The 144179-nt window shown below is 46.5% G+C and overlaps 1 protein-coding gene across 7 annotated transcripts; it reads right to left on the bottom strand.

Annotated features, from left to right (window-relative positions):
- Positions 1–23080: 23080 nt before the first annotated feature.
- On the bottom strand, positions 23081–139047 carry SUSD1 (sushi domain containing 1). 7 transcript variants are annotated; one of them, XM_040963558.1, is made up of 17 exons: positions 138524–139047; positions 119120–119233; positions 116134–116289; positions 105055–105207; positions 104251–104430; positions 95785–95964; positions 84012–84109; positions 83211–83397; positions 77821–77930; positions 73569–73761; positions 59856–59947; positions 55587–55773; positions 44722–44818; positions 40767–41028; positions 35838–35877; positions 24053–24152; positions 23081–23745 (listed from the first exon to the last, which is right to left on the bottom strand). In XM_040963558.1, coding segments are annotated over exons 2-17 (2049 nt in total). In that variant the 5' UTR covers positions 119133–119233; positions 138524–139047; the 3' UTR covers positions 23081–23744. The 7 variants fall into 7 exon arrangements, with proteins under 7 accessions (XP_040819492.1, XP_040819489.1, XP_040819487.1 ...); XM_040963555.1 differs by lacking the exon at positions 138524–139047 and adding an exon at positions 138121–138363; XM_040963553.1 differs by lacking the exon at positions 138524–139047 and adding an exon at positions 136969–137165.
- Between the last annotated feature and the right edge of the window lie 5132 nt (positions 139048–144179).

Here is a 144179-nt window from a genome sequence, read left to right as displayed (position 1 = left end):
TGGCTGAGTCCATGCTCTTGACTCTGACACAGGAAAGAATTCAAGGCTGAAATGCAGGCAAAGATCCTCAGGGAAGGAAGACGTAAGCCGAGCAGAAGCATGCTCTCAGGAAGGATGTAGGCTTGCTGGAGAGATTGCATGCAGTAAGATTTAGGGCCATTTCTTTATATGAGCTGAAGGCATAAGGACAGTGTTTGACACAAGATTGAATTGGATATTCAAACCTGGTGGAGTTTGGGATGGGACTTGAGTGCCGGCCATTTCTTTGCCGTGTTTTAGAACACCTAGAAGTAACATGGTGTCAGCTACGTGATGAGACTAGGTAGGTGAGCCGTGGTGATTTTATGAAAATTACTTTGTAATGAGTGAGTGATCATCGCAGGTACTGACTCGGCAGCCATGTCGGTTATTTTACCTGGTGCTGGTTTTGAGCCACCAACTTCAAAAGCTGTGATTTCCCACTATGGAGAAGGCTGGAAGAGGGATAGATGGTGTAGGGGTTGGTGATCTCAGCTGCCTCCCTAGCTAAACCATAAGGACAACAGGAATTGATGTACCGCTTCGGCACTAATAAAAGACATGTGATTTTATTTAGGAAGATATTATTCTAAATCTTATTTCTTTTAAAAATCTATTTCTTTTGGGCCTGGCACAGTATCCTGGCAGCCAAAGTCCTCTCCTTGCAAGCACCAGGAACCCATACAGATGCTGGTTCTAATTCCAGTGGCCCCGTTTCTCATCAAGCTCCCTGTTTGTGACCTGGGAAAGTAGTTGAGGACAGCCCAAGGCCTTGGGACCCTAAACCCATGTGGGAGACCTGAAGGAGGCCCCAGGCTCCTAGCTTCAGATCAGCACAGCTCTGGTCATTGTGGTCACTTGGGGAGTGATTCAAAGAATGGAGGCTCTTCCTTTCTGTCTCTCCTCCTCTCTGTGTATCTCACTGTCCAATCAAAAATAAACACATTTTAAAAGAATGATTTATTTTTATTTTTAAGACAGATTTGCTGAGAGAGAGGAGAGACAGACAGAAAGAGAGAGCTATTCCATCATTGATCCACTCCCCAAATGCCGGTAGGAACAGAAATAGAGGGAATATGTTAAGATTCCAACCTCTCCAGGCTTTCTTCCCCACCCCTTGTTTTTCATTGGTAATCTAGGATAGACAAGGTTGCAGCCACGGTCTGGTTGGGTCACAGGAAGCGCAATTCAGGAGCAAAACAAAACCCCTTTCAAGCAGCTTCAGCAGGAAGCAGGGCTGTCCCCGCCTCTGCTGAAAACTGAAGGACTTACTCAGCTCCTGCAAGGATCCCAGTGGGGACAGGAAAGGGAAAAAACAAACCACCTAAACCTCATGACTTCCACTTAGAAGGATATGTGGAAAAATCACATTAGCCGAAGGGCAAGAGGCAAAAACACAATGTTAGGTAAGTAATCAAATCCTAGACTACCTCCAACAACAATTGTATAATTGATGTATTGAGATACAGTTCATATGTAATTAACCTATGGAAGATACAAACTTCCATGATATTTGGTATATGCAATGAGCTGTACAACCAACATCAGAATTTTAGAAGACTTCATTACTCCTAACAGACATGCTGTAGCTATCCACAGGGACCACTCCCTGGGCTTCCACCTCTCCTTCGGCAACCACTGATCACAATGCGATCCTTTGCGAACTGCTTTTCATAACTCAATTTTCAAGGTTCACCTATGTTGCAGTGTGTATCAGACCTTCACTTCTTTTTATGAACAAACAATATTCAATTCTATGTAGTATATACAGTATGTATAATGGAGATCCCCATTTTGGTTTTGCAATACTCAGCTGAAGGACATTCTGGTGGTTTCCACCTTTTGGTGCTATGAATGATGTGGCTGCAGACAGTCAAAATATTAATGTACAACTTGCTGTATGACTTTTCATTTTACAGCTGTCCCTTGGAGATCATGTAGTACACTGTAATTTATCTTTTGAAAAACTTTCAAACTCTTTACAGAAGTATATGTGGCATATCCCTACCAGTAGCATAAAAGCTCCAATCTCTTCATCAACACTGTTACTGCTTGTCTTTTTGATTATAGCCTAATAGTGGGGGGAAACAGGATATCATTATGATTTTGATTTGCATTTTTCTAATAAATAATATTGACATTCTTTTCATGTACTTATTAATGTGTTGCATATTTTCTTTGATGAAACGTCTACTCAGATCTTTGGCCTATTTCTTTTTCTTTTCTTTTTTTAAAAAAATATTTATTTATTTATTGCAAAGTCAGATATACAGAGAGGAGGAGAGACAGAGAGGAAGATCTTCCGTCTGATGAGTCACTCCCCAAGTGATCACAACAGCCAGTGCTGCGCTGATCTGAATCCAGGATCCAGGAACTTCCTCCAGATCTCCCACATGGGTTTAGGGTCCCAAGGCTTTGGGCCATCCTCAACTGCTTTCCCAGGCCACAAGCAGGGAGTTGGATGGGAAGTGGAGCTGCCGGGATTAGAACCAGAGCCTATAGGGGATCCCAGCACGTTCAAGGTAAGGACTTAAGTCTGGCCTGTTTCTTAACTGTGTAATTTGTCTTGTATTATTGAATTGAGCATTCTTTGTATATTCTGAATACAAGTGATCTATACTTTTCATTTTTTGATGATGAAAGAACAATCACTTTTAATCTTGTTTATATCCAATTTATTTTGGGAGTAGTTACTTTCATTGTCATATTTTAAAAATTACTGCCTACAAAAAAAAAAGGAAAGAAAAAAGAAAGAAAGTGTATCTGAGAGGGTTGGAGCGTTGGCTCAGTGGGCTAATCCTCCACTTACAAGTGCCAGCATCACACAGGGGCACCAGTTTGTGTCCTGGCTGCTCCACTTCCCATCCAGCTCCCTGATTCTGGCCTGAGAAAGCAGCCGAAGACAGCCCAATGCCTTGAGATCCTGCACCCATGTCAGAGAACTGGAAGAATCTCCTGGCTCCTAGCTTTGCATTGACTCAGCTCTAGTCACTGTGGTCAACTGGGGAGCCAACCAACAGATGAAAGATTTTTCTCTCTGTCTGTCCTTCTCTCTGTAGATCTTACCTTTTCAATAAAAATAAATAAATCTTTTTTTTAAAAGCATATCTGAGAGATACTGTTGCTTGACTATTTCTAAATTGCCCCATTCATAGTCTGATTATGCGGTCATTTTAAAAATTCTATGTTTATCAGAAGATAATCCAATTTCCATTACCTCACATACTGTGCCTAATTATCTGAAGTCCTAATTATCTGGGCTTCAATATCTGAAGTCCCTGGAGTTTTCACAAGACAGTTGTGGATTTGGCATATTCTCAGCCATAGTGGCTCTTTGCTAAAACTTGGTGACCTTCGAGACAAGGTTCATGACCATTAATGAGACTCTGAGTCTCTAACTTGAGATGCTGTCCTTAAGAATTTGCAGTGGTTTTTGCCAAGAACTAGAGGTTAATGTGCTATTAAACTGCAACAACCATAAGTTTTTTTCTCTTTGTTTGCCTTCTGCTTTATTACCAGAATCATCTTTTTAAAAATATATATTAATTACATTGTATTACGTGACACAGTTTTATAGGTACTTGGATTCCCCCCACCCGTTCCCTAACCCTCCCTCCATGGTGGATTCCTCCACCTTAACAACTATACTTTTTCTGTTATTAATTTATTTACTTGAAAGGCAGAAAGACAGAGACACAGATGAATAGAGAAAGCAAGATCTTTCATGTACTGGTTTGCTTCTTCAAATGCCCACAAGAGCCAGGGCTGGGTTTGACCAAAGCCAGGAGACTGGACCTCCATCCAGGTCTTCCACATAGCTGTCAGGGACTAGGCCTAGTACTTGAACCATCATCTCTGTCCTTTCTGGATCAGCAGTGGAGGCACCAGGACTCAAACCAACACTCAAATTTAGGATAGTGGTGTCACAAGTAGCAGCTTAATCAACTGCACAATACCACATACCACTACCACCTGCTTGCAACAACATTAACACTGTTACAGGATCAGCACTTATTCTGGATCTCTCACTTAGCTTCCCCTGCCCACATTTTGGGGCCAAAATTTAGACCTGAATAGAAACAATGATGGCATTGTTTCTGGATGTTCATTTAATTGTTCCTCCCAGCATCAGTACCAATTTAAATTTTGGCAGAGAAAGATTTTTTTTTTTCAAAAATGTTAAGGTTCCCAGGCCTGGCGCGATAGCCTTATGGCTAAAGACCTTGCCTTGCACATGCTAGGATCCCATATGGGTGCCAGTTCTAATCCTGACAGCCCTACTTCCCATCTAGCTCCCTGCTTGTGGCCTGGGAAAGCAGTTGAGGATGGCCCAAAGCCTTGGGACCCTGCACTTGCATGGGAGACTGGAAGAAGTTCCTGATTTCTGACTTTGGATGGGCTCAACTCCAGCCATTGTAGCCACTTGGGGAGTGAACCATCAGATGGATGATCTTCCTCTCTGTCTGTATATATCTGCTTTTCCAATAAAAATAAATAAATCTGAAACAAAAGTTAAGTTTCTCTACAATAATGTATTTTTCAAAATTGTCATTTAAATAATTTCCTTTCCCAGAGCAAAACAATCTAGGAGAATGTAAAAGCAAAAAGGCAAGGACCAGACCAGCATCATGGCCTAGTAGGTAGAGCCTAGTCCCAGCTGCTCTACTTCTAATCCAGCTGCTTACCAATGGCCTGGGAAAACAGCAGCAGATGGTCCAAGCATTTGAACCCCTGTTGCCCTGTGGGAAACCCAGATGAAACCCTAGGCTCCTGATCCCTGGATCTCACTTGGCCCAGCTTTGACCATTGCCGCTATGTATCTCAGGAGTAAACCAGTGGCTGGAAGATCTCTCTCTCCACCCACCACTTTCTCTCTGTCTGTCCCCTCTGTGATTCTGCCTTTCAAGCAACCAAATATATAGCTAAAAACAAAAAAAGTCAAGCAGCAGCTAGGAGCCAGGAACTTCTTCCAGGTCTCCCACATGCATTCTGAGGAGCAGGTATTTGAACCATCCTCCAGTGCTTTCCTAGGATAATTAGCAGGGAGCTGATTTGGAAGTACAGCAGCTGGGTCTCGAACTGGTGCCCACTCAGGATGTCAGCATGACAGGCAGCAGTCCATACTGTAACCATAATATAGAATCTTGTAAATAAAATTTGAGTTCTTGTTTCATTCATTTCACAAAACAAATTAGGAACACACCAATTTTTTTTTAAAGTGAGAAGTAAACTTACATAAAAACTAGGGAAAAAAGGAGTAGAAAAAATATTTTCATAATCTTGATTGAAAAGTCTTTTTTTTAATTTATCATGAAAACCAGAGATTCCAAACAAAAGTTTGCTAACTTGGATTACATAACAATGAAAAATTTTTCAGTGGCAAAAACTAGCAAAATCTTTTAAACTAAATTGAAAGACACAGAGCACGTATTGGAAGATACATGAAATTTCAAATAATAGGCAATTTTAATCCTCCCCAATATAAAGCATTGTGTCACATGCAGACACATATATGTTTGAGCTGTCTTTTTCTCTGGTCTCTACCAAATTATTCTCCCAAACACTGCAGGCAAAGGGAAGTGGTATAACCGATGACACATGCCATCATGCATTCCTGCCAGGAAATTCCTCATGCACACCACACATCAAGCACATGCAAACAAGCACATGATGCTCTGAACTCTCACACAACACATATCTCGGCCTATTCACACCTGCGTGTATGTACGTAGTCCATGCTACCCGAGTTTCCTTTTCAGGCACATCTAAATGTTGCATTCTTTCTGCATCTGTAACAATTCTCATGGTATTAGTTTGTTTTCATTGTCATAACAAAATATCTGAGGATGCGTACTTTGCAAAAAAAAAAAGGAACAAGAACGTGGTTCTGGCACCACTATGCTCTGGTGAGGACTTCACGGCAAACAGCATCCCAATGGTGGGAGCAGGTGCAAGCGGCAAAGACAAAGAACAAGGGGGTGAGGGTACAGCCTTTCTCTTCTATAACCACCCTCTCCAAAGAACTGAGTTCCATGAGAACTATATGAATTTCTTCTAAAGTGTTCCCATTGTCTTCTCCCTCATCACTTACAAGTCTCACCATCCCTTAGTATCATCAACCTGAGGACCAACCTTCAAGAAATGAACCTCTGGGAGATAAGCCACATCCAAAGCACGGCACTCAGGAATGTGGCCACAGAGGGAACAGGTTCTGTTGAGCCTGGGGCAGCACGGCTGCCTATTTTCTGGTGCAGATCCCAGAAGAGACATTTCATCCCTTTGCAAAGGGGCTCTGCACCATGCTAAAGTCCACTTACCTGGAATGTGTCAGTGGGCTGCCTGTGTTCATTTTTTGGTGGCATTTGAAAGTTCCCCTGATCCTCCCTGATTTTTGTCTTCATGGATGATTTACAGACATATCCTGGTTGTAAGTGACTCAGGCCACCATCCACATACCACTTTGGAACATAAATTCTCATAAAAACTTTTATGACCACAATGACAACAAAAATTTCCAGATATATGTGGAATATGGTTCCTGTATCAACAGTTGCTGATAGAGGCCCAGCCCTGTTTCCTTGATGTGGTTGCTCAAAATATTGCTGGAATGCCTATGTGAAGGTCGCCCTTGGAGCTTACTGAGCTTTTTCTTTTATTTAGAGTCCAAAGTAGAATCCTTCTTAAATTGTACTGGATTTTTGAAAATAAGTAAAAGTCATTTGCAACATACTCCAGTTTATGAAAGAAATACTCAGCTGGCTAAGCTTAAATGATATATATATAGTACATATGCATATGTAATGTTCTCACTATAGGGAAGGAAACAGAAAAAAACCTGGGGGAGTGACAAGACAAACAATACCTTTTTGGAGCTCAGAAACATATTCTAAGAATAACTCACAAAGAGAGCTTGTGAAGATGTTTTTAACATGAATAGTATCACTGGAATAAATGTTTAGTCTTTCAAAAACATTATTCAGGGCAGCATATGGAATTTAGATGAATATCTTCTGTGTTTTGAGGAGAAAAAGTCTCACTAGAGTCATAGTTTGGAAAGTGTCCTTTTTAAAACATTTTTTTGAAAACCTTCTCCTCCCTCTAACATTCAACCAATTCAATGTACCATCACACCTTCACTTTACTTTGACAATATCTCCTTTTCATTAGACCCACCTTCTCCAACCCCTTTATTTCAACCTTTCAAGTTGCTCTTCCTAAAATGTCACACCTTTGTACACTTTCTTAGATATATATCATCCCTGGACTTCCCTTCCTGGTCATTGCCTGGGCAAGTTTTTATTGATCCTTGGAAGCCAACTCAAACTCCCCTTGGGTGGCTCTACAACCTCCTGCACTCATTCCCTCTGCTATTACGTTTGTTGCTCTGAATCACTGGAGAGCTAAAATGTCCATCACGAAGGAATTGGGTATGACATTGCTAACTGTGGTGAAATGAACGCTAGACTGATTTCTCAATCACAAAGAACTCGTGGTGTTCGAATGACAGCACATGACATCTATTCATTTCAGTTGAGTTAGAGTCCAGTTGCTAAATCATGGATGCAAAATTAGCAATAAATGACTGAATTTGATGCTTACAGTCTCATTTTCTGGAAACAGTACTGAGAAGCTTCCTGGGAGCATTCGGTAGAGAGGATGCTCATTTAACCCTCCTTTGAGCTTGAGAAATATGACTCAGAGATGTAATCAATTGGAAATCATCCGTTAAAGAATTAGGGACATAAAGGCAAAAAAAGGAGAAACTAGTATCCAATAGCGAAAGGTTGAAGACCATTGGACGTGGGCTGCTCCTTTCGACATGGACAGTTCTGTCAGCTGTCTGAGTTCTAATTGGCTTTCTACTCTAATGTTGAAGTTCTTCCTTTGTTGCTCTATTTTCACTGGCATAAGAAAAATGGCAACGAAAGCAAGTATAGACTAATGGAAATACATCAAACAAAAAAGTTTTTGAACAGCAAGGAAAGCTATCAACAAAATCAAATCTATGGAATTGGAGAAAATATTTGCAAATGTTTTCCAGATGAATATATCCCAGAAGGGGTTAATGTAAAAAAAATCTGTATAAAAGGAACTCATAAAATTCAACAACCACACACACACAAACACACACATTTCCTGACCATTTAATATGGGAAAGACACCTAAATAGAAATTTGCCAAAGACATTCAAATGGCCAATACGGATGTAAGTACAAGAAGGAACTCAGCATCAGTAATCATAAGGGAAACGGAAATCAAAACCACAAAGAGATTTCCCTCTTAGTGGGGTTATTATCAAATTGCCAAAGACAACAGCATTGGTGGTGGTGTGGAGAGAAAGGAGGCCTTGTACATGGTTGATGGGAATGCAAATTTCTATAGTCATTATGGAAAACGTGATTGCCATAAGCTCTGGTCGTCCCTCTACTGGGTATATATTCAAAGGAAGTGGAATCAATTAAGACAAATAGCTCTGCTCCAACATTCAGAACAGGATTATTCACAATAACCATCATGTGAAAAGAACCTGATGCCCACTGACAGAAGACTATGAATTAAGAAAATGCAATACACACACAATGGAATATTATTCAGGCTCAAAGAAATCCTGAATCTAAAGGAACTAATGCTAAATGGAAATAAGCCTCTTAGAAAGATAAACACTGCATGATCTCACTTATATGTAACACTAGAATCTGAACTCATAGGAACAGAGTGGGATGGTAGTTACCAAGGGATGCTGGGTGGGGGAACTGAGAGATATGGGTCAACAAGTACAACATTGTTGTAAAGTGGAGAATTTTACAGAAATCCAATTAATGTATAGCACAATAATGCTAATTGATAATAGTGTACTCTATACTTGAAGTTTTTATTCTCATCTATATAAGGTGAAGAAAATACTAATTAGCTTTATTATGGCAACCATTTTACAATGTATACATGTAGTGTACTGTATATCTTAACATATGCAAGTTTTATTTATCAAGCCTATAGACACAATTTCCAGAGGGGGAGGGCTGCAGATTCACGGTGAATTTCATGATCATTTTCTCTCCAGCAGGAAGATCATTCAGGTTTTTCTCACTGATATATAAGATTTTTATGGAGCAACCCTACTATTTCTTGATTAATCATATTTATTGCAAACAAGTTTGCCTAAGTGGTAGGCACTCTCCTACCAATCTATTATTCCCCCACTAATCTGAATTTGCCTCTGAAGCTGTCTTCTTGGCAGATTGGAATGCCAGTCACAGCAGTCTCTCCAAAACAGGTCTAGGGTTGGCTCAACAGAGAACCCAGAGCAAGTGTAAGACAACTGGGCAATAACATTCAAGAATCTAGGAACTAAACAAACATAGGGGGACAGGTTCAAGTCCCAGCTTCGCCCACACTTCCAACTCCTGAATGATCCAGACTCCGAAGAGAGAGCTGATAATGGATGCAGGTGGATGACACCATCCTGTGGAGAAACTTGATTGAGTTCCCAGCTCCCAGTGGCTGGAGCACTTATGGAGCGAATCAACAGGTGGGAATTCATTTGTTGGCTATATGCATAATAATATGTATGTATCCAAGTATACATATATACATATTACACATAATATGTACACTTGTGTATCTGTTGCTCAAAGAAAATACAAACAAGAAGATAAAGAGAAGAAAAGAAAAAAGAAACTGGGGTAAGCAAGCCTATTGTCAGGAATATTTTTTAAAATAAGAATCTGCACTTTGGTTTTGGGACATAAGGCACAAACATTCAGTTTGAAGAACTTCCAAAGTATAATAAGAGGGAACTCCAAAAAGTTCATGGAAAATAGAATTAAAACATATGCTCACTTTGCTGCAAAAAATAAAATTGGCATCCATGCATAGTGTTTTGGGTTTTTTTTAAGGATTCATTTTATTCATTTGAAAGGCACAGTTAGAGAAAGACGGAGGAAGGAAGGAGAGAGAATGAAGAAATCTTCCATCTGTTGGTTTACTTTCCAAATAGCCACATCAGCCAAGGTAGACTAGATTGAAGTCAGGACCCAGGAGTTCCCTGTGGATCCCCCATGTGAGTGTAGAGACCCAAATATTTAAGCCATTCTCTGTGGCCTTCCCGGGCACGTTAGCAGGGAGCTGGATCAGAAATGGAGCAACCAGAACTCAAACTGGTGCTCAAATTGGACCCCAGGGTCACAGGCAGCAGTTTTACTCACTGCTCCACAGAGCTAACCCTGTCATTTTTCATAATATACAGTTCTTAGGAAAAATTTGAAGACCCTTCGTGTAATTCAGACAACCTTAGGCTCTGGTTTATTTTTCTGGCCATCAGATTTCATCTGTTTGTATTTTGATGATTAAATAGCAATTTTTCCCCAACCCTAACAACAACAAACCCTGTTTTGCAACCTATGAAAACAGACATGATCAACCCTAGTGATCCATCACCACCCTTGCATTTGGTGCCCAGCATTCTCCTTGCAGTTAAACTACAGATTCCCTGAGATCAAAGAACTTTGGAGCTTTTTACTTGGAAAACACTTGAAAGCTCAGCACAGCTGGGAATTCACTGTTTTGGAGCCGATTGTGGGTTCTCATTTCACTCAGAAAGCACCTGTTCAAAACAAATTCTCTTTCCTGTTGCTCAACTATTTGTCTTCCCCTCGGCTTACCAGAAAACAGCATAGTGGTTGATCAAGCAAAAACTGATGCAAAGCAGAAGTCTTAGACTAAAACCAGTGCATTGGTTTAGAAAAGTTCGCATCCAAGTTTCATCAGCTTCCAAAACTTCAGACAATGTGTAATAGACTCCAGGTGGTAGATAGTGGGAAATTGATGGAAACCCAGGGACTGAGGGTAATGCCCTGGATGAGCAAGCTTGTGGACGATAACAAGTCAATTGGCAACTGAATTACAAGCAGAGACTGGGGATGCAGACAGGGCCAGGCAGTCCTGTCCAGCTGAGTGTAAGATTAGTACAGACCATAGGTACAGGCCAAGTGTAAACAAGCTGAGCCCTGCAAAGCACACATAGCCTGCAGTGTACACTCAGCTGCCCAAGGTTGCTCACACAAGACTATTCCTCCAGACCCAGTGCAACGGCTTAGTAACTGAATCCTCGCCTTAGATGCACCAGGATCCCATATTGGTGCCAGTTCTTGTCTCAGCTGCTCTACTCATTCAGCTCCCTGCTTTTGGCCTGGGAAAGCAGTAGAGGATGGCCCAAAGACTTGGGACCCTGCACCCACATGGGAGACCAGAAAGAAGCTCCTGGCTCCTGGCTTTGGATCAGTTCAGCTCCTGTCGTTGCAGCTGCTTGGGGAGTGAATCTGTGGATGGAAGATCTGCCTCTCTATATCTCCTTGTCTTTACAAACTTGCCTTTCCAATAAAAATAAGATAAATCTTAAAAAAAAAAAAAAATGATGGCTGGTCTTGCTGCTTGAATGAATTAGGCAATCACGTCCAGGAATCTCACCAGGCAGTCAACCGCAGACAGCTTCTTGCAATGGTGCTGACCTCCAGCACCTGAGGACAGGCTCTAAAGACAGCCAGAGAAAGTTAGGGACACCAGTCATTCGACCACAACCTGAATGAGTACAGAATTCTTCCCCCACATGCAGGGAGTGAAAACGCAGCCCAGTCAACATCACTACCACAAATTTAACAGACCTTCAGCCAAGAACCGAATTAAACCATGCCCAGATGCCTGAGTCGCAAAAACTGGAAGACAAATACAACTAATTTAAACTGCATTCCAACCCCAACTCCCAGAACTGCAAGATAATAAATTTGTGTGGCTTTGGACCCTGCGTGATGACCCAGTGACTAAACCCTTGCCTTGCATGCACCAGGGTTTCATAAAGGTGCTGCTTCGGGGCCCAGCTACTCCTCTTCCCACCAAGCTCTCCTCTTGTGATCTGGGAAAGCAGTAGAGGAATGCTAAAAGCCTTGGGACCCTGCACCTGTGTGGGAGACCTGGAAGAAGCTCCTGGCTCCTGGCTTCAGATCAGCTTAGCTCCAGCCTGATTGCAGGCACTGCGGGAATGAACTAGAGGATAGACGATTTTTCTCTCTGCCTTTGCTTTTCTCTGCAATTCTACCTTTCCAAGAAAAATAAATAAATCTTTTTTTTTTAAAGTACTTTTAAGCTACCAAGTTTGTGACCATTTATTACAATATCAGCAGGAAATTGATAAACTCTCCATTCATATCAGCTAAATACCCAAAGTCCTCAAACAGCTTTTAGTAGAAATCATAAAAAAGAACTGAATTCTACAGGCATGTCCATGCAAGTAAAGCAGGAGTTGTTCATAGGAGAGGTGAACCAGTACATAGGAAACCAATTCATAGGAGACAGAAATCAGCCCAAAAGATTGGTTTTTTTTAAAAAAAGTTTTTGGCAGAGACACAGCACACTCTAGTGCCTTGGTTCACTGCACAAACACTCACCATGACCAGGGTGGGCCACGCCCCAAGCCAGAAGCTGAGAACTTAACCCAGCCCTCCCATATAGGAACATAATGCAGGTAGCGGGAACATAATGACTCCAGCCGTCACTTCTGCCTCCGAGTCTGCACTAGCAGACAAGAAGCAGAAAGCAAATCCAGGTTCTATGGGAAACATATGCCTTCCACAGCTTTCTTTTTTCCAGCACAATTGATTTATTTTTATTAGAAAGGAAGATTTAGAGAGAAGGAGAGCAGAAAGATATTCCATCAACTGATTCACTTCCCAAATGGCCGTACTAGCCAGAGCTGAGTCAATAAAGGCAGGAGCCAGGAGCTTCCTCCAGGTCTCTCACACAGGTGCAGGATTCCAAGGCTTCGAGCCATCCTCTGATGTTTTTCCAGGCCACAGGCAGGGAGCTGGATCAGAAATGGAGCAGCCAGAACACAAACTGGCAGTATCTTAACTATTAGACCAAATACCTACAGCCAAGTCTAAAAGTCAGAATGGAACACAGCCACGTCTGTTTTCCTCTTCATGGGATTTTTCAAAAATGCTAAAGGGTATCCCCGGCTTGAGTGCTCCACAAGTTTAGGCAGGAAGAATTAAACAAGTCTTATTCAGATCTGAAGTGTCTTAGGCATTGGGTTTAGAATAAGGAAGTCAAATAGAACCCAACAAATTTTTATCCTAGCCGCATAACACATTATTAAATGGGATGCTTTCGTTTTTCCTAATGAAACATACATCTGCATGTTTAAAACTGAAATCAAATAAGATAAACTCTGCAAAATATCACTTTTACCCCAACTATTCTCGCTTGGCTCACTGACAGCCATTATCATTTCACTGTCATTCCAGTAATGGCATTTTCTTTATGTAAATATAAACACTTTTGTTCACCATCCGTCTTCAGAAAGATAGTATTCCACACACAAGGGCACTTCAAAAGATTTTGGGGGAAATGGAATTAAAAGATAATTTTATTTGTTTGCAAGAATATTGAAATTCACAGAGGTTTTTTTTCAGCATAGAAATTTTTCCAAATTTTTTGAGGATCCCAGGCACACTGCTTCCCATCTTGCTTTTCTCATTATAACCGGGCATCTGAAGCAGCAATCTGAATCACTGAGCATGGTTCCTCTTGTTGCTCTATACAGCTGCACAATATTTCATTGTGTATCACATTTGTTTAAATCATATTTTCCCAGGAGGCGTTAGGGTTATTCCTAAGTTTTTGATGCTATAAACTATGCCACCCTGAGTAACATCTTGAATTTGTGCCAGTGAATCCTCAGGATAAATGGCACAAGTGGGGACTTGTGGTTTAAAGGACAAGGGGCACAGGGCATTCTGTAGATACTACCAGCTCCCCATCCACAGACGTCACGACCTTCTCCACTCGCATACACTTTGTCAGTGTTTTACCCCAGTCTCAGGAAAGTTTGCCAAGCCCGAATTTCCTCCTAATTTAGAGGGTGAGAAAAGAGACCTCACTAATTTGCATTTTTTCTTGAAAGTGAGACTGAGTATCTTATGTTTTTTATCTATTATTTATTTAGCCAGTTTTATTGGAAAGACAAAATTACAGAGAAAAGGAGAGACATCCTCTGGATTATACCCGGGTGGCCACAATGTCCAGAGCTGAGCCGATCCAAAGCCAGGACCCAGCAGCTGCTTCCAGGTCTCCCAAGCAGGTGCAGGGCCCCAAAGCTTTGGGCTGTCCTCTACTGCTTTCCCAGGCCACAAGCAGGAAACAGGATGGGAAGTGGAGTAACGGGGATAAGAACTGGCACCCACATGAGATCCTGGCAGATGCAAGGCAAGGATTTAGCCATCATGCCGGGCCTGAGCATCTTATGTTTAAGAGTCATTTGCATTTCTTATTTTCTGAAGTATATTTTCATACCCTTAGATTTCCAAAAAAGATGCTGTTTTGTTTTGATCAGAGTTAAAAAAAAAAAAAGGAACTGACACTAAAGTAGGTTACAAGTACTCACATATTGTAAAATGAAGATTTCCCAATTGTCTTGTGACCCTTAGCTAAATTCTTATTTAAGGATGAAATAGTTCAAAGGAAATCACTCTAAATAAAGTTTGTTGGGGACACCTGTTAGTGTGCTGAGTGGGTACGGCCTCCACTACAGCAGTGGAGAGGGAAGAGTTTCCTTTAGCACTGGTGTAGATAGAGCGGCCCCTGGAAACTCCTCTCGGAGCTGACTGCCATTCAGTCCCCTTAAAGCTTCAGGTTCTCAGTGGCCTGCTGTCTCACACAAAGATATGAAATCCAAGGGTCAAGAGGCAGAAGCTGACTTTCAAATAAAGGGACTGTCACCCTGTGGCAGAGAAAGTGATGGGAAGCAAACTCTACATCCACCATTGGAAGAAAACGGGATTCAGACGTCAAAAACGAAGGCCGTGGCAGGATACTCATGCTCCGTGAAGACAACCCTCCATCAAGCATGCCTGTGGGTTTCCATGGCTCAGACAGAGACACTACAAAGCAATTGCACGGTTCTTAAAAAACTGCATTTTCTTATTTATTTGAAAGTCAGAGTGAGAGAGAAAGAAACATCTTCCATTAGCTGGTTCACTCTTGAAATGGCCATACAATTAGGACTGGTTGAGACCAAAGCCAAAACCCAGGAACTCCATCCAGGCCACCCATGTGGGTAACAGACACTCAAGAACTGTGGTCATCACCTACTCCCTTCCAGGCACATCAGGCAGGGATTTCAGCTGGAATGAGAACACTCAGAACCCGAAACAGAGTGCTAAGCTGGGTTGCCAGGAGCCTATGTCTTGATGTTACTTTTTCCCTAAAAGGTAGATTACAAGAGTGAAGCAGTGAGAGCCACAGCTTGCCTACTGAGGGCAGGAGCTGGGTCATGATTCAAGCAAGTATCCACAATCACAAAATATAAAACAAGACAAATGCAACACAACACATGTACGAGGCATAAAAACTAGAATCCTTTACAAGAGGATCTCGAAGAAAACTAAATGGAGATACATGTAATGGATTGGAACTACTTATTATTTAATGAGTTCCTTCCACAAAAAATTAAGATGGGGAAGATGTGCAACTTAACCGAATCATCGTTTGTAGGCAGGAAATATGTACACACAAATAAATTTGTTATAAAAGCTGAGAGCATTCTGAGAATTAACAGAAAAAGAACAGCATCTTATTTTATTCTGTATTTAAAAAAAAAACTATTTTAAAAGGCAGCATGTGGCATTGGCACAGAAACAGATCAGTATAGACAATGACTTCTCGTTCAGGGACAAGCAAGTGTCCTAGCAGCTCAGGTGCCATCTAAGACACGGGTCCATTGCGACGGCTCAGCAGCTAAATTCTCACTTTGTATGTACTGGGATCCCATATGGATCCCATATGGCTGCTCCACTTCCCATCCAGCTCTCTGATTGTGACCTGGAAAAGCAGCAGAGGATGACCCAAAGCATTAGGACCCTGCACTTACATGGGAGACCAGAAGAAGCTCCTGGTTCCTGGCTTTGGATCGGCTCAGCTTTGGATCAGCTCAGCTCTGAACACTGCGGCCATTTGGGGAGTAAACCAGCAGATGGAAGATCTTTCTGTCTCTCCTCTCATCAATCTGATCTGACTTTCCAATAAAAAAATATTTTTTAAAAAAAAGACACATCAGGGCCTGGCACAGTAGCATAACTCGTCGCCTTGAATGCACCAAGATCCCCTATGGGTGCTGATTCTAATGCCAACAGACCTGCTTCCCTGCTTGTGGCCTGGGAAAGCAGATTCTGCATCTGTGTGGGAGACCCAGAAGAGGTTCCTGGCTCCTTGCTTCAGATTGGCTCAGCTCCAGTTGCGGTCACATGGAGAGTGACTCATTGGACAGATCTTCCTCTCTGTCTTTCCTCCTCTTCATATATCTGTCTTTCCAATAAAAATAAATAAACCTAAAAAAAGAAAGAGAGAGAGAAACCAAGAAAGAAAGAAAGAAAAGAAAGAGAAATAGCCCAAGACCTCAAAACAACAACAACAAAAAGACACATCAGAGTGTCTGGGTCTGGGTTGGACTCCTGCTGCCTGGCTTAGCTTCCTGCTAAGGTTCACCCTGGTTGGCAGTAGTGACACTCTAAGTAGCTGAGTCCCTAAGATGAATAGTGTCCCCAGCTCTTGGTTTCAGTTTGGCCCAATCCTGCCTATTGTAGACATTTGGCAAATGAATCCGTTTCCACGGGATCTCTTTTTCGGACACTTAATTTTTTTTTTTTTAATGGAAAAAAGGGGCTTGCCACAATAGTCTAGTGGTTCAAGTACTTGCCTTGCACACACTGGGATCCTATATAGGCACCAGTTCGTATCCCAGCCACTCTACTTCCCTTAAGCTCCCTGCTTGTAGCCTGGGAAAGCAAAAGAGGATAGCCCAAAGCCTTGCGATTCTGCACCCAAGTGGGAGACCTGAAGTAGGCTCCTGGCTCTGGGCTCCAGGCTCCTGGCTTCAGATTGACTCAGCTCCAGCTGTTGTGGCTATTTGGGGAGTGAACCAGCAGATGGAAGATCTTTCTCTCTCTCCTTCTCTTGTAAATCTGACTCTCAAATAAAAAAATAGTCTGACCTTCCAACAAAAAATATATAAAAATGAGAAAAATAATAAAGATTAATAGGTCTAACTAAATAATTAAGCAACAGAAAATACCTCACCCCCAGAAACTTCACTCTTATTCTAAATACATTTCAGAAGGATAGGAGATTTAAAGTTTTCAAATGCTCTGGAGATCCTTCTCAGAATGATATCAGGAAAATTACACAAGGAAAGGCTGATCCATTGAATAAATTAAACTGTTTTATGTGGCAACATATAGCACAAACAAGGCTTGTAATAAATGTATCATTCCTAAAAATTAATAACCTAGCAAAATTGCTTATAAAACATAATGTAGTCATTTCACTACTATGACACAAAGAGAGTTTTCAAATCAGTAAAAGACCAATAGGCCACATACTAAAGAAAAATACAAGCACAAAGGCAGAATCAGAAAAGGCAGTCAGCATTCAAAACAGATGCAGAGGAAACACCAGAATATCATTTTTCACCCACCAGGTTAATCAGGGTTAACAATCTCAACAATGCCCAGTGGTGCTTGAGCCTTCCTGCTGGCGGAAACTCATGGAAGCTTCTCTGTGAAACTCCTCCGGCCATGTGGAAGACCTGTGTGAAACCCACATAGCTTTCATTCCAACAGTTTCAGTTGTAGGAATTTAGCCTGTTAATCGCATACATTTGTAGACACTTGCATAAAAATAGGAAACATCTGCAAACCCTCTCAATGCACACTAGAATAGTATTGCAATCATTGCCGACGTGGAAAAATGTATCCAGGAAACGTTGACAAGAAAAGAGGGGCACAGTTTCACTCCACCGGGGTAACCCTGACTTGTGCCCAAAGGTACAGCTGTGGATGCACACACATACACCACCACCAAAGGAATTGCTTTTCATATTGATTCACGTTGTTGCATCAACCATCCACAACGTGTGCCTGGAACAGGTGAAGCCCTCCTTCTCCTTTAACTTAACCAGCAGCGTGGGGAGCTAGAGGCCCTTCAAACACTATTTAACCAACCAGTGCTTCTCTGTGACCAGTGCTTTTCTCCCAGAATAGAATGGATAAAACAGAAGACTTACAAAATCAGAGAATGTGAGATAAGCAATGAAAGGGGAGCTGAGAATGCCTCCTAGCTTCCTTGAAAATCAATTTAATGATTAACTTTATGCTAAGCCAGTGTGGAATTCCAAGATAATCGCTTCAGTTCTGTCTTCTCTGACCTGCTCAGCTTGTACCCTCAGATCTTGAGGCAAAGAATGGACTTTGACCTATCTCCCCTAATTCATCTCCATCCATTGGCTCTTTCTAGAAGTCACAAGTGCAGGTAACTTACAATGAAATATAAGTACAACAAGACACATATCTATGATAAAGGGAGGGTTAAAACACACACACACACAGACTGTGAACAGTTTGTGCAAGGAGCAGGTAATAGACATGCAATTAATACAACCTTGGTTCAATTCCTGGCTCCAGATCTGGATTCCAGCTTCCTCCCAATGCAGACCATCAAGCAACTGGGATCCTGCCCTCCCCCAACCCCACAGGAGAACCGTATTGAGTTTCTGGCTCTCAACTTCAACCCCAAGTCAAAGCCAGTTGATCTGAGCATTTCAGAAATAAGCCAGGAAATGGAAGAGTGCTTCTCTCTCTCTCTCTCTCTTTCTCCTCTTTCTAAAAAAAAAAAATCATGGCTCTGTTTCTCAAATAAATTTTTACTACTTTTACTTTATTTCAAAGGCAGGCCAACCCAAAGTGGGGAAGGGGAACAAAGATCCTCAATCCACTGGTTCATTCCCCAGATCCCCAAACACCTGCAACAGACAAGAGTGGCCAGTCTGATGCCAGAAAGCAGGAATTCCAGCCAGGTCTCCCATGCGAGTGGCAGGGACTCATGTACTGAAGAATCTGCCACCTCCTGAAGATGTGCATGGGCTGCACTTGAAGTGGCATAGCCAGACTCAAAGCAGGTACTCCAAATGGGATGTGGACATCTAAGCAATAGCTTACCACACTGCACCACAATACCTACCTTTCCTTCCTTTAAAATTCATGGGACTGTGTATTTTTTTCTTGAAGATAGTCTTATTTGAGGGCCCAGTGCAGCATTTCAGCAGGCTAATATCCCTCCCTGTGGCCAGCATCCCATATGGATGCTGGTTCATGTCCTGGTTGCTCCACTCCCAATCAAACTCTCTGCTTATGGCCTGGGAAAGCAGCAGCGGATGGCCCAAGTCCTTGGCACCCTGCACTCACATGAGAAACCTGGAAAAAGCTCCTGGCTCCTGGTCTCGGATCAGCTCAGCTCTGTCTTGCAACCATTTGGGGAGTGAACCAGGGGTTGAAAGAACCCCCTCTCTGTCTCTCCTCTCTGTAAAACCTGCCTTAGAATAAAAACAAAATTTAAAGTGAAGAGTATTATTTGAAAGAGTAACAAGACAGACAGAAAAAGAGATCTTCCATCTGCTAGCTCATTTCTTACATGTTTATACTGGCCAGCACTTGGCCATGCTGTGACCTGGAGTCCCAAACTCCATCTAGGTCTCCAACATGGCTGGCACGAACTCAAGTACTTCAGCCATCATCTGTTGCCTACCAGGCACAGTAGCAGGAAGGTGAACTGGGAAGGAAATTATCGGGGACTCAAACTGATTTTCTGTTCAGGGAGGCAGGCAGTTTAAGCAGCAGCCTAACACTTCGTACCACAATGCCCACCGTCTCTAAAAAATTGTTTAAATGTTCATGGTATAAAAAGCTTTCGAAACCTGCGTAATTTTTTTAGTATGCATTTCATGATATTTTTGAAGCTCCCTTATTGTTAGTTATTTAAAAAGGTGCTAGAGTTCTAGTTCATAGGATATTACAATATTTTACGCGCAGCTAATTCCCGCAACCTGGTTCTTTACGGTGAGCTGAAAACACCAGACGCAATGAGGTATCTCAGGAGGTTTATTCCAGCGGGGCAGGAACAGGGGAAGGGGGAAAGAGGGGCCAGGAGGAGGAGAGAGGGGAAGAGCAAAGAAGAAAGAGAGAGAGCCACACCTGGGGTCCTTTTTTGTCTGCCAGGTATGGGGGGCGGGGATTGGGAGGGATTGAGCGCAGGCCCCAGGGGATTAGTGCCTGGGGATGATTGGTGAGTGAGCGGGGTTGGGGAAGGGGCTGGGAGATTGGGGGTGGGGTTCTCCGGTGGAATGCCAGGTTATATCTGATTGGTGGATGACTGGACTGGCGTGAATTTCGTGAGCTGTGAGGAAGAAGAAATGGCGCAGGGTCCAGGGTGGGATATTGGAATAAGTTCTTACACTTATCTCTGTAAATTTCAAAGTTTTTTTGCACCTATTAAGTTTACCTTTTTATTCCATTTTCCACAAACCTTTCTTTTTACAAAATTTAAGATCCAGACATACAGAGCTCCCATCCACCGGCTCACTACCCAAATATCCACAATAGTGAGGGCTGGGCTATCTTTCACTGCATGGCAGGGCGTGGGGGAGGGGTGACAAGATGTCTGCAACTGCCTGAAGATAGTTCCACCTTCCTTTGCTTGGACACCTGACCACCTCGCTGAGATCTGTAATCTATTTAGGCACTGTTTGCCACTGCAGAATTGGTTTTTACTATCAATGTGAGCTTGGCAGTTGACATTGCTGATAACATCTTGCAAAAAGGGCCTTTTACAATTCATGCTGTCTCTGTCCCTGTCTCTGCTGCCCCATTGACCATCTTTGATCTTTAGCTCCTTCCTTCTGTGATGCATTTCCTCCCTTAACTGATTCAAGATTAAGTTGTAGAATGAGGATTGTAGTAGGAATGTGCTACTGATTGGATATGCACCATCTACTGAGAACGTCCTGACTACGGGGTCAGGATGGATAGCATCTTGTTTTAAGGTGAAACAAACAGCAGAATTATCCTTGGAATCACCCACTTGACCATGACGTAGTCTGTGCCAGTCTTTGTGACTCCTTTTGTATACATAAAGGGGACAGCTTTCTTGCATGGTCCATTATGATCCTGAAATTGTATTGGTCCATTTCTTTTCCTTCTACGCCAACTCCACACATCCTTCTCCATGCACCCTTCGCGAGCTCCAAACTCAACTGGAGCTGGCCTCTGGCAAAGACCCTCCCTCTGCCCCCACCTGAGGCTCTAGCTTTACTTGGTGGGACTCACAGCTCCCTGCATTAGTGCCTCCTGCAGCAGTTTGCCCACAGCTGGTTCCTGTGCCCTCTCAGCACGTCTCGTGGTAACACTCTGCAAAACTTGTCCTTATCTGGGCTTCCGCTTACAGGAAGTAATGGGGCTATGGCAAAGCTGCCAGGCAAACTGAGAGGACCTCAAGTCATTTTGTGTTTATGAGGAAGCTAATTTTTAAAGAACTGCAGGGAAAGGAGGTATGCTCTTGGAAACGCTTGGCCCCAGCCTAGGTTAAGCATTAGCCTGGAAGCCCGCAGTGTGGGCATTTGGACCAGACAGAGGAAATGACCAAGTCCCTGGTTCTGTTATTTGATCCATCTTAACATTTCCGAGGCTTTGGATACTGGGTGAGTGACACATCTTCTTCTTGTGACAACCATGGTAAGTTCCCATGCAGACAACTATACCTATGGCAGCTAATTCTAGAACTGAAAATCAGGGGAGGTAGAGAAACTGTTAAAAAGAGGGGAGGGTCTGAGGCTCCCATTCTCTTTAGACAGAAATGGCCTTTAAGACCTTTCTCATCGGGCAGCCCACCCTGTACTAACCACAGTAACTTGTAATGACTTCAAATTGAGTCCAAGGACTATAAAAACACTGGGGGGTATGAAGTTTTGCATCCCAAAATTAACAGAACTATTTTTATGGGTCTACTGAGAACTTTGTCATTGGCCTGAGAACAAGGAGTTTTGTTTTCTGATATTTTTGTTTTTGAGATGTATTTACTTGAAAGAGAGACACAGTAACAGAGAACCTCCCGTGTCCTGGCCACGCCCCCAAACAGCTGCAGCAGCCAGGATTCGGTTCGTTTGAAGCCAGGAGCCAGAACTCCACCTGCGTCCAAGCACTTGAACCGTCAGCAGTTGCCTGCCCAAGCACATTTGCAGGAAGCTGGGTTGGTTGCTTGGTCTCTCCCCCACCCCCGCACCCATTCACCCTCTCCTCCTCCACCCACAAATGGATCTGGAGACTGGGAAGTCCTACAGCATGATGCTGCCATGTACTCCACCTCTGGTATGACAGAAAACAAAAAGGTTAAGTGAGAACAGAGGGAAGAAACAGAGGGAAGTGATCTCTCCCTCGTGGTAACCAATCAGTCATGTGACAGAGGCACAGCAGTACTCCCTCTTAATCCCCCCCTCACCTCTTCAAGACCTATGACTGCTATCAGATTTCAGCGTGAGTCATGGTGGGAACAAACCAAATTCAAACCACAGCACCGGCTTCTCAGATCTACCCACAAAGAGCCAGCGGTATTGGACAGATTGTCCCCTTCCTTTAGGATGAAATGGCACGCATGTCCAGGGCTCATTCCCAGTGCTGCCCCTTGTGGTTGTGCAATGCAGCCTCCCCTCCTCCCCTGGGGTTTTCCTTCTCCAAGCTTAGCAAGGGAGAAAGAAGGAGAAGCCACAAACCTCTGCCTTCCTTCCTTTCATCTTCCATTTCTTGCTGAGCCTTGCAGTTAACTGTCAGAGAGGATGGTTTAAAAAAAAAAAAAAAACACTGATTCAGACATTCAAAGTGAAATCAGATACGCTTCATTTGTAAATTCAGCATATGGACAGCGGGCTCTGTGCTGCTCATCATCTAAGGTTTCGCAGTTGGCGATGGAGCAGCAGTGCTGATTACTGAGTTTAGAGATAAAAAGGGCATCACCTGCTACTGTCCCCAGTTTGCCACACCTGTGGACCGCGGGCTGGCCAGGAACTCAGTGCCATTACAGCCTCTTATTACCACAGAACCACTGATCCCAAATTTCCAAAGAGAGGTACACAATACATTCAGGAGATCCTCAGTAACAAACATGAACCTCCAAACAACCTCCAAACTTGAAAAAAATTAATTTTATTGCAGTACAGACATTATTTTTCAATGTACAGAACAACTGGAATTGTACCCAAGCAATGCTGCCCAAACACAGTACAGGGAACTCAGGAGCATGGCCAGGATCATATACCTTCCAATTAGTAGACCAATGAACTCAAGGGAAGGGCTGCTTCTAAAGTGCTTAAAATGTTCGCCTTTGTCAATGTTCCCTATGCTGTTCATGGCTTCCTTCATAAAGTCAAGTTCAGTCTCACTGCAGGTTCTCGACCAATGGATTCTAAGTCAATGAACCGAGATGTTATCAAGGCCAGGGAGAGGTCCTCTTGCATTCAGTGTCTGCAGGAGCTGAGGGTTACAGGGGTCCCAGCCCAGACCCACATGACCTATGGTCTTGATTACATTGGACATCAAGAGTCTCAAGTTCATGGACACAGAACTGGCCCTCTAGCAGGGAAGACATCCACATACATTTCCTGAGTTTTTCTGCTCCAGGTGGTGGGAGGGACCCCATAGAGTGTCACTGAAATCCAGGAACAGGAACAAGGCCAAGGTGGGAATGGGGAAAGCTGTGGGTCCACACGCACCATGGATGGAAGCCCCCAGGGGCCTCTGTGCAGCCTGGAACATCCACCCAGCAGCGCCCCTTTCCCACACAGGACCCATCTGCCATCTAGGAGGAAGAAGAGAGAAGAGGCAGATAGTGAACACATGGCGGGGGGACCTTCCCAGCATACATCTTTGCACAGTTCAAATCAATCATGGCACAGGGGTCAGGTGAGGCAGCGTGGGACTCAGCTGCTCCTCCGTGTGTGGTCAGGGCAGCCTCAGAGGCTAGTCAAGCCTCCACCTGCTGAGCCCAGGACAGCCCCCATCCCCCACCCCCACCATGACCCGCCTCATCCCCAGCTGCTCTGTGCAACTCCAACCCCACAGCCCCTCCATTCCACTCATTTCTCAAGCACAACAGCCTTACATACCACACTGCTGAGGAAGAGAGGAATGTGAGTAGCATCACAGCGGCCACGGAGCCCAGCCCCACGCCCAGCATCTGCGGCAGCGTTGGCAGCGGCGCTGGGTCTGCAGAATGAAACCACATGTTGAGCCCACCACTGTGGCACCGGCCCTCCCACCCAACTACGTGCACCCTGAGATCAGTCCCATACAACAAAGAACTCCACAAAGGCCCGCAGCAGGGCCCGTGGATGTGGGCCTCTGCAAGCCGCAGTGTCAGGTCTTACTGAAAAGGAAGTATGAAATTTGGTAATATTAGAGCTCCCATAAGCCAGAGGCAGATGCTCCCAAGCATACAAATTCTACCCAGCCTGTTGCTTTTTGCTGTTCCTCTCTGAAGTCAGTTACACTTGCTATACTTCGGGAGGGGTGGTGGAGTTTGTTCTCCTTGTGTTGACAAAGAACTCCAAAGATGACAGCTTCATTGGTCAAATATGACAAATATCCTCCTGTTAAATAGTGTCACCTGTCATTGTCACTCTACGTCAGTGAGGCAGGGTGAGCTCACCCTGCTCAGCAGGCTGCTGGGAGGATGAAAGTTGATGTAGAAGCGCTCTCAAGAACAGGCATTCTGTTGGGGAACATCACCTGCCAGCTCCTGGGAGATTCCTAGTTGTAAACTGGAAGGTGCCCACAAGTGAGTTGCACATCTGAGTCAAGGGGGTGATTCAGAGCATCACGTGACCATAAACACTACATTTTCATTTGTAAACATTTACTTAGAACTCCCTACCAGACACACCATCCAGTACTGAGCAGCTCACAAATATTAGCACGTTTAGTCATAAGAATCACACTCTCCACTGAGTACAGTTCTTATTTTCTCTTTTAAAAGGTAGAAAGAGGGAGACACATAGAGAGGGTGTTATGGAGTGCAGCCAGTGATAGCCAGCACCCATTGATAGTGGGCCTAGGAGTTGATTAGCACTCAATGAGTTGGGCAGGAACAGGAACTGGGCTTGTGGCCAAAAACACCTAGACTAATTGGAATCATCTGTACCTAATATCCTGGCTAAATTGGGACTGGGGGAAGAGTATATAAGGAGAGGTGAAGGCACAATAAAACGAGACTTCAGAGAGACTTCTACCATCACTGGTTTTCTGTTGGAGCTTCATCCCCAGACCCTCTCCCTGTCCATCTTACTGGCTCTGCTGGTCTGAGCAATCACGGTCCTTGTGAACTGCTTAGATGGGACAATGGATATAGTAATGTTGTTCCTGGTTTGTGTACTATCAGGAGTTCCAGGAGGGGTGAGGCCTAGCAGTGATAGAATGTGGGCAGAGAAGCCAGGGAAAGGTGAGTGTCTGCAGCTTTGTAAGTGTGCCCAGGTTATTCGTTGCATGTCTCTTAGGATAACTTATATTGTTGGGGAAGCTGGGACATAGGTCTTCAGATTAATGGATGGACTTAAGGGTAATAGCCATTTGTTCCTTTTTTGGATTATGATTGGTTGGATTGTCATATGGACTTATGATTTGCTATTTCTAGTATGTTCTATTATCACCAAGCTCGGTTACAAAGACTCCTTAATAAACCTTAGACATGTCTGGAGTGATCTCGCTCGCACCGCATAACAAGGGAACGGGACAGAATGGTCTTCCATCTATCTGCTTTCCCCAAATGGCCACAACAGGCTGGGTCAGGCAGAACAGGCTAAAGCTACAAGACAAACACCAGCTCAATCTCCCACATGGTGCAAGGAGTCAGACAGGATAATAGGCAATGAAGGTATCTGGTCCCTGGTGAAGTTACCTTTCAAAGTACAAAATCATGCTTCTCCCCATTTCTAATCATTCCGAGAGCACCTTCTCCCCTTGAAGGAAGACCAAAGGACAGAATCAATATATCAATTCCTCTCTCTTAGCATTATCAGAATGAGAGGAGGAAGCCACAAGTCCTGTTCTTCCAGTGTCCTTTGGGTCTGAACAAGGTGCTACATTGCTGTCCATTGCAAATGAGTTTCTCCCCCTACCCCCTTTTATTCCTTTGACTCCCTGAGATGGTTCATAAAAGACACCACTTCCACCATTTCTCGAGGAGAAATGGAGGAGGGGACCTCCCTTGGGGTCCCCTCCAGTCACTACAACCCTTTTTCTCCCTTTCCTAAACAAAACTTGCTTCGCAAACTAGAATTAGACACATGAAATGTCTTCTTTCATATGAGACAAGAAACGAGGTTACTGCTGTGTTTCACACCGAATTTCCCACGACAAGGGGAGGCAGAAGCCCAAGCATTTGGGCCATCCTCAGCTGCATTCCCAAGTGCTTTAGAAAGAAGTTGGTTCAGATGGGGACTTAATCAGTGCCTGCTATGGAATGCTAGCATTAAAAGTGATCTTTTGACATTGTGCCACAAGGCTACTAGCCCTATCAATGCCTCCTAAGGGCTGAAAAACTAAAACATGGAGAGGCTAAGCCCAACTCAGATCTGCAATCTCTGTTACAAGCAACTGGAAATTCTGTAGGTTACCTGGCAGCAGCAAGGCGGCCAAGGACATACCTCTTGTGAAAGAATTCTGCAAAATTCATCCCCTCTAAAAGGACTGACAAGGAACTTTCTAGAGAAACATGGATTGTACTGTTCCTTGCCCTTAACAATCAGAAGAAAGGAACCTCAAAAATTTAAGATGCAACATTCTGAACTGAAAGGAGAGGCAATAATTAAACTAGAAATTAGTACAGAAAACAACATTGGAAGAGGACTTAAATTACCAGGTATTAAAACAAGGTAGTATCCATAAAGGAATAAATGCACTGGAACAAAGTAACCTATTGGCAGTTAAGAAGCCTACTTGCCATGCGAGACTGCTGGGGTTTGAAACCTGCCTTCAGCTCCGGCTGCTTCCTGATGCAACCCCTGGAAGGCAGCAGGAGATGTTCAAGCACAAGAACACCGGGTTTGAGTTTTCAGCTGCCAGCTTCAGTCCAGCCCATCCTCAGCCACTGCCCACACTAGGGAAGTGACCCAACAGATAGGAATACGCATCTGTCTGTCTGTCTGTTTCTCTCCTCTTCCCCTACCTCTCATATTTAAAAACTTTGGGGAAAAAATCTAGAGTAAAACCAACTTTATCAAATGATTTCAAAGCCTGACTACTGAAGTTGGGTTATTCAAGTTTACTTTTCCACACTAAAGGATACTATCACATGGGAATTAAAACAGCAGCACTCACCTCACAAGATTATCATGAGAAACAAATAAGTATGTAAGTGCTTGGTATCAAGTGGGCAATAAGAAAATGTTAGCTATTGCTTATAATTGTTGTTACTCTGTTAGCTCCAAATCATTAGGGAAATACAAATGATCATCATGTTTATTCATAGTATTGAGAGACTTGGCTAGCCATAAAGTAATTAGGCTCATTAGAACTTATTTCATACAATGAAGTAAAAGCCAGATGGATTAAAGGCTTAAGTTGAAATTTAAAAGAATTAGAAAATGGTATCATCAATATTAATGTGGACAACAATTTTCTAAGCATAATTAATTGACACTGAAATCTCAAAATAAGAGAAGACTTAACCACATTAAAAAGCATACTGTTCTTGTATCAAAAGCTACCACAAGCGGGATGAAAATGCCAGCTAGAAACAGGGTAAGATATCTGGAATCAACAAGAGGTTAACATACAGACCATGTCATAAATTAGTAAGGAAAATGCAAATGGCCCAATACCAAAATGGGCACAAGATAAGAAAAGGTAAATCACATACAAAACATGATCGCAGGTGATCAATAAATCTTGGATCAAATGTGCTCACAAATAATGAACACATGAGTTGATATACTCAAGATGCCACTTTTGAGTACTAAACTATCTAGATTTGTTGCAATTTTGGGGGAAAATACAGCACTGGAGACAGTGGGGAACATGGTGCTTTGCGGTACTGCTCATCCCATCTAATCTACCTAATGCTCTTTTTTGTCAGTCTGGTCTCTATCCTTTGTCTCTGCTAAGTTTTTAAGGATTTTTTTAATTGGGAAGTCATATTTACAGAGAGAAAGATCTCTCGTCCGCTGATTCACTCCCCAAGTGGCCACAACTGCCAGAGCTGAGCCGATCCAAAGACAGGAGCCAGAAGCCAGGAGTTTCTTCCGGGCCTCTCACGTGGGTGCTGGGTCTTACTGCTTTGGGCCATCCTCGACTGCTTTCCCAGGCCACAGGCAGGGAGCTGGATGGGAAGCGGGGCCGCCGGGAGATGAATAGGTAACCACACGGGATTCTGGTACATGAAAAGCAAGGACTTTAGGCACTAAGCTACTGTGCTGGGCCCAATTTAAAAAAAAAAAAAATTAAGACTAATTTCTTTTTATTGGAAAAGCAGATCTACAGAGAGAAGGAACCACAAAGATCTTCCATCTGCTGGTCCACTTCCCAAGTGAGTGAATCAGTCACAACGGCCGGAGCTGAGCAGATCTGAAGCCAGGAGCCAGGAGCTTCTTCTGGGTCTCCCACGCAGGTGCTTTGGACCATCCTCTTCTGTTTTTCCAGGCTACAAGCAGAGAGCTGGATGGGACGTGGGGCTGCCAACACATGAACCCACATGGGATCCCGCTGCATGCAACGCGAGGACTTTAGCCACTAGACTACTGTGACAGGCCCTCTCTTTTTAATCATGAATTTCATTGATAAAATTGCTGACACTGACTGTAAACAGAGATCTGTGTTGTGTACATTCCTGGACTTGATATCAACTTTGCATACTCTTTCAGTCTGTGTCTAATTCTACAAACATCCCTGCATTCCCACAGTATCTGCAGGACACGGACCAATGTTTGGAGTCAGAGCACATTGTGGCTGTCACATTCACCTGACCAACAGGTGGCTCAACGCAGCAAGAAGAGGATGACAGTTTCACTTGATCTGCCCTTCGAACACTCCCGCTGGCTGCTGGGAACTGCTGCTGCCTGTGCTGCACACACACACAAGCCATCACCTCAAGATCTTGCTCTGGCCTTGACCTCAATTTATCATCAGCTAACTTTCTGTGATTCCTTCTTTTTACCAAGTCCCTCGTACTTCACTCACTCTGGCCTTCTATCACTCCTCTTAGGTTTTTCAACAATCCCTTGCAAAACAAAACAAAAAAGATCACTTGCAGTGGCTTTACCCATCTCATCTGAAAACTGTATACACCTGCTAGAATGCACTCCACCAGATGGAAGACTTTCAACCTGCGCTGGGCTGTTAGCTCTGCTCTTGCTCTCACATATTCTCCCACATGAGTCAGAAACAAAGTCCGAATGGAGAAACCTGACTTTCTCCAACAGCAAGATCCACCCTAAGTGGTGGGTTTGTTTCCTTATTCTAGACATAAGTATTAGAAAGCAGCTTTTATGGGCCAGCTAAGCTTCCGCCTGCAGGGCCGCCACCCCAGCTGCTCTACTGCTGATTCAGCTCCCTGCTTTTGACCAGGGAAAGCAGTGGACGATGGCCCAAGTATTAGGGCCCCTGCACCCACATGGGATAGCCAGAAGAAGCTCTTGGCTCCTGGTTTCAGATCAGCTCAGCACCAAAGCCCATTTGGGGATTGAACCAGTCACTGGAAGACGTGTGTGTGTGCGTGTGTGTGTGTGTGTGTGTGTGTGTGTGTGTGTGTGTGTGTGGAGGGGGTGCTCTTTCCTTCTCTCTGTAAATCTGCATTTCAAACAAAAGTAGAATTTAAGAAAGGAAGAAGCCTTCCTTTATTCTGCATGGCACAGCTTTGTTTCTGGCTCCAGGCACATGTCTGGCTGGCACAGGAGTTCCTGGTTCCCTCTCTGTCTGCTTTGCATAGCCACTCTGAAGCTCAGTCAGTCTAATCAACTGTGCCCATGGGTGCAGCCAAGCTGGACCCATTTCAGGTTTGCTCCAATAACTTCTTCCTAAGGAAGTTTGAACCCAGCCAGCTTGAGTTGTGATTCTTACAACAGTGCCATCCTCTGGCTTCTTTCCCTTCTGTAGTCTCATACTATGGAGTCACTTTTATTTTCTTTATGAATCATTTGTAGAATATTCTTTTAGAAACCTTAGTGAGTGAATCACATATTATATCACAGCCAGATCAGTTACTCATTCTAGAAGAAAGTAAATTCCTAAAGACCAACTTGCACCATTCCGGTCATGCTGGAGAGGGTGTGTGCTCGCAGGAATCATGGGGCCTCTTGGAGTTTATCTTTAACCCCCTCACTGATGGAAACATCACAGGTGTTGAAGAGGAAGTCAGAATGGCCCTTGTCCCACGCGCACTCTTTACAACAGTGTGAGTGAGGACTTCCTGTGTGACAGCATATGGACATTTACATAGGCGTTGTCATTTCCTGAAAGCAAAATTCTGTGCAATTAAGGTTCAAGTAGAGAGCCTGACGGGTGCGTTCAGTGTCTCTTTGCCATTCTAGAGCTTCTGACTTGAATCCTACACAGAGTAGAAGATGGCACAGGAAATCAAAGTTGTGGAATCTGGGAAGTAAATTAGTGAATGGGAGACACCTCTGTGTATGTGTTTGGAGGTGGGGGTAATACTTCTGAAATACTTTCTTAAGAGTTACTTCATAGCAACACACAGAATACTCTAGCAATGAACAACTAAGAAAAGGTGGCGATACAACTGGGAAGGGAATTGGCCAGACACACTATGAAGGTTTGTAATTATTATGTGGTCATTGTGACATAGCAGGTTAAACTGTCCCCTGGGATTGTCCATATCCCATATTGGAATATCTGGTTTGAATCCTGACCCCTTCACTTCCGATCCTGCTAATGCACCTGGAAGGCAGCAGATGATGGTCCATTATGTAAAACCCAGATGGATTTCTAGGCTCATGGCTCCAACCTGGCCCAGCCCCAGCTATTGTGGAAACTGGGAGAGTGAACAAGCAACAGAAAATGTTTCTCTGTTTCCCTCTCTCTCTCTCTGTCAGTTTGCCTTTCAAATAAACAAGTCTTAAAAAAATAAAATCTGGGCAAATGGAGACTCTAAGGTGGACTATGTCAGCAATTTCATCATGCTTGGAGTGGTGAGACTGGCAGCAATTCAGAACATTTGAATTACCAAAACCTCTTGAGCAGGACCCTCGGAGTGTGCCCTACACTGGAGGCCTGGGATGGTGGAGGCTGGCTGCGGCTTCTCCCCTTTCCTCTCCCTTTACCTCAGATACAGAAAAAAAAAGTAATAATGTGGAAAGAATAGTCTTACCCACTTTCCTGTAGCCCTTGACCCTTTGTGCCCTAATTAACTATGTAAAGATTGTCAAAATAAAAGCAATTTCAAAGAAAAAGATACATTTTCTCTGATCTGTCATAACTAATACACAGAATGCAAAAAAAAAGTAATCTATCTGACAAGATTGACATTTTGTGATTTGAATATTGTTAAGGCCTCTTTTTGAATTCTTATGAAACACTAAGTTGGTTTTTTTCCTACTTGGTATTTGCTGAATTCTTTGCCTGATGGTGTGCTAAGCCTGTGTTTTTTAAGTGAACAGAAAGTGTGGTATTGTAAATTTTTTTTAAAATAAGGGAAGAAGTAAGTTGGGTGGGGAACACAGGCAGGCAGAGGAGAGAGTGGAAATTATCACTATGAGCCTAAATCTGCATTATGAAACATGTAGAATAAGTTAAAAATAATTGTATAATCCCTGGGAAAAAAAAGATGAATGATATGTGTGCAGGTATTGTTGCATACAAAAAATGTAGTTCTTCCTTGGTAGTCCATGGGAACTAGCTCTAGGACACACCTTGAATATCAAAATTTGCAAATGTCCAAGCCCCTTGCATAAAATGGTGAGTTGTTTGAAAATAACATTAGCATGTTTCCCAATATACTTGAAATCATTAGATTATTTGTAATACCCAACACAATGTAAATGCTACATAAATAGTTGCTGAGTTCTTTAGGGAAAATGACCCTCTCCCCATCCCGCCCCACCCCCTGAAAAAAGTCTACATGTGGCCAATACAGACACAATTTTCTTCCTAAATATTTCTGGTCTTCAGTTGGCTGAATTCCCAGATGCAGAACCTATGGATACAGATAGTCCATTATGTATATAGGCACTCTCATATTAGGTTTGTTTAGTTGGGTATGTGTTATACCTGCTGTGCTTCATTTCCCATAAAATTAACTGCGGTTGCTCAGTAGCCATTTGCCCCAACTCAATTCATTTTTACTGAGCACCTATTGCATGCCAGCCCCTGTGCCAGCTCTTCCAACACTCCTCCACTGAGGCGTCACATCTAAGAAGCAAACACCAGGCAAGCGTGTATCTGTTGCTTTAAAGTAGGGCAGAATGTGTAGAAAGTTAGAGGAAAGGGAGATCCTGCCCTGTCAAGAAATTTAAACAAGTTTCATGAAGAATTTGATTTTCATCTAAAAGAACAGGTGCGATTGTAATAAGCCAAGATGCAGAGGAAAATGCCGGGGCAATCCAGGTGGAAGTTAACTGTGCACGCAAAGACAATAGGGAGTGAAAAATCTAGGCAACGCCCAGGGAACAGCTGGCATAGCCCTGATGGGGAAGGATGAGAGGGGAAATCAAGAGCATATGTTGGTTGTCAAACTGAGGCCCTGGAAGCCAGGCTGAAAAGTAGAGAGTCATGGGAGAGCTGTCATAGGAAATAATAAAATCGGTTCTGCATTTGAGAAATACAGGAATGCTTTCACAAGTTCATGGGAAAGTGGAAATACAAGGCAGGTCCACTTGACACCACAGCACTTGGAAACCCCTGAGTAGTTTTGTCTTGAACTCTGTGAAGACCCCTCAAAGGAGCTGGGCTGTGGTGTGTAGACTGAGAGACAGAGGAAAATCCTGAACTCTTAGGTCATCCAGGTTATGGGTATGAAGGCCCAGGCCATGTAGCAAGGAGTGGACACGCAAACAAAAACCATGAGTCATGGCCACAGTGCAGAGTAGGCTGAATGGGAAAGAAGAACAGCCTCTGACGACTCAGAAGAGGCTTCATGTCCGACTGGAGAACGCTTCCCAACCACAGTTACAGTCATCTCCATCACCTTGCTCTCTGATTCACACCACAGTCACAGCTCTTTGAAGCTGGAAGGGATCTCAGAGGCTCCCAGAATGAGGCGATGGGGCCTCGGCCAAGGCAAATATACATTTCACACATTAGTAGCAGATTTCAGGCTAGGAAGCCCAGGCCTCTACGTTTCCCATCAACCCAACTGCTGGGTCCACAGGCCCCGTCTTTCAAGAACAATCTACAAAGAGTAAACAGCACACTGCAGTGCTGGGCAAAGGCCAGAGCGGGGCTGAGGTTTGGCACCAGGGAGCTGGCATGGTATCAGCACTCATTTAGTTCTGGCCAAATTGCTTTCTCAGATGGAAGACTCCAACATTCTTTTGGAAGAGGAAACGGACAGAAATGAGTGTACAACACAGATCTTTTTCCTTTACACAATTTAAAAAATTTTTCTAAATCTATTTGTACACTTAATACTCTAGTATTAATTTCACAAATAGGATAAAGAACGCAGTTCCCAAATGATACCATACTGCAATTACTCTCCACAAAGAGACCAAAAGATTGCCTCTGAAACAATTTCTAAATGCAACATAGTGCAAAGTAATAAATATTGTAAATAATAAAACATTGACACTTCGGTATATAAAATTGTATACTAGGACTGTCTTCAGTATTTTAATACTAAAGCACATGAAGGTTCAAATTCTTTTTTCAACACTGGTTCTTAAATTGATGGAAGAGGGAGTACCAAAAGCAACTTCGATATTTTCAAATCCTCCCTATTAACTCAATCACAGCACAATGACTGCAGTCAGCCCTTCAGCCACTTCTTCCTCGCAATCTGAGTGTTTTTCAATCATACCCAACAGTAGCTGAGTGGAGCAGATTCTGCAAGCTATTGTGTCTTTGTCCAGAAGTGTGAATGTGTTCATTCTTTTATAAAAGCACTCATGTTCCTTGGGACAACTCCTCTCCTATCTACAGCTTGAAGGACGGGACTGGCAACAGCACAGCCAGATGCTGCACAGTCTGACTGCTCCTCAAGGAAAGAAGGCTGGGCGACCTCATACAGCAACAGAACAAAGCACATCTTCAGCGACAATCCCTTGCTGCCTGGCAATTAGCAACCCAGGATGGCAAATGCTCATTTGCCTGGCCCAGCTGCAAAGTTAAGTTTGCTACCCTTGGTATAGCTGGTTTCAGCAAAGATTAAAAAAAAAAAATGGGAAATGAGACTAGGGGAGAAGCAGACAAATGGAGGAAACCTGGCTCCCCAAATCCCTCCTAAACACTTCCTGTAAAGTGCTCAGCCGCCACTGTCAAGAAATCCGCGGGATTCCTCCCCAGGGTAGTGTGAGCCAGTGCTTCCTCTCCACACCAGCCTATTGTGTGATGCTGCTCTGAGGCAGGGGTAGGACAAGAGGGGTTAAATCAATGCTGGTCATGAAGGGCAGAATTCCTCAGCCTGCTGGGAGGATGCACAGACCACAGGAAAGGGCCCCGAATTGAAAGGTCATAAACTTGACATGGAATTCCTGGGAATCAAATCCCCTGGCCAGCTGCCTGTTGATTGTGAAGCAGTGTCCTGCCAGAGAAATCCCACGCCTGGCAAAAAAAAGGACCCCAGGGCCACTCAGCCCCAGATGCAGAACTCCATGGAAAGGAAGCTGGCTTCAGCTGCGCAGCCCCCAGCAAAGCCCCCTCCCACTGTTTTCTCAGTGAAGACTTTGGAGGAAATGGACGTGGGCTGTGCTTCCATCAGGCACAGCCTGAGGTAGCCAAAATGCCTGCTCCCCATCCAGCCCCAGCCCAGAGTTGGGGACACTTGTTTTTCTCTCTTCAGCTGGAGATGGTTATTATTCTGGGGGTCCCTGGCCACTGCACATTCTTCATCTACTGAAATGAGACTAATGATTGTGGTCATTTGATTTTTCTCTTTCATAATCGACACAGTGGCTTGACCATGGTTAAATCTGCCACTGGGTCACAGATGGCAAAGTGGAGCTGGAGCAACACATCTGGATTTGATCAAGAGGCCGGTCACATCCCCTGCCCCAGGATGCTGGGGCTTGCAGCTGCGGGAGGTGGCCAGCCTCTGCATTGTCTTGCCTAGGGCTCCAGTTTTATTGTCAGTACAGCAGTTCCATCCTGTTGTACGCGGAGGTTGTTTTTCTTAAAATCTTAGGCATGTGAGCACACCTGTGACACAGCTGAATGGTGGCCAGTGGCAGACTCCTACAGCTCTCACTGTGGTCTGGTTACACATTTTCCTGGGTTTCTTTTTTCTGCCCCCAACAAGCCACAGGACTAAGCACCAAACCCAAGGGTTGGCGATCGTACTGCCTACATGCTATTAACAGCAATTCGGCCATTAGAGAGTCACGTGATCTAGGAAGCACAACTCCTTTTCCCTGAAGTGAAAATATTTCTGTTCCCACTGGAGTTGGCCAGCAGGCCTGGATGGTGCCCAACTCTCCCCACCAAACAGCCTCTGGGAGAACATTCTGAGGTCAACTCACACTCAGAGAACACACAGAAGATGGGGGCGTCCTGCCCGCGGAGCTGAGTCTCAAGCCTTAGTCCCTGGAGTCTTGCTGGCACAGTTGTGTAGCTAATTCTATAAGCTTCCACCCCCATCCTTTTCAGCTGTGGCTTTTGCTTAACCTAGCAGGAGTTGAGTTTCTGTCTGTTGTTGAAACTTTTTAAAAAACTGATCTCAGTAAAAACTTGACGCTGTAGGTTGAACAGGGAGAAAGAAGGACAGCATTTGCAGATAGAAAACAGACTCACCTTTCACCTGAGCCCACACTGCACAAGAGCATCTTCTCACCTGTAAAGCAAAGCACAACCAATATGTGACTTCCTGGTACCAGGTCAATGCAAATAACAAGCCCAGAGACTGACACTGTTCGAGTCTCAGCTTCTTAAATCTTGATTTGAACTAAACGAACTTTAAGTTGCGTCCAGCTCCATTACCTTGGGACTCAGCCACACACAGCACCAGTGTTCAAGGGACTGGCACGGGTAGCAAAGACAGAACTGACCCTAGAGATCCCTTCTAGAGGTTTCCAACAGACTTCAGAAAGCACACTCCCTGGGTAAACAATAGAATAGCAAAAATTTCATTCTTTCTCTTTGCTAGATATGAGCAATTGGCATTGTTGCCTAGAGATCTACGTTCAGGGCCCATTACAATGGCACAATGGCTAAATTCTCACCTTGCAAGGGCCAGAATCCTATATGGCTTCCAGTTCATGTCCTGGCTGCTCCACTTCCCATCCAGCTCCCTGCTGATGGCCTGGGAAAGCAGTAAAGGATAGCCCAAAGTGTTGGGACCCTGCACCCACATGGGAAACCTGGAAGAAGCTCCTGGCTCCAGATTGGCTCAGCTTGTCGCAATGTCCATTTGGAGAGTGAGTCAGCAGATGCAAGATCTGTTTCTCCTTCTTTTCATAAATCTGATCTGATCCGCCTTTCCAATAAAATTAAATAAATCTTAAATATATATATCATAAATATCTATCATACATATTTATGCACACACACTGAAACAGGATTACGTTGAAAAAGATTTGGAGGTCACACCCAAGTTCAACCAGAAATGGTGATACATATGATAGGTAAGACTATGAAAAGTCCTGGTACTTAAAACAATACCTCACTTATCTGGCTGACACTAGGCAATTTTGGTTACCCAAAATATATCCAAGAACCAAGAAGGAGGCGTCCAGAAGATATATGAAAGCTCAGCTGTGGCAAAGGAAGCCTGCAAACTCACTGGAACACAGCACCTTCTCTTCTCCCTTGCTCATCATTATTCCACACACATTCGTCTGTCAGGAATGTGTGTGCTAAGACCTGGTAAAACATTCCTAGGGAAAGTTGAAAAATAGAGGTTAGAGAAGGATTCCTCCAAGCCTGTTAGGAGATTCCTTTCCAAGTGACAACCCTGGACATTTTCATTTTTAGTCTATTCAAAAATATAAAAAATACTGAAACGGACTAATCCTGGGGAAAACTCAAAATGGCCATCATGTTAATAGCAGAGATTAGCAATGGAGGGAAAGATACAAGAATCACCAGCAGAGGGTATTTTGAGACATTGGAGAAGCAAAGGGGATCTCAGAGCAAGGGAGTCATGAGGGAACGGAAGGCCTTAGACAGAAGAATCTGGCAGAGGCGAGAGGAAGAAAGGAGCTCAGCAGACTGCAGGGCCTTGATCGGAGCTGCAGTTCATAAAACTCAGCCTTGCCATAGTTGTAGCAAGCAGAAATAAGAGTAAGGGAGATGTACCACCAAACTGACCTTCAGAGAAGAAATGGCAGAGGCTTGAGTGGTGCTAATGGAAAGGAAGAAGAAAGGATGGCTGAGTGGCATTAAGTAGCAAAATTGGCATGATTTGCTGTAAGAAGAAGGAGGTTAAGAATTACGTCTTTCAGAAAAACGTATAGGAACAGATAGAAGGAAAAATGAAGGAATAGGAGGACTCGTACTTCTTAGTTCCAAAATTTAATACAAAGCCACAATAATCAAAACAGTGTGGTGTTGGCATAAAGACAGATGTATAGGTCAATGGAATACAAAGTGGGAATCCAGAAATAAATTCATGCAGAGGGTCATTCAGAAGTTTGTAGAAAACTAGTATTTTGGAAAAAAAAAATATGCATGAATTTCAAAACCTTTCGGACCAAAATAAGCTAATCTTATCTTTTAATTCCATTTTCCCACAGATTTTTCAAAGGACTCTTGATTCTATTATGTTCCATAATAAAAGAAGTAACAGGAAAGTTGCCAAAAAACTGAAATTGTTACCTTAACCTCCCACATCAATCCCTTTGTTGTATTCTGAATGCCTGCATCCCTGTTCTCCACTCCAAAAATCGCTATGTTGAAGTGCTCACCTCCAACAGGCGGGGCAACCCTGGGGAGGTCCACTGGGCTTAGACGAAGGCCTGGGGGCCAGGCCAACAGGTGGAGTGGCATCCTTATGAGAAGATGAGCAAACAGGGCACACCTGCTCCTTCTCTCCTTCACATGAGGACTGAGCCAGGAAGCGAGCCCTCATCGGGGAACTCAATCAGCTGGACTTCCCAATGAGAAACACATGTCTGCTGTGGAAGCACCTGCCTTGGTTGTCGTCTTCCAGAAGCACACACAAGCAATGGGCCCTCCGAGGCCAAGGCCTTCATCGGAGACAGCAGCTCTCTGAACAGTCTCTAAGCTGCAACCCCTGTAGAACTAAAGTACTGTAATGAAATCCAGGCCTCTGTTCATGGCTAGACACTGAAAGCTGGGATCACCAGGCAATTCTCTAGCCAGAAATTCAGGTTTAAATCATGTATACCCTGGGCCCAGCCCAATGGTTCAGTGGTTACTATCCCCACCTTGCAAGCGCTGGGATCCCATACGGATGCCGGTTCATGTCCCAGCTGCTCCATTTCTCATCCAGCTCACTGTCTGTGGCCTGGGAAAGCAATAGAGGCCGTTCTGAAGCCTTGGGACCCTGCACCCACGTGGGAGAACTGGAAGAAGTTCCTGGCTCCTGGCTTCAGGTTGGCTCAGCTCCAGCCACTGCAACCACTTAGGGAACAAACCAGTAGATGGAAGGTTTTTTTTCTCTGTCTCTCTTTGTCTCTGTAAATCTGATCTGCCTTTCCAACAAAAAGAATAAATCTTTTTAAAAAAAATAATGTACACTCTTTGGACAAGTTTAGGGCCACTTATTTGGGGCTTTAACTTTCCAGTTCTGAATTAGTGCCTTTTGTCATTTTACAGACTTCTCTGCTCTTTGGACACAGTCTTCAAAGTAACCACTAGTTTCACATACCAAGCAGGTTTATTACAAAGGCTCAATCATTTAAAATAGTTATTCCATTTTTATTTGAAAGAATCACAGAGGAAAAGAGGGACAGGAAACCATCAGCTGGTTCACTCTCTAAATGGTCACAGTGGCCAGAGCTGAGCTGATCTAAAGCCAGAAGCTTCTTCTGGGTCTTCCACATTGGCACAGAGGCCCAAAGACTTGAGCCATCTTTTACTGCTTTCCCAGGCCAGAAGCAGACAGCTGGATTGGAAGTGGAGCAGCCAGGACACAAACCAACATTGATGTAGGATGCTAGCACCTCAGGTGGGGCAGTAACTTGCCACACCACCACGCTCCACGAGCCTTAGTTTTAACTGTCACGAACTTTACATCAAGATGGCTACATATTTTGCCTTAGATTCACTAGAAACGATATGTTTTTTTCTTAGTATTAATATGATTTTGCTAATTTCTATTACCAACCCCAATGAATGTACACCAAGCAACAATTCCAGCAGTGCCACCACCTCAATGTTTCCTCTAGAATAGCTTCGATCCCTGACTGATTCAGTCCTCACTACACACCACACAGATAGTTTCTGGATATGCAATGGACTGCTTTCCCTGTTCATTACATTTCTAATTATCTGAAGAAGCTTCAACTGCAGGTCTCGTGAAAGAATCACTACTGGGAGAACACATTGATTCTGAGGGAGGGGCAGGGGAGGGCCCAAACCACAGCCAAAGCAAGGCTGGGGCAAGGAGATTAAACAGGTGCTGTACCTATCTGCCCCTCCTACCTGCCTCCCATGTGGGTGGCAGCTGCCTGGGAGGGGCACAGGGAAATTTTCAACTCAGGCCTCAGCAATGCAATCAAGTGAGGGCTTTTATGAAGCTTACGAGAGAGAACCAAGCCCAGGTCAGTCCCGGCATACAGCCAGCAAGCTCCTTCAGGAAGTTCAGAATACGTATCAACTCTGTGGGTTTCACCTGCCCACTCTTTCCTCATCTTGGTACATTCTGGTGGTGTGCCATGTGATACTTGATTCTACATATACAAATGAGGCAGGTGGCACTTCCAGTTCCTTAAACATTTTTCAAAATTCCCGATTAATATAAAATAATGGCATATGCCTCTGGAGTACCATGTTGACACTGCAATACACGCAAGCATCGGCATGTGCATGAACATTGATCAGACCACGGCCATCAGCATCTCCATCTCCCTGTCGTCACCCCATGTGTAGAAGTTTCACATTCCCCTCTTGCAGCCATTCATAAAATACATTGTGGTTTACTGTGAATGAGGCCGTCCCAACAAACATGCAGTGTTATGAAACACCAAAACATAATCCTTCTGTTTTGCCAATCTCTATCTTCTATCCAATCTCCTTCCACAGTTTCTAATAACCACTCTGTCACATTCAGATCTACTTTGACATTTTTTTTTTACACTTTCTGTAAATGAGGGACAACATGCAGCCTGTGTCTTTCAGCAGCTGACTTACACTCATCTTTTATAAAGGCAAAGTATTCAAAAACACATTTTTATAGGTGATGATGCGCATGGCGTAGCTCAAATCCTGGAGTACCCCAATGTTCAAGCATCTCGGTTGCATGGGAATAAGAAAACGGAGCACTCATGAAGAGCTTCTAGAAATCATACCTAGGGCAGCATGTGACACAACAATCAAGTCCCCATGTGGGGCAATGGTATTCCCATCTTCTAGTTGGTATGCATCCCGGAAGGCAACAGAAGGATGCCTCAAGTACTCAAGTACTTGGAGATCTGGATTGATTTCCTAGTCCAACTCTGGCTGTTGTGAGAATTTAGGAAATGAATCTGTAGGTGGAAGAGCTTTCTCTCGCTCTCTTTCAAATAGATGAAAATAAATACAATTTTAAAAAAAACATACCCGATTCCATTCACTTGTGATCCGTAATATAATGCAGTAATCGGTGCCTGTTTTCAAGGGTGCATTGTAGTACTCCCCGTAGTATAGCCTGTCTCCAATAGACACCTCCAAAACAGCATCATCTGGAACATCTCTGGCCAGTAGTTCTGCAGCCACATACCCATTAGCAGCAGAGCCATCACTAAAGAATGAGGCAGCCCCCTCCGAATCACAAGAAAACATGCTTTGGAGGGCCAAAGGAAGCACCAACACCTGATATGAACTGGAACAGAAAGGGAAGGTATCTATCAGACTTTTGTGGAGGGGTTCGCTCATTCACTTACTCATACCTGCTGAGCACCTGTCGTGAGATAAGCACTTTTCTGGACACTGCAAATACAAGATAAGGACCAGTCCTGACTGTGAAATCTTCAAGCTCACAGCTCCTGCAGACAGGGAGCTCATGTTGTAAACCCATGGTGTTAATGCCGGATGACATGGAGCAGGGGGCCTCACCAGGCTCCAGCTGCAAAAAACACCAAAGACGTGTTCTTTAGCTGGGAAAAGCTGTTGCAAGTCTCACTGCCCGGAGGGTATGACCTAGTGCTGATCAAATCAGTGATTTTCACGTGGGTACATAAAGCCTGGTGCCGGAAAGGATTTAGCAATCACATGGAGGCTGTCTGCTATACAAATTAATGTACTAAGTCTGGAAAAAAAAAAAAGGACTCCAGATGATCATGTGGCAAGCGAAACTGAACTCATGTGATTTGCATTTCCCGGAGTTCACAGTCTGATACCAAAAGTCACCACGAGTTAAGCTGGTCTGACAATATTCCTGCAACAGTGGGAAAGGCAAAGTGCCCAGCGACTAAGGCGAGTTGGTCCCCAAAGAGTCAGGTGTGATTTTTGTCAGGTGTTTTATCATTTAGCCTGCGGGATAGGAGCCCTGTCGGTGAAAGGAAAGACAGGAATTTCAATGCACTGAGAATGAGTCATAGTTTTCCTTGAATTCCTTCTATTCAGTACTTATCTCCTGCCCCTGGTACGGTAAATGTTTGAACTTGTGTTATCTCTAGCACGCTGGGTAGCAGGGATTTGAATACCTCGCTCTTGTATCCTTACAGTCCTTGCACAGTTCTGTGGCTGTGCCAAGCCCCCTGCTAATGTTTCTTGAGTTGAAAGTTTGGTGCGGAGGGAAAGTATGCATCTGCACTGAATATGACTGGGGCAATTTCCAAAATGTTATCAGCTCGTGCAATTCCAATATAGCAGTAAGTCTGCACCTCCTGCTCCTTCAGAGCCCTGGAACCCCTAGAGTGAGAAGCAGGAGCCCCCAGTTGCACTAGACATTGAATTTGAAGTTTCTACCACTCATTGGCTTCCCAAACATCCCACAGGTCCGTGCTGAGATGCACAGAGCAAGCTCACTGTAGCAAATGATTTTCTACAAAAAGAAAGAGACAAAGTCAGCCCCAAAAGGCAGTAAGCTATGGCCACCTTGCTCCATAAGGTTTACTGCACAGCCCCTGCTTCTAGGGAACACGCAATTCCAACCTACTTGCCTGGGGGTTGATGATGTCCCTGGCTGCAGGTGAGAGAGCAAATCCTGCAGCAGCTCCTGGTGGAGCTCCATCTTCCAATCCCTCTCATCCTCCCATATAGGAAGCCCAAAGCTACCTTGCACCCAGTGGGTTCTGTACACTACCCTCAACAGTGTAGAGGGCATAAAGCAACTTCCAATTAGAGTCCAGATCCCAATGTGCCCAAATCCCCAGAAGGGAAGTCTGGGTCTTTTATTGCTAATAAATGCCTACCCCCGGTGATTCCTAGAAACCAGCCAGTGTGGGAGACAACTGGCTCTAAGGGAGCCCAGAAGCAGGCAGCAAGGGCTCTGGGCTCTGGATCCACTTGCCATTAGACACCAGGGCAGGATTTTATGCCCCAAACAAGGCAGAAGGCAGGCTCCAGCCTGGCGATGCTGCTCCCCCAGCACACAGGTGTGGCTCTAAGGGAAGGAGTCACGGCTTTCTGCAGCATGACCGAGCTGGCTGGGCTTTTCCTCTCTAGCCACCATCCCCCCCTCAAGTGACTCACAGTTCTCCACTTCCTGTTTTGGAGGCACAGGCAGGCACAGCCTCACCTGGCTTTTCCTTGTACCTTATATAATCATTTAGTTTAAATATCACTTTTGCTCTTGGGAATTCTCTTAGGCAGTGATGTCACAGCCTCCTTACAACAGCACTACTACCATGCCTTCCAGTAACTTGTTAGGGGTCAGAACACAGAATGGGCAGCCAACAGTCATCCTTGGAAAGACCCAAGGGCAGTGGCTGGGCTTCTCCCTAAAGGCAGAAAATCGCTAAGTTTCACAATGATGGATGCACAGATGGGACCTTGAGACTCACTTTTGTATAGCTCTAAAGTGTCTCACACCCCTGCTTACTTTGATTGCACAGAAGAGCCAAAGAGACGTTAGAGGGTAGGCATGGCAGTGATTTAGGGCACTCCTTGGCATAGTTGAACCCCACGTCAGAGTGCCTAGATTCAAGTCAAGGCTTCCCTCATGATTCCAGCTTCTGCTCGTGTACACCGTGGGGGACAGCAAGAGACAGCCTAAGTGCTCAGGTCCCAGCTGCCCATGTGGGAGACCTGGGTTGAATTCCTGCTCCTGCCTTCCACCTGGTCCAGTTCCACATGCTGCAGACATTTGGGGAGTTAGCCCGAAGATGGAAGAACTCTCATTTGCTTTCGCTCACTGTCCACTCCACCCACCTTCAAATAAATAGAACACATTTTTTTTTAAAGAGAGAGAACCACACAAGGTTGTACATGCTGTGGTCTCCTTGACTTGTGCGCAGGCTCCTCCTCTCTGCAGGGTGACTGTCCCCTGCCCTTCCATAATAGGAGCTGATTCCACCTTTCTACTCCCACCGCGGCCTTCATCAGCCATCTCCATAACTAAATACAGCATAGGGCTCCAACCGAGGGACATGATTCCATCCTAATACTGTCTGGAATCTCGGAAATGGTCATTAATCACACAGTAACTCACCCTTAACACAGTACTCTAATGGACACCCAAAACTACCCAAATGAGTCTTTTGCCACTGCACACACCCTTGCATCAGTTCACATGAAGGAAAACGTATTCTGTCCCTGGTAAATGACACATTTCCCCTGCTCCACCATCACTCAAGGATGCAGCATGAGATGTGAGCTTAAGATGGAAGGTGGGGGCAGGTATTGCTGGCACGACACGTCGTTAAGCTGCCACTCGGGTCACCCACATCCCACATCAGAACGCCAGTTTGAGCTTCTACCCAGCTTCCTGCTCATGCATCTTGGGAGGCAACAGGTGATGGTTTAAGTACTTGGGCCTCTGCCATCTACATGAGAGACCCTCAAATGACAGAGTTCCAGCCAGTCCCTGTCATTTGAGGGTAAAAAAGCAGATGAAAGATATGTGACTGTCTGTCTTTCTCTCTCTCTTTTTCTCTCTCTCTCCACATTTCAAATAGATGAAAATAAATAAATATTTTAAAGATAAAAATGGAAAAGTGGTGAAAGCCTTGGACAAGTACAACCCAGGACACCCCAGAATTCACATCCTGATTCAAGCAACCAGGTGACAATGGATCTTTGAAATTACAAGAGCAATGTTAGGCTGGAAAAGAGCAACATGGCATGTGACAAGGAAGGGACTGCTTTGACGCCTCCAGCGAGGAAAGGAATGGATGTCATTTCTTGAGCTAAGCTGCCTACAGACTTGCGTCTGGGCCCTTAGAAGTCTCTCTGTTCATTCAGCAGAATCTGACCAGGTTAACAGGCCCAGTAGGTGCACAAAGTTAGAGGCGAGGAGGTGCCAGGTCATCCAATGCATTAACCCACACAAGAGGCTCTTTCTCATGCGAGCAGCTTCCCAAACCCTTCGTGGGGATCCCTGTGCAACTCCAGAGAGAAGACAGCCACTGACCTGATAGGGCCGTTGGTCTCCTTGACTTTCTTCAGCCTGAGGCGTGGAAGAAGCCTTCCATGCACTGTAAAAAAGTCTACTTCCGGAAGAGGAGGCTCTGAGAACATGCGAGAAAGAAGGAAAAACATATAATCAGAACAAGAAAGAAGTATGAAGAAGGCAGCCCTCCCCTCTGGGGTTTGATTGACGTGTGCAGAACTGATGTATGCACGTAACGAACAGATTACTTTTTTATATGCTTAAGGTTTTTTTTTAAATGTTTTTGCCTACTTATTTCTTCTCTGTTCTATGTTATCATTACTATTTCCTACTGTTTTTGTGAAAACTGTCAGCTGACGAAGTTTCAAACATTTAAACATGTTAAAGAAATAAGGAAGAAAGGAAAGCAGCCCTCCTGAGAATGAGAAAGACCACAGCTCACTTTACGAACTGTCGCACATACTCTGACACATGCCACTATGCAGTGGAACCCTGGAAACCTTATGCCAAGTGGGAGAAATAAGCCAGACACAAAAACAGCGGGAACTGCAAGATCCCACAGAGAAATGGGATTAGAAGCTGAGCTTATTCTGGGGCACACGTTTTCAAGTCCGTACCTAGTTTTTCCATCACTCTAATGTTCAATAGACTTTCTGCAGATTCCCTCCTATTGGATAATTCTGCTCAAATGAAAGTTCTAGATTAGGTAAATACCTAGTGACAGAAGTAGATTAGAAGCTGCCAGGGCTTAAGGCAGTGGTGAGAAAATGAAGGCTTAGTGCTTGAGGGTCACAAAAGATCTGTTGGAAATGATGAACATATTTTGGATATAGATAGTGGTGATGGCTGTGAAGGTACTTAATGCCACGAATCGTGTCCTCAAGGTGGTCTCCAGAGCACGTTCTGTCATGCACATCTCAACCAAAGCAAAAGTGATGATGAGGGAACAGCCCAGTGGTGTAGCACACCAATTCTCTGCCTGCCGCACAGCATCTCATATGGGCTCATCTCATGTCCTGGCTGCTCCATTTTAATCTAGCTCCCTGCTATGGCCTGAGAAAGCAGTGGAAGATGCCCAAGCCGTTGGGCATCTGCACCCATGTGGGTGACCCAGAGGAAGCCCCCGGCTCCTAGCTTCAGATCAGCTCAGCTCCAGTCGTTGCGGCCATTTGGGAAGTAAGCCAGCAGATGGAAGACCTCTCTGTGTGTCTCCTTCTCTCTCTGTAAAATCTTCTTTCTAAATCAAAATAAATAAATCTGTTTTAAAAAAAATGGGGTGTGGCAGACGACAAGCACGCTCATGTCCTAGCAGACCATGAACGCTGTGGGTATCCCAGGCTGCTGATGCGGAAGACCAGTATCCCTTATAATCATGGACCGCTCTGTCCTTACTTTGCCCCCCTTCCCAGCAACAACATTTCCCACATGGCTTTCTACTAGGGAAGAACAGATCCTGGCAGGCTGAGACAAGTGTGGCAAGGTCTTACCAGTCGACACATTCACGGTGTTGAGAGGCCAGCTGCCCGGCCGCCTGGTGGGAATCAGAGCCAAGACGGTCCGGGCACTCAGCACACATGGAGATGCGGCCTGCATGTGCCTATCAGCTAATGTCCTCAACAGTGCTACCAAGTGGGTGACACTGATGGAAGCAATTACTGCCTCCCTCTCCTGGCATTCCTCCCTCGCCTCATGCTGCAGGTACTTCTTCCCGCGTGGGTACCAGGGAAAGAGCGCATTCGGGACCTCCCACCAATGTGATCTGTGACACAGCTGAGTTTCATTGTTGTTCTCATGGAGCCCTGCCCCTTTTTGGGTTTTTCCTTTTTTTTTTTTTTTTTTTTTTTGATCATGTTCTCATGCACCATGTAGAAAGCCAGTCTAAAGCAAGGTCTACATCTGTCCTACAGATGAACTGCGCCCACAGGTGGATACAGCACTGAGATATGCAACGAAGGTGCAGATGATTTTGGCCTCAGAGTCACACCCATTTCACCAGCAATAAGGCTGGTCATTTGGTCCCTCTTATTCTGAGGTGTACTGGTCAATGTTCCTAAGTCTGATTGGTCTCTTAGAAACATTCATGTTGGGCCCAGAGGCGTGGCCTAGCGGCTAAAGTCCTCGCCCTGAATGTGTCGGGATCCCATATGGGCACAGGTTCTAATCCCAGCAGCCCTGCTTCCCATCCAGCTCCCTGCTTGTGGCCTGGAAAAGCAGTCGAGGACGGCCCAAAGCTGGCCCAAAGCTTTGGGACCCTGCACCCATGTGGGAGACCTGGAAGAGCTCCTGGCTCCCAGCTTCGGATCAGCGCAGCACTGGCCGTTGCAGTCACTTGGGGAGTGAATCATCAGATGGAAGATCTTTCTCTCTGTCTCTCCTCCTCTCTGTATATCCGCCTTTCAAATAAAAATAAATAAATAAATAAATCTTAAAAAAAAAGAAAGAAAGTAACACTCACGTTATAGATGAGGAAGCGAATGCACACAGCTTGAGTGGTGTGCCAGGAGTACACAGCTGGCACAAGGCAGAGCCACAATCTGAACCCGGACCCAGACTCCCTGTGTGCACCTGCAACCTCTAGAGTGTCTGTCTCCATTGGGCCAGGCAGCTTCCCCTCGCTTCTGAGTGAACGAATAAAAATCTATTTTAAAACACTGTGTCTGGGGCTGGCACAGTGACCTAACCCTAACTCTTTTTTCACCAGAATCCCATCTGCATATCAGATCAAGTGCCTGGGCCCACGGACCCACATGCAAGACCAGGAACAGCTCTGGTGTGGCCCAGCCCTGGCTGCTACAGCCACCTGGGGAGTGAGCTGGCAAATGAAACATCTATGTTTCTCTCTAGCTCTGCTTTACAAATAGATAAATAGAGCTTAACAAACAAACAAACCAAAAACATTGAGTCTGCCGTGACTTTACAAACATGTTAGCTCCAGGAAAAGAAACCACTGGCACAATTACTGTGGAGTCAGAGTCCTCCCCAGTGAGGCTAGGAACAAAGCAGACAGCAAACAGAGATCATCACCATGGTGCAGTGAGTTAACCCTCCGCCCGTGACGCCAGCGCCCTCTGTCAGAGCGTCAGTGTGAATCCTGGCTGCTCTACTTCCAATGCTGCTCCTGGCTCACGAGGCGGGGAACACAGCAGTGGGCTGCCCGGCTACTTGGGCCCTGCCACCGCATGGGAGAGGAGCATGGAACAGGCCCCTGGCTTTGCCTACTGCAGACATTTAGGGAGTCAGCCAGCAGATGGAAGATCTCTATCTCTCCCTCTATCTCTACCTTTCAGATAAACAACAACAACAAAAAAATCTTAAAAATTAAAAAGAGAAAAAGAAAAAGAATCATTGCCTCGTTGTGGGAAAGACTCTGGATTAGTATCCTGGTTATGCCTCCAACTGCCTCATCCACAAAATGGGTATAAAGTTATCCCACCTCAAGGGTCTGTTCAGGAGGTTAATGAGTCAGTTGATAATGAGGAACAACCACAGTTAGCGAATACAGGAAAGTGCCTGGAAGGCATCAGCCATTGGCACACATGGCTGCCTTTAAAATGTCACCTGAGCCACATTCATGTGGTGCCAGCACTGTGCCAGAAACTGCTGTGTCACCAAACCTCACAGCAGTTCTGTGTGACAGTTGCATCTATGTGATCAAGAGAGACAAGCAGGTGGCGTCAGACCCATGTTAATGAGATTCCAGAGCCAACCTTGTCATTGTGTCAGGCCAGGACAATGCTGGCTTTCACCAGGCCTGAAATTCAAGGTGGCCTACAGTAGGAACCTAGAACCACAAACTGCTGAAGGAATGAATGACAGACCCCCTGCCATCCCCAGCCTAAGATAAGGGCAGAAGCAGCTGAGAGATTGAGAGATGTCAAACATCAGGGCATCTCTTCAGGAGCAGGTGTCTACAGGCAAGGAAAAGGAACTTGGACATGGCCCCGGAGCGCGCGGCCATAGGGACCGGTTTAGGGCCTTTCTGGATTTTACACAGTGGAACTGCATCTGGGAGGTCTCCCATGCAGTACAGGCTTCCCCACAGGACACAGGGTACGATCAGGGGCCAGAGAAGGAAACTACAGCCTTAAGTGAGGGCTGGAGAAGGGCCCATGCAGTGAAGCAGGGGATGAAAGATCAGCCAGGAAGAAACCAAGGGAAGTTGTGAACCCGCAATTGCAAAATTCCCCAAGACAGGACACCCTGAGGCTGAGCGCCTGAGTCCACACTCACCATCTATTGTGCACCGAACCTACATACATACTAGTTTAATGCGGGGAGCAGTCATTCTCCTTCCCAGACACCCATCGTCCACGGTGGCCCTACCCTCCCTCTGGACTAAGCCCTGGTCACCACGAATCACTGTGCTCCATTACAGCCCTGCAGAACAGCAGTCCACTGGATCCTGGGAGCCTTGTAGAATGTACTGTCAAATACTGGGTCAGGCAGGAATAAAGCATTGACTGGGGACAGAGACCAGGCTCTGGCGACCCCACTGTGACTGACTCCTGCTAGGCTGAGTGGGATCCATCTGCAGACTGCACAGTGCTGGGCCTCAACAAGTTCCATACACCAAAGTGGTTTCCATCCTGTGCACTCCGAGGAGCCTTGGCTAATTACAATACCCATCCAGCACCTGATGCTTGCTCCAGTGCAGAGCACACGGCTCAACCCGTGAGGGAAGTTGGGCACCAGACTAAGGCAAAGGGGCACATCTGGGGGGGAAGAACTGCCCTAAATCTCAGGTAGCTCCCTGACTCCTCGGGGGTAGGCACAGCGAGGCCTGTAGGGAGACCCCAGTCTGAACCATTGCCCTTCAAGGTCTATCTTTCCAGTAATTCAGCAAGAAGCAAGGGGAAGAGAGGGAGACAGAGGAAAGGGAAAAAAGCAAGCAACAAAAGGAATGCTTCCCCGCTAGCTGCCCAACTCCAATCCCTGCCACAGGGAATGAAGCACTGGGAAGCCAAAAGCTAGATGAGGAAATACTTTGGGGTTAGAAACCCTCCATCCTAAATTATAGTAAGAACTCAGACTTCCTGGTCCCTTGCAGTTTTTAAAGCCCAACCAGATGTATTACTTACACATCTGTACTCCACAGATGCCTCTGTGCCAGGCTGGGGGAGAGACAGCGGTACTCAGAGCTGTGACTAACAGATTCACAAGCTGCAACGGAAGAACAGATCACCTGGGAAGAAGGTGGGCCCATCAAATGCAATAAGAGACAGAGACAGAGGCATGAAGGTGAGGGTAGTGAGCAAGCTACGAGTTCAAGTCTAAAGAGGCAGGTGATAAAGTGAGAGGGGTCAGTATGGCTCAGACTCGAGGTGCTTCAATGAGAACCTCTTGAGGATTTTTACCAGATTTGCATTTCAAAAATACTGGGTAGTTGACTGGAGGTGACTCAGTGCAAAAGGGCAAAAGTTAATTGAATCCTCGGGATAAGAAGTAGCTGACATCAGAGGGAAATGATGGCACTGAGAACAAACAGGAGGGGACAGCCACAAGGAATGCATGGAACGGACAGTGGCAGTTTCAGGGGAGGTATCTGGGCACTGTTCTTGGCAACTGAGTCCATGATGATGTCATTCTTCAGTCCTAGAGGAAATGTTTAGATCCATTCAGATTAAAGTGCTTGGGGAGTGGTCCAAAGGCAGGTGGCAGTGCTGTCACCTCACAGGCAGAGTGGGACTAGCCACAGGAGGACAGAAAGCAAGCCTGTGGGAAGAGCTGTCCGACTAGCGGGGAAGGCAGGTGTTACAGGCGTGTGGAGGAGTGAGAGAACATAGCTCTTACAAACTTGTCAGGAGTGTAGAATTGCCTCTAGCATCTGCCGCAGAGGGCAGTCACATCAAGTGAGCATTTGGGATTTCAACATCCCCAGAGCACTTCCTGTTCACGGTAGAGGCTCTGCGAGCCACCTTTGTTGAAGGGCTCTGCTGTTTTGCAGCAGAGTTTTTAAAAAATGATTCCATGTGACATGCCTAAGAAAGATAATGGCCAGGTTCCTGCAGCCACGACGGAAGGGGCTGGCCAACTGGGACGCTGTGCCTCTGCCCAGCTGAGAACTATGGCCCTCAGGCCTCTGCCCTTTGTTGGAAAGGCTCTACATCTGTTATGCTTTCCAGCAGTTACCTTTTTCTTCTTCTTTTGTAACCTGCTTCCAGCCCAGGAAGATGGTAACTGGTCACTCGTTTGTGAGAACGCTCCGCAGGCTCCTGGAAACCAGTCCTCTGTTCTTTTCCAAGCTCAGGAACTCCAGTTCCTCTGATCTCTTGGCCAACCTTTATACACCACCTCGTCCATAGCTACTCTAAGGGTCCACATGGCTCCCAGAGCAGGAATCATGGGTAGATGGAGCAAGATGGCCCGCCCCTCGGTCTCCCCCTGCCTGGTGCAAGTCCCTGGGCTTTTCCAGTCTACTTTCCCACTTGAGGTGTAAAAGGCCCCACGACCATCTGACTGAGTCAAGCAGTGTGCTGCTCCGAGGCTGTTTGCTCTGCCTGCCCAGACCCTCTCGGCCTTTTCTGCCTCTGCTGGGGCAGCCTGAACCTCACCAGGGGAGTTCTCACCCACAAGAAACTGATAACGTGAGAGTAGCCCTTCTTTTGCTCTTGGCTTCACAACCATTCTGTGGGGCCTTCTCTGGCCTCTTCTCCCCACCTCCATCCCACAGGCAATCCTCTGTCCCACTCACGACAGGTATCTGTGGGGTTGCCACACTCACACACGAATATATACAGTCCTTTCTTCTTTTAAATAAATTCTGCTCTCACTTGTGCCCCACATTTTTGTCTCTGCTTGGAATTTTTACCTCTGTGGGCGCAAGAACTTAGAATGAAAATGAATTCATTTATGCCCATAATTGGAGGAGTTGGGACACATCCAATCCCACATAACCATTTACATGTGGGTCTGGGGTTTGGTCTAAGTTGTTAAATAGTTGGGAGGATTCCTGAAAATGAGAGAACTCTACCTCATAGCCTGAGCTAGCACAAGGAATCTGGGTACCAACGAGCCTGTGTCCAGGAAAGACTTGGAAGGGAGTTGTTTTTGAAGCCCAGCCCTCATGGGGTCTCCAGTACAGCTTCCACCATCGCCTGAGAGACAGGGGGCTTCCAGGACAACTGTGATACACTACAACCAGCCACAGGGGGCCAAGGGGACTTACTGTTGAAGACATGGGGGTGTGGGGTCCTGGGCAGAGCCCCAGAACCTCGGTCCTGCCCCGTCATACCTGGGCGCAGCCAATAGCAAGGAGAGTGTGCCGGAGGCAGGGCATCCTAGAGCTCTGTGCCCCAGTGACAGTCTGATAAGGTTTGGGGTATTTTCATGGCTTTCCTAAGCATCTGGAAATGCACTTTCTCTTTTTCTTATGAAGAATACGATGAGAGATGGGAAATTTCCCATGTAAGTTGCCAGGCGAACACGGGCAGGAATGATGTCCTTTCCATCATTTCTTCCCCCTTTTTCCTCCAGTATTCCAAAAGAAACCAACCCGTCATTCCACTTCCAGGGATGACCACTACGCACAAGTGGTCTGTCCATCTTCACATCCGTGCAATCACACTGGCTTCCCCTTCCTCCTGCCCTCCCTAACCCACCTCCTCTCCTCCTCCCCTCTCTTACTCCCATATCCAATCTCCCCTTCTGGCTTCCCCTCTCTCCTTATGGGAAGATAACTTTTGCCTTTGCAAGAGACTGCAGAGCTGACGTGCGGTGGCTCTTCTGCCGCTTTGCTTGCACGACAAGGATCAAAGTGTTGCTCCTCACCCTGTCTTGAAAGGGGCGATCCTGAAGACTTGAGTTCAAAGAGGCAGAGGACAGCACCACGGGGTGATGGGGACGCCACGCCCTGCCCCGTGCCCCTGCCCCTCACCGGCACCCTCCTCCCTGCTCTCCCCGCAACACTTGCTTCTGTCCCTCAACACAGCTACAACTTTCACCCCCTCCCTCTGAGGTCAGCAATATATTTAAAGCGCTTGTTTTCATTCTGTTCCCATCAGTAAGATTCAGCTTAAAATAAGACACTCACAAGGGAAATTCTGCTCACTTTTCTTCCGGGAAATCAGTGGCTGCATTTTACAGATCCAAATCCTAAGATTAATGCTGCTGGGAAAATTCAAGGGTTTACATCTTGGGTAAGCAGGAGTACCCATGTCAACACATAAGGCTCTCCTTTCTAAAATGAAAAGGTTGGGGTTTGATCTTGTTACTGTTTCGTACAATCTTAACAATTGGGAATTCTCACGCTTTTCTAAAACCGCAAATTCACCAAAGTAGGGTAGAACTGGAAAATGCTTATGCACTGAAACAGTTCAACAGTGCCCCCTGGTGGCTGTGGGCACAGATGCAGGGAGCCTGGGGCTGGGACTATCATCATCCCAGCCAGCCCACAAGACAAAGCCCAAACAAGTATTTGATCAAGATGAAACTCCCCACCCCATACTCAAAGATGAAATGGTATTTCAAATCATAAATCCAAGCCATCCAAATAAGGCAAGTGTCAAAGAGTACAATATTACTTAGCTTTTCATTTTAGGGAAAGAATGCCCAAATTGAGTAATACTTCTCTCTCTAGCCCAAAATGTAGTGAGTTCCTTTTGGTAAAAAGTTTCTGATGAGTAACCAGGCATCTCCTAAACACCAGAACCACCTGCTGGTCATTGTTCAAAAATGATGTGTTTACTGTGTTATGTATTAGGACTGCTCTTTCATGTTGGGGATTCCATGCGGAACATGCCAACTAGAATTTTTGCCTTCAGGGAGCTTCTACTCTGATAGGAGAAAAGGAAGATCAATAAAAACTTGAGAAAAATTCTCTGAAGAAATTAAAGCATGCTATGTGGAGAGGATAGCATGTTACATGGCTAGTATGTCATCATGGAGCAGGGGCTGGGGAAGACATTTTTAAAAGGCGGTCCAGGTGATGGTGGAGACAGCACGGACAGAGGCCTGCAGGGAGAGCCAGCAGCACATGGAAAGGCCCAGGCTCGGGTGCAGGAAGACAGCCAGGGAAAGCTGACGCTTAATGAGAAAGAATAGAGTGGGGGGCTGAGGTCAGGGAGGAAGTCAGGGACAGGATGACATGACACTGGCTCCATCCCGTCTTCAACGCGGCTTGCGCGTGTCCTCATGACCACCTTGGCTGCGGTCTTGGGTGAGAAGGGACTGACAGCAGGGAAAGCGGTGACGGAATGACTATGGGAGTCCAAGCCAGGGCTGCTAGCTAGGATTACTCGGTGGTGACCAAAGCGAAGGCAGAGAGAAGTGATTCAGTTCAGAATATATTTCAGATGACCTTTAGAAGGACTTGTTGATAGGTTAGAGATTGAGGGTGGGGTCCAGCAGGTATCTGGCATAGCTATTGACATGTCCACATCCCACATTGGATTACGAGAGTTCAAGTCCCCGGCTCCACTCCCAATTCCAGCTTCCCACTAATGCAGAGAGATAGCTGATCATGGCTCAACACTTGGGTTCCTGCAACCCACATGGAGACTCACACTGAGTTCCCAGCCTCGGCTTCAGCCTCGCCCAGCCCTGCTTGTTGTGGGCATTTGCAAAGCGAACTAGGAAATGAGAGAATCAGTTTCCCTCTTAATGAAGACTCCTTTTTGTTCCAAGCAGTTGGGTAAATGAGAATATCAATAACTAAGAGAAGCCTCGCTGGGATTTGGAGGTGAGAGAAGAGGCGAAAAATCAGAAGCTTTGCTAATTTGCCAAAGAGCCGTTCAACAGGATATAAGATAGGCAAACATGTGTATCTAGAGCCCAGAAAAGAGGCTGGAACTAGAAACATATTTTAGCATTTTTAGCCTCAAGACCAGACGAGATCACCTAGGTAGAAAAGGAAGAGAAGGAGGTTGGGTGGGGGGTCAGCAACAGTAGATGGCGCTAAAGAGTACAGAGGAAGAACCGAAACCAAGCGGGAAGGTGTTTCAAAAGCGAAGAACGCTGGATGCTGCAGAGAAAACCCGGTAGGTAGAGAACCGGCTTTGGCAGGATGGAAGCTGGATGGAGGCTTTTTCAGTACAGCGCTGAAGACAAACGCAGCCCAGATGCAATGAACTAAGGACAGAATGGGAAGGAAGTGGGGCCTGCAGAACAGACCCGTCTGTTAGCAAGAAAGGGCAGCAGAGACCAAGCAGCCGGAGGACTCAAAAGAGAGCTGGTGATCTTTTCTTCTCATTAATGACGGAACTATTACAAGGTGCTTGGCAGGGCTGGGGGTAATTCTATATTGAGGCAATATGATAAATGGACCAGAAGGGATCGAATCCAATGTACAAGCTGGAGGAGGGGAAGTGACCTTACACAAGAGCAGGGAGAGGTGGGGAAGGCAAAGTACACGGACACAGGCAGTAATGGGGGGGCTGGAGGTGGGACCTCGTACGCTGACCATTTCCACTAGCTCAGTGAGATGAAAGTCAAGAAGCTCTGCCAGCTTGCTCAGAGTGTGGCACGGAGACTCTACGGGGAGTCGTAGAGGACAAAATGAACGGAAAGCCAGCTAAGGAACTAGAATGGGACCTGCACATCTGCTTTTCCTGAAACTAACCTACCATGCCAATTAAACAAAGGAAAGTAAGAGACAAGAACGGGACTCTCAGAAGCGCAAAGGAGCATGACTGTTCCCACAGTTGCAAGGAACAGAACCAACACTCACGCACACCCGCCCAGATGTGATCAAGTGTCACCATCTGTTTCAGAACTGTAAACATCACTGTCACAGCTGAAGCCCCTCGCTGCCGGTCTCCAATTCCACGTCTTTCCTCCTGTCTCGAAGTTCATTATCCAATGACAGAAAGCCACAGTGTCTCTCTTTATCCCAGCCTGCCCACAGCTCTGTGGTGACTTCATTCATCCCAGTGCTGTTATTTAAGACGCACCTGTTATCTGGGTTGCCAGGGAGATGAGCACAGGAAGTTGAGAAGACAAAGCCTGGAGGCTGACACTGTAGTTGGTACCCGGACGCAGGTCCAAGCACAGCTCAGGGGCCTGGCTGCTGCTCGTGGTATTCATGATCATTTCCTGGGCAAACTCCTTCTGATACCATCTCTGACCCAAAATGCGGAACTGAAACAAAAAGAAAACAGCTTACTGGGTGAATCCCCGGGTTCTGAATACCTCCCTATCCACCCTTTTGTGTGAATCTTCTTCCTCTTGACTCTACAAAAAAAACATTCTTCAAAAAGTGAAAGGCAACAGGAAGCAAAGAGAGACCCCAGCTGCTGTTAACAACTGTATCTTAAAAAGTGTCTTTTTAAATAACAATGCACAAAAGACCAAGACCCACTCCAGGCAATTGTCTCTTTCTTGTTTCTCTTATAGATGGCAAAAAGTCCAACAAAAAAGCCTGGTGGAGTGAGACCAAAGAGTATTTTCCTAGAGAGAAAATAAAGAGTTCTGGGCCAGTAGATAGCTCAACTTGTTAATCCTCTGCCTGCAAGAACATGGACCCCATATGGGCACTTGTTCATGTCCTGGCTGCTCCACTGTGGAAGGACATTATGCCCCTGGAAGGTCAGCGAGCACAGGATTACAACACATTGGATAATATTTATATGAGAACAACCAGATGGATACCGTTAGTATAACTGATTGGATATCATTTGTATGAGAGCAGTTGAGTGGACCGCATGTGAATGAGAACACTTGGTGGAATATACAAAACAAAAGGAGTTCCAAACAAGAGTATGGAAACAGTTGATGGGTTTTGTTTATAAGCTCAATATCTCCTCCCTTACCCCATATGACCCTCAGGGTATAAAGTCTGATGCCACTAATAAACCTCGGCTTTCAACCATCAGTCAGAGTCCAAGCGTGTTATTATTGGCTCCGTGCACCAAGTCCATCGCTGCGGGACAGCGACACTCCACTTCCTGCTTAAGACCCAGGAAAGCACCAGAGGATGGCTCACAGCCTTGGGACCCTGTAGCCACATGAGAGACCTGGAAAAAGCCTACAATCCTCCACAGAATCTGCTCCCAGACCTAGTTCTCTCATGAGCTGGTTAGTGTCATGGTCCAGCCTAATTCTAACATTGAACGTATGGACAATGGCAGAGTCCAGCATCCTGTTGTCAAGATCAATTTAACAGTTTCATTGGGAGTCTATCTCTGATTTGGAAGTAGATATGTGAACTGCATTGTATCCTCACATCTTGGATGTGATAGTCTCTATTACACGGTTACTATGCATCCCCTTAAATGAAAAGCCATAAAACAAAATCAACAACAAGAAGAAAAAATGGAAGATTAACAATGTCATGACGTTAAATAACATGCTACTGAATGATCAACATGTTGCTGAAGAAATGAAAAAGAAAATCAAAAACCTTCTGGAAGCAAATGATGCCACTATGTGACTTATGCATCAGGGAGGAAATTAATAAGAAAAAAAAAACCTTTTTGAATGAATGAAAATAAAAACAAAAATTTTAGACCCCTGAGATGTAGCACAAAGAGTACCGAAAGGGCTACTGATCTTATATTTTACATGAAGGTTGACTTATAGTAGACAGAATATATGATATTTGTCCTTTGGGGATTGACTTATTTCACTAAGCACAATGGTCTCATGTTGGGACTGTTTGGTTGCAAATGGTAGAATTTAATTCTTTTTAATGGCTGAACAGTAGTCCATGGAGTAGTTGTACCACAGTTTCTTTACCCACTCCTCTTTCGATGGGCACCTGGGTTGTTTGTGCCTTTACTAGCGCAGGTTGAGCTGCTATGAATATAGGACTACAGATCCCTTTCTCATATGCAAATTTCATTTCCTTTGGCTATATTCCCAGAAGTGGCACGGCTGGGTCATAGAAGATCAATTTTCAGTTCTCTGAGCACTCTCCATACTGACTTTCACAGTGGTTGAACTAGTCCACACTCCCACCAGCATCCATGCCAGCAGGTGTTGTTAGCAGAGTTCTGAATGTAGGCCAATCTCACTGGAGTTAGAAGTAGACAAGGATGTCCACTTTCACCACTACTCTTCAATATAGTCTTGGAAAGTCCTTTTCAGAGCTATTATGCAAGAAAAACAAATTAAAGGCATTCAAATTGGAATTGAGGAATTAAAACTATCCCTGTTTGTGCATGATATGATTCTCTACGTAGAAGAACCAAAGGATTCAATCAAGAGACTTTTGGAACTCCTAAGAGAACCTGGCAGGGCAGCAGGATACCTAATTACCATAAACCGATAACACTAGTATATACAAAGAACTCCATGCCTAAGAAGAAATCCCCTTTAAAACAGCAGAGAAGAATCCCACTTTGGAACCAACCTAACCAAAGATGTGGAAAACCTCTATAATGAAAGCTTCAAAACATAAAAAAAGAAATAGAAGAAGACATTAAGAGATAGAGAAGCTTACCATGTTCCTGGATCGGCAGGCTCAATATCATCAAAATGTCCATATCACCAAAAGTAATATACAGACTCAACTCGATCCCAATCAAAATCCCAACAACTTTCTTCTCAGAGATAGAAAAGATGATACAAAAGCTCATCTGGAATCACAAAAGACCACGAATAGCCAAAGCTATCCTGAAGAATAAAAACCAAGCTAGAGAAATCACAATTCCAGACCTCAGGACATACTACAGGGCCCGGCACGATGGCGCAGTGGTTAAAGTCCTTGCCTTGCATGCCCGGGATCCCATATGGGCGCCAGTTCTAATCCTGGCAGCCCTGCTTCCCATTCAGCTCCCTGCCTGTGGCCCGGGAAAGCAGTCAAGGACGGCCCAAAGCTTTGGAACCCTGCACCTGCGTGGGAGACCCAGAAGAGGCTCCTGGCTTCAGATTGGCTCAGCTCCAGCCATTGGACAGAAGATCTTCCTGTCTCTCCTCTCTGTATATCTGCCTTTCCAATAAAAATAAAATAAATCTTTAAAAAAGAAAAAGACATACTACAGAGCAGTGGTTATCAAAACAGTCTGATACTGGTACACAAACAACGATCAATGGAACAGAACAGAAAAGGCTATACGCCTGGACTCCAGAAAGGAAAAAAATTTAAAATTAATCTTCAATAAGAGAGTTGAAAATAATCCAGGGAAAAAGTCTGGTCTCTTCAACAAATGCTGTTGGGACAGCAGCCTTCAGGTAAAAAGCAAGACCCCAGCTGTCACCTTACACAACAATCAGCTCTAAATGGTTCAAAGACTTAAATCTGCATCCAGAAACCACCAAACTATTACAGAAAACATAGGAAGCAGTCTCCAATACATAGGAATTTGGAAAGACTTCTTAGAAAAGTCACCAAAAGTACAGGCAATCAAAGACAAAATAAACAAATGGGACCACATCAAGCTGAGAAGTGTCTACAACAGAGAACACGACCAACAAAGTGAAGAAACAACCAGCAGAATGGGAGAAAACCTTTGCACACTACACAACCAATCAGGAACTGATATCCGGGATTTACAAAGAGCTTCAGAAACTCAATGACAGCAAAAACAAACAACCCTGTGAAGAAAGGGCAAAGGAAACGAAAAGACGTTTTTCAAAAGACCAAATTCAAACGGCTAATAGACATATGAGAAAATGCTCAGGCTCCCTAGCTGTCAGGGAAATACAAATGAAAACCTCCACACAGCTTAAAAATTCAATAGAAGAGGCGACTATGTTGGCACACCAGTATCGTTAAGACAGATTTGACGTTCACCAGGCCCAGGATGCCCACCAGCTATTAGCTGCTTTCCTCCTAGCAATTTAACACTTGCTCGGGTATAATCTAACCTAGGCCAATGCCTACAGCCGGGGACACATAATCTCCTCTATCAGCAGCTTGTTCCCATGGTCTTTCCTTTGGAGTTTTACAAATTGTCCTTCATCCCTGGGGCAGCACCTCCGGCCCTGGAGAGAACCGGCTGTGAACAGGGGTACACACCGGGGAGCCACAGGCTCCTTCCCCAACACTGTCATGGATGGGCACAGAGAGCTGCTGCTCTCACGGCTTCTTCATCTCTCCCAGGGGTTCTGTCTTCAAACGTACAGTAGTAGTGGCCCTTTTCCTGCTTCTTATTGCAACTGTCACAACAGTTGTTCTGTTGACAGCAGTTATGGACGTAGTTTGTAGGTGAGTGGATATGCTTTAGGCCTCCCCCAGAAGACAAACACACCTTTAAATAAAATAACTTTTAGTCACTTACTAAGTACATCTCTTCTGTATCAGCCATCTTCTCACTTCTCCATCTCAAGCAGGTTTCATTAAACACTGAAATATTACTGATGATTTGCTTCTCTGCAGGGGAAGAGGAAAAAATCAGCTTACCCACCACACAAAAACCTTGCCTTTTCACTGAACCATCTTCCAAGGATAAGCATTTGCGTAAGCTCAGCAGTATTTTGACTTAGAAATTAGGGGTGGCAGTCTCTAAGATTCATCTCTTTTAGCTTTCGACAAACTCAGTTCTGATAATGAAGACACAAAGATACTCCATGCTTGGATTTCTACTTTAAAATCAGATCTGCTCACTGCAGACCCCCTTGGTTTCCTAAGCTGAACATCGCAGCCCATCATATTGGGTGCTGGACCCGTCATCTACACAAACACCTGACACAGCAGAGAGCAGTAAACATCTCAGCAGAGAATTGCTTTGTGAGGACCTGGAAGACGCTCCCCCAAGCACACAGGATCTTCATGATGAAACAGGGCACAGAAGGTTCCTTTAGCTGGGTGTCCTGATCTCTGATGATCAAAGAAGTAGTTCTTGGTCTGCATTCAGTTTCATGGCCATCAATCAACAATTAGTTCACACCTGATACGGTGTAATGTACAGGTAGACTATTCAACACAAAGACCACTATTCAAAGTTCTGATATCAGGGGTTACTTCTCCAGCAAGGATCTCTGTCTCCAAGCTGGAAGTCACAATGTTAGACCTGCTAAGAAGTTTCAGAAGAGTACTGCGAGGATGGATGATTAATAAAGACAACTCCCAACACATTTGAAAAAAGAGGTAAGTCCCATGGGAGGCCAAGCTTTACGGTATAATCCCCTGGCCTCATTGATTTCCACGAACGAAGTCAACTTTTATGTACTGGAAAGCCTTGCTTAGAGAAATCTCGTTCTATGGTCACGAGCCATGCTTCAAATGTCGCAAGATAAAGCAGGGAAAGGTATATGATCCAGGGTGCAAGAATCCCAAACTGGGAATAAAAGATGGCTCCTGAAGCTTAAAGAAATAGATGACTCTGATACTATCCAAATCATTCTAAAACATGCAAAAATTAGGAAAGTTCTTAAACTCATCCATATGACTAAATAATCCGCATTGTCTAAGCTGACCCAGATGACACAGCCAATCACTAAATATACAAAACTCACCTATAAAACTTCAAAATGCAATATGAACAAGTAGAAATCAGAGACATTCCAAGAAAAACACAGTAGTACGATGAATAATTGTGCCCAGAATATAGAGAGAAATGTTGTTGAAAAGTTATCAACAGGCTTGGGCCCGGCGCGGTGGCGCAAGTGGTTAAGTCCTCGCCTTGCACGCCCGGGATCCCATATGGGCGCCGGTTCTAGTCCCGGCAGCCCCGCTTCCCTTCCAGCTCCCTGCTTGTGGCCTGGGAAGGCAGTCGAGGACGGCCCAAAAAGCTTTGGGAACCTGCACCCGCGTGGGAGACCCGGAAGAGGCTCCTGGCTTCGGATCGGCATAGTATCGGCCCGTTGCGCTCACTTGGGGAGTGAATCATCGGATGGAAGATCTTCCTCTCTGTCTCTCCTCTCTGTATATCCGCCTTTCCAATGAAAAAATAATAAAAATAAATCTTTAAAAAAAAAAAAAAAAAGAAAAGTTATCAACAGGCTAAAAGAGAGAAATCATACAGTTATTTCAATCATCATAGTGGTGTGCATGCTTCATATGTATTCCTAAATTAAAATGCTATAAACTAGGACTTAATTCAATGGAAATGCCTTAATTTGAAGAAATGTATTTATTTGAAAAGCAGAATAACCAAAAAAAAAAAAAAGGGAAACTCAAAGAAAGAGATTTTTATCTACTATTTCATACTTGAAATGGTCACAACCTCCAAGATTGAACCACGCTGAAGCCAGAAGCCTGAAGTTCCATCTGTGCCCCTTATGTGGGTACAGGTGCCCACGTACTTAGGCTATTTTCCACTGCATTCCCAGGTCAATAGCAGGGAGCTGGACTGCAAGTGGAGCAGCCAGGATCTGAACCAGCAGCCATGAGATTCCAGTGTCACAGGCGATGGCTTATCCAGCAATGCCACAACGCTAACCCCAAGGCTCCCTAATTTAATATAGAGCTTGAACCCACCATACTCCATGGTCAAACAATGCAGAAATTTCTAGTAAGTTAACAACACAAGAATGCATGGCCTCATAGCTATTATTCAGCCTTAGGAAACTCTAGACAATGTAGGGGAAAAAGCAGGAAATGAATGAACTATAAATACAACAAAGAAAAGAATAAATGATGTAACTGCCAGTAAGACTAAGAGAATCAACTAAAAATCAAATATGGAATATTTTAAAACAACAGATAAACAAATACACAATGACAAGAGTCCATCACAGTGCCCCAAAATGCAGCAACATACAAGACGTATCACTCCACGTATCTCCACACACACGATAGACTGAAGCACAAGCCCCTCTAAGATGTCACAGCCTAGTCCCCGGGGGCCTGCAGAAGAGGTTACCTTGAAGCACTAGCAGAGATGATTAATGGGGGAGATTATCCAGAAGGGCGCCTTGTATGTTACAGCGCTCTTATAGGAGGGTGACAAGATCAGGGTTGCAGAAAGGAGATACAAGAAAATAGTAAAGATGGAGGGTAGGGGCCTCAAGCCACGGAAGGTAGGCAGCCATGAAAGCCAGGAGCCAGGAAACAGTGTCCCCAGGGGCTCCCAGGAGGAGCACACGTCTGCTGACACTTTGCTTGGTTTTAGCCTAGTGGAACTGATTTCAGCTTTTAAAAATACATATAGGGCCTGGCGCAATAACATAGTGGTTAAAGTCCTTGCCTTAAATGCACCAGGATCCCATATGGTCGCTGCTTCCCATGCAGCTCCCTGCCTGTGGCCTGAGAAAGCAATCGAGGACAGCCCAAAGCCTTGGGACCCTGTAACAACATGGGAGACCCAGAAGAAGCTCCAGGCTCCTGGCTTTGGATTGGTGCAGCTCCAACCATTGCGGCAGCTTGGGGAGTGAACCATTGGATGGAAGATCTTCCTCTCTGTCTCTCCTCCTCTCTGTATATCTGCCTTTCCAATAAAAGTGAATAAATCTTTTTTAAAAATAAATATATATACTTATCTATTCACTTGAGAGAGAAAGAAAGAGGTCCTACCTCTTGGTTCACTCACCAACTGTCCATAATGGCCTATGGCCAGAATCAGGGGCCAGGATCTCAGCGTGGGTCTCCCATACGGCTGACAGAGACCCAGAGACGTAAGCCCTGCATATGCATGAGCAGGAAGCAGGAAGCAGCAGTCAGGAACAGAGATGAATACCAAACCCAGACATACAGGATGGGAACATCTCAACTGCTAGGACAAACACTCCTGATTTCAGACTTCTGGGATCCCAAGCCATCAGACAAGTGAATTGTCAGATTGTAAGCCACTAAATGTAGCTATACAACAAGAGGAAACTAAAACAAGCAGAAAAATACAATCCAGAACCGAGAAGATCCCTATTCATAACAGAAGCCTCACACACTTCAAATAACCACACATAAACATATCAGAAACATGAGACACTTATACAAAGGTTTTTTTTCCCAAGTTTCTAAAGGATATAACACAAAACAAGAAATGCCATGTCGTTGGAGGGGAAGACTCACTAGTAGAAAAAGTATCAACTCTAAGTGGAACAGACTTCCAGGTTTTTGCAGCCTGATACGTTCACTCAATGAACTCATTGAGGATTTACAAAGTTCTTACCACGTGCCAGGCTGAGTTGGTTACAGTACTGAGAGGAAGAAAGCTCCTCCCTTGCTGAAATTCTTTCTTGTGCAGGAAGAAAATAAACTAGCCAACAAATTAAACGTGCATACAAACACACAACACTGTCTATGCTGTTAAGTACAATGTGGGAAAGCACCGCTCAAAGACAGTGGATGGGCAGGCAGGCCCTCCGTGGAGGGCATGGACAGACACACGAGGGAGTGAGTTACCAACGCCGGAAGGAAAGGTGGTCAGAGGAAAGAGAGGGCAAAGTTCCAGCTGGGGGAGGTGGTGGGGTGTGACTGGCAGAGTCACTAAGCCATCGTTTAGGACACAGGCCCCCATATGCAGAGTGGGATGGAGTCTTGGCTCTGCTTCCTGGTCCGACACGTGCTGGGAGGCAGCTGGTGATGGTTGAAGAACTTCGGCCTCTGCCACTCGCGTGAGATACTCAGATCGGGCTTCAGGCTCCTGCTTTTGCTCTAGCCCTGCTCTGGCTGTTGTGTGCATTCAAAGGGTCTCCTGGTCTCCTGTTTTCCAAACACAGAGGTCCTACAGAAAGAGAACGCGAGGGAATGGGCCAGAGCAGGAGGAAGGGGGCCTAGAGAGAGACAAGGCCTAGCTTCTTCAGAGCCTTTAGGACTCAGAAAGCAGAGGGCTCCCCTGCTAAACAACTCAGTCATCTTTAAGAGTCAAGATAATGTGTTCCAACTGACTTAGCTGCATCTTGAAGGTCATTATTTTAACTTGAAAAAAAAAAAAACTTATGTTCTCCCATTCTCAGCATATTACGAATGCTCTCATAGCCCATGCTGACACTTCTGCCTTGACCTACTATGAGCCTCTCAGGCTAAAGGTCAACACAGGCGGGTTTCAGACACAATACTTCTACAAGGGAACCCAGCCACAAACATGCCTTCTTCTGTGGAAAATGATCAGAAGCCACATGAAGTTGCTTATGGTCTTTATCAGCTTGAGGTCGGACCCCGATTTTGTAAATGTCAATCAACTCCAGGGAAAGCTTTCAGTGTTAACATAGAGCTCAAATTACACGTGCTGCTAGCAAACCTGTGTCCTGAAGTTCTCTCAAGACTTTGGCTCTCTCCCAAGGCCTTCACTTCCTGGAAAGAGTACTCTCTCTCGTCTTTTAACTTTTTAAAAAATTTTACTGACACGATTCTAGAACTATCTAGATGCATGCAACCTTCTGCCAAAGAGAACCTAAAAAAACCATTCTTTTATATATAAATGATATGGTTTTTAAATCTCTAATCAGAAGTAGCCTAAACTGACAGTTGGTTTTGTGAACTAAATGTTGCCAGAAAGAATGGCTATAAATCAACACCACTGGGAGCGAAGTCACTGCTTTTATAACTGCTCTATAAATAGTGGTATCATTTCAGCTCTCCTGGATGCGCGTTTTGCCAGCAGTTTATCTTAGCGGGAACAGCAAAACATAACATTGGTCAAAACTGGAACGTCGCTGTTATTTTAAACGAAATTTCTTCTTTAGACAAATTTGGTGTCTGGTTACAAGTAAAATGCACGTTTCCAAGTTGAAAGTATGCGATCATGTTACATGCCAAGGAATTGGGGGTTCAGTCACCCATTCACTCCCGGGGCAGATCCCAGCAGCTCCCTTGCTCAGCTCCCAGTGCCTCCCACACAGGCCCAAAGCCTGGTTACTCCCCTGGCAACCCGGTGGGTACTTGGCAAAGAAAGCAACCTCAGCGAGACCACACATTCTTTAGAACTCAGCTGAAAGACGCAATGCCGAGGAAAATTTGTCTGAAGGAAAGGGACCACCGTCCAATTTCCAAAAACCCCAAATCCCAAATTAAGCCAGATCTCTGGAAAATGGGCATTTTTATATTTTATTTTATTTATTTATTTTTCTTCTTAGAAAATATGTATTTATTTGCCAGGCACAGTGGCAGCGAACAGAAACAAAGAGAGACTTTTTCATCTGCTGGTTTATCCTGCAAATGCCTGCAACATCCAAACCTGGGTCGGGTCACAGCTAAGCAGCCGGAGGCTCCAAGTGGGTGCAAGGGCCCCAGCACTTGAGCCACCCTGCTACGTCTCTAGACACACCAGCAGAAAGCCAGCTGGAAAGCAGAGAAGCTGGGACTCGAACCTGTGCTCTGACATGGTTGCCAGCATAGTAAGCAGAGGCTGGCCAAACAGCTGCATCACTATGCCAGGCCTAGAAGATGTGACACATCTGTCCTTGGACTCCCTCCCCCTAAATCAACTGTGCTTTTATGTAACGGAACAAGCCATGGAGAGGGCGGTGTGCAAACAGACCTCATAAAATGCGGCTCAGATGCTGCGTTTTTTTTTTTAATGAGACCCTCCTGAGATCAGAAATTCCTATCTGATCTTGGCGTCCAGGCAAAGCCATTCTCCCAGAAAATCCTGCTGCTCTAAGGAAAAGGGACTGGCCCTCTGACTACAGAGGTAGAAAATGTACTTTGAAATCTGTGAGTCACCCATGAACAAAGTTGTAAGGATACAAATTATGCATAACCACATTCTTACGTTGTTTTATGCTTCTGCGGGCTTTAGACTTCCAGCTTTTTATCTGGTATTTTAGAAGCCACTTCCCTAAAGTCTTCCCTAAAAATCAGATAGGATATAAATATTCATTTGTTTAATAAAATTATATACATTAAGATTTATTCATCTTTACTGGAAAGGCAGAGTTATAGAGACAGAAACAGATATTCCACCTGCTGGTTCACTTGCTAAAGGCCATAATGGCCACAATGAGCCAATCCAGAGCTGGGGGTCTCTTCCAGGTTGCACGTGTGTAGGAGTCCAAGGAACTCAGCCAGCCTCTGCTATTTTTCCAGGTATTCTATATCTGTATGCAATATAATAAATCACAAAGGAAAATATCTGCAGATTAGACTGTATAGAAACATAAAATTTTAGATCGTAAAATACCATAAAAGAAAGATGTTTGGCCTGAAGGGCAAGGGGCCAGGTAAGATGACCATGTCTAGAGGCTGGCATTGTGGCATCCCCGGAAAAGCCACTGCCCACAGCGCCACTCCATATGGACCCGAGTCTGGTCTCCAGTTGCTCCACTTCCGATCCAGCCCCCCACTGCTAGCAGCCTGGGAAAAGCCATGAGGATGGCCCTAGGATGTGGGTTCTCGCCATCCACGTGGAGACCCAGCTAAGCTGCTGGCCCTGGCTTCGGCCTGGCCCAGCCCTGGCCATTTCATTCATTTGGGATTGGACAACCTCTGTCGTGTTCCCCCTTGCTTTCTCTCTGTGACTCTAAAATAAATATTACAAACAAAAAAAGATGACTAAATACTACATTCTGGCATCAACTTCTAGGATGACAATAGGCCTTTCATGGTCAACCTTCTAACCCTGCCAAAGGTCAAGTCCGTCACTCCAGGGTTAAGGCCGCTCTTCATCAGTCTTCCCATTTCCACTTGGGAAAGGACGGTCCTAGTTTCCTTCCACATCCTCCTCACTGACTCTCAAGAAGGAAGAGTGAACACACAATCCAACTGGCAGGAGACTACCACTCCTGGGATCATAACGCTGGCAGCTGAAGTCAAACAAGGTACAGATTCTTGCGCTCTGGACCGGCCTGGGCTCAGGTGCAAGGGCACCTTTCGCATCTCCACTCCCGGAGATGAGTTACTAGAGCCCCATGCTGTTCAGTCATGACCGCCGGCTGAGTCGCAAGCCACCGAGTGTTCTGGTCACCTATTTCCAAGAGCAGGAGGAGCAGGAAGCCCTGTGTGTCCACAAAGCTAAGGCTCCTCCTCCTGTATGGCTGTTGCCTGAACTGCCGTGTTGGGGGCAGTTCCTGGGAACTATCCAGATCAATCAAGCGGGTGCTTTACTTGTCATTTGTCTGTTTGTCCTGCATCACAGGAAGTAGAGAAGAAGTGAGATTCAGTGTCGGGCTATAGAACGTGAATTTATGGAGTAGGCCTTGAGCGTGAAGACGGCAGCTGACAGAGGAGCAGGGGGCTCCTGTCTGCAACTGGGACACAGAAATGGACGAGGACACACCCATCATCGTAGGCACTTCACAGCGCAGACAAGGATCCTACACACAGGCTGCGAAGGCTGCAGGAGACAGCCTTTCATTAGGGTTCGTGGAGGTTCCGCCTTTGTAAAAATTATTACCCACATCTCCTCCTGCAAGCTGGGCCTTTAGACTGTCCAGAGGTAGCTAAGCTCTGGGTGGTTTAAGCAGTGCGTCTTCACGTGTGACGTGGCAATACTTCAAGGCCTGCAGCTCACCAAAAACGAAAACTTGGCACCAAAGAGATATCTACACCATATTTATTAGCAGCAGTGTTTGCAACAGCCAAAATACGGAATCAACAAAGGTGCCCAGTATCAGATGGATAAAGTGATTATGCCATTTATATATAAATACATACGCACACACAAGACACATATAGTTTATATATTCAGTTATATGTAACGGAATACTGTTTGAGTTATGAAAAATAATTAAAATTCAATCGTTTGCTTTGAAATTGATACAACTAAGGGACATCATGTTGAGTGAAATAAGCTAGACACAAAAAGACAAATACCACATGTTCCACTTTATATGTAGAAGCTAAAATTTAAAAAGTTCCAAAAATAGAAAAGAAAGAAATGTTGGTATATATCAATAAAAATAATTTTTTAAAAAATGAGAAGTTCCAAGGCCCGGCGGCATAGCCTAGTGGCTAAAGTCCTCACCTTGAATGCGCCAGGATCCCATATGGGCGCCGGTTCTAATCCCGACAGCTCCACTTCCCATCCAGTTCCCTGCTTGTGGTCTGGGAAAGCAGTCGAGGACAGCCCAAAGCTTTGGGACCCTGTACCTGTGTGGGAGACCCGGAAGAAGTTCCTGGATCCTGGCTTCAGATCGGCATAGCATCAGCCGTTGCGCTCACTTGGGGAGCGAATCATCGGACGGAAGATCTTCCTCTCTGTCTCTCCTCCTCTCTGTATATCTGACATTCCAATAAATAAATAAATCTTTTTAAAAAAAATGAGAATGCAGAACCCAGCACAGTAGTGTAGCGGCTAAAGTCCTCACCTTGCATGCACCAGAATCTCATATGGGCACTGGCTCATATCCAGGCTGCTCCACTTCTCTTCCAGGTCCCTGCCTGTGGTCTGGGAAAACAGTCGAGGACAGTTCAAAACCTTGGGACCCTGCACCCACGTGGGAGACCTAGAAGAAGCTTCAGGTCAGCTCAGCTCCGGTCATTGAGGCCACTTGGGAAGTGAACCAGCAGATGGAAAATCTTTCTCTGTCTCTTCTTCTCTATCTGCTTTTCAAATAAAAAAATAAACACTTATTTTTTTTTAAAGAAGAAAATGAGGAGTCCCCTCCTAGACCTATTGAGTCAGAATCTATGTGATGGAACCCAGGAACTTGTGTTTTTGGGGTGTTGTTAAATTCAGGAGCTAGAGTCAGAGAGACAGACAGCACTCTCACCCCACAAATTCACTCACTGAATGCCTACAACAGCTGGTCTCCCACGTGGGTGCCAGGCAGCCAGCTACCCGTGTCATCACTTGCTGCCTTCCAAAATTTATATTGGCAGGAAGCTAGAACTGAGTGCCAGCGGCAAGAACCAAAGCCAGGCACTTCGACGTGGGACAGCAGCAATTTAACCACTGATCCAAACACCTGCCCTGGGGACCTGCTTTAATACGCTCTCCTGGCATAGCAGGGCAGCATTAATCAGAGATTTAGGGAAGATTTTTCCAGAGCATTTTGAGGAGCTGGATATTTATAGGTAATCCTAGAACCGGTGCCCGATATTTTGTCCCATTTGGAACTCACTGAAGGGCAAAGGCAAGAACTGAAAACATCCACCGTTCCTCCACAGGTTTGCAATGCACTCCTCCAGCACTGGGGGCTTCCACACTGCTTTGGGTGGTTTGGTCCACAGAAGCCCAGAGTAGAGCATCTACAGCAGGGATTCTTCTTGTGTGGAAGTAGGTGAAAACTCCAGTGGAAGCGTTACCAACTCAGATGCTCTCTTAAGAGGATCATCTCCAAGTGTGCGTTAGCATTCTGTTTCTAGAAATGAGATTTCCTCCCTCCCCCCAGCATTGGAAAAGGCAATAAAATCCACCAACACAGCAATGTCTATTCTTGCAGATAACACAAGATTAGGAGAAAATGAAATAAAGTGAAGGGATTCACACGAAGAAGGATATTTGAAATCACATTGGCCCAGCCAGAAAAGCAAGACAAGGGAAAAAGATGCATCTAAAGTTGACGGCGCTACAGACACTGGGGAAAAGTCAGACTACTTATTAGGCCATGGAAAGTGATGGCCGAGCCTTGAAAAGCACTAAGAAGGGACTACTTTAGACAGAGCAAAATGTCCACCCCACCCCACATATGGATCTATCAAGAAGGGCCTGCAACAGGCTTTAGACGAGGGCAGTCGGCAAAGGCGTCAGTGGAGAGGCCCTCTTTGATCACTGGAACCGTGACAGTGTGGCTACAGAAAGCGGGAAGGTGTTTGGTAAAAGAGGTGGCAGCACTGTCTTTGTAGATGTGAACATAGGCTCCAAGTGAGGTGCCTGAAGAGACGCAAGAGACAGCCCACGAGGGTCCAGGGAGGGTGACAAGCGGTGAAGCCCAGGGCTGGAGGGTGGGCTGAGCACACAGAATGAACACTGCAAGCCCTGGGGAAAGAGCAGCCGTGGGATGTCCACGCAGGCTGGATGGTTGTGGACGACCTAGAACCCTGACAGCGTTCCACCTCTATGAAGACAGCACGGGCAGATTGCAGTGTGTTTGCAGAACACAAACTTCAGTGTGAGAACAAGAAGTAGTTAGAGAGAGAGAGAGAGAGAGAGAGAGCAAGAAATGAGGCTCTGAAAAAGGTAGTGGCCTTCCCCGGGGCTAAAGATGGAACAGGGGACTTGGACGGAAGGGGAAAGGCTTATAGCTGCTAGAACTGGAGGAATCCTCCCAGAAGCTGAATCAACAGGGGCTGACTTCTGCGGCAGAAAAGGAAGCTATGGCAGGAAGGAGTATCCCAGTTCCCATCAAACAACCGCAGGGACGCCAAGTGTCAGAAAGTCAGTTTTAAGGGAAGGTGGGAATGTGCCCGCCAAGTCCACAGAGGCAGGCTGGGGTCCCTGAGCTCTTCATTAGCCGGGGCTGCCAGGCAGACTGGGAGCGTGCGGAAGCTGCAGGGGCAGTGCAGTGGCTCACCAGGCTAATCCTCCATCTGCAGCACCAGTATCCTAGATGAACTGCATACATGGAGGCTAGTATACCTGGAAATGAAGATACCTTGCAGTATGCATTTTAACTTCTGAATAAAAGGAGCACTCCCACGGCAAACACAGTGCTAGAATTTCTGCCTTTGTAGCTACAATGCAACTGGGTATTCTGCTACAAATGAGTAGCAGAATGCTGAACTTCTACATGCTGCTGGGGGACCATGCTGCTGTAATAACATCAGGATTGGGAGGATTGTTACATGAGAGGAAAGGGGAGAATTCCTCTACCTACAAAATTGTATCATGGAAAATAATTTTTAAAAATCAGAAAAGATTTATGATGTGTGGTGCTTTGCAGGGAAATGAAGGTAATGTATTTTGCAGGGGGAAAAAAAAAGACAGGGAAGATGGAGCCTGGGAGAAAAGTCCCCAGCCCAGATCTGCTGCATCTCATGAGACCAGGGAAGGCACAGATTCTAGAAATCCACCAGCTGCTCCGGGCTGGGCCAAGGGGAATTCTCCATGCAGCTCAAAGTGGAACCTCCAAGCCAGGAAGCAGGGTGCAGAAGCGAGGCTGCAGCTGACAGGAGCCCATGGAAAACAACACCTAGGATCCTTCTGGGAGTAGGGATTCCAAGAGGAGAGCAGAGACGTGGGACTGTGAAGGAGGGACGGCAGCAGCCGGTGCCTCTCCCGAGATGTGTCCTGCTGGGACAGTGGGGCATCGGCCCAGACAGAGGGGCTGCTCGCTCACTCACTGAGCCAGACCTCGGCCGGGGCAGGCAGCCAGCAGGCTTCCGGCAGGAACGGCCTTGAAAGGGCTCCCCACAGATGGGGTGGGCCTCCCAGAAGACCCACAACCACCACACAGCAGACCACTACTGTTCTTTTCTTCTATTTCTCGGTTTATTTTCACTTTATTCAAAAGGCAGACAAACAAACACAGACAAGTCTGCATCTACTAGGTTATTCTCCAACTCTGCCAACAAGCAGTGCTGGCTCAGGCTGGAGCCAGGAGCCTAGAGCTCCATCAAGCCTCCCCCATGGATGGCGGCGACCTGAGTCCTGGTAGGAGGCTCACACGGGGCACACACACTGGGGCTCACAGTAGGCATCCGGCACAGAATGTGGAGAGTCCAAGATGGTGACGTCGCCTCAGCAACACACCCCTGCCCCTCACAGGGTCAAGGGAAGGGAGCACCGTGTTCAACGTCACCCAACCAACCTCGGGAAATCTCCAGAACCAAGTTTAACTTGACAGGCGGCAGGCTTTAGACCCTTGGTAATCCATACAAACTTAAACAGGGCACACTAGATTACACTTAACTGTTGATATTCAGAGGCCACATGCAGAGGTGAAGATGGCAATGACTTCTTCTTGAACTTGATAATATGGACCCCTCGTTGCACTCAAGCTAGAGTTTAGGCATCATTTCCTCCCTCTGTCCCCAGCTCACTCTGCTGCAGCCATACCGCCTGCCGTCATGGTCCTACAACCTGCTATGGACACTGCTGCCACACGATCCTGGCACCTGCCATTCCCCCTGCGCACCAAGATGTGGGGAGCATCCATCAGAAAAACACGCTCTCCAGGCTGCAGTGGCCAGATCACCCCTCCACTTGAGCAAGACAACTCAACTGCAACTCAGCAGGGAAGACACTGCAGAGAATTAGGAGGCGTTAATGCTTCTTCCGTTTAATTTTCAAGGGAAGGTAGATTCTATTTCTAGACTTTTCTTTCTCTGGAGACAATTCAGTATTCAGAATGTAAGCATTACTAAGCAGCTGAAAAATACATTTGGGGTTAGGTTTATGATGTCATAGTGTAACCATCTGCTGACACCCATCAGACCAGGTCTCCAGGCAGAGTCTGGGACAGAAAAGAAAAGAAAAGGTACATTTTCATTCTCAGGGGCCGTGTGGCCCTCGTTAGTGTCCAAGTGCAAAGGCTGGACTGTCCAGACTTGACCCTCGAGGAGAGGTGGTGAGTGTCAGGAAGTGAGCCCAGATGGGAAAGGCAGGACTTGTACTCTTCTGCTGTTCGCCATCAAAGGTGCACCTTTTCTCCTGATTGTCTAGAAACGTGGCTGCTAAAGGACTAACCAAGACATGAAATGGCAGAGACACTGCGTCCCTTCCCACCAGGGGGCACTGTGGAGTTACCTCAGCTAGGCTCTGGGTAAGACTTCCTCCAGAGACCAAAGAGGAAGTTGCTAATGAAGTGGCCTTCACAACTCTTCCCCCCACCCCCACCCCGTGCTCTAAGTTACTGTGATTCTGCATGACCAATCACAAGGTCTTGCCATCCTGACACTGCCCTTCCAGCAAGACTCCTATTGCTAGCTTCCTGGAAGTTGGTTCTAGCTGTCCACAGCGAATATCCTCAGAGCTCTGTCATCCTAAATTTGGAATAAGAGGTTAAGCGCCCAACAGAATTCCCAATCTAGGGAATCCAAGGATCCCTCAATACAGCAAGCAGCCTGGTCCTATACTCCCTGTGGGCCAGCAGGTGGGGAGGGGATGGGTGGTAATAAATTGGGCATTCTGAATCCCGAAGAGCATTTTGATAGGACTGGGACCAGCGTCTCATGACTCCTCAGCCTAGCATTTCTTAGGCTGCCTCACCTTGCACAACTGGGTTCACATGTTTAGCTCTGCTTTCCCTGAAGCACACAGCAGGGAAGACACACACACACAGACACACACCTGCTGGGGCAGTTCTCAGTGTGACTTGTGCTGAGGGCTGCTCAGGAGATCCCAGGAGGGTAACATTCACTGTATATTCAGTTGTCGGGTGCAGGTCCAAACACGTTACGGGAGCTGGATCCTTCGTTGTGATGTTGAATGTGAGCGTGTGATAAAAGTTGTCCAGATACCAGCGCCGCCCCAGAACTCTAAACTGCCGTGACAATGAAAGAAAGCATTGCATTAAATTTTCAGTTGGCTTGCAGGTGTCTAGACTATGAGCAAAAGGGAGATAAAGCAAGCAAGTTCTTTCTGCTCAGCCTCAGCCCATCTGAATTATTTTTAATAGCAAAGCTAAACAGGGGAATCCATGTTACCTATCCAGTTCAACTTGCTTCTCATCTAGGCAGGGTCAAAATTTAGGATCAAGTTTACGATGTACAACTGCATCTCAGATAAATAACATACCAGTCTGGGGGTGGGTGTTTGGCCCTCATCCTACACTGGAGTGCCTGGGTTGAAGTCCCTGTTGCTTCACTCCCAATCCAGCTTCCTGCTCAGGCAGGAAGACAGTCCAGGAAGGGCAGCATTAGGTACCTGGCTCCCTAGCACCCCCACAGGAGACCCAGGTGCAATCCAACAACTCAAGGCTTTGGCCTGGTGACAGCAGTAATTTGAGGCTGAATCAGCAGATGGAAGATTCTCTCATTCTCTGACTCTCTCTCTCTCTGTTTCTCTCTCTGGCTCTCAAATAAATAGAAATCTTTTTAAAATACAAAATAAAGTATCAGGCTATTCTCAAGTAATTATTTGAAACCCAGCCAAGTGGAAGACACTGCAATCGAGCTATTGGGCACAACTCCTTTAATTAGTTTAAGACTTATTCGACTTTACCTAGAAAGTCAGAATTACAGAGGAAAGGAGATTGGGGGGGGGGGAGAGAGAGAGAGAAAGATCTTCTATCCACTGGTTTACTCCCTAAATGGCTGCAATAGCCAGTTGATCTGATCCAAAGCCGGGAGCCAGGAGCTTCTTTCATATCTTCAGTGTGGGTGCAGGTCCCAAGCACTTGGATCCTCCTCTGTTGCATACCCAGGCCATAAAGACAGAGCTAGATTGGAAAGTGAAGCAGCCAGGACATGAACCAGAGCCCATTTGGGATGCCAGCATCCACAAGCTGAGACTAGCTTATTACACCACATGCCAGCCCCCCAATTTCTCTAATTTCTTGTTATTGGAAGAATTCCATTGTCAAGTCTCACAGAATAGAGTACTTTACCACTGAAGCACTACCCTAGATTACACACTTAAAGCCAGCATGTAATAATACTTCACTTGGCATTTCCTGTTCAGGTGCTGGTAAAACAGTACTTGCAGATCCGTGGAGTCAGCACATGCACTGCTAACTCCATAGTTTTCCCCTTGCCAACTCAAGCAGCAGGTATAAGGAGCAACAGGGAAAAAAAAATCCTTCTGAAGGTGCTAGTGTTAGGGTGCAGGAGGTGAAGTCACCACTTGTAGTGCCAGTAGACCACGTCAGAGCACGCATTCACATCCCAGTTGCTCGGCTTCCCATCCAGCTGCCTGCTCATGTGCCTGGGAAAGCAGCAGGTGACAGCCCAAGTACCCAAGCCCCTGCCACCCATTTGGGATCCCCAGATGGAACTCTTGGATTTCTGGCTTTGACCTGGCCGAGTCCCAGCTGTCGTAGCCATTTGGGGAATGAACCAGCAGATGGGAAGATTTCTCTCTCTTTTCTCTCAAATAAATAAATCTTGGAACACACTTTCATAAAGACCCAAGAAATGATCTGATCAGCCATTGAGCAGCTGGTACACGTGAGCTGGTGGCAATGCCCACACATTTAGTGTTCCCACTGCTGTGCCATTGGCTATGCCATCTCCATCCTCAACACTGCCAGGCACTGACTCCTCCCCGATCAGTCGTCGATGGTCATCCAAGGCCTTGACACCTGCTCCATAAGGATTCCTCTCTTTCTCAACTCTGATTTCTCTGCACTACCTTCCAGTCCTTCTAAACAGATCAGAGTTTTAGAGAAATCATCAAAATTTGCCAATGAAATTCCTTGAGCTCAGTATTGTAAACTACCTCTTGTCCACCCCAGCCACCCAAAGCCATGGCCACATCCCACACCATGTCATCATCAGAATTGTCCCCAGGACCTTACACTGCCCTCTCCTCTTGGACCACTTACTAATGAGGCATGATATTGATAAGACATGGACAGGCACTGTCATGTCTGTCTGGGTAATCATATATTCTCTTTTGCAAAGTGCTTTGGAATGTTCACTTTTGCCTGGTAGATTCGAGATTGTTGCCTTTTTCAACTTTAATCATCTTAGTGTAGGGCATGAAACAGGAATCAGCCGTTTTCTTAAACAAGTAGTTCACCATTTAGTAAACAAACTTTTCTTACTCTACTGGTTTGAAAATTGTCTTTACCATATATCAAATCATTTGAGTCCTTGAATGTTTCTACTCCTGGTATTCTTCCTAGTACGGAAATCTGAATATCTCACTTGCTCGCTTAACATCCTTCTGCGGGTTCACACAAACATTAAAAAAAAAATCCACAACCTTTCTGGTTCCCTGTCCGTCTGTCTGGCATTCTCTCTCCCAATTGCAGCTTCCTGTTAACATACGCCCCGGGAGGCCTGGGGTGAAGCTCTCCAGCTTCAGTTGCCCTCGCCATCCCAGGCACATGGAGAGTGACTCAGTAGCTCTCCCTGCACGCTCCCACCCCCTGCCTCTCAACAACAATAATTAATTAATTAATTGGTTAACTGAACTTTCATCCATACCACGGGGGCAGGCTGCTGTTGTGGCACAATTGGCTAAACCGCAACTTGTGATGCCTGCAGTCCATATCAGAGGGCTGCTTGGTTGGAGTCCCAGTTACTCCATTTCATACCAGTTTCCTGCCAATGTGTCTGAGAAGCAGGGGGAAATGGCACGGGTACTTGGGACCCTGACACTGCGGTGGGAGACCAGGATAAAATTCATGGCACTTGGCTTCAGCCAGGCCAGTTCTAGCTGCTGTGGCCGTTCGGGGAGTGAACCAATCGATGGAAGATCTCTCTCTCTCCCCCTCTTCCCGCCTGTCTTTTAAATAAATAAATCTTTAACAATGGGTTTAGTATAATGTAGGCCTTTTCTGCCTTCGCTCCTCCTACTCCTCTTTGTCTTCCCTGTTATCCATATGCTGCTCTATTTTCCCACAATTTCCTTCTTTGCTCTCATCCCAGGTCTTTTATCTGGATCATTCTTCCTCAACACCAAGATTCAGAGTTTTTGTTTATTTTTTTTAATTCTATCTGGATGAACACACAACCTGTCATTCTATATTTACTTACTTTTAATGAAAGCACTCATTATATCATACTTATTGCTTTATTCATATATTTCTATTAGATTGAACTGAAAATTCCAGTTATTAACATATTATATTCTTTGGTAAGTAGTTATTGAATAATTAATTTTAATGTATTAATTCTACCCTGTGAGGAATAATTCGCTAGGCACAAAAATGACACAGAAATAATTACAGTTCCTAAACTTACTTAGTAATTTTACATGTAATTTTTTTAAATGAAGCTAAATAAGAGCCAAAAGCCATGCAATCAGTTTCTTAAGATTCCATAGTCAAGGGCCTGGTGCAGTAGCCTAGCAGCTAAAGTCCTTGCCTTGGACATACCGGGATCCCATATGGGGCACCTGTTTGTGTTTCAGCAGCCCTGTTACCCATCCAACTGGGAAAGCAGTCAAGTACGGCCCAAAGGCTTGGGACCTTGCACCCATGTGGGAGACCCGGAAGAGGCTCTGGCTTCAGATCAGCTCAGTTCCAGCCATTGCAACCACTTGGGGAGTGAATCAGTAGAGGGAAGATCTTCCTCTCTGTCTCTCCTCCTCTCTGTATATCTGACTTTCTAATAAAAATAAATAAATTCTCTTAAAAAAAGAATCCACACTCAAATGTGAATCTGCTGGCAAATTAAGCAGTAATTATCAATGGCATTAATTAATGATTAACCATAATAAATCATTAGCAGAAATCATGATAGCAAGTGATCAGATACAGGGTCTTGGTTTAGTTTCTCAGTCACACTCATGTCAATGTCATATCCAGCTCTGAAAACAGTAACAGACGCTGCAGACGCTCACTCTATTTGTAGCTTTAGTTAAGCCTGGATCTTAGGAGCAATCACCTATATTTTTAAGTGCTGTAATTCCAAAATAGCATAAGAGATCTTACTTGATACGTTCGTTCTGATCCAACTTTTATGGAACTCCTGTTCAGTCTTAAACAAGTTTTGTTTAAGATCGAAATATTGAAAACGCCATCATCTTGTAGGAGATCATCTCCTAAAAAATAAGAAAGGACATGGAGAACAGATGCATCCTATTAGTGAAACACGTGCACCTCTGACCCTGGAGAGAACCAATGGGGCCCTGCACAGGGAGAGCATTCCAATGGCACAAGCAACCGTGGCGACAGGTCATCACTCTGCAACTTCTTAACTGCCTGACCTGAGCTAGGGCACTGCACCCCTCTGAACCCCGAGTCCCCTGGTTTGAGAAACCCAACGATCCAGTTTGCTTTCCCCACATCACGAGCTACTAGGCAGGCAGGTGGTCTGCATGGCTGCCTCTGAGCTAGACTTCACAGAACTCAGCTGTCACAGTCTGAGTGCAGGGGAAGAGAGCTATGTGAACACACACATCCGGATCCCACTTCCCACACCCAGTCCTGGCAGAAGTGGCTGACAAGGGGTAAAACTGGGTCAAAATCTCACAGCTGGGTTGCAAAGAAAAGTTAGTGGCCACACACAAGGCAGCAGGAGGTAGACTTTTTGCTTAGCATGAGGGAAGAGACTCAGCTCAGGAAAGACACTGAGAACCCACTGTGCCATCCACCCTCCGGGTGAAGGAACATGGGGTCCAAGTTCCAGAGGGGGGAACTGGCAGAGAACTGGCACCTGTGGAGGTCGCAGGACAGGCCACATACTGCACCTGGGACCGTGGCACCCAGTGGTTCCCAAACTTAACTGCCCGTGGAAGTCACTGGACAGACGACTCTGAAGCAGTTCTAAGATGGGCTAGGCAGCCCAGGGAACAACCACACGCCCGATGACAGCTACTGGTGTTAGCATGTAGCATACTCATGGCCCCTCCAGAGCACACTGCAGCTCAGCTCGGGGAAGCAGAGGCCCAAGGGCCTGACACACAAAGCCTGGTGACAGAAGAGACTGGAGTCAGGTAATGTGGGGCTGGCCCAAGGCCAACAGCGTCATCAACCCAAGATCAAGTGCTTGAGACAAAACCCAGGTCTGCGGGCTTTCTAACAGCCATTCCTCAGAGGTCCCTGGGCCACTTGACAGATGAGAAGTCCTTCATGATGAGATCTGAGGCCCACATACCACCCGAAGCCAATCGAAAGCAAGGTCAAGGGGAATATCTTCTATTTTATTATAAGGAAAATATCAGACTTACACAGAACTTTTAAACCCCCAGGACAACTAATCTACCAGATAAAACAAGAGGCTTAAGAATTGGCTCAACAACCAAGAGGGTGATCCTGTGCTCAGAAAGCAAAGAATGGGCTGAAATCTGATAAAACGCTGAGCAGAAAAATGGTGAAATTGGGCAGAGTCTGTTCTGTAAGGGCAACAAGCAAATTTTAAAGTGGATTTCAGCAAGAGACAAAGGATGCAATCATGAGAGAACGTGATAGCAGAGAGGAAGTTTGGTTTCAGGGCAGAAATAAAAGTGCAACTAGGCAAGACCCAGAAAAAGGAAACGAAAATGCCACAACAGGACTCACAGTCCCTTAGAAATGGTCGAGATAGGAAATGGCAGTGCACAAATGCTAATGCCACAAACACGTGCGGAGAACAGACTCGGCCTATAGGCGCATGCTCATAGGAGGCAGGGCGACAAAAGAGCATTAAAACAGGAGAAAACAGAAAACTAGCATGGACTATTATGGACACACAGGAAAGACCTCGGGGCATGTGAGAAGCCAAAGGTATGCTGATAAACTGTTAAAACAAAAGCAATAGGGCCCAGCATGGTAGCCTAGCAGCTAAAGTCCTCACCTTGCACACAGTGGGATCCCCTATGGGCGCCGGTTCTAATCCCGGCAGCCCCGCTTCCCATCCAGATCCCTGCCTGTGTCCTGGGAAAGCAGTTGAGGACGGCCCAAAGCCTTGGGACTCTGCACCCATGTGGGAGATCCAGAAGAGGCTCCGGGCTCCTGGCTTTGGATTGGCTCAGCGCCAGTGGTTGCAGCCACTGAAGGAGTGAGTCATCGGATGAAGATCTTCCTCTCTGTCTCTCCTCCTCTCTGTATATCTGACTTTCCAATAAAAAGCAATAATCAAAATATGCTGCTTTGTTTTAAGACTTACTTCTTTAATTTGAAAGGCAGAGTTATAGAGAGGCACAGATCTGTCTGCTGCTTCACTCTCCAGAAGGCCCAAACAGCAAGGGTAAGGCCAGGTCAAAATCAGGAGCCCAAAATGTCACCAAGGTCACCCAGTGGAGGGCAGGGGGTCACATATTTGAGCCATCTTCTGCTGCGTTCTCAGGTGCACTGGCAGAGAGCTGGATCAGAAGTGGAACAATTAGCTGGCCACTGTGGCCACTTGGAAAGTGAACCAGCAGAGCGAAGATCTTTCTCTCTGCTCTCCTTCTGTCTGTAAATCTGCCCTTCCACTTAAAAATAAACAAATCTTAAAAATAATAAGTGGAGTAAGTAGGACTTGAGCTGACACTCATATGGGATTGGCAGCCTTTCAGGCAGTAGCTTACACAGGCACAGCACAGTGTTGGCCCAGAATCAAAGACTTACTGAAAGAGGAGATGTGTAACATATAGACAGACCAAACTGTAACTCTCAGAAACCTCACAGAGCCCCAGGAAAACCTGATGTGAAACAAGAAAATTTCCCCTAAAGTTTCAGGTGGGAAGAGATTCCTGTCTCATTCACTGTTGAATTCCCAAGGCCTAAAACATTGCCAGGCGTGTGTAAGTGGGCAGCATTCACCAGGTGTCCGAGTACTGGTTAAATGACTTGTGTCTTGAATTTTACAGTTAACAGAAAGCTTTATAACATCAAAGTCGAAAATCAGATTGCCTATACAGAATTTTTAAAAAGTCACACCTTGGGGGGCCAGCATGGTAGCATGGCTAGCTAAGTTCCCATCAGAGACTCCAGAATCCCAAGGGAACACCCGGGGGAGCAGCAGAAAATGATCCAAGTGTTTGGGCTCCTGCCACCCACATGGGAGATTAGGTGGAACTGCAGGCTCCTGCCCAGCCCTGGCCTTTGCAGTCACTTAGGAGCCAAAAAATGAAAGATTCTCTCTCTCTCTCTCTCTTTCCACCCATCTTCTCTCTTTGCAACTCTTTCAGATAAATAAATAATTTTTTAAAATAACTTAAAAAAAAGTCACATCCTTCCCAATTGTAAGCAAATGCCTGTGTTATATTTTACCTAGGCAAGTGTTACACTGCTGGGAGAAAAGCTGCTGGTGGACATTCTGGGCCTGGTTAATGCCAAATTGGTATAAACTATACCAGTATACCAGCATAGTTGCCTATTCATTTCTCTTTATTATGTTTTTTTTTTTTTAGTTTAAGATATATAGGGGGCTGATGCCAGTACACCAGCAGACAGGGTCTGTAGACCCATGCATGAGTGGGGTAGGCGGGCAGGGCCCCAGGTTGGCACAGCACAATGCCAGACGGCGGGGCTTGGGGATCTGCACTCCTGCAGGCATTGGGGAAGGGGCAGCTGTGGATTGTTCATGGAAACAGATCTGGAGATGTGTGAGATGGAGGACCGCTGAGGGAGAGCTTGACAGGTGAGGAGTGGCTTCGGGGGGGACTTCCACCAACCAGGCTACTGCACTGGCCGGTACATGAGCAGGCTGATGCAAGCTGGTTTGGAGAAGGGAAACTGAAGGACCTTTGGGACCAAACCAATACACCCACCCATGTGGGAGACCTGAATTGGGCTTGTTAAAATCAACTACTAGCACACACAAATGTGATCGCTTGGGGGACTGCCTGGCAGGGCTCCACCACAGTACCTGCCAATAAGTATTGGGGCAGGGTGTGAACCATATTAGGCTAGGCCGTGACACTAACCAGCATGTGAGAGAGCCAGATCTGGGAGCAGATTCTGTAGGGGATTTGTGGGTTCATGCCTGTGGAACTGCCATACCAGCTGGTTTGCATGTGGGCTGATGGTGGTGACAGGCTGAGCTAGGCAGAGCCATGGAACTCACTAACACTCATAGGTACTGGGGTTAGGAACACGCTGGGCAGATCCAGGCTATAGTACCTGCAGGCACACCTGAGAGTTGGGTGTGGGGTGGGCCAGGCCACAACATCCACCAGCACATACAAAGGCTGAGACAAAGAAGGCAGACTGTATTGGGTAAGGGACTAGCATCTGCTGACATGCATGAGATCTGGGTCTGGGAGTTGGCCTGGTAGAGCGACTTGAAGAACTTCCTTGGTAAGCCATCGCTCCCACTGGTAAGCACGTGAATCAGGGCTGGGTGTTGGTCAGGCCAAGAAGTGCTGCTTCACTTGTCAGCAGGTATGTGGGTTGGCTCTGTAAGGGGCACACAGGGCAGGGCCATGCCAAACCATAGCACAATGGCATGCATGGGAACCAGGACGGGGTGAGGGCCATGCTGAGCTAGGTTAGGCTATCACATCTCAGAGTGCATAAAAGGCAGAGATGTGGGGAGGCTGGGCAGAATTAAACTATAGCACCTGTCAGCAAGAGTTAGGACTGCGTTAGGCCCAGGCCAGGCCAGGCAGCAGCATCTCATGGCAAAGGCCAAGCTGGGTGATGCAAGATGAGAAGATGACCAGACTTCTCAATTTAGCAGAAGCCAAATTGGTGTCACCTCCCGGAACCAAGTGACAACAATATCTGGGGGCTAAGTTACGTTTGCTAAAGTGGGCTATCAAACAGCAATTAAGAGTTAACTCCTCTCTGGACAATAAGATGCTGAACTCTATGCTTGGTATATGCTTGCAATGAAAGAACCGCAACTGAACTTGAACTGTGGCAATGCAGCAAAGTGGAGGAATCTACCATGGGGGGATGGCTGGGGGAGGGGTGGGGGGAATCCCAGTGCCTACAACTGTGTCACATAATGCAATGTAATTAAAAAAAAAAAAAAAGAGTTAACTCCTCTAAAATAACAAACAGTAGCCTCTCAGGTTCATCCATGAGGCATTTAATCGTTTTGACAGCCCTGATAACCAGAATTGTTTTTAAAAAATATAACCATCATTGTCACAGTGTTGTTAAAAAGCCAGACGACAATTATGTGCGGTGAGGCTTATTCCTACTTTGGGAAGTCCCTTCCCAACCACTCCCTTTTTCAAACAATAACCATCCTACTGCACACCAGGGCTTTCTTTCCAGACCCCTCATCCACCACCCTCCACCGGAAGCTCCCAGGCCAGGTGCCCTACTCCCCTGCTCTCACAGGCCTATCAACAACGTGGCTCACGTGGCTACCCTCTGCTGCCCTGGATAACTGAGCGTGGCTGCACCAATACCTAAAGCTCTCTTTTTTTCCAATGCCTTGTATGACCAGTCCCTGTGCGGCCTACCTGCTGTCTGGAAGTCAATGCTGACAGACACAGAGCGCCTGGGAGGAGCTGCGGAAATGCTCACAGTGTAGTTGGTGCCCTGGTACAGGTTGAGACACACTTCTGGGGTCCTGCTGTCAGAAGTCACGTTGACTGTCTCCTGGTGAATTCCTTCCATAGGATCCAACCGCTGTCCTTCTATGTGTATCTTTGAGACAGGAGAAATCAAGAGACATTCCCCAAACCCCAGCCCACGACTCCAGTCTAAAGAACTAAGACTGTGTTGGGGCTGGGCACTCCCCCTCCGCTGTCCTATTTTCCACTGTAATGCCCCACTCGGCAGGCTAAAAAATGTCAGCCTCTGCTACAGGCATCTGATCGGCCCCAACTCAACAGACTGTAACAGGTGACTGAGCTGAGAACTACCCACAGGGCGCTGGCCCACTCACTTGGGCTCAGCCATCAGCCCGGGCAGGCCCACACTGACAACCCACTCTCTGCCGCCTGTCACTAAGGCAGCAGACACTTCCAGGCTCGCTCTGGGGGCGTGAAGCCCAAGTGCTTGGAAACAAGCAGCAACCATGATGCCAAGCGTAAACACAGCCTCCGCACAGACATGAGGCCAAATGGCAAATATGCCAAACACAAAACGTAAACTTACAAAACCATCGAGCCATCTCCAAAACTCCATTCACTCTTTTTAGATGACAATGGATGAGAAAGAGATGAGCGTGCAGAGCTCCTCCAGAAGCAAGCCCTTCTGACTCATATTCCCATGGGTTAGCACTGTGACCCTAGCAGGGGACAGAGCGCTTCACTCACCACGTACACAATCTCGGAGCTTACTCGTCCCGGGTTCACCTGCCACCTCACGCAAGTGTCATTAAACACAGATGCTTCCTTGATTTCTGTCATCATTTCTAAAACAGAACAGAGCTGACTCACAGACTGCACCCACAGATTTTGGGAGAATCCTAACGGAAAGAAGTTGATCTGCCTGCTCGCTGACCACCCTGGGGACCACCCTTGACACGGATTCAGACATGGAGTCCGAGGAACTCAAGCTCTCCCAGCCATTGGCCCCACTTGTCTTCCGCCTGTGGGAGTCTGGCCCATCACCTGACATGGAGGCAAAGAACCTGCTTGCTCCTTTCAATTCCAGGCTGTGATTAACCTGTCGGGCCACCGGATGCCACTGGCGCTCCACTCAGGTGGACCGGAAGGAGGCCCGAAGCTCTCCTAGCAACTACAGAGGAGACTTCTGATTCAGCCTTCCCCACCCAGCCTGTTGGGGGAGGAGTGGGGCGTGCCTCTGCCCTGAAAGGACAAGGGGCAGGTGTCGCCGCACAGGGCCAGGTTCATGGCAGCTTTCGGTGGACTAAGCACTCCATGGGGTCCCTGGCTACTTCAGGAACCCTGTGGACCCGAGCTCTCTAATTTCTCAGGCTGCCCCACTTACACGCTGTGTATTGGATCTGCCAACAAGAGAAGTCACACCTGGGTTTCGTGAGGTCACACGGTTACCTAAATACCCCTGAGAAAGCTGTTCAAACAGGAAAAGGAGGCCAGGGCTGGGAAGGGAAGGAACTAAACTTTATTTCTTTAAAATAACATTTTTAATTTAATTTAATTTATATTTATATTCTGTAAGTAAATAAGATTTTATTTGCAGACGTCACAGTCTCATACACAGAAAACTGTAAAAAAAAAAAAATCCAAACACATAAACACACACGGCTATGAGTTTTAACACTGAGATCTGAGCAAGGTTACAGGACACAATATCAACATACACCACTCATTGGCGTTTTCTTACATACTAGCCACGAGCAAGCCAAAAAATGACACTGAGAAACAAAGTGTATCAAAAAGAACAAACCAGAAGCTTCCACAGACAGACCGCCCCCACACTGTTAAGCCTGGGAAAGACCCCCTCCTTTCAACCAGCAGGAATATCCCACAGCCCCTACCTCTCCCACTGACTTAGACAGCAACCAGAGACTCTCCAGACACTCAGCCCACCTGCTCCTTGCTCCAGCACCACATGGGCTTTGGAACACGACTGTGTTTTATTTGCTATTCTGGGCCTTCTCTGCTGTGGCACCCCTACTACAGCACAGCCAACCTGGCAGCATGGGGGAGTCACATCCCCTGGGGACAGGAGCTGGCAGAGAAATCCTCACCCCCGCCACCCCCTCCCCATTCGTTCCCTGCAAGGACTCGTGTCTGAGCACTCCTGGCTTGCTGCCTGCTGCTGGAGCAACCCATACTGAGCAGAGCCCAGCACAGTAAGGCATCTTTCCATCAGCCCTCTTCTCTGCCCCGTGGCTCCACTCCTGCTTCCTGGAGATTTTATTCCCTCCTGTATAACCTAAACCCTGTCTCAGGCTTTGCTTTCTGCAGCAAGCCAGCTAAGACTCCTACAAACAAGAGTGAGAAAGGTAACTCCTCCTCTCTAAGTAATTTTCAACTCGGCTCCTGCGCCTCCCTGCTGGCACGCCTCTTCTTAGCCTCTACTGCGGAAGGAATCCTGCAACAGAGCACACCTCTCCTGAATGTACTACCAACACCAACTCTAGATCTGCCCCAGTCTCCCTATGGAATGACCTGGCATCTCTATTATGCCACCCCATCAGTACCATCCCCACATCACATGGCCTCAGGAAAGCCCAGGATCAGTGGAAATAAACAGGCAGAGAGATAAAAGCAGGTGAACCCCTGCAGAGATACGGGAGGGTTACCTGGGCCCGTCTTGCCTAGATCCCTGCACCTCTATGTCTCTCCAGAATACAAATAGAAACCAACGGGCACTCTTTGTGGCATCCTTGATGCTTGATGCTGTTGACTCCTTGATGCTGTTGACAAGGTGGGCACTGTGATGTAGCACATTGAACCTCTGCCTACAACACTAGTATTCCCTATGCGTGTTGGTTCAATCCCCAGCTGCTCCTCTTCATGATCCACCTCCCTACTAATAATCCTAAGAAAACAGTAGAGGATTGCTGAAGTGCTTTGGTCCCTGTACCCACGTATGAGACCCAGAGAAAGCTCCCGGCTTTGGTCTGGCCCATCCCTGAATGTCGCCATCATTTGGGGAGTGAATCAGCAGATGGAAACACGTTATCTCTGTCTTTCAAATAAAATATACAAATCTTTTAAAAACAAACAAACAAACAAAACCCATGAGGTTGACACAAGCCTTCCTCAGTGTGAATATATCCTGCAGGTCTCTGGCCCCTTCCCTCCTTGCTGTCCTTCAAAGCCCCCAAGCTCGGGGTGCCTCTGCTTACTCACCCATGGCTCAGATGCCAACTTCCCACCTGGCCCCAAAAGGAAAGAAAACCTTCTCTTCCTGAGACCCTTTCACCCAGCAGAAATTAGAAAGGCATTTCCTTTCGCCTCCTTCCCTTTAGCTCATTCACTATGACAGCTGTAAAGTAACATCTTAACGATGCCATCTGCCTCCAGCCTGTGCCATGCTCTCTGCACAGACAGGATTATAGGAATGTTAGATAGAATGCCCCAAAGAGCAGTTCACAAAGGATGATTGCCCAGGTGTCTGTAAATCCAACAGGACTTCCTTATGAATACACAAGACAGGCAACCCCTACATGAATGCGGCCCGCTTAGGAGATGACTTGGGAAGATACGCCCCAATTCTGAGAGTTCTGATCATTCGAGACTGCTAGGAGTTGTCCTTGGAACTCTTGCCAGCACTGTTCCACCTGCTGTTCATCACCAAGGAAAGGCTACTAAATGTCAGGTGCCCTACTGCATCAGGCACCTAACTATGACGACAATCAGAATCAGCCTTGCTCGGAAAGAGAAGGTTGTATAATGGAGGGAAGAGACACGGAAGCAGGTAAGTTACAACTCGGTGAGTGTTATTTATGAAAAATGACACAAGCATCCAGGACATAGAGAAAGGTATTGGCTTTCCTTCCAGGAAAGCCAGTTTCGTGGAGGGCACAACCCCAATGACTAAGGGGCAGCTCAGCTGCCCAGGTCAGTGACAGGGTGTGGCATCTTATGAGTGATAAGAGAGATGTTCCCCAGGCTTGAGAAGGGTCAGTGAAGGGAAGCGAAGCTACCAAGTGAGCACAGCCTGGGGTTAGGGTAGACTGACCCCTCTGAGCAATGGACAGCTAACAGCCAGAAAATGAGGGCAAGAGCCTGCACTTCAGAAGGAGAACTCTGGCCTAGCTGGAAGGAGACATCAGAGTGTAGCTGGACCAAGAGTCACAAGGAGATAACACAATCCTGGGTGACTACTGTATGGCAGAACCAGACAGCTCACTGTGGACCCGACAGTGCTTTTACAACAGCCCTAAGAAAGAACAATAAAGGGATGAGAAAGGACCCAGCACAACAGCCCAGTGGATAAATACTCGCTTTGCACATGCTGTGATCCCATATGGGCGCCTGGTTCGTGCCCTGGCTGCTCCACTCCCATCCAGCTCTCTGCTTGTGGCCTGGGAAAGCAGTAGAGGATGGCCAAAAGCCTTGGGGCCCTGCACCTGCCTGGGAGGTCTGGAAGAAGTCCCTGGCTCCTGGCTTTGGATCAGCTTAGCACTGACCATTACAGTGATTTGGGGAATGAACCAGCAGATGAAAGCTCTTTCTCTCTGTCTCTCCTTCTCTCTGTACATCTGCCTTTCCGATAAAAATAAATAAATATTTAAGACAGAGATAGATGAGAAGAATGAGCCATCCATTGGGTCACAGTGGACACAGTGCTTCAGCTGGATAATACCAGGTCCATGTTACAGACCAAAGGCTTTGTGATGGCCACTACCAAAGGTCAGGCAGGCAGTGACAGGAGTCAAGAGGACATGTGTCAGGCCCCACCACCAAGAGCCTCTGTCCTGAAGCTCAGATTCAGGGAAGGTGGCCAGAGATGAAAGGAGGAGCAGTTTCCGAAAAGGAGAGCCCGTGCTGAAGCAGGTGGGAGATAAGGAACTTGGCTAAGAAGCCAAGCTCACTGCCAGCCTTTGAGCTTGACCATGGCAATGGGCGGCCTTCTACTAATGCTCCTGAGCTACATGAGAGGAGAGAAGCTAGGTTTGTCAGGGGCACTGGTGAGTAGGGGAGAATCTGCTCAGCCTGACCAATCCCTCTGACTATCCTGGGGAAATAACAGTCCCAAATGCCTGGGTGAGCAGTAGCTGAAGGCATAGGTGCATGTGACACAGGCAGGGAGGCTTCGGACAGAGGCCCCATGGCAGGATGCCAGGCAGCACCAAATCCTGGGAGAATCAGACAGACCACAGAAGGGAGATGAGAGGTTAGCGAAGAGGCTGCTGTACAGGAGGCAAAGGACAAAGAGGATTTCAATGAGTGTTCCCCTTGAAAGTTACATCCCTTCCTTCCCACAACTTCTCTGCAGCCTCTCCACTCTCTAGCCAGCAAAGATCTGGAGCAGGGCCTCACAACATCAACACGGAGGGCAAGCTCAAGCTCTCTTCTCTCTCAGGGTTCTTCCTGCCCTGAGTCAGGGGATAGAACAGTGTGTCAGGGTTAGATCTCAAATCTGACTTTGCGTTACAGACAGGGACTGCAGGCCTCTGGCCTAGCCAATGGTAGGACAAACCTTCCCTGGACTGGGAGGCACACGCACACACTCTCTCTCTCCCCCGCCCTTACAAGGACCAATTGGATTCAAGAAATCAAAACTCTGTGAGTGCTAAAGCTAAGTGTCTTTGCTTTGCTGTAGTGTGTGTGTGTGAGAGGAAGAGAGAGAGAAAGAGAGGCAGGAGGGAGACAAGTGTGTATTAATCTAAATATACATATATAACATCATTATTTTGGCATTCTGGTGGCATCTACTGTGAGGGAACTTGAAGAGAAATGGAATTGAAAGATGAGGGGTTTTTGCATAAAATTAAGCATACATTTTTAGTAAGTTGCATTTTCATGAACTTTTTAAAAGCTTATGTTTTCAGTTACTTGAAAGGCAGAGCAAATGAGACAGAAAGAAGGAGAGAGAGGGGTTAAGAGAGAGAGAGAGAGCTTTCCATCTGCTGGTTTATTCCTCAGTGCCAGCAACAAGCCAAACCAGGCCAAGCTGAAACCAGGAACCAAGAGCTCCACATGGGTCCCGCTATGGGAGGCAGAGATCCAAGTGCTTAGGTTCCCATCTGCTGCAACCCAGAGTGCGCATTAGCAGGAATGCGGGATCAGAAGTGGAGGTGGGTCTAGACTTCCCGCTCTCCCATGAGATGCAGTGGTAGCTTAACCCACCGTGCCACAGCATGAACACGTTGAAGAACTCGCATATGAATAGATTTCAAATTATTTTTTGCCTAGAAATAAACTAAACTTTTAATTCCATCTCTGAAGCATCTTCTGAGGGACACTTAGGTATGGTATTGATAACATTTGCAACTAAATGATTATATAATTAATCATCGATGTCTACACCTTCAGAATATAACTTTATACCTGAAAAAAAATCATTTATATCTCTCAATTCCTCGACCTTACCTAATGTAGTACCTTCAACACAGATATTTGAAAATATTTATCATTTGGTTAACTGATTGAGTGGATCAATGGATGGATGGATGGCAGACAGAATAAACAATGTTACAATTTGCGCGAAGGTTAAGAGGAGTGGGAACTGAAACTAAGTATGAACATTGTGCTTCCATGGGCATTACTGACTGATGTGAGAGCTACAGTGAAGTGGGGATGTTGGATTTCCCTTCAAGCTGAGAAGAGAATGATGGTGCTGGGAGAGTGGGGTGGGAGCCAGAGCAAACTATTCTTCCAGAAGTACAAGGACAGAGACTTTTCTGGGTTCTTAACTAATTCCCAATTTTAAACCCTTTTTCTCTATTTTGAGAAATAGTAAAAGGTCATACAGAATAAATTCAGGTGGCCCAAACAAACGTTCAAATTCAATGTTGTCTCTAGTCAAAACATCCAGCTTCAAATCTGATATGACTTACATCCTAATAGGATCCATAAACGACCTCCAAAGGCCATTCCCACATAGGGCTTCCAAAACAAACACTTTTTGATAGTAGTCACATCAGTGAAATCAGGGTATGGCTTCCAAAGGTGACGACTTGGGGCAGGCACTCGGCATGGCAGTGAAGTCACTATTTAAGACACCCACATCTTACATCAGAGTTACAGTCTCAGCTCTACTTCGGATTTCAGCTAAGGTGCACCCTAAGCGGAGGTGATGGTGCAAGTACTTAGGTACCTGCCACCCATGCAGGACACCTGAATTGAGTTCCTAGCTCCTGATTTCAACCAGCCCTAGTCTGTTGAGTAGTGAACCAGCAAATAGGAGCTCTCTCTTTGTCTCTTCCTGTCTCTCCTTCTCCAAGTTCCTGTGCATTGTGGCACACCGGGTTAGGCACCACTTGGGGCACACACATCCCATATCGGAATGTCTGGATTAGAGTCTTGCTTCCACTTCCCATCCAGTTTCCTACTAATGCTCCCAATGAAACTATTAAATTTAGTTTGACAATAGGATGCTGGATTCTCTGTCATTGTCCATGCCCACAATGATGGACATATGCCTGTTTATGAAGAACTATACTATAGTAATAATATGGGGGAACTCAGTGGTGGGGGAGGGGATTTGGGAAGGGGAGAAGGGAACTCCCTGAGCCTATGGAACTGTATCATATAATAATAATAAAAATGGAAAAATCAGCAAAAACCCTAGTTTATCAAACACATGATATCATATATATCTGTATATATATATATTATAAAGTATCTCTGATCAATAAATTTTAATTTAATTTATATATTTAAGTTTAAAATATAAGTTGTCAGGCCAAGCATAATGGCTCAACTGGCTAATCCTCCCTCCTGCAAGCACTAGGGTTTCCTATGGGCACCAGTTCATGTCTGGCTATTCTACTTACCATCCAGCTCTTGCCTGTACTGGGGAAGTAGTACAGGATGGCCCAAAGCCTTGGGATCCTGCACCTGTGTGGGAGATCTGGAAGAAGCTCCTAGTTCCTGGCTTTGGATAAGCTCAGCTCTGGCCATTGTGGCCATCTGAGAAGTGAATCAGTGGACAGAAGATCTTTACCTCTCCTTTTCTCTATAAATCTACCTTTCCAATAAAAAAAAGAATAAATCAAAAAAGTAAAATATAAATTGTTTTGGGAAGAGTGGGTTAAGCTACCACCTATGACACTAGCATCCCAAATGGGCACTGACTCCAGTCCTGGCCACGCCCAATCCAGTTCCCCGCTAATTCACCTTGGGAAAGCAGCAGAAGATCATTTGAGAGTGTGGCCGGGCCTCTGTACCCATGTCGGAGACTTGGACGAAGCTCCTGGCTCCTAGCTTCAACCGGACCCAGCCCTGGGCATTGTAGCCATTTGAAGATTGAACCAACAGATGGAAGATCTATAGATCTATCTCCTTCTCCCTGTCTTTCTGTGATGCTTTCAAATTAATACACACTATAAGTTGTCTTAAGAAACATATTCCATAAATAATAACATTATTATGCTAAACTTCATTAGGCTGATACACAAACAGTGCTAGCCTGGAAGATCCTGGCATAAAACAGAGTACGGACTGCTGAGAATTGCAGTGCTGAGTTCAAGTCCTGGCTCTCCTATTTGCAAGTTACTAATGACCCTGCGAATGTTGATCAATCTTTGTGAGTCTCAGATTACTCACCCACGCAATGAAAACAACAATGTGTACTTGACAGAGGTTTTCATAGGATGGAATGAAATGAAGCATGAAATGAAATAAAGGCCCCTAGCGAAACTGGCTGTGTAAGTCGGTGCTCACTTGGCAGTAACCACAACACTCCATCACCCAGACATGACGTACATTTCCACATGCATCCCAGCCATGTGGCTCTAGGCAAAAACACGTCCCTGTATACAGGTTGACCTTTCTTTCCCATGTGTGATGTGGGCAGCTCTGAGGGGGTGCCCACTGGGCTGCAACACACATCAGTGAGCGCAGGTTGATGGGAGTCACGGGTCTTGGAGGTGGAGGCAGCAACACCTCCCCCACCAGAAAAACGGCCTGTGTTTCAATAGACACATTACCCTGCAGCAAGCAGGCAGTGAGGAGTGCCAGCCTAATAAATATTAACTTACATTTTAAACATTAAAAAAGCCAAATGACCAGGGCAGAAGGCGAGCCCATCACAGTCTTATCAAGAGTGCTTCAGTCTCTTTGATCTTGAGGTAAACCACCCACACACATCAACTTTCCATCCGGGGTTCTTCCAGACACTAAAGTGGTTGCCTAATGCCAGCTGTCTGGAGTTTCCAGTCCAAACTGGCCTTAAAAAACAAAAAAAGTCCCACCACGCAACACTTGATTAAAAAGCATATACAAATCTATGCTGCCAATCACAAGGAATACAGCTCCTAAAACATCTTCTGGATAAATGAAAACACATCAGGTAAAGACAAATGGTCCCATCTACTGCAGACCACAGGGCCTGCCCCACAGGGGTAGGAGTCATCACAGAGGGCAGGGCCAAACCAAGAGAACCCTGAGCCAGATCAACACAAAAGGCATGGCAGGAGCTTGATGGGTGTGTGTGTGTGTGTGTGTGTGAACTGGTTGGCAAACAAAGAACGCAAGGTAGAAAGGGAGAGCCGAGCAGCGGTGCTGGTAATCAGCATCTCTCACTACATTTCCAGAAGTGGCTCCTGCCTCCCTCCCTCCCCCCAGATCATCTGCACTGCCACAGGAATTAATCAGCATGTAAATCACCCCCTTTATCTAGGGAAATTGAATTTAGCTGCCAATCCTGATGGAGGGCACAGAGGCCTCCTCGCAAGCAGATCACAGCTCTCAGGCAGAATGCCTTTTCTTGCCTTAAATCAAAGCTTGCACTAACCCATGGAAACGGCTGCAGCTGGAGCCACAGACCTTGTGAAAGGTGGCAGGCTGAGGACGGTAATTCTAATTAGCAGTTACATAACATGTTTGTTCTTCAAAGTGCTCTACAAGCATCAGCTAATTAATAGCTTACCATGCCCCATGCAGATCCACTGGTTTTTCATGTAGTGACTAAGCCTCGTACCCCCCACTGGATCCACACTCACCAGGGCAATGACGCCAATGGCTGGGAGCCCAGCACCCTTCCCAGTCCTTCTGCCAGTGACCACAGAGGTAGCACACTGTGCCAGGACCACTGCCCCTAGACGTGGAATTCAGTATTCCAGGAGGCAGCTGCCTCCCTGACTCCAACGAACTCCTGGCACTACTACTGGAGGTGCAATGAGTTGGAGCAACCCTAACCCTAATCCAGTCCGGCATCAGCTCTTCTCCTCGATAAGGACAATGACCCTAGAACCCCTGGTGTTAATTACAGGTTTACCCTGCCTGTTCTGTATAAGTCAGGCAGGTCTAAAAGAAGGCTGAGCTACACCTTCAAATTCCCATTCAAGACAATGGAAAACTGGATGGCTACAGAGCCAAGTTTTCCTGCTATTCCAAGCATGTTTCCCCCAGGGACCTCTAGAAAGCCATGTGGATTTGTTTAAAAGATACTACATGCAGATATGTGCATGTGTTTTTGATGGGGTAAAACCTGTTTCCCCTACTGCATAATAGCTTCCCAAAGGGTAACATCAATGAGATCTTATACACAGTACATGCAAAATTGATACCTAGTGCTCGACTAGATTTCATCAACTTCCTGCAGACTGTTTATAATGACTATACTTCATTAAAGAACACTTAGACTGGCAATATTCAAAACACGCTACCATAATGCCGATGCTGAGTAAATCAGAGACCTCAAGGTTTTACATTGAAGAGGCAAGCAAGTCAAAAATCCAATCCCAACCGCTTCTTAGCCTTTTGGCTAAGATCAAGTGTAAAATCCAGTCCCATTCAAGACTGTGTGCCCTGATCAGCCCTCACAGATGGTAAGACCCCCTGCCTCTTTCTACCCTGCTTCTTGCAGGCGAAGGACAATCATGGGACCTGCCTTACATGAGGCCAGGAGGCTCAGGGAACAGACTAATACATGCATCGGGTTTCACACTTTCCAAATATTCCATGAGGATTATCTCATGTGATTCCCTCTTAATATCCTTAGAAATCGAAATCACGACTTTATTTTCCTTTTATAGAAGAGAAAACTAGATGTTTCGGAGAATGGAACTTGCATTATTTTTAACATATTGTTTACCCAATACTATGTCAATTAATTCCATAATGTTGTATATTGATACTGAGGTTTTGTTGGGGCTTTTAACTGACCGGATCTTTACTCTGTTAGCCCTATCTTCAGACCAGAGAAGGTCTCCCCAAGAGGCCACTGAACTTATCTGGACAATAAAACGCTGGACTTTATGCTAGGTATGTGTTTGCAAGGAAGGAATCTCAACTGAACTTGAACTGTGGTTATGCAACAAGGTGGAGGAATCCACCATGGGGGGAGGGGTATGGGAGGGGTGGGGGGAATCCCCAGGGCCTATAAAACTGTATCACATAATACAATGTTAACAACAATAAAAAAAAAAGAGAGAGAGAAAACTAAGACTTGTAATGCCTTGCCTGGTGACCCAGTTGGTATTACAGCACTGCTAGAATTTGAATTGAACTCTCAAAAATTCCCTTTCACCAGTGAGTCCACATACGGGCACTGAAAGCGTTATTTCTGCACTCCTGTTCACAGCAGCTTTGCTCACAATAGCCAAAGGAGAGAAGCCACCCAAGTGCCCAGAGATGAGTGAATGAATTAACAAAACAAGGTCTATACAAGGGAATGCTTCTCAGGCTTTAAAGCAAGGAAATTCTGTCACATGTTACAACACGGATGGACTTTAAAGACATTACACTTAGTGAAATGGGCCAGCAATGTGGAGCATGAGGCTCCAAGCTCCAGCTGTTCCCTTTCCAATCCAGCTCCTTGCTACAGTGCATGTAGCAAGACCATGTAGGAGACCAGGATGAAGTTCTTGGGTTCTGACCTTTGTCTGGCCCAGATCCAGCTAATACAGGCATTTGAAGAGTGAACCAGCAGATGGAAGATGAATATTTGAGATCTCTTTCAAATAAATTAATATTTTTTAAAATTCTAGTGAGATAAGACCATCTCAAAAAGACAAAAACTATATAAATCTACCTATGTGAGATACCTAGGGCAGCCAGATTCCTAGAAAAGAGACAGACTGGCAGGAGTCAGCACGTGGAGAATAGGGAATGGCAAGTTGTTCAGTGCTGTGCAGTTTCAGCTTGGCAAGGTGGAAAAATTTTGGACAGTCATTATACAAAAGTACTTTCCACTAAAACACCTTTTTTTTTTTTTTTTATTTCTGAGAAGCTGTCAATATGGCCTATGAGGGGAGAGGTGGGAGAGGATATTAGAAACATAGCCAGCCAAGCAAAGGAGACAGGCATCACTATGATTTAAGATGAATTTTAAAAGATGGGAGCATAAAATGCTCCATCTACCTTATTTTCCCAATCCACTTTCTAAATCTTAAGGATTTAGCTGACAAACTCAAAGCTAGGTGCCACCGTAAGAAATGGCACATCCAAGGGAGGTGGCAATCCCACCACCTAGTAGTCTCAGGCCCCCACTGACTGTTGTTCCTGGCAACGGGAGCCCAGGAGGAAGGGATCGTACCTGTGCAGGTCTCAGTGCTCTCGCTCCAGACGCCCTGCTCAGTGCAGACAGAGCTGATCTTCCCTCCGCGGCTCTCAAAGCCCTCCAGACAGACATAGTGAGCCACGGTGCCAGGCCTGGAGCTGGGATGCCCGACCAAGATGGCGTGGGGTACTTCCGGGGGGCTGCCACAGTCGACCTCTGCGAGGGGAAACAGATGGAAGATGGGATGCGTCTCTGAGGATGCTTCCTACCTCCCCACTCAGCGACTTCTTGTTTAGAAACAGATACTGAATCAAGGCAGAGGCCATTCCCATGAAGAGGCAAAAACAATCCTAAGTATGAATAAACACTAAGGTTGTTCAGAAATATAGGAAACATACCCAAAATGTAACAAAATTTCCAAATATGCACACACAAAAAACAAATTATGAGATTATTTATTTGCAAAGGATTCTTTTATCTATTAATTTAACACGTTAGGGTTCTTTTAGTTATTCATAACTTGGGTCCCTTTTACTATATATCTTTAGACAATTAACTTCTGTGTAAATGACAGTACAATTGTAGCAATTGCTAGCAACTGAATAGTAAATAAAATATATATGAAATCTCAACATTTTAAGGAAAATTAACAGAGGAAACCTTTTCTACATTTCTATGAATCTTTTTAATAAAATAAACTCTTTGATTTTTTTTAATTGTTAAGTTGTTTTAGTTATTCTCATTTTATTTAAGAAATAAAGAAAGAAGATAAAGATCTTGCATCCACTATTTACTTTCCAACTGCTCGACACAGCCAGGGCTGGGCCAAGGCAAAAACAGGAGCCCAGAACTCCAATTAGACCTACCACATGACTGGCAGGGACCCAAACAGCCTGAGCCATCAGCTGCTGCCTCCGAGGGTGCATTTAGCACATTAGCAGGAAGATGGAGTTGGAAGTGAAGGAGAACTTGGAGATGGGAGGCAGGCATCTTAAGCAGCAACTTAACCATTACAACACGTGCTCTTGCATGTACTTTGAAAAGAAATGTGGGGCAGGGGGAGGACACCAAATAATTAGGATTAGATATTATAATATTATAATTAGAATTATTTGGTGCACACTGTAGCACTGTAGTACAGCAGTTAAGAAAGATATCCCCTGGGCCCGGCGTGATAACCTAGTAGTTAAAGTCCTCACCTTGCACGCCCCAGGATCCCATTTGGTCATCGGTTCTAATCCCGGGGGACCTCCTTCCCATCCAGCTCCCTGTTTGTGACCTGGGAAAGCAGTCAAGGACAGCCCAAAGCTTTGGGACCCTGCACCTGTGTGGGAGACCCGGAAAGAAGTTCCTGGCTCCTGGCTTTGGATTGGATCAGCTCCAACCGTTGCGGCCACTTGGGGAGTGAACCATTGGATGGAAGATCTTCCTCTCTGTCTCTCCTCCTCTCTGTATATCTGGCTTTGCAATAAAAATAAATAAATCTAAAAAAAAAAAAAAAAAAAGAAAGAAAGAAAGATATCCCCTATCAGAGTGCCTGCTTCAAGTAAAGGCTCTTCTGATTGCAATCCAGTCTCCTGATGTTGCACACCCTGGCAGGCAGCAGAAAGTGGTTCAAGTCCTCAAGCCCCTGCCACCTCCCAGAGACTTGCATGAAGTTCCTGGTCCCAGCCCAGCACAGACCTGGTTGTCACAGGCATTCAGGGATTGAACCAGCAGATGGAAATTCAATTAATCTCTCTCAAGCTGGCTTGCTCCTTCATCCTCCTCTTCTTCTCTCCTCCATCCCTCTCTTTACCTTTCAAGTGAACAAAATCTTTTTTTTTCCAAAACTAAAATTACAAAATGTATATGAAATTTCTTCTGTATTCAACCTAAACTAGTAGAAGGCAACAGAATATCTACAGAGACACACATCTGAAAGAGACATTTCCATTCTGGATCCCTGAAACTATACTTCACATAGAAACACAAGAAAGCCATCTTCACATAGCTTAGTATTTTTTAATGTGTATGTATAAGTAAAACCTGAAAATGAAACAAAAACAACTCTGATTAAAGAATCAGAATGTCTGTCCCAAGGAAGAGGGAGCTGCCAGGCTGACTGTGAAGAAATATGAACAAGCAGCGAGATGTGCAGATCGGTGTCAGTGGGAACTTAAGATCCAGGAAAGGATTCAAGAACTCAGGGCTGGAAATTAAAGGCTTATTTATTTTTATTTGAAAGGCAGATTTATAGAAGAGATAAAGAGAGATAGAGGAAAAGATTTTCCACCCACTAGTTCACTGCCCAAAGGGCCACAACAGCCAGAGTAGAGCTGATCCAAAGCCAGAAGCCAGGAGCCTCTTCCTGGTCTCCCACATAAAGGCAGGGTCCCTAGGTTTAGGACTAACCACCCTCTGCTGCTTTACCAGATCACAAGCAGGGAGCTGGATGGGAAGTGAAACAGCTGAACACGTTCTGGTGCCCATATGAGTGGCTGGCACTTGCAAGGATAAGGATTAGCCAGTTGGGCCATCATGCCAGCCCCAGCCTAAATAAATAAATAATAAAATAACATAAAATAAATAAATAAATAAATAAAAATAACTTGAAAATAAAATTCCAAACTATGTCAGTACAACTGAACAGTGAGGTGAAGGGAGAAAGGAAACCCGTCTGGGGGGCTCTTAGGCACGACACCTTTCATGAAAGCATAACACATGTGACTAACATAGCCGCCACAACTCCCGCTGCAAACAACAGGCCCAGGGATAGCTACGCTTGCAGCATACATTCTGATTTTTAATTCTCTCCCCAGGCTAGAATACCAAGCTAAATACTCATGACATCTAGGCCTCTAAAACAAAAGTCTGTTTATTGAGATAAAGCATTTGAAGAAGAAAGAATGGTATATAATCTTCTTCCACCTCATCAATTACTCTTGACCTTTAAATATAAGTGATGTACATCCAGTGTTGTGGCACATCACATTAAGCTGCTGCCTATAACACCAGCATCCCATAAGAGTACTAGTTTGGGTTCTGGCTGCTCCACTTCTGATCAAGCTTCCTGCTAATGTGCCTGGGAAAGCAGCAGGACGTATCCCAAATACTTGAACCCCTGCTACACACATGGAAACTCTGATGAGAAACCTGACTTCGGGCTCCAGGTATCTGGAGAGTGAACAAACAGATGGAAGACCTGTCTCTCCGTCTCTCCTTCTCTCCATGTAATTCTACCTTCAAAATAAATAAGTAATTAAAAAAAAAAAGTTGGCTTTGCTTAAAGGAGCCTCCAGTACAGAATTAGTGGGTTTAACAGAACTGGACTGTTTTCCAGCCCTTCGTGCGTGCCAGCTGTATTGCAAGACAGCAGTTACTTCCAAGACAGTCTCCCCACAGCAAGCTCTCAACTGCTGCCATTACTGTTATCACAGCAGCCCAACTGTCTCAAGTGGTCTTTTGGTCCTGAGAATTTAAAAGAGAGAGAGAGAGAAAGGGAAAAGGAGGAAGGGAGGGAGGGAAGGAAGGGAAGGAAGGGAGGAAGGAAGGGAGGGAGGGAGGGAGGGAGGGAAGGAGGGAGGGAGGGAGGGAGGGAGAGAGGGAGGGAGGGAGAGAGGGAGGGAGGGAGGGAGGGAGGAAGGAAGGAAGGAAGGAAGGAAGGAAGGAAGGAAAAGAGGGAAGGAGGTAGGGAGGGAGAGAGGGAGGGAGAAACGGAGGGAGGGAGGGAGGAGGGAGGGAGGAAGGAGGCCTCTCTTCCATCTAGATTCAATGTTATGAGCAGTGAGGGGACGAGAAGGAGGTAGTCACTTCATAATCTCTAACTCTGTCTACTTCTGCCTCCCATTTGCTCACAGAGTTTGCTCCATTTTTATACATGTTTAACAGACACAAGATCCTTGGCTCTCACGATGCCTCGGTATTGAACCTTTGGATATCTTTATTGGCCCCAAATATTCTAAGACATGAGTATATTTGAGTGTACACAGAAGTCAACCAAACAGGTGGTTAATGTTTTATAAGAGTACCCAGTCACTGCTGATATCCAAAACATCTTCTAATTTGTAGATAGCCGTTTGGCACAGCGGCTAAGGTCACAACTTACGACCTAGCCCAGCCGTAGCCATTGTTAGCATGTGGAGGAAATCAGTAAACATCAAATAAATGAATAAAAATAAATAGGGATGAGCAGAATAGCTCAAATAGCTAATCCTCCCCTTGCAAAGTGCCAGGATCCTGTATGGGCACCAGTTTTTGTGCCAGCTGCTCCAATTCCCATCCAGCTCCCTGCCTGAAGCCTGGGATGGCAGTAGAGCATGCCCAAAGTCTTGGGACCCTGCACCCGCGTGGAAGTCCTGGAAGAAGCTCCTGGTTCCTGGTTTCAGACCAGCTCAGCTCTGGCTGTTGCAGTCACTTGGGAAGTGAATCAGCAGACAGAAGATCTTCCTCTCTGTCTCTCCTCCTCTCTGTATATCTGACTTTCCAATAAAAATAAACAAATCTTGAAATAAAAATAAAAAATAAAAATATAAGTCTACCTAAAAACTACCCATTCTTATCATAGGGAAAAAGCATTTTAAAGTTGTTTATACCAAGGAAGACACAGCAAGCAGCTCTAATTTGCATTGCATATGCATTGGGGTGCTCATGTTTCTCTGGCTAATTACATTATTAAATAACAATGACTGAATCCGCCTCAAGAATACAGTCAACTACTTATAAGCACAGCTGAGCACTTTTCCTTACTCGCCCACTGTTTGTGATTTCATTCAAGTAATCAACTTCAAAATGGGGCTCCCTGGGTGTTGTGTCCAGTCTAAGGGTCAAACTCACAATTTGCATTTCTCTCATATCTTGAAAATCAAAGTGTTTCTGCACACTGCTAGCTTTAATTGTCTACCCAAGAAAATAGCCCTGAGGAAAATCTATCAGAGGCCAAGTACTAGCAACATATGGGCCCCCATCAACAATGGACCATATTGCAAGGGACGCTCCTGTTGGCTGCTGCTCAGCTATAAACACCAGCACAATCGTGGCAGAATTAATATAGCAATGGAAAGCTTTCCCCATACTGCTTAAGCGATCGATGTATGACAAGCTGAGATAGGAGAGAAAGTGGCGAGCAGTACCTGGAAAGCACATGGACATGGTGCCAGCTGCCCGGGAGAAGCCAACAATGGATTCATTCCTCTAACTCACACCGATCTCCAACAACAACAAACGTCTAACTAGGAATAAACACACCAAGGACTGTGTGGACAGCTCTGACAAAGCGTGAAAATGGAAGAAAATGACATTAGGATCAGTTTCATCCTTACCCAACATCACAGATAAATCCCTACCACACTTCAGAATCAAATAGGAAGCTTTACCCATGAGTGGAACGCAGGGGAAGTGGCAGGCTGCAAGGACCTGGATGGTCTAGGCAGATTAACACCAGTAGCTACACTGCACCTGTGCTATGGCTCCAATTTTTGCTAAGTAGAGCATGATTGTGTCACTCAAGGTTGCCTGTGCTGAAATGCATTTCCCGATGAGACAGCAGAGGGTGGAAACTTAACTGGCTTAGGGTATTAAAGGAGGCACAAGTGGGAGGTGGTTAGGGTTGGAGAAATCAACCTTAGCCTCATCCGTGATTAAATGCTGGTTTTCTGAGAAGACAAAGAGAGTGATGGAGACACACGCGTGCACTCCTTGTCTCTGCCATCAAGCATCTGTGCCAATTTGAGGTTCTCTGTGACCTCATGGCCTTACACCTCCAAAACTAAGACTCAATTAACATGGCAGTGGAAACCTATCTCTCGGGCTGTTAGGTGATGGATAAATCACAAGCTGGGCTGCTGCACTTGCATGGGAGACCCAGAAGAACCTCCTGGCTTCTAGCTTCAGATTGGCTCAGTTTGGGTCATTGCAGTTACTTGGGAAGTAAATCCACAGAGAGAAGATCTTTCTCTCAGTCTCTCCTTTTCTCTGTAAATCCTGCGTTTCCAATACAAATAAATAAAATTCTAAAAGAAAAAAAAAAAACAACAAACTCTTGGATTTTGTAAGCTGTTACCATCAACCAGCCTCTTTTCAGAAAATTTAAAAATTAATTACAATAAACCCACAGCCATGCAAGCTGAAGCATCCTGCCAGAGAAGTGCTCGACATGTGTGAGGAACATCTCGAGGCATTCCTACTTAGGCAGGAAGTGGGGCCACAAGGGCCCTTGCCTTTGGAAGCTTCCAGGCCCCACTTCCTGAGCTACTACCTCTGCCTATGGTCCTGGATTTTTGTCTCAGGCACCTCTGCCCAGGGGCACCCATTGCCAGACACAGTGACCAGGAGACAGCAGACAACGGGATCCATCCACTGTATCTCCAAGCCAGGGGAAGCCAGTCAGACAGGGTCTTCCTGAACAGCAGCCAAGCCTACAGTCAGTTGGCATTGTCAGTGGCTTCCTAACGGAGCTGAGAATACAGTGACAGCTAGCACAGGGCCCAGGTCCTAGAGCCCACAGCAATGCCTAAGGGAAAACAAGAAGCATGTGTGCTCAGAGAGGGGTAGGCAGTGCCTCCAGAAGCCACAGCCATGGCGAGGGAGGTGGCCATCAGCAGGCAGAGGAAGCCGCCAGCAGAGGAACAATCACCCTCCTCTAAACCACTCACTGCCTCCAGTCCCGTAATGCAGGGGGAGCTAACTGTCCAAATAACAGGAGTCACTTTATGCAGCTTTGCCATGTAAACCCTAGGCTGGGTCATTAACGGGCACTCTGGCACACCTGAATCTGAGTTCTACACTTTAATCAATCTGTGGAAACATCATCTGAAAACTACAATGGGCATCTAGAATTTCTTAACCTCTGGGAGCCAGAACAGCAGCTAAGCCATCACCTGACACATCAGTACCCCACATGGACACTGGCTCAGGCCCTGGCTGCTCCACTTTCAATCCAGCTCCCTGCTAATGTCCCTGGAAAGCAAAAGAAGATGGCCAGTGACTTGGGCCCCTACACCCATGCAGGAGATGTAGATGAAGTTCCCAGCTCCTGGTTTCACCCTGCTCTCTCTTTTTCTCTCTCTTCCCCTTTATTCCCATTTCTCTACAATTCTGCCTCTTAGATAAATAAAATAAAATACTTTTTCTTCACCTCCAAGGATGATAACTACCAAAATGTGCTTGGAGCCTGACCAGTCCACCAGAGTTTCAAAAGGATGAACTCGCCCAGGTACACCACTGAGGTTTCCTGGGTATGAGATACCTCAATGAAAATGGCTCTGTTTTCTTTCCTAAAACAGACACATTTATCTAATGTATATTTTTAAAAATCTTCAAAAACGGAATGCATACAAAACATAAGATCATTCAAGATTCCCATGTAGGAATTAGCACTGTTAACAGGTTGCTGTGTGACCCTCTCAATTTTTTCCCTAAGCGTACCTGTACAGTAGGACATTCTTCAAAATTAAGATCATGTTACGCACAGAGTTTGGAACTCAGAGATACGCTATCAATAATTACCAATGTCAATAAACAGTTTTTCCAACATGATTTTATTGAGCAACTAATGTTCCATTCTATGGCTGTGCCCCAAGTGCACCCAACCCATTCCCTACTGACAGACCTTTTCAATTCTTGCCAATATTTCACTATAACAAAAACTTATAAACTACTATAATTCTAGAACACAAAAAGCCTGAGTGTTTTACCCTTCTTCATGCAAACGGCTCTGAAAATCTGAAAAAAATGGATCCGTTTCTAAAAATGCTTACATGACAAAAATTGGCTAACATCCTGGGAGCTGTAAGAGGTTTTTAAAGAACTCCAGAACTACCACTACTAAAGCACTATGTCCAGATGATTTTTCCAGGTAAAAACTCCCAGAAGTTCTTACAAAGTAAGTTTTTCATACTCCAGGAAACAGAAAAAAAAGAAACACTGACATCAAATCACACAAAAATGGCACAGAAATAGAAAACAGACCAATCTCACTTAGAAGAAACGGGAGGAACTCTGGTTAAATTTAACAAATACAACCCAAACTAAAGGAATAAAAAACCAAAAACCCAGAAAAATCCATTGTAATAATTACTACTGATCATTATTGGCAAGTCTAATGCTACAGTCTACCACAAAACTCTTTAAAAGGAGAAAAATATATACTCTCTCCTCTCTATAAATCTACTTTTCCAATAAAAATAAATAGATCCAATTTTAAATATGTATATAAATACCTTCTACATTGTGTGATTAAAAATGTTACTCATTTCTGATTTTTTATAAAAGCGCTTACTATACAAATGGACGGATGTTTTCTAGAATTTGTGTGTGTGCGTGTGTGTATGCATGTATAGCCCTAGTAAGTATTCTCACTATTGTTCCTGAAAATAGCAAGAGAATCAACAGAAAATTGATCAGAAACAAATAGGAATTTATCGCATGAATACAACTAATTCACTACCTCACAGCAAAATTTGGAGACAAGGGGGAACAATCCTGAGATAGTATATGCTGGGAAACAAACCTTCGGAAACTCACCTTGGCAATGTAATTTGGGGGGCTCCCATGTGCCCAGGGCTGTGCAACTTGACACGGCATCGTTGGTGGCACTGAAAAATCCTTCTTTACAAGCATAATGAACCTGGCTCCCCAGCCTAGAGGTGTAATTCCCTACGATGTAACCACCTGGGACCTCGGGAGGGGTGCCACAGTCTATTTCTGAAAATAAATATCAATTTTGTTACCCTATGAATGCAAATTTTGAAAACTCATCCTCTCACTTCAGCCCAACCATACGCCTCACAAAGACCCAAGCCATATTTGGGGTACACCAGCTCAAGGCCCCACACCCCCTGGGGTTGTTTTCATTGAGCAACTTCGTGCAGTCTTCTGGCCTTGAAGAAATAATTGCATCTGCACTGGCACAAAACTGGAAACATTCAGCCATCAACTCCCACGAGCTCCTCTTAACTAAAGAGACATCTAGTACAAGTAAGTAGAAAAGCTGACTTGCCAGACACCTACCTTAAGACACATATGCCTTCAACATTGTCAGGGGCCCGCTGGACACAGGGTCCTTAACCCATCCTCTGTGCTCATTCTCTAACACAACCATTACTCTGAGAACAGCTATTGGCCGCTGACTATCTCTGAAGCTGGCTGATTTCAGCTCTTCTAACATGTCCCCATCTACCCTGAGGAAGTTCCTATATGCTTTATTTTTTTTGTAGGCTGCACAAATTACAAAGAAACAGGTCATTCCCACCCACATCCCCAAGGCAATGCGGATCACCATGATCAGAATTTCACCTGCAGATGCCGCATTCTTGAGTGGATACCTACCTGTGCATGATGTGGCATCTCTGGCTGGGTGGAAAGGCGAGGGCCCGTTCTCAGGCAAGTATCCATCCACACAGTGGCATGCAAAGCTCCCAGGAGTGTTCACACACCGTCCTCCATGCCTGCACAGGCCAGGAACTTCACACTCATCAACATCTTGAAACCCATCCCAAACACAAGAGAAAAATGGAAAAAAACAAAATAAGGCAAACATGGTGACAGTCACTGTCCCATATCCTCGGTCTCCCCTTAACAAATGAGAGCATTCGTTTCCAACAGAACCATGACATTCTTGTACTACGAGGGCTAAATATACACATATATATTTCATTTATTTAAAAGGCAGAATTACAAGACTCTTCAAATGACTGCAATGACTTGGGCCAGTACAGGCAGAAGCTGAGAGCCAGAAGTTTCATCTGGGTCTTCCACATAGGTGCAGGGGCCCAAGGACCCTGGCTATCTTCTGCTGCTTTCTCGGGCACATTAGCAAGGAAAAGGTCAGAAGTGCAGCAGTCTGGACTGAAACCAGCAACCATACAGGACAACAGTTTTGCAGACAGCAACTTAACCAGCTACACCACAGCACTCATGTTACTCATTAAGAGTTCTTTGCAGGGAGTCCAGGTATGAGCAGTGGCACGGCATGGGTGTGTGGGACCTATGCCAGCCCAGACTTCCTGCTGGGGATCCTAGGTCCCCAGCTCTGAAAGCTGGCGGTGGAGAGGGTCCTGGGCTTTTCTAGGCCAAAGGTCTAAGAATTTCCTCCATCCACAGCGACCATGCCAGGAATGGATCTCAGACAGCTCTGGGCATGCCTAGGATCATGGCTCCAAACGCTGGCTGCCCAGTGGCGAGCTCTGAGGTCGTGGGGGTACAAAATTACTGCCTAGGGACATCCACAGAGAAGACTACGGTACATGTAGATGAGGAATGAATCCTGAGGGACCCCCAACAATGGGGCCACTGTACTTACAAGTGAGGGGACTGGGAGCTGGTGGTTTGAAGGAGAGAGCCCTGAAGATAGTTTGGGGTCAGACTGATGCACCAGCCCACATGGAAGTCCTGGATTGGGCTTGTCAGCATGGAACATGGCTGACCAACACATGCCAGTGCACACATAAGCTGTGGCTAGGGGACCGTGTAGCAGGGCTAGATCCCAGTACCTGACAGTGAATGTTGGATCGGGGTATGGGCCACATTAGACTGTGCCATGACTCCAAGCAGCATGTAACAGAACCAGGTCCAGAAGTGGATTCTATGGGAGATATGTGGGCCCAATCTTATGGAACTAAAATTCCCACTAGTTAGCTTAAAAGTTGGAATGGTGATGTGCTGAGCTAGGCATGACCATGGAACTCACCGATGCTCACTGGTACTGGGACTGGGAGCAAGCAGGCAGGTCCAGGCTGCAGCACCCGCATGAGCACTCTAAAACAGAGTGTGGGGCAGGCTGGGCCACACCAGCTCATACAAAGGCCAGGATGGATGAGGCAGGCCATGTTGGGTAAGGGCCAAGCACACACAGGCATGGGAGTGGCCGGAGCAGGAAACTCCCCTAGTGAGTCATTGCTCCCACCATTGAGCACATTGTCCAGGCCTAGGTGTTGGGAAGGCTGGGCAGGGTAGCTCCATCTGTCAGCAAATGTGTGAGTTGGTTTTGAAAGAGGCCAGACCAGGCAGGGCCAAGCAAACCATAGCCCACTGGCAAGTGCAGAAAACAGGATCAGGCTGGGCTAGGCTGCTACACCTACCTGTTTGCATGAGTCAGGGATGAGAGCAGACTGAGCACGACCAGGTTCCAGCACCCATTAGTGAGAGTTGGGACTAGGGGCTGGCTGGGCCAGGCCAAGCTGCAGCATCCAAAGGCAAAGGCCAAGAAGGGGAGGAGCTATTCCAAGCTGAGTCAGAGCAACCACTGGCACACGTGAGATCAGTGGCTGGGATCAGGCCTGGTTGGGGAGCTAAGGGGACACCCTAGCTGGGTTGTGGGTCCCACTGGTGAACACTGGGGACAGAGTAGGGGATGCAGTCTGGCAGTCTCCCTCGGTGTGGGTGTGGACTCTAGGATATGCAAGATTAGGCTAGACTCCAGCACCCAGTGGATCTCGTGAGAACCAAGTTTGGTGTAGGATGGGCTGGGTTAGGTCTATGTCCCTGCTGAGCCATGTGTGAGCTGTGTCTGGGTTCGGACCAGGCTAGGCTGGGCTGTAACATCCAACAATAAGAACCGGAATGGGTGTGGGCCAGTCAGGAAAAGCCACTGTTCCTGCTAGGACAGGAGATGGGCTAAGTAGGGCTGGCCCATGGACCCACTGGTATGTGCAAGATCTGGTATTGGGAGAGGTTCTAACAGAGAAGCTTGGGCAACTCCTCTGTTGGGACACGGTCCCTGCAGGTGGGCACGAGAACCAAGAAAGTGAGCAGCCTAGACCAAATCAGGTACGGTACCCATGGGCTTACCTTGGGCTCAGGTCTGAGACAAGACAGGCAGGGCCAGTTCATAACACCCGTTGGTGAATCCAAGAGCTAGAACGATATGTGGGTCATGTCGGTCCGGGCCACAATACCAGCCAGTTCACACTAGGGCGGGGATTGAGGGCTGGCTGGGCTGGCTAGGCTGTAGTCCCCACCAGTGTGAGCTAGAACTGGGGGCAGGCCAGGCCGGGCCAGGCTACAGCACCCACTGGCAAATGCCAAGGTGAGGTGGGCAATACATACCAGACTGGATCACAGCACCCAACCTGCACACATGAGACCTGGGGGAGAGTGGGTGAGCCTGGTAGAGGGGCTTCGGGGAGATCCCCTGCCAGGCTACTATTCCCACTGGTAAGCATGAGAGCCAGGATCAGGGGCAGACCAGGTCAGGCAGGGCTACAACACCTAATCACCTGCATGTAAGCCGGATCGGGGACAAGCCAGGCTCGACAGGCTGTACCTACTGATACATGCATAAGCCAGAGGGGTAAGTGTTGGTTGGGCTTTGTTGTAGCATCAGCTAGTAGATGCTGGCACAGGGGGTAGGGAGGGGGGACTCTGACGAGCTAAACTGCAATATCACCTGGAGAGTGCAAGATCTGGAGTGGGAGTGGGCCCATGAAGGAAACAGTGGGCACCTCCTTCTTGAGCAGCCACTCCTACTGGTGAGAATGAGAACCAGGACTGGGACAGAGAGTGGCCCACCAGCACATGTGTGGGCTGGATAGTGGGACTGGTTGGGTTGAACTAGGCTTCAAAGCCCATTGATATGTATGAGAACTGAGTGGGCTGTGGGACAGACAAGGCCAGTATACTGGCAAACATGGGAACCAAGGCAAGAGGCAGGCCTGGTGGTGGATATTGTGGGTCATTCTGACTAAGCTACAATTACCATTGGTTTGCGTGGGGGCTGAGTGTGCGGTGGGCAGATCAGGCTGCACTACAACACCTGTTAGTTTGCTTAGAAGACAGGGCTAGAAACAACTGACCCAGCAACTGCAACTAACAGTGTGTGCACAGGCCAATTTGAGAGACGGACTCTGCCATACCCTGCATTGGCATGCACTCACAAGAATCAGGTCAGGGATCACCTCAGATGAAGTTTCTTTGGGAATCCACAAACTGAACTGCTGGATTCAAAACTCCAACCATGGAGAAAACTGCAGGTTTCATGATCTGACCATGGAGTGCATATGTCAGAGCTGGGCCTCCTCAGTGGCTTAGAGCAGTGGACAGCATATCCAGATGCAAATGGAAGATTTAGCAGTACACTGAAACCTGCAGAGGACACCTGTTACCATAACAAAGGATGGAGGACAGAACATATCGATCAACTACCCAGCCAAGAGTTAGCAGTGAATACCCAGGCAAGCAGAGACTCTAAGGTGGACTATGTCAGCTGGTGGATTCTGGAGAGAGTTCATCATGATCGGAGTGGCAAGATTGGCAGCAGTACAGAACTACTGAACTATCAAAACCACTTGAGTGGGACCCTCAGAGCATGACCCATACTGGGGACCCTGAGATGGTTGGGAAGCTGGGTATGGCTTCTCCTCCAACTCTCCCTTCCCGCTAAGATTCAGGAAGAAAAAAAGAGAATGTCAAAACAGTGGTCACAATCACTTTCTTCTAGCCCTTGACCCTTCACATCCTAATCAAAATCGTAAAAGCATCAAAAATTTTTTAAATAAATAATTTTAAAATATAAATGAGTTCTTTGCGGGTCTGGCATGATGGCTTAGTGGCTAAATCTTCACTTTGAATGTGGCAGGATTCCATATGAGCACCAGGTTGTGTCCTGGCTGCTCCACTTCCCATACAGCTTCCTGCTCATAGCCTGGGAAAGCAGAAAAGCATGGCCCAAGGCCTTGGGACTATGCACCTATGTGGGAGACCTGGAAGAGGCTCCTGACTCTTGGTTTCAGGGCAGCTCAGCTCCAGGCATTGCGGGTACTTGGGGAGTAAATCATCAGACGGAAGATCTTCCTCTCTGTATATCTGACTTCCCCATAAAAATGAAATAAATCTAAAAAAGGAAGGAAGAAAAGGAAAGGAAAGGGGAGGAGAGGAGAGGAGAGGGGATGGGAGTGGAGGGGAGGGGATGGGAGTGGAGGGGAGGGGAGGGGAGGGGAGGGAAGGGAAGGGGGAAGGGAATAGAAGAGAAGGGAAGAAAAAGGAAAAGGAAAAGGGAAAGGAAAGCCTGGGCTCAAAAGCTGAACTTAATCCTAGCCACCAGGCCCAGAACAGAGTCTTCCTGCTATGTCTGTCTGTCTGTCTCTCTCTCTCTCTCTCTCTGGAGCTTCCTCACCCAACTCCAGGTTCAAGGGCTCCTCAGGCCCACCCCAATTTTTTCAAAGCCTGGGTGCAAGATTCCCCTTCGCATCCCAGATGAAGAGGCAGAGATACAGCTACCAGGAAAAGCAATCTGACAGAAATGCAATACGCACTCAGAAAAACCCAGTCTGTCACAAAGGCTCCATAGCACACAGTCCTGGTACGTGAAGTCTCCAGGATATGCAAATCCATAGAGCTAGAACGTGGATTAGTGGTTGCCTAGGACAGTCGGAGGAAGCAGGAGCGTCCACAGATATGGGGTGTCTTGGGGAGTGATGGAAATGTTCCATTATTAGTTCATAGCAATGTTTATAGGTTTCCATGAATATATGTTGGGGTCTCAAAAAGTTTTTGCAAAAGAAAGCATTTAGCTTGGTAGTTAGCCACCAGCTAGAACACCCATGCTCCAAATCAGAGTCAGGTGGAGGGGACAAGGTGTCGATTCCCACCTCTGGCTCCTGACTCCAGCTTCCTGCCAGTGTAGACCCCAGGAAGCAGCGATGACAGTTCAAGGAATTGAGTTCTGCCACCCATGTAAGACACCTAGACTGAGTTCCCAGCTCCTGGTTTCAGACCAACCCAACCTCACCCATCACAGGTATTTGGGGAGTGAACTAGCAAATGGAAGTGTTTATTCTCTCTCTCTCCCTTTCTTTCTCCACCCCCCACCCTCTCTCTCTCTTTCTCTCTCTCTATATATATATCCGCGTGTTTCTCACACATTTAAAATACTCATGAAAAAGTAGAATTAAATTTTGGTATTACAAAGTTTGAAATCTACAGATTATTTTTCCATAAAAATCATGTTCTAGGGGGCCATCATTGTGGTTAGCAGGAAGAACCATCTCCCATGGAGCCAACATCCCTCATGGGTACTCCCTCATGTCCCAGCTACTCCTCAGTTAGCTCCCTGCCAGTGCATCTGGGAAACCAGCCGAAGATGAACCAAGTGCTTGGGAGCCTGTGAAAAAATGTGGGAGACACAGAAGAAGCTTCTGGCTCCTGACTTCGGCCCAGTCCAAGTCTGGTCATGATGTCGATTTGGGGAGTAAATCAACAGAAGGTAGATCTGTCTCTTCTCTCTCTGCAACTCTGCCTTTCAAACACAAATACATAAATAAATCCTTTTTAAAAACCTATATCCTAAAAAGCAGTATATTTTTTACTTTAAACGGGTACATTTTAGGACATGACAATGAAGCTTTTTTTTTTTAAGACAAAAAAAAAAATCAAAGTCATTCTGAATCTCCCAGAACAAGAGAAACATCCACAACCCTCCTTAAAAAAGCAATCATCATCTATGAAGAACAGAGACCCAACCTGACCCAGGACTTCCTGTCAGAAACACTGAGTGCTGCAGAGCTGTGGGGTAATATTTATACAGTCCTAAGGAGAACAGAACAAACATCATGCTCTGTTAAGCAAAGAAATGACATTTTAGAACATGAAGGATTGCAGGAGTTACACTGCTGACATTTCTTTTCTGGAGAAAAGAAATTGAGAAACTACTCCAGCAGCAGGAAATAATGTCAAAATGGGAAAGCACAGATACAACAACGAGTAAGCAAAAAGGAGACCCGAAAGTCAGACGCAATACTGCTGATAATGGAATTGTGGAGTTTGGAATAACTGTTTTAAAAGGATTCCTTTTTTTTTTAAAGATTTATTTTATTACAAAGTCAGATACACACAGAGGAGGAGAGACAGAAGAAGATCTTCCATCCAATGATTCACTCCCCAAGTGAGCACAATGGCCAATGTTGTGCCAATCCAAAGCCAGGATCCAGGAAATTTCTCCAGGTCTCTCACACAGGTGCAGGGTCCCAAGGCTTTGGGCTGTCTTTGATTGCTTTCCCAGGTCACAAGCAGGGAGCTGGATGGGATGTGGAGTTGCCAGGATTAGAACTGGAGCCCATATGGGATCCCGGCGCGTTCAAAGTGAGGACTTTAGCCACTAGGCCATGGCGCCAGGTCCCAAAAGGATTCTCAAAGTAGAACAAATAGAGCAAAATCCACATCAATCTTCAAATTGTATAGATGAAGGCAACATTGCAGAAGTCTATAGGTGTTCTTAGATCTGACTTATCATTCCTGCTTAGCAAGATTGCTTTTTAACACTTCCTTGTTTAGTATATAAATTTTTAAATTTATTTATTGGAAAGACTGAGTACATCCACTCAACTCATTCACGCCACAAATGCCCGGGCCATGGCAGAGCACCAGAAATGCAATCCAGGTCTCCTACACGGGTGTCAGGGACTCAAATTACTCCAGCTGCTTCCCCGAGTCGGCCTGGGCAGGAAGCTGGAGGCCAGAGCTGAAGGCAAGCACCAAAGCCAGGCTCGCCAAGGAGGCACACAGGCACCCTAACCACTATGTCCAACTCATCCAGTCCTGAACAAGATGTTATTCTAGTCAGGAATTCGCTCTTTCTCTAACTCCACTGACCTCTGCAACTTTTTTTAAAGGTTTATTCATTTGTATTAGAAAGGCAGATTTGCAGAGAGAAGGAGATATAAAGATCTTCCACCCACCAGTTCACTCCCCAAGTGATTACACTGGAGCCAATTAAAAGCAGGAGGCAAGAGCTTCTTCTGAGTCTCCAAGGGTGTGCAGGATCCCAAGGCTTTGGGCCGTCCTCAACTGCTTTGCCAGCCACAAGCAGGGAGCTGGATGGGAAGTAGAACAGCCGGGACACAAACTGAGGCTCATATGGGACCCCAGCACATGCAATGATAGGATTTAGCTACTAGGCTATTGTGGCAAACCCCCTACTTATTTTTAGTTCTTTGAGGAAATGCCATTGGGACCTCCAGAGGTTATATCACCATATATTCCTACCAAGGATTCCATGATTTCTACATCCTCACCAACACTTGCTGTTATTTTCTGGTTTGGTTTGGTTTGGTTTGTTGAAGTCACCTTAACGGGTATGAGGTGTAGGACTGCTTTTGAGCAGCAAACGCCAAGCTCATTGACACACTGAGTGAATCAAAAGGGAAAACACCTCTATTCCATTCTGTAGCAGCAGAGGGAAAGCTTTTATGTGCCAAGGATCATTTGGAAATTTATAACATCATTTACAGGCCATGCACAATCATCAACTTGAAAATTAGCCGGCTCTAGATTTATTGAATTTCCAGTCCCGCCTGTGGTTGCCTTGGCAGAGCCAGATCAGATGATTTTGTTGGCCTTACACGGCCTCGGGCTGGACATTCCCAAGCCCTGAAGGGATCAATGAACTTGAACCTCAGCCAGAACAGCTCCTTGCTAGCAACCAGTTGAGCCAAAGAGGACACTCTCCATGGTCCCAAGGCCATCTTCAGTGTGCAATAGCCTTCCCCAGCCGTGGCTAGCATGGGCTTGGGGAGTCAGAGCGACTTGAAAAATGGTTCTGCTACTTTCCAGTGGTATTCCAGCATGTCTCTGAACCCTGCTAAACCTCTGTAAAGTGGAACTAATTAGAGCAGGCTTTCTCTCGGGCAGGGATTACCTGAGATCCAGAGCGCGGCACTCAGGGCAGTGTCTGGCAGATAGGAAGCCCTCAATAATGCCAGCTGCGGGGCTTACAGGAAAGGGCCATGCCTCTTCACTGACTCACTTCTCCCTGGCACCCAGCTGCTCCTCCACAGTCCATGTCTGAGCATGGCCGTGTGCAGGGTAGACACACATTCTCAGGGGTTGCTGTCCAGGGCCCCAGAAGTGACCTTGTGGCAGGTTCTGCTAGATCTGAATGTGGCAAGACAGAAGCAATCACTTTTTTGAAGTTCTAGTAGGTCTGTCTGTACTTCATCAAAGCGGAACCTTTTCTTGCGTACATTTTATGACTGGCTTCTTTCATTCAAGATAAAGTTTTGCTTGCTTTATTTAAGATTGATTTGATTATTTGAAAAGGAGAGTTACAGGCTGAGGAGAGACAGAAAGAAAGATCTTCCATCTGGTTGGTTCACTTCCCCGATGGTGCAACTGCCAAGGCTCGCCTAGGCCAAAGCCAGGAGTCAGATTTACCCGGGTCTTCCCTTTGGTACAGAGGCCATCGGCTGCTGCGTTCCCAGTAGCATAGCAGGAAGCTGGATTGGAAGCAGAACATCTGGGACTGGTGTCTCAGTGGCCTAACATGGGTTCCCGACATAAAGTTATAATCCTCCCATGCTGAAGCTGGCACAGTGGCACAGCAAGCTAAGCCTCTGCCTGCAGTGCTGGCATCCCATATGGGCACCAATTCAAGTCCCGGCTGGCTGCTCCACTTCCAGTTCAGCTCCCTGTTTATGGCCTGGGAAAGAAGCAGGGGGTGACTCAAGTCCTTGGCCCCTACACCCACACAGGAGACCCAGATGAGGCTCCTGAATCCTGGCTTCAGATTGGCTCAGGTCCGACCACTAAAGCCATTTGGGGAGTGAGCCAGCAGGTAGATTTCTTTCTTTCTGCCTTTCCTTCTCTTTTCGTGACTGCCTTTCCAATAACAATAATAATAAGGGAAAACTCTCCCCTGTCAAGTGGGTATCGACAGATAGCTTCTTTCTGTTGCTGAGTAATACTCCACTGTGTGAGTGTAACACAGTTATTGATCCCCTTTCCATTGATGATTATTGGGCTGTTTCCAGTTTGTGCTATGATTCAAGCACAAGCCTTTTGTGGATATACATTTATTTTTCTTTCAGGCTATATTTATTTTTTATTGAAATAGATCATTGTGTTGTGAGTAAAGTTTGTGTACCTTACTTCGTGAAGGTGGATATGGAGAAAATATCAAACACTGTAGAAGCGAGGTACCAGATTGTAGAGCAGACAGACATGTTATAAATTTCATGCTAATCTAAAATTACAAAGGCAGAGGTATTTTGACAAAGATTTACAAACTGTTCAGTGGTTGCCTCCATCTTAGTGACTCCTATTTTTTTTTTTTAGACAAGTGTGGGAGAAACACTACCCCTGCCACGTGGCAAAACATTGATTCATTTCTTCCATCTCCTTTTGGGAAGAGAAAGCATAGACTATTGCAATCAGAGCAAAAGGGAGTATGTTTAGGCCAGCGATTATGCTGCACTTGGGGCACTCGTCTCCTGTATTGGAGCACCTAGATTCAAGCCTCTGCATCATTCTCCATTCCAGCTTTCTGCTAACGTGCACCCTGGGAGGCAGCAGGTGCTGCAGGTTCAAGTAATTGGGTCCCTGCTGCTCATACAAAATACCCAGACTGAGTTCCCAGCTCCTGGCTGCAGCCTGGGCAAGTCCTAACTATTGCAGACACTTGGGTAGCAAACCAGCAGAAGGGAGATCTGTCTGTTTCTGTCTCTCTGTCTCTCTTCCAAATAAATAAGTATGTATTGTTTAGAGAACTAGAAGGCTCCCCTGGGTTTGCTTTGTGCCAGAGCTGCCCCATAGGGTAACAGTTCCAAATTTTAGGAGAAGCCTAGGACAGAGGCACACAGGGCAAGTGAAGCCTGTATTGAGGCTAAGGACTGAGATCTGGGAATGAAAGTGCTGACCTCATCAAAGGCACAAGCTTTGGATACAAGCTGTGGGAAGGAGGCCTTAGGAGCTGGTGAATAGCAAAGTGTGCACACCCTGCAGGCTCTTAGGGAGCCTTTGCCCCAGTTCTTGGCCAAGCAGGTGCTGTTATGTTTCTCCGGAAGAGGAGCCAGCAAGCAGCACGCCCTAGCAGTGCAGAAGATGAACTTGGGAAACAGGAGGTTCCTGCTGCCCTCAGCGTCACAATGCATTCCCGAATCTGAGGGAATCTCAAAGTACAGAGAACTTACCGTGCAGTTTGCAGCAAACCCTGCTAGGGCCATGCCTAAAGTCACAGAAGCAGGAAGATGACAAACCAAAGCTGTATGTCTATACCAGTCCCTTCTCCCATCTCACTCTCAGCCTGCTGTGGCCAACACCTACACAGAGGAGTAGCACCGTGCTGCTTGCTTGGATCCAGTTCTTGACAGCTCTGGGAACACCTCTGGTTCTGCAGAACTGCCTTCAATCATCCTTGCCACTCACTCCTCACCGGTCAGGGTGACCTCTAAGGAAGCCATGAACAACAGGCTCCACTCTGCCAGGCACAATTCACTGCTGGATGCAAGGTGTTTCAGAATCCAGGAACCAGCAATGAGATTCTCGGCAAACACTGTGTCCCACAGCTGATAACCAGTTATCCTTCTAGCAGAGTTCCTCCTTTAAACTATCACTTGTCCAGCTCCTGCCCACCACCCATCAGCCCAGATACCATCCTGCCAACAACATGCGGTCAGCTGTACAGCCCCTCTTGAGTACCTGTGCAGAAGGTGCCATCATTGGGAATGAATGTCGTGTTGTTGTTTGTGGCCCGATAGCCTCCGAGGCAAACACAGTAGAAACCACCAAGGGTGTTGTGGCAAGATGTATGGTTCCCACAGACCACAGTAGCTCCAAACTGGCATTCGTCTTTGTCTGTGGGAACAAGGAAATTGAATTCACACCATGCCTTACAAGCCACCTGTTCCACCCCCACAGCCTGGACCACATCCTGGGAGGCCAACACCCTGGTTCATTTTCCCTGTTCCTTTCTTTCTACAGGCTTCTCATGGTTACACACAACTATATACAAAGCGAGAAGCACAACATCCCCGTGTGGCAGCCCATCCTATATGGGAGAAATCTTCCTGAGCTTTTCCACACTTAAAAACTCCTGAGACCCAATTCGTTTTGAATTACATTTTTTAAAAGTTGTCTAAAAGGCAGATAGACAAGGAGACAGACACGAATCTTGCACCTGCCGATTCTCTCACCAAGTGCCGGGACAACCAGGGGCCAAGTAGGGTTGAAGCCAGGAGCCCAGAACTCAATCCAGGTATCTCACTGGCACTGTAGTATAACATGTGAAGCCACCACCTGCAATGCCACATCCCATATGGACGCTGGTTCAAGTCCTGACTGCTCCATACCCAGTCCAGCTTCCTGCTAATATGCCTGGGAAAGCAGTGTAAGATGCCCCAAGTCTTTGGGCTCCTGCACCCATGTGGAAGACCCAGCAGAAGCTCCTGGCTTCAATCTGGTCTAATCCTAGTCATTGCAGCTACTTGGGAAATAAACCAGCAGATCTTTCCCTCTCTCTCTCTCCCTTTCTCTCTGTGACTCTACTATCCAAATAAATAACTCTTCATTAGAAAAAAAAAATTGAAATGAATTTTAAAAAAATTTTAGTCATGTCCCAGGTCTGGGGAAACAAATGCAGCTGGATGCCACTTGGTGGTTTTAGCTGCTCTCCTGCTTTTCCCTGAAGGCCCAAGTTGGAAGATTTCACATGCAGTGATTAACTGGCAAAACTGCTAGTTCTGAGGTACTGGGAAACACAATGGAATTAGCGCGGAGGCCTCATCCGGGAGACAGGCTAATATCGCAACAAGAATAGCTCATGCTAATGGCCAATGACCCAGTGAGGGATGTCAGCCACAAGCAGGGGGGGGTTGAAATGAGTGGTCATTTTATATCTGTTTGCTTTAAGAGGCAAAGAAGGGGAGAGTGGAACAGATATGACTCGCCGCCTTTGCCTGCTCACTCTCCAAATGCCTGCAACGGCCTTATGACTAGGCCTGATCAAAGCCAGCAGCCAGGCCCCACGCCCTGGAGGAGCAGGGTGGGGCGGATTGCAGGCAGCCAATAACTTGAGCCATCAGTACTGCCCTCAATGGTCTACAATGTCAAGAAGTTGGAGGCAGGAGTGTGGGCAGGAGCCAAAACTAATTACCTTTATGGCACAAGGGCTAGCCACTAGACCTAACACCCGCTCCCCTGGTTGGTTGGAATCAAACAATTAGAACTGAAAGGGCAAAGTGAAAGTCAATCTCTCCCATCATCCTCTATAGCCCAGGGCTCAGCACCTGTTTCCTCAGGGCTCCATTGCAATCACTCGCAGCAGCACAGCATCATGAACATGAAGTACACTAATGAGCAATGAGCTCTACTTCAAATAAACTCCATACAAACGCAGAAGACCAGGCTGATCAAATTTGGCTCTTGGGCCACAGTTGTTCATTCTGCCCTCATCTTCAAATTCAGAAGAAACTCCTGAGACCCAATTCGTTTTGAATTACATTTTTTAAAAGTTGTCTAAAAGGCAGATAGACAAGGAGACAGACAGACACGAATCTTCCACCTGCCGGTTCTCTCACCAAGTGCCGGGACAGCCAGGGGCCAAGTGGGGTTGAAGCCAGGAGCCCAGAACTCAATCCAGGTATCTCACATGGGTGGCAGGGGTCCATGTACACCTACAAGGGAGTCCCAGATGGAGCTCCTGGCTCCTGCCTGACCATCTGGGGAGTAAGCAATGAATGGAAGATCTTTTTGTATCTTTCCCTCTCTCTCTAACTCTTTCAAATAAATAAATATTAGAAAATAAGAAAAAAAAAAGTGAGGGACAAAGAAGGCACAGGGCCAGCCTGCAGAATGGGCAATGGGTGTGACTACACACACTTGTATCTGCAAAGTAGACTATGACTTGAACCCAAGACTGAATTTTTATTTTTTTTCTTCAAGGAGAAAAAAAACTTCACGAAGATCTCACAATGAGGCTGAATACCCCATGTATCCACACCTGCAAGACAAAATTCTCAGTGTGTCCCATGTGGATGACAAAACTCACTGGCAACAAAGTTACCAAGAGCAAACAGGGAGTTCATTAAAACACTGATTCACCCTTCCTCTCTGTACATTGCACCTGAACTCTGTCTAACTGGCATGGCACAGCAGACTGTCAAGGGGTAGGAGATCATTTGGAAGGCTTCCAGCCTAAAAGTCCATGTGTTCCTTCAAGTCATCTAAATCCCCAGAGGGTTCCAACTACCAAATATGCAGAGGATGGATTCTGGTAGACATGAGACCTGCAGCAATTTGATTATCTCACCAATTAACTATTAACTCCAATAGAAACCTGTGTTTTGCTTTTTCCCCAATATACTAATGTAACTAGCATTAAGTCAAAAGAACCAGGATACTAAAGAAGCACAACATTCACTTTGGCTAAACTCAAGACTGAAAAGAGATTTGAAATCTGCACGAGGTCAGAGTTTGCAGATCTCCAAGGTCAATGACCCCGAGGGAAACTCCAGGGAAAGAACAGATCCAAACAGTAACACAAAGACTTACTGTGATCAACAAAACTACTTGTAATAAAAACATGTGGACAAAACAGCAGTGTTTCCCCACAGACTGCAACCCTTTTGCACTGGGGAATGGTGTTTCTTGATTGCAAGGTCAGATTGAACCCAAGGTTGAGACTCACCCACACACTGCATCCTTCCATTGCCCACAAATCCATAGTTGCAAATGCAGATCTTCTTCCCGTCTCTTTGCTGGCATGTAGCATACTTGTGGCAGGTTTTGCAGATATCTAAGTCTGAATCATAAATTGCATATTTCAGAAAAGAAACATTCAAGATGAAATATTAATTCCTTAGTAGACATTTTCAATGGAGAACCCAACTTTGAAGACGAAAAATTAAGATATAACACATCTAATCTCATCCCTACCCAGAGAACCAAGTGCAAATATTCCTTTACATGGTGAGAAATTCATTTTAAGATTTTTTAAATTTATTTGAAAGACAAAATTATGGGGGTGAGGGTGAAGGAAGAAAAATACTATCTTCCATCTGCTGGTTCATTTCCCAAATGGTTGCAATGACCAGGGCTGTGCCAGGTCAAATCCAGAAGCCAAGAGCTTTTTCCATGTCTCCCTGACAGGTACAGGGCCCAAACACTTAGGCCATCTGCTGCCACTTTCCCAGCCACATCATCTGGAAGCTGGATCAGAAATGGAGTAGCTAGGTCTCAAACTGCACCAATATGGAATACCTACATCATAAACTGGTGCCTTAACCTGGTATACCGCATCAACCTCTGGAAATCAATGTTCTAAGAGACTGATCCAGATGGATTCTTCCAGACTTCCAATTCCCGAATGTTTTCCACACACGGTACTGTCCAGGCAGAACAGGCCAACTTCTCTTACCTAACAGGCTACACTACCACGCTTCCATGCACCAGCTAAAGGCTTCCTTTACCTACAATGTCACGCCCACCCTCCTTTATATCTCAACACCCACCCTGACTGTGACATGCTCTCTGGGTTCTTCCCCATTCTTCCATTCTGGCATTATTATTATTATTATTATTATTATTATTATTCATCCATTTGGGCCCTGCTACAATGGCTCAGTGGCTAAATCCTTGCTTTGTATGTGCCATGATCCCATACTGGCGGCAGTTCGTACCCCAGCTGTTCCACTTCCCTTCTAGCTCTCTTCTTGTAGCCTGGGAAATCAGGCGAGGGTGGCCCAAAGCCTTGGGACACTGCACCTGTGTGGAAGACCTGGAAAAAACTCCTGGCTCCTGGCTTCAGATCACCTAAGTTCCAGCCACTGTGGTCACTTAGAGAGTGAACCAGTGGAAAAAGATCTCTCTGTCTCTCCTCTGTGTAAATCTGCCTTTCCAATAAAAATAAGTAAATCTCGGAAAATAAATAAATAAATCAGATTCATTCATTCATGTATTTGAAATGCACAGCCACAGAGAGAGTGAGAGACAGACAGTCAGAGAAATCTTCCATTCACTGATTCACTCCAAACGGCTACAACAGTGAGGTCTAGACCAGGATAAAGCCAGGAACCAGGAACTCCATCCTGGACTCTCATGTGGGTGCAAAGTCCAGTACTTGAGCCATCTTCTGCTCCTTCAGTCACATTAGCAGGGATCTGAATTACAAACAGGGCAGTTGGGCCAGCATGGTAGCCTAGTAGCTAAAGTCCTCGCCTTGCATGTACCAGGATCCCACATGGGTACCAGTTGGTTCATGTTCCAGCTGCTCCACTTTCCTTCCAGCTCCTTGCTTGTGGCCTGGAAAAGCAGTCAAGAACAGCCCGAAGCCTTGGGACCCTGCAGCCACATGGAAAACCCAGAAGAAGCTCCTAGCTCCTGTCTTTGGATCAGATCAGCTCCAGCCATTGCAGACACTGGGGGAGTAAATCAGCAGATGGAAAATCTTTCTCTCTTTCTCTTCTTCTCTCTGTTAATCTAACTTTCCAATAAAAAATAAATAAATCTTTATAGAAACAGTGCAGTCTGGAGGGACTCAAACCAGCACTCTGATGTAGAAAGTCAACATCAAAGGCAGGGGTTGAACAAAGCTGCCACAAAGCTGTCTTCTATCCCTCCATTCTTCAGGAAAAGTACAGCTAACTCCCCCTCCATGCTCCCCTAACTCTAGTGTATCCCACACCAACCAGGTCCATCTGTCACCATATTTGACCTTGCTTTGTCTTCCCAGCCTCCCAATGACGAATGAGTCACTCAAGGTCAGCGATAATGCTGGCTGTCCCTGTGCTATCACAGCCCAAGGTAGACACTCAGCATCATTTGGACTGGCTGCAAACAGGAATCTGAAATATGACTTGATACTATTCAGTCACATGAAGGGAGTGAGGAAAACGTCTGCCAATATGTTACTCTAGCCATTTTCCTTCAAGGGAAAATGTGAATGTGTTTAAGATACTAACACAGTAACAGCGAGTCCCAGCAGGATGATCGCATCCCAGTTACATAGATAAACAGCAGCAATACAGGTGGGGAAAATGCCTAGAACTTCCAAATCTACCAGATGGCGAGGTCCAGCCCACATACAAGAATCCCTACCCAAGGCTACGGGGATATTACATTTCGCTCTCGGTGTCTGTAATTTCAGGAGTGGCTCAGTGAGGAGAACCTCTGTGGTGTGGAATTTCATCTTGGTCTTGACCCCATTATTACCCAGGTAATACAGCCTGGCCCTTGGGCTGCTCCAGGCAGAAAACCAACCAGGATGGGAGATTTTTAAATACTTTCAGCCATGCTGTTGTCATGGTTGCTGTTGTTTTAATAAAAGATGATACAGAAATGGAATTAACCATTGATTATTATGGAGTAATACCAAAGTAACTGAAGAATAGTCACAAAATGTATATCTCAAACCATAAACAAAATACAAATTTCAAAAAAGTAAAAATTGTAAAGGTCATCTTATCTGTCAAAGCAATAATGTAATTAAAATACATGGGCAGGCATGTGGCCTAGCAGTTAAGCCATGATTGAGATGTTTGCACCCCACTGTCAGAGCACCTGGCTAGATTCCTAACCACAGTCATGCTTAAACAGAACCTTAGAGCAAGCAGTGGTGGCTTAAGTGCTTGGATCTCTGCCACCACACGGGGCACATAAAACAGTGCCATGACGGGCAAGCATTTGCAATAGTGATTACCTACACTCATATCCCACACCGAGTGTCTGGGTTCAAGTCCCAACTCCACTTCCAAATCTAGCTTCCTGCTAATGTACACCCTGAAAAGCAGCAGGCGATGGATGGCCCAGGTACTAAGGTCTCTTCCTCTCCAGGCTCTGGGTGTTAGCCTTCCCTGGTCCAAGCTGTTACAGATATCTTGGGGAGTAAATCAGCAGATGGGATATTTTTGTTTTATTTCTCTTTCTCTCTACCTTTCAAATAAGGGAAAATAAATCTAAAATGGGTCATTGTCAATTCAAAATTCTATACAATCAAAACCTTGGAATTCTTTTTTCTTAAATGATGGATCCTATCTCAGATGCAAAAACACAGTCGTGTTGTTGTACATCTATAAAAACATGGATATAGCAAATTTTTAAATGTCTCCAAATTACCTAGGGATCCTCAACTTGATAAACCACAGGCTCTGATTTAGTAGAATTTGGGTGGAGTCCTATAGCTTGCACTTTTAATAAGCTCCTAAGTGGAGCACAGTTTGAGGAGAAAGGATAAAATGGCTTCTAAGGTCTCTTGTCTGTAAGGTTCTCAGCCTTCTTTCTGAAGACATCTGTTTTCATGGCCCAGTAAGAAAAATTCAGTGTGAGTAAAGTCACTGCCTGTGGTGCTGCAACTCGTTGAAGTCTCAGCTGTTCCACCTCCAATCCAGCTTCCTGTCATTGTGTCTGGGAAAGTAGTGGAAGATGGTCCAAGAGCTTGGGCCCCTGCACCCATGTGCAGACCAGCAAGAAGCTCCTGGCTTCTGGCTTTGGACTGGCTCAGCTTTGACCATTCGAGCCATCTGAGGAGTGAACCAGCAGATGGAAGAGCTCTCTCTGTCTCTCCCTCTAGCTATATAAGTGCCTTTCATATAGACAAACTAATCTTTAAAAAAAAAAAAAAAACAGAAAACAATTCAGTGGAAGTATAACCCAAATGTAATAGTTACTATGTAATAGTATTTGGCTTAACAAATCTATATTCCCTACACTGGCATAGATGATTGAAAGATAGATAGATAAAGTAAATAAACAGATAAAAGACACACTGATGCCAGGCTAGCAAAGGTTTCATTAACACTTGCAGAAGAGATGGTGGTGGGCAGAGAGGCTCAAGTGAAGCTTCCAATTGAGCTATCATTGCCTGGTCTGTGGCACCTGGCAGAGTAGCCCTCAGAATTCTAGAGATTCAAGGGCCCAAGCAGACTCCTGGAGAAACCTTGCAATACAAGAGGCAGGAACCCAACCTCAGTCAAGGCCACTGCTCAACAGCTTCTGGCTCAGCCCAGAAATACGTGGTGCTACCAAATTCTTGGATATGCCTTGTCCCCAAAGCCAGGTGTGCTGCAGGCTTGGTCCCCCAGGGTGGCCATGTTGAGAGATAGGAAGGCTGGTAGGGGCACTGCCCTCAGAGAGGGTCATGGGTCGAGTCAGTTCTCACAAGACTGTTGTTATGAAAAGCGCAAGAACAGCTTCTCACTCACCTACTGGAACTTCCCATAAGGTGGAGAGATCTCTCTCCCCTGCACACATTCCCACTTTGATGCTATTCAGCAGGTGATGACCCAGCGAAAAGGACACAAGAAACCTCAATGAATGCAGGCTCCCCAGCCTTGGACTTTCAGCCTCCAAGCCACAAGCTAAATAGGCCCCTTTGGTTGATAAACTACCTTCAAGCAGCTCATTTTAGTGGCAGAAACCAAAGCAACTGAAGATGAAGTAGCCAATTCATCATGGATTTGATATTAAGTTTTGCATCTGAAAAAAAAAAAAAGTTTTGTGTCTGGCCTGGCACAGTACCTAGTGGCTAAATCCTCGCCTTGCAACTTCCAGGATCCCATATGGATGTCGGTTCTAATCCCGGCTGCTCTACTTCCCATCCAGCTCCCTACTTGTGGCCTAGGAATGCAGTTAAGGGTGGCCCAAAGCCTTGGGATCCTACAGCCACATGGGAAACCCAGAAGAAGCTCTTGGCTCCTAACTTCGGATCAGCTTAGCTCCAGCCATTGTAGCCATTTGTGCACTGAACCAATGGACAGAAGATCATTCCTCTCTGTCTCTCCTCTCTATAAATCTGCCTTTCCAATTAAAAAAAATTCTTTTTGTAAAGTCTTTTGTCATACTTCATTCTCTATCTGCCATGCCTAAGCCAGCTAAAACTACCTCCAAGAAAGAATGAAATAGGTTTAGGGGTCTCAACCAGGTCTGGATGGAGTCTTCTCTGTTGCATAAGATAAAATGTTATGTGACATGAACTGTCAGTTAATCCATCAGATAGAGACTATGTTGTCAAATGAATCAAGCAGTGGGTGGGTTTTTAGCCTAGCACTGAGAATGTACGCTAAGATCCCTGCATTCCTCATTACAGAACCCGGGTCCAGTACCCAGCTTAGGCTCTAGATGCCAGTTTCATGACAGTACAGACTCTAAAAGGAAACAGCTGACAGCTCAGGTAAGTGGTCTCCTGCCATCCACAGGGGAGACCTGGATTAAGGCCCTGGCTCCCAGCTTCAGTCTCCACCCAGTTTCAACTATTGGCAGCACCTGGGGAATGAAACAGAGGGAGTTCATTATTTACCTGTCTTTCTGTATCCCAAGTAAATAAATGCTATGGTTGAAGCACAGCCGCTTAAACCACTCACAACATTGTCATCTCAATTCAGCACACCAGCTCAAGTCCCAGCTGCTCTGTTTCTGATCCAGCTGCCTGCTAATGAGTCTTAGAAGTTAGCAAAAGATGGCCCTGGTGCTTGGGCCGCTGACACCCATGTGGGAGGCCCAGACAGGGCTCCTAGTTCCTGGCTTTGGCCTGGCCTAAACCTGGTGGTAAAGCAGTTTGGGAAGCAAACCAATGGATGGAAGATCTCTCTGTTTCTCCCTCCCTCCCTCCCTCTGTTGCTCCACCTTTCAAATAAATATATAAGTAAATATTTTCCAAAAAATGTTTTAAAGGCCAATGTTGTGGCATAACAGGTAAGGCTGCCACCTGCAATGCTGACATGTCACATGGGCACTGATTAATGTCCCAGCTGCTCAACTTCTGATACACTTCCTGCCACTGTACCAGGGAAAACAGCAGATGATAATCCAAATACTTGGACTCCAGCCACCCAAATGGCAGACCCAGTTGAAGCTCCTGGCTCTGGTCTGGCCCGACCCTAGCCACAGCAGCCATCTGAGGAGTGAACAAGAAGATAAAAGATCTACTGCTCTCTGACTCTCATGTTAAAATAAATGTATATTTTTTTAAAAAGTTTCTAAACTTTTTACAGCGAGAAATAGAAATACAGTGTGAACTCTAAAGCACCATGCAAATGTATGCAAATGAACATTCATGTCTATTTCCATAGATCTTGTTACCCCTAGAAACAGTCCTACACTCTGCAGTGCCTGGCACTGGGCACTGTGGTTAAAAACACTTGCGTTATGGGCCTGGCTCTGCCATTCACTGTGAGTGTAACCCTTGATGCTCTACCTCCGAGAGCATGCACACCCCTCATGTGCAAGACTGAAGGGTAGATGAGTTACTACATTTAATGTCACTAGACTCTGTTAGGTCTTGCTGTAACAGCCACTTAACAACTGTTTGTTCCCAAATAAACAAAAGTACCAATGCCGACGGTTAATTAACCAATACCAATTATACTACTGGGAAGGGCAGTAGAGAACTGCACAGATGTACTGTGTGGAAGGACGCTGACCTGCTCATGGGCCGACATTTTAGAAATCATCATATCTAGGCCCTTTCAAGCGGCATGCTGGGCCACTGAGTCCCAAGGGAGTTGGTGGGGGCGGGGGTGTCATCCGGCAGGGCCTGGGGTCGCCTGCCTAGGTCTGCCCCAGTGGCACCAAGTGCTGAGGGTCTGGGCACACAGGTGGTCAGAGGATGGCATAGGTGGGGGCATTGCAGGGACTTGAGGCCTTACAGGTAAGGGATGACTTCTGAGGGCCTTGCGTAGGTAAGGTCCCTGTGCTTACAGATCAGAGCCTCCTCTGTGATTCAGAAAAAGCAAAGGAGGGCATACCCAAATGCAAACAGAAGATATGGCAGCCCACTGGGGCCTGCAAGAACATCTGCTACCATAGCAGGGGAGGGAGAGCAGATTGTTCAGGGAAGGGGATGGGTAGATTGTGGGAGAGAGGACCAGCGAGGGAGTGTGTTGCAGGTGAGGAATGAATCCTGAGGCACTTCCTTCAGCAGGGCCACTGTGATTGCAGGTAAGCAATCGGGCAGAAACTGAGCAGTTTGGAGATGAAAACAGGACATTAAGGGTCAGATGGGAGCACCAGCCCACATAAGGGACCGGAGCTGAAGTAGTTAGCATCGACCACCTCCAAATACCACTCACTGGCACACACTAAGGCTGGGGCTAGGAGTCTGACTGCCTAAAAGGGCTATGTCACAGTGCCCGCCAGCAAAAGTCAAAATTGGGAACTGGCAATGAGGGCTGGGCCATGACACTACCTAGCACACAAGGGAATCAGGTCTGGGACAGAATCTGTGGAGGTATATGTGGGCCCACCCCTGTGGAACTGCAATAGCCACTGATTTGCTTAAGAGCTGGGGATGGTGACAGGCTAAGTTAGACATGGCCATAGAACCCCTTGACACTCATGGGTACTGGGATTGAGTACAGGTTGGATTAAACCAAACTGCAGCACCCACAGGCACATGCAAGAATAGGGTGTAAGGCAGGCAGGCAAGCTGCAACATCTACCACCTCATACATAGGCTGGGACAGAAGGTGTAGACTATGCTGGCTAAGGGCCTAGCAGCTACTGGCACATGTGGGGTGTGGGTCTGGGGGCAAGCGTGGTGGGAGAACTTGAGAAATTCATCTGGTGGGTCCACTGGTGAACATGTGATCTACGCCTGGGTGTTGGTCAGATTGAACAGGATAGCTCTAACCATCAGCAAACATGTAGGTTGGTTTTGGAGGGGGTCGACTGAGCAGGGCCAGGCCAACCTTAACTCACTGGCAAATGCAGGAGCCAAGTTAGTGTACGGGTCATGCTGGGCTGGGCTATCATACCTACCTGTGTGCTTGAGTCAGGGATGGGAGTAGATTGAGCAGAACTCAGCTGTAGCACCTGCCAGCAAGACTTGGGACTGGGGGCAGGGCAGGTCAGGCCAGACTGCAGCATCCAAAGGTCAAGATGGGGGATAAACTATTCTGAGCTGGATCAGAGCAACCACTGGCAGGAATAAAGCTGTAGCTAGGAACAGGTCCAGTAGGAGAGCTAAGGGGAAGCCCCCAACTGGGTTGTAGTTCCACTGGTGAGCGTGGGGGCTGGAATGGGCATGGACATCTGGGATGGACATGGCTGAAGTACCTCTCGGCATGGACATAGACTGGATCTGGGATGCATGCACCAGACTGGGCTAGACTCTAGCACACATTGGTGCTTGTGAGAGCAAGGTTGGGTATAGAATGGGCTGGGCTAGGTCTCAGCTACTGCTGAGCTGACAGAGAGCTGTGTTTAGGTGTGGACCAGGTGTGGCTAGGCTGTAGCTCCCAAAAGCAAGAACGGAATGGGTATGAGCCAGTTGGCCAAGGCCACTGTTCCTGCCATGACAGGAGGTAGACTAGGTCAGCTTCGGACAAGGACCCACAGGTGTGCGTGAGATCTGACACTGGGAGGAGATCTGATAGAGAAGTTTGGGGAACTCCTCTGTCGGGACACTCCCTGCAGGTGAGCTCAAAAACTAAAACTGGGAGCAGCTCAGACCAGGCCAGGTTAGAGTACTCACCGACACACACGTACTTCAGGTCTGGGGGTGGGCCAGGCTGGGCCAATTCATAACACCCACTAGCAAATCTGAGATCCAGGACAGTTTGCAGGACAGACTGCGTCAGGCCACAACACCAGCCAGTAAACATTAGGACCAGGACTGGGGGCTGGCTGGGCCAGGTTGGGCAGCAACACCCACCAGCATGAGCTGGACTATGGACAGACTGGGCTGAGCCAGACACTGGCAAATGCCGAGGTAAGATGGGCCATGCCAGACTGGGCCACTGTGCACACCAACACATGCAAGTCCTGGTGGCATGAGCAGTGCAAGCCCAGTAGGGGAGCTGTGGGTACTCTCCTACTGGGCCACTGCTCCTGAAGGTGAGTGTGAGAGCTGGGACTAGAAGACCTGGCCCAGCACAGCTACAATACCTGTTGGCCTGCATGTGAACTGGGTTGGGAGAGAGCTAGGCTGGGTTAACTGACTGTATACACTGGTGCAGGCATGAGCCAGAATAAGAGCAGGTTGGTTGGGTTTTACCATAGCATCAGCTGGCAAGTGCTGGGACAGGGGGCAGATTCTGTCAAGCCAGACTGCAGAATCACCTGGAGGGTGTAAGATTCAGGTCTGGAAGTGGGCCCAGTAGGGAAACTGTGGGCACCCCTCTGATGGGCTGCAACTCCCACTAGCAAGCATAAGAATCAGGACCTGGGGTGGACCTGGCTAGACAGGTAGTGGTATGCACTGGCATGAGTATTGGCTGGAGGGTGGAGTCAGCTGGGATGAGTTGGACTTCAAGGCCCAATTATGCATACGAGAGCTGAATGGGAGGCAGAACAGACCAGACCAATCCATTGCACATGCTGGTAGACACAGAAACCAGGGTTGGGGGCTGGGGGCTGAGAGTTGCTCTAACTGGGCTGCAGCTCCCTGTGGTGTACTTGAGGGCCGACTGTGTGGAAGGCAGGACTGAGTTGGGCTGCAGCACCCATTGGTTTGCGTAAGAAATGGGGCTGGAAATAGATGTGAGCTAGCAACTGCAACTACCAGTGTGGACATAGGCTGATGTGGGTGACAGAATGAACTGAACCCCATATAGGGGGGCACACACACAAGAAACAGGTCTGAGATCACCTCGAACAAGACAGTTTTGAGAATCCCCCCGACTAAATTGCTGGACTCGTAACTCTAATTATGGGGAAAGTTGCAAGACCTGTAGTCTGACAATGGAGTCCATGTGTCAAAACTGGACCTCCTCAGTGGCTTTGACGGAGCAGTGGATGGCATACCCAGAAGCACATGGAGGATATATCAGACCACTGGAGTCTGCAGAAGACACCTGGTACTAACTCAAAGGAAGGAGGATCAACTACCCCAGTGATGCATGACAGCAAATATCTGAGCAAACGGAGACTGAGAGGTGGACTGTGTCAGCCAAAGGACCTTGGGAGGGTATCCTCGTCCTTGCATCTGTGAGATTGACAGCATTTCAAAACTATCCAAACACTTGAGCAGAACCCTTGAGGCAAGCTCCACATCGGGGACTTTGGGATGACATCGGTGGCTGTTCCCCATCCCCACGAACTGAGGCAGTTGAAAGGCTGGGTCTGGCTTCTTCCCTTTGTCTGTTTCCCCCAGATACAAAAAGAAAAAGGAAAAGAAAATGTGGAAACCAAGGTCTTACCCATTTTCCCTGATCCTGGACCTGTCTCACCCTAATCAACTATATAAATGGCACCAAAAATGAAATTTAATAAACAAATAAATAAACCATCATATCTGGGACCAGCACCATTGCATAACATGGAAGAATCATAACTTTACGTTGGGGCCCAATGTTGTGGTGTTGTGAGTTAAGCCATTGCAAAAACATCCCATATGGGCTCTGGTTGGAGTCCCAGCTTCTCCACTTCCAACCTAGTTCATTGCTAATGTGTCTGGGAAAACAGCAGCAAATGGCCCAAGTGCCTGGGTCTTGCACCCAAATGGAAGACTCAGAAGAAGCTCCTGGCGCCTGGCTTTGGACAAGCCCAGGAGGCCATTTGGGTAGTGAACCAGCAAATGGAAGTTCTCTGTCTCTCCTCTCACTGTAATTCCACCTTTCAGATAAAATAAATAAATAAAAAGAAAAGAGACCATCACATCCAGCCACATTTGCATAAACACTCTCCCTCTTTCCCCAACTTCCCAGCTTTCTGGGGCATACCTGACTCAGAAGTTGAAGGTCAGTTTCCTCCACCCCTTTTCAGACTGGCCCACTTGCCTGGCCTCTCCATAGCAACTTAAAAAGACCTGCCACTCAGGATGGTATGGGGGCCCCCAGAACTACTTTCACTCTTATTTCGCCACAAACAGCAATAACCACATTTCTGGGGGTGGGGGAAGTCAATGGACTAGAACAAGACACTCTAACTATTTCGTTCACCGGCAAAAGATGAAGGCAGTCTCACGCACAAGTGGAATGCTCAAATTGGAAGCTGTCTTGACCTAATCCCTAGTCATTCACAACTAATTTACTGCACAAGCACCAGGAGATTCTGTTTCGTAAGCTTGTAGAGACATGTGGAAATGGAGACCGTGGGCCGAGGAAGGAAGCCAAGGGGACCCACAACTCAGCAAGAAAAGGCATTCCCCATGAAATCGCCCAGTCATTAAGGAACTGCATCAAGCTCTCGAGCACCGAAGAACCTGAGAAAGCTCACACTCTCTCCTGTCCAACAGCCCTGGCAAAAAATAAAACGACCACAGAAACCAGAACATAACCTCTTTTAAAACACTTCAGGAAAGTTCCCCACTCTCTCAAGCAGCATCACCCTCAAGGGCAATCTGCACAATCATTTCTCTATCCACACCCCGCCTGCTGCACCTGCAGTGCAGGACCCAGAGACACTCCCCAGCCAGAGCCCTGAGCCTTCACTCAGGGAGGCCCTTCAACTGACTTGTGCCGCCTTTGGTTCACTTTCTTGTATGACCAAGATCTGCAGGCAGTGGGCCCTGCGCTCAGCCTCCAGACCAGAACCGCACTCCACTCAACGATGAGTCTTGAGTTTGGCAGCCATCAAGGCACGGCTCCACCCTAACACTACTGCCCCACGGACACCCAATGTACTCCTCCCCTCACCCCTTATCATCACATCTGACTCATTCTCCAGCAGCCTGGACACCTTTCCTCTCCCTTGCAATTCAGGACCCAACCCTGCTCCACACAGCCAGTCCAACAGACCACTCACCACCCTGAGCTTTAGAGACAGCCGAGTCAGCTTTAAGATTAGTTTGTTTTCGGGGGCTGGGTGCAATAGCTTAATTGGCTAATCCTTACCTTGCAAACACCAGCATCCCATATGGGCACTGATTCATGTCCCAGCTGTTCCATGTCCTATCCAGCTCTTTGCTTATGGCTTGAAAAGCAGTGGAGGATGGCCCAAAGCCTTGGGACACTGCAAATACATAGGAGACCCGGAAGAAGCTCCTGGCTCCTGGCTTCAGATCAGCTAAGTTCCAGCCAGTGTGGCCACTTAGGGAGTGAACCAGTAGAAAAAGATCTCTGTCTCTCCTTTGTGTAAATCTGCCTTTCTAATAAAAATAAATAAATCTTTAAAGATTTATTTTTTTTATTATTTTTTCATTGGAAAGGCGGATATACAGAGAGGAGAGACAGAGAGGAAGATCTTCCGTCCGATGATTCACTCCCCAAGTGAGCGCAACGGGCCGATACTATGCCGATCTGAAGCCAGGAGCCTCTTCTGGGTCTCCCACGCGGGCGCAGGTTCCCAAAGCTTTGGGCTGTCCTCGACTGCTTTCCCAGGCCACAGGCAGGGAGCTGGAAGGGAAGCGGGGCTGCCGGGATTAGAACCGGCGCCCATATGGGATCCCGGGCGTGCAAGGCGAGGACCTTTAACCACTTGCGCCACCGCGCCGGGCCCAAAATAAATAAATCTTTAATAAAAAATTAAATATTGGTTTTCTTAAATTTAAAAAAAATTTTAAATTATTGCTTTATTTGACAGGTAGACACAGCTCTCATCTACTGGTTCACTACCCAAAAGCAGACAATAGCTGGGACTGGCTGGGCCATTTGGACAAAGCTGCAAGGCAGAAACGCAGTCAAGGTCTCCTATGTGGATGGCAAGGACCCAACGACCTGAGCTTTATCACTGCCTCCCAGGTGTCTATCAGCAAGTTGGAATCCACAGAAGAGACAGGACTCAAACCCAGGCAGCCCTGAATGGGATACAGACATCCCAAATGGCAGTCTAACCATTCAGCTAAACACCTGCCTCCCCCGGCCCAGTGTGGGATCCAACTAGAAGGTTGATGAGATGCCCAAGACATGGTTCCTAGAGGTGAAAGGCAGGGCATGGGGAGGAATCTTCACAAACTCGATCGCTATTACTTTCAGTAACTTCAAGTAACTCCAAAACCATCCATTCACTCTTCCTCATCCCCATTCCGGAGAACAAATGTGCCGCTGTGAGTCATGAAGACTGGGTGCAGACCAAGCCTGGGACATGCAGGGCTAGTGAAGTAAGGCGTACTTCACATGTGGGAAGAACAACCCTCACCACCCCTGCACTCCCCCTGATTCTCAAAGCCGCTGAGCCTTCTCCTTCTGGCCTTCTGAACCCAGCCAGGCCTGAGCCAACAAGTCCCAAGCCACTCCCAGAAGCACAGCAATGCCAGCGGAAGGTGAAGAAACAGGAGAGACGAGTTCCACCCTCCTGGCTCATTCCTCACCTTTGGGTCCCCCTGGGGCCTGGCACCACACCCACCCCCACACCCGCCACCACCCTCCTGCTCTTCCAATTATCCTCCCATACTTCACTCACACCCAGACCATTCGACTAGAGCTCCCCTTTCCAGAAACATCTCCTTCACTAGTTAAATGCCACTTAGCACCAGTGACCCGGTGGAGAGGCTGGATATAAAAATGGACAATGTCAGACTATATATATAAATAGAACTCTGGCCCACGGTCTGCAGCAATCCGTCCAGGAACTCAAACCACAAGCTCTGTAGCAATCGGCCCCGGAAGGGTTGGACTTAATGACGGCCAGATGTGCTAGTTTTTACCCCCACTTCCAACTTAAGGACTGGCCCAAGAAAGCCAAATAAGGCCCCATATTAACCAATCACACAGGATGCCTGGTACTGCCAAGGCCATCTCCAGCTTCTCCTGCCAAAAGCCCGCCCCTTTCCTTACCAGTAGACTTTCCTAGCCACTAATCCCCTCCCTCCCCCACTGCCTGCCTTCGTTTCTGTTAGAGACCCATGTCCTGGGCGGTTATCTCCCCTGCTAGCGACTCCCTTCTCATCAGGGTGGTCTCAGTGAATTTCCAGGTTGTATTTCCTCCCTGTCCAAATCACAGTCCCAGTGCCTGAGTTCTCTGAGTTCTCTGTCTACTAAATAAGCTCATGGTGTCACAGCGTTAGGTGTATGACAAGGCCCTGGGCACGGTATTGCTGGTGCCACAAAAAGAAATCAAAAGTGCTAACAACTTCCCAGAAGCAAGGGCAACTGGATCAGTTTTGAAATAGGCACTAGTAGACAGCTGTGAAAGGGAACCAGCAGTTCCCCATTCCTCTCCTCCCTCCCCTACCTGACTTGAGCTCTGTTAAATCTCATTTGTGTTCGCATTCTGTTTCTCCTCCTCTGCGGTATAGTGTTCCTCAGTATAATCTGTGCTCGCCCTTCTGTACCGTCCCCAGGTACAGACCAGGCCAGCCCAAATGAGAACGACCTTCCTTTTCCTTTGAATTTGTTTAAAGCGAGAGCCAGGACAGGCACTTGGCACAATAGTTGCGATGCTGCTTTGGATACCTGCAGCCCATAATCTAGTGCCAGGGTTCATATCCAGGCTCTCCTCTCCATCCCAATGTGCACGCTAGGAGGGAGCAGGCAGGTGATGGGTCAAGGATCTGTGTCCCCACCACCTAGCCACAAAGAGGACTCAAATTGAGTTCCAGATCCCTGGCTTAAGCCTGGCCCAGCCAGTGCTGGCTCTTGTGTGCACTTGGAGATAGAACTAGAGAATAAGGACTCTCTCTCTCTGCCTATCAAATGGAAAAAAAATACTGTTATTCAGCCCAGATATTTGCCCTGCCTCTAGAGCCGGTACACCTGACACACAGCCTCAGCCAACTCTGAGCCACCATGGCCTACAGTCACCAAAGCCAAAGCCTTTTTCTCAACCTATTGTGGTCTTAGACAGCTAATTCAGGGTCAAGAGCTTGGAAGCCACTCCTCCCCCACCCCCAAGTGGTCCTTTCTGACCACATGTCAGGTTCACCTATCACCTGGAACCTGAGAGGGGGCAGTATTGCATTGGTGCATAACCACTCCTCCTGCAAGCCCCCATAGGCCCATCAGAGGGCCGCGCTCTCCAGGTCACATGCTCCCATCACTCTTGTGCTCCAACTCTCAGGCTCCCCAGCACCTGCTTGTTCTCTGGCTTCCCGTGGACAGACTCCGAGGACAGGTAGCCCCTGAACACGATCCCTGTATGTCTGCATTCCTCACCCTCTGCTCACCACTTGGGAGAGTCGGTGAAGATGCAAACGCTAAGATGCTTTGTATCTCTAATTTATGCACTTTCAAGAGTTCCAGGAGAGGAGAGGCCTAGTGGTACTGGAATGTGGACAGAGAAGCCAGGAAAAGGTGAATGTTTACAGCTTTGTAACTGTGTCCTGATTGTTTGCTACACCTCTCTTAGGATAACTTACATTTCTGAGGAAGCTGGAACATATGTCTTCACTAATGGATGGACTTCATGGCGATGACCATTTGTTTCTCCCAGGGTTTCGACTCAGACTGGATTGCCATGTGGTCTTGTCATTTGCTAATTTCTAGTGGGCATTGCCATCCCCAAGCTTGGTTAATAAAGATTTCTTAATACATCCTAGAGATCTGTTGTGATCTCTCTCACACCCAGCAATAACCTCCACCCCTGCCTTTCCCCTCTTTTTTTTTTTTAAGATATTTATTTTTATTGGAAAGGCAGATATAGAGAGAGGAGGAGAGACAGAAGAAGATCTTCTGTCCTTTGATTCACTCCCCAAGTGGCCACAATGGCCAATCCAAAGCTAGGAGCCAGGAATCTCCTCCAGATCTCTCACACAGGTGCAGGGTTCTAAGGCTTTGGGCCATCCTTGACTGCTCCCCCAGGCCACAAGCAGGGAGCTGGATGGGAAGCGGGGGGCCCCCAGGATTAGAACCGGCGCCCATATGGGATTCCATCGTGTTCAATGCCAGGACTTTAGCCACTAGGCTACTTTTGGTTTCTACCAGCCGGGTCCGGACACCTATCCACTGCTGCTTTCTCTTCTTCCTCTAGTTTGCTTCTTCTCTTCTTGCATCTACTGTCTCAACTTGATTTCCCCCAGGAGTCTGTCCTTAATGGTAGTTCTGGTTCAACCGCGTTGGCCCTCCAAAAAAATTCACAGGCTAAAGGAATTGGGGGTGGGACATTTGGGGGTTACTAGGATTAGACAAGGTCATAAGGGAGAACCCCTATGACGTCATCGATGGCTTTCTAAGAGTAACAGAGTGCTGAGCTACAATGCACCCCTACCCCATTCCTCCCCTCTCCCTTATCTCTCCCTCCTGTCCCCTGTCTCACCACCGAGTTATGACTCAGCCAGGAGGCCCTGCCCACATCCAGATGCCCAGCGTGTTAGTACTTTGTTCTTGAACTCCCCCATCCTCAGAACTAGAAACCAAATAAAATCTATTCTTTATAAATGACCTCGTCTCGGGCCCGGCGCGGTGGCGCAGTGGTTAAGGTCCTCGCCTTGCACGCCCCGGATCCCATATGGGCGCTGGTTCTATCCCGGACAGCCCTGCTTCCCTTCCAGCTCCCTGCCTGTGGCCAGGGAAAGCAGTCGAGGACAGCCCAAAGCTTTGGGACCCTGCACCCGCGTGGGAGACCCAGAAGAGGCTCCTGGCTTCGGACCGGCATAGTATCGGCCGTTGCGCTCACTTGGGGAGTGAATCATCGGACGGAGGATCTTCCTCTCTGTCTCTCCTCTCTGTATATCCGCCTTTCCAATGAAAAAATAATAAAAAAATAAATCTTTAAAAAAAAAAAAAAAAAGTTTAGCAGGATTTAGTCCATTTTTTGTTTGTCTATTTGTTTCTGTGATAACATACCTGAGACTAGGTCATTTATTTTTTTTTTAAAGATTTATTTTTATTATTTTTTCATTGGAAAGGCGGATATACAGAGAGGAGAGACAGAGAGGAAGATCTTCCGTCCGATGATTCACTCCCCAAGTGAGCGCAACGGGCCGATACTATGCCGATCCGAAGCCAGGAGCCTCTTCCGGGTCTCCCACGCGGGTGCAGGTTCCCAAAGCCTTGGGCCGTCCTCAACTGCTTTCCCAGGCCACAGGCAGGGAGCTGGCAGGGAAGCGGGGCTGCTGGGATTAGAACCAGCGCCCATATGGGATCCCGGGCGTGCAAGGCGAGGACCTTTAACCACCTGCGCCACCGCGCCAGGCCCAATCCTGCTAAACTTTCAACCTGCAGGGTCGAGAAGCCATCACGCCTACACTCCCTGGACACACCTTCTGGCCACAGTCCAAGTTCTATTGATCTCATCTCTGCAGCGGCACAGAAGCGTCTCAAACTCAGGATGTTCTGCTCAGTGACCAGCCTCTCTCCCAATCTTTCTCCTCCTCCTACACCCAAACACCCAAACACCCAGGCCCAGAACTCAGGTGTCATCTTTCCTCTTCCGTTTCACAGTCACATCCACATCTCTTCTCCCACTGTCCTTCCTTACTGCTGGTCAAGCCCTCAGAATTTTCAGGCTTGCTATTACAACACCGGCCTCCGATTGTTCCTCTATGTGGTCCAGGTCCGAACGAAGGAAACCTGCTGACGACCCCCTTCTGCAAGGCTGTACGGTGCGGAAGGGGGTTCAAACCAGGTAACCCTGAGCTCCTCCCGCCAAAATCACCCCCTCAACCATGGGACTATATCTGACAGGGTCACAGAGAGATCCCACCCCAAGCTCCACAGGCTTTCAATCACACTGCTGTGAGAGAAAGAGCCCAGCAAAGAAGGGGTGCCTCCCTGAGCCTCCCACTACCTGAAGAATGACCTCCTGCAGAAGGGTTCTTTAGGAAGAAACACCTTGGGGGGTGACAGCCACGGGTTCTTGAGAATTTCGGGGAGAGAGCTCCCAGCGGCTCCTGCCAAGTAAATTCCCTTCCACTTAGGATCACCATTTCATGGGGGAGGTTGGCTTATTCGGATATCACTTCTTGTACAACAGCCTGCAGCCACTTCCTGTGGCTTCCCACCACCCAGAAGAGTACGTGCCTGCCTGGTTTTGCTAGTCCAGGGCCTCTGGCCTCTGCTAGGACCCCACCCGGCCCTTCCCCCCCATTTCCCATCAGCCTCCTTCACACAGGGTGAGCCACAGGCCCCACCCTAATTCCCTCCACACTTCCTGCCTTCTGCTCTGAGCCAGTGTGCCTGTCCTTCTGGCCCAAGCCCAGACACCACACCTTCTCCATGCCCCAGCCAAATGAAACCTTCCCCTCAGGGCACTCACAGCCTCCCGCCTTCCTCCGGGGATAGTGAGGGCCAGGACCTCTGCGAGCCTGAACCCTCCTACTACCACGCTCAGCATCTGGAATTGCCTGGAAATGTATTACTGACTTGTCTGCCTCCCGCCGGGAAGCGAACTCGCAGCAACGGCCACCGCATGCTCACGTCCGGCACAGGCCGCCTGTCGAATGAGTGGATGAATGAATAAACTTTGTGTTTCTGGAAACATGTATTTCTTATCCTCCTTTCTCACTATCTTTAGCACCCTGGCTCTCCAGCAAGATGATGAAATCAAAGGTAGAAGGCAAATTGCACCGGGGCCGGAGTATGTCCTGCAAAAAGTCCCTGCCCCACCCCGGTGTCACAGCGCTCTCCACGCCCTGTGCGCCCGGGCGCGGCCCTCGCGGGGCAGCGTGAGCCCAGCCCCCACCACCCACCTGCCGCCGGCGTCCGGGACAGCAGCAGGTGCAGGCTCCCAGGGCAAGGCCGCCTCCAAACCCTCGCCTCTTGGAGCGGCTCCGCCCCCGCTCCCTGGGCTCCCACAGAGCCCGAGCCCGCCCCACTCGCGTTCCACGCCCGAACGAAGTAGAGGCAGGGAAGCGTCCCGGGCGTGCCCGGCGGCCGCGAGGGTCAAGCCGGCGCACCCAGCTAGGGTTTCTCGTCGCGCCGGAACCCTCCTCGTACTCACCGTCGGTGCCCGGAGATCCGGCTGCACCCCATGCCAGACCCAGCAGTAGCAGGAGAGACAGCAGGCGGCGAGGTGGAAGGCCCGCGACCCGGGGGCCCCGGCCCATGCCGCTGCCGCCTCCCTCCGGGCGCGCCCGCAACTCCTCCCGAGGCCCTGGAGGCGCCCAGATAAGACGGCGGGCGCCGCGGGAGGAGGCCGGTCTGGCCGCTTCCGGCAGCACGCTGGGGGCCGAGGGCACCACGGAGCCCTCGAGAGGCAACGGTGCACCGGCCCTTCCTGCTACCAGACCTAGTGCGCAAGCCACCGGCACGGCGAATTCCCGGCCAGCTGCACCTGCCAGGAACAGCGCCCCACGCACCCCCCACCCCCCTCGCTAAGTTCGCCTAAAGAAAGGGAGACCCACCTAGCAAGTTGGAGAGTCAGCAAATGCGCCAGGGAGGAAAGGTCTACGCGAGGTGTGGAGAAGGAACCAAGGGTCCCAGCCACTCTTGGCTTTTGGGAAGCACTCTTGGGGGAAGGAGCAGACGGGAGAAGGCTAAGGAGGATGTGAGAATCTTAAGGGAGTTGGGTTGAGGCTGCCTCCAGGCCAGGTGAGAGGGCGAGAAAGGATCTCCCAGGAGACCTGCCCAGGTGGCCTGGACCAGCAGAGAACAGAGTTGTAGAGGAAGGAGGAACAAGACAGCCACCTTGGGAACGTCAGGGCGGTACACAGGGAAGCAAACCAAGACCTGAAGGGTGGCAAGGACGTACATGAGGCCACCTGAGTGCTAAGGACATGGACGAAGGGTCAGACGCCAGCAAATGCATCCCAGCAATGAGACTGGAGACTAATTCGGGGTTGGGAACAGGTGCCTGGAGAGAGACTTAAGGATCCACAGGTGTAACCAAGCAAAATAGGCCTCTGTAGGGCAGCTTCGGCTGCTCAGCCCTAAGATGACACCTTGGCTGTATGCCAGGGTCATGAGGAAGAGGCCTAGCAGAATCCGGAACTTCAGCCTAATTGGCCCCTGGCGCATGCTCACTGCGTGCAGGGTTAGTACTCTGCGTTATGATTGGTGCGCTTTACGCGTGCTGTATTGACCTTAATGTTGATTGGATGGTGAAATGTATATATTGTGAAGCTTGTGCGGAACGGAGGGAGAAGATGGAGGATAATAAAGAAGCACCACGGAAAAGGACACGGTGTGTGTTTGAGAGTTTTTCTCTGCAGGTCAGGGAGCACTCCACACCTCGGAGTGGGCTCTGGGAGGTGGCGTCGGGATGGTGGGGGTGTCCGGAGCTGCTGCTACTGCTTATGGTGATGGTACAGGAACCCTTTGAGGCAAATGCAACGCGGGGAAAAGTGGGAAATGAGAGCGCTGTGTGGGCTCAGGACAGTGGAGAACTCGGAGAGGGAAGAATTCACTTAGAGGTCTAGTTGGGGGGCTTTGCTGGGAGCCACAGAGTTAAAACTACAAAGGGAACTAACTGCAGGGTAGGGAGGAGGAAGTCAGCTCCCAGGAGATGGCCGAGAGTTTGGCATCAAGGCCTGCAGGCCAGCAGGGATCCTCCACGACTCCTCCGTGGCATCCCCACTGGCTTTCACCTACCCTCCCTTCAGATCTAGCCCCACAGTCTAACCACAGCCCAACACTCCCCATAGAAGGGCTGCCCGGTTAGAAACAGATTTCTTTCATGGCAGGTTTTGTTGCAAATTACGTTTGCCTCCCCTGCCACCCACCACCACTACCGCAGGGAGCAATAGATGGCAGTATGGGGGATTATTTAGATAGAATGTTTTGTCATGAGCCCAGCTCCAGGAACTTTGAAACCATGCCATTATTCCACAAATAAGGCAATTGTTTCAGGCATTTTTAAAACCACCCCAAACCCTCCAAGCTCCTACTCTTGTATATATATTATTTTATGATGCAGTTTCATAGGCTCTGGGATTCTCCTAGCCCCTCCCAAACCCTCAGTCTTTGTTTTGTTTTGATTTTTAAGATTGTATTTTATTTTTACTTGAAAGAGTTACACAGAGAGAGGGAGAGACAGAAAAGAAACATCTTCCAACCACTGGTTCACTCTCCAGATGGCTGCCAGAACTGGGCCATTCCAAAGCTGGGAGCCAGGAGCTTCTTTCAGGTTTTCCTTGTGGGTGCAGGCACTCAAGGGCTCCGGCCATTTTCCACTGCTTTCTCAGGCACATTAGCAGGAAGCTGGGTTAACAAGTGGAGCAGTCAGGACTTGAACCAGCATCCAAACGGGATGCCAGCAACACAGGCAGAGGATTAGCTTGCCACAACGCCAGTGGCTGTGCTATTGACAGCCCTAAGTTAGCTAGTGGAAAAAAAATGATAATGCAGAAGATTATTGTTGATAGCAATGAAAAAGAATGGTTTCCAATAGAAATGTAAGCAACTTCTGCCAGATTAAAAAAAAAATAGCATCAACTCAATAAGTATTTTTTGTCTCATATATTAATTAGTTGGCCATTGTGGCATGTATTAGCAAATTCAGTCATCCTTCCTGACCTATGAATTTTCCTTTGGACCTTTATCGCTAATTCCTCTTTGGAGTCAGCATTTTCCTGTGTACCTCATTAATTAGCTGAACAAAATCTTAAGTGGGTTTTCATTTTATGTTTGCACAAGTGATGGTTTTAAAGATTTATGTTTTTTTTTTTTTAATTGGAAAGGTGGATATACAGAGAGGAGAGACAGAAAGGAAAATCTTCCGTCCAATGATTCACTCCCCAAGTGAGCGCAACGGTTGATGCTCTGCCGGTCTGAAGCCAGGAGCCTCTTCTGGGTCTCCCACACGGGTGCAGGGTCCCAAAGCTTTGGGCCGTCCTCGACTGCTTTCCCAGGCCACAGGCAGGGAGCTGGATGGGAAGAGGGGCTGCCAGGATTAGAACCGACGCCCATATGGGATTCCGGGCGTGCAAGGTGAGGACCTTAACCACTGCGCCACCGCGCCGGGCCCGAGTGATGGTTTTAAATTTTTGAAAATGATGTGTTAGCACAATTGTGCTGTTACAGAGAGAAGGCCGAAGTGCCGGGGGCTCCCGGGAAAAAAGGCACTTTACCTACGTGGACTTGACTGCACTTGTGTCCCAAGAGCCAAGTGCTGATTCTTTTCCTTCCCCTGTTTTCATAAACTGAACTGGCAGCGTCGTAGTTGCAAGGGAAGCTCACAACTTATCTCAGGTGTGCAGATATACTGGGCAGCTTATGGGAGGCACCCCACTTACAGCAGCCAATAAATCACAATCATAGCCAGTTTTGAGGTGCGCTCAGTGGTCTCTCAGTCATGCAGCTGGATCTTGGGTGGGATAGCAAGTGAGAACAAGACCAGCCAGCCAGCCAGCCCTGGTAAAAGGTAAGGTTGTTTCAGGGCACAGTGTAGCTGAGTCTGTAACAATGCTGCCTATCTGAGTTACATTGTGTGACTCTTCAGTTCTTGTTATCTGCCTGTTTGCTGCTTTAAGATATTTTATGTTTTAAAAAAAATCATTTTTTCACACACCAAGTGGTGAGCTCATGAAATATTATCTCCTTATCAGTGTTAGTCACAAGAGTTAAAATAGAGAGGAGGTGGAGCATTGTGGTACAACAGGCTAAGCAGCCCTTGACACCCTGTCTGCTTGGCTTCTGAGCCCGCTCCCCACTCAGGCACCTGGAAAAGCAGTGCAAGACAGCCTGAGTTTGGGCCCTTGACGCCTACTGGGAAACCAAGACAGAGTTCCAGGCTCCTGGCTCTGTCCTGCCTCAGCCCCGGCTGATACAAGTATTTGAGAATGAACCAGCAGATGGAAAATCTCTTTCTTTCTTTCTCCTTCACTCCCACTCTGTTGCTCTGCCTTCCAAGTAAATAAATGAATCTTAAAAAAATAAATAAATAAAAACTGTTTTGTCTTTTCATGTAAAAACTACCCTTTATGGGAAATAAGATTCACCATTTTAATTCTTCCAAAATGGACTGAAATTCTAGTAAACATTTCTTTTCACTAAAAGTAAATTTACAGAGAGGAGAGACAGAAAGATCCACCATCCACTAGTTCATTCTCCAAAGCACACCAGAGCTGAGCCAGTCTGAAACCTTGTGTTTCTTCCAGGTATCCCACGCAGGTGCAGGGTGCCACGGCTTTGGGCCATCTTTGACTGCTTTCCCAGGCCACAAGCAGGGAGCTGGATGGGAAGTGGAGCAACCGAGATACAGACCAGCACCCATATGGGATCCCAGCACTTACAGGCTGAGGATTAACCAGTTGAGCCATCACACCAGCCCCTAATCAACATTTCCAACTGAAGTTTGCCTTTAATTTAGCCTCCAGTTCATCAAGTCACCTACTCAGCGGTGAGATCCCATACTTCTTTCCTGTAACAACTATAATTTATCACTTGACTTTATACACAAAATGAGTTCAAGTTAAAGTTGTTAAAAATTAATAAAGGAGAGAAGACACACCATCCAATGTATCTGGCCAGTAGGGACATCTGCTTTGTGGTACTCAGTTCCAGCTCCTGAGCCCAACTTCCTGCTGATGTGGAACCTGGGAGGCTTAAGGCAGCAGACGAGGACTCATGTAACTGGGTTCCTGCCACCCACGTGGGAGAACTGGATTGAGTTCCTGGCTCCTGACTTTGGCCTGGTCCAGTGCCAGCCACAGAAGGCATTTTAGGGGCAAACAGGAGAGGAGCACTTTCTCTCTAACTCCAACCAAAATTTCTAATTACACATGAATAGAGAATGCTTGAAAAAAAAAGATCAAATTCTGCAGAAACTTTGATGAAAACATTTAATCCAACTCCTCTCCTATTCTAAAGCTTGTACTTGGAAATGACAAGTAAAAACAAGAACTGGCACCCAGGAGGATAGTTGAAATTTTGTATTTTTAGGACGTAAGGAGGATGACATTTTAATGTATTTGAAATACTTCCAGAAAAGCTTAAGATTATTACATAAAAGCATTCATTTTCATCAAAACATTCAATGACCTCCTCCTTCCTTAGGCCAACACATGATAAACTACTATTTTCAACACATTGGGCAAACCAGCCAACAGCTCCTACAATGCAATTTCCTCTGCTTCTATCCACAGCAGTTTACACAGTCAATAACAGCCTGGGAAGCAAAAAGGTTTGAAATAAACTTGTGATGTTTACCTTATTTAAAATGTTTTCTAGGGTAAAATTTGCCACCACATTTTCTTGAAAAGTTACAATGTAATATAGCTTGTTCTATAGTGATGGATTTTGTCACACAGCTTCTTTGAATGCACATAAGATATGTATTTGATACACAGACAGCATGGGGGAGGAGGGCTGGCATAGTGGGAGCAGACTCATGTCCTGGCTGCTCCACTTCCCATTCAGCTCCCTTCTTTTTCCAAAAACTGGAAGCACACAGAAAATTGGGAAGAAAAAAAAGCTTGTTTCGCAAAAAACAACAGGTATGCAAGGGTGCATTCAAGAACAGCTAATCTTCTACTCTTGGAGGCACAGGAAATAAGTTTTTGATAGCTCTAGAATTGCTGATTTTTTTTCCTGGCTCCCATCCTTAAAGATTAAGAAATTTTGAGGTTTGTCTTAAAGCATCCTGCTATTCAGTGATGGCAAAGAGATTTCTGTTACTATTCACAGAAGCATTAGTCACACTAGCCAAAAAATAGAAACAATCCTAGTTCCCACTGATTGAGGAGTGAATACCTAACTTGGGGCCTCTGTACATACAATGGGATGTGCTCAACCACATGCTACAATGTTGATAACCCCAAGCCACGTGGAAGATGCGGTCACAAACTGTGACTTTACTCCTATGAAATAAAGCAAATTCATATACAAAAAGTGCAGTGAGGGTTGCTACCTCTCTTATGATTTTGTAAATAAATAAAAATTAAAAATTGTCCATGAGTCCCTAAGACACAAGTGGGTGGAATTGCAGGAGACTCCCAGAGCAGGCTTGGAGAGCTAGGGTATGGGAGGGGAAAGGCTTGCCCGAGAAAAGACTTTTATCTAAACACTGGCCTAGTCTTTCTTAGGCCTTTCCCCCCACGTTGCACAGTGTCTGCTTCTGGT

The sequence above is a fragment of the Ochotona curzoniae genome, unplaced genomic scaffold (genome assembly GCF_017591425.1).
Source record: "Ochotona curzoniae isolate NIBS_2020 unplaced genomic scaffold, NIBS_Ocur_1.0 scaffold_3208, whole genome shotgun sequence".
NCBI classification, from domain to species: Eukaryota; Metazoa; Chordata; class Mammalia; order Lagomorpha; family Ochotonidae; genus Ochotona; species Ochotona curzoniae.
Note: the sequence above shows the minus strand (reverse complement) of the source record. Positions and strands in the feature narration are given on the sequence as shown.

What these genes read in the sequence shown, in the direction of transcription:
- SUSD1 (XM_040963553.1), bottom strand. Translation starts at nt 137,107, where the DNA reads ATGGTGATCCTAAGTGGAAGGGAATTTACTTGGCAGGAGCCGCTGGGA. An exon ending in TGGAAGGATGCAGTGTGTGG is followed by an intron (nt 116,290 to 119,119) that starts GTGAGTCTCAAC and finishes TTGTTCCCACAG; the next exon opens with ACAAAGACGAATGCCAGTTT. An exon ending in GAGCACTGAGACCTGCACAG is followed by an intron (nt 84,110 to 95,784) that starts GTACGATCCCTT and finishes GTTCTGTTTTAG; the next exon opens with AAATGATGACAGAAATCAAG.